The 120,068-nt window shown below is 45.8% G+C and overlaps 1 protein-coding gene across 1 annotated transcript; it reads left to right on the top strand.

Annotated features, from left to right (window-relative positions):
• Positions 1-5,106: 5,106 nt before the first annotated feature.
• Positions 5,107-115,835, top strand: cnksr2a (connector enhancer of kinase suppressor of Ras 2a). The gene is made up of 22 exons (XM_088921456.1): positions 5,107-5,689; positions 38,207-38,370; positions 44,017-44,219; positions 50,479-50,566; positions 55,080-55,121; positions 56,984-57,103; positions 59,330-59,389; positions 61,502-61,570; positions 66,167-66,313; positions 72,832-72,965; positions 73,236-73,441; positions 79,535-79,624; positions 83,834-84,048; positions 96,353-96,401; positions 97,082-97,254; positions 98,241-98,314; positions 99,073-99,144; positions 100,563-100,630; positions 102,091-102,191; positions 103,207-103,735; positions 112,999-113,198; positions 115,591-115,835. The coding sequence occupies exons 1-22, from the start codon at positions 5,626-5,628 to the stop codon at positions 115,804-115,806; spliced, it is 3,084 nt and encodes a 1,027-aa protein (XP_088777582.1). The 5' UTR covers positions 5,107-5,625; the 3' UTR covers positions 115,807-115,835.
• Positions 115,836-120,068: the final 4,233 nt, after the last annotated feature.

The following is a 120,068-nucleotide window of genomic DNA, read 5'->3' on the forward strand; positions in this document are numbered from 1 at the left end:
GGGTGGACCGTAGACGGGCACCGGGCGCATCAGTTCACCAGATCGAGCTGTGGATGTATTTCACACCAAACACAAAACGCAGCGAGCCCTTCGTGCAGAAAATCGCCGCCTATTCCAAAACGGCGTAATGGAATCACACGCGTGTTTTTTTTTTTGTTTTGTTTTCACAACGCGCTTCAGGTAAACTGGGGAAAAAAAGAGACAGGAGATACTGTAGACAGGAGCTGCGAGCGAAACTGATGCCAGGGTCCTGGGTACCCGGGGACACCGTACGAGCGACACCCATCGTGGGGCACCACGGGGAGTACGGCAGAGGGAAGTGTAGGGTGTCATCTCCGCATCTGAACTCTGGTGCCGCTGATCTGGGAGAGCGACGTGTCGCCGTCTGCGCTCTGCCCCTTCGCTGTTACACACACAGCAACACGGGGTCTGAAGGTCTGAAGCGCCGTCCCGGGTCCAGGCCCATCTCTCCCTGATTTTTTTTTACCGTCGATGGTTTGCTGCGTGTATGTCTTCCGAGCCGACCGAGGCAGCACGGTGTTCACGTTCACCGACGTCAGGGCCCCCGTCGCGCACACCTGTACGACTCAGCGCGACGAATAATTGCTGTATTTAGCTGATGTTTTTTAAAAAATAAAATAAATAAAACTTATATAGCCAGTCGTGAAATGTGTTATCAGGAATTTGTATCTAAATCTTTTTTTTTAATACAGGTTTTCGATTTCTTTACTCGAAAAGACAGCGATGCTTGACTCTTTTTCCTATTGGGTTTTTCTACGACCTCTGGTGAACAAGCCGTGCGAAATTCTCCCGCGTCCGGCAGAGAGGTAGTATCAGATCACCGGTCTGTGTCCACGTACTACAGCACTCAGACCCGTACCCCTACCTAACAACTACCGCTGCTCACCCGTCACATTTAAGACAGCTGTATGGAACATGCTTTGGTATCGTCTAAACTGAACTTTGTGTATAGATGGATAATTTTAAGTTACGAATACAGTTACTAATACATATGTCGATACATACAGTATGAAACTATATATTATATAAAATTAAGTTGTACATTATGTACAATATTGATATATCTATTTTAGAGGCAGAACAGGGTTCTTGTCTTTTAAGTGCAATAAGCCGTTATGCATTATGGGCTTATGAATATTAATTAGCTCTCGCAATTTCAAAAGGCATGATATATAGATATCCATGTCCATAGGCCTGAAGCATATTTAATCCGCTCAAATGAACGATGGAACTTTGAATCATGTGTAATTAAGACCTGTTAAGTCATTAATTTATTCAGGTGCTCAGACAGAATGAAAACCAAAGCTTCTGTCTCTCCAGGACTCAAGATCACAGATCCTGGACTCCAGGTGCTCAACATTTACACTGTACACACATATACTGTATTTAGCTGTACAATGATGCAACTGTACAGGAGCACAGTGTCAAGTCTGGCTCTGATCATTCCTATAAGGTGCGGCACAGTGATCCTAGCAACGGGGATTATTATGGCGAATATACAGTATAGACAATAAATGATCTGACTGTATAGAATTTAACTATTTCAGAAAATATTCTGCATCGTTTACAGTCCACTGTAAGGGTTGGTCCTGGTTCTGACATGGTAGTGTGATTTCTGGTTAGAAGGTGTGATTGGGAACCACCAAGCTGATAAACACGGCTCTGTCGAGCTGTCCAAATCCGAAGACAAGTTCGCCTTCCAGCGACGGCGGGCAGTGCAGAGCTCTGGATGCTCCGCTGGCAAATATTTATAATCCCGCTTCATCAGGACCAGCCCACTCTTACAGCTTGGAGTCCTGTGCCTGTTGGCATGGAAACGTTAACACAATATTGAGGACCGATCTTTCGTGGGATTGAGATCTAAAAATACACGCCAAGCAGCCAGTTTTTACACCAGCCCCAATCTGACAGTGTAAAAATAACACACGTGTACTACTGGAGGGGCTCCTTGCCAATGTGGCGGAGTGCAGTGTGTTATTTAATGCTCTACCACACATGAGTCACTGATTTAAACGCTGTAGCTCTTAAGATGGTAAGTACTGCAGCTTTGCAAAATATATCTACCTCAGATTCTTCAAGTCTCCTTGCGTTAGTGATGCTGTCTTTGAAGCTTTGTATTGTGTTATTAGATCAGCACACTGTCACTGCAAAAAATGCGTTGTTTATTCTAGTGAGTCAAGTGTACATTTCAGCAAACAGACCCAGAGCTGAATTGTTTTCTTCGCTGTTTACCTTACATTTATCATTGTCATTTTTAGTTATCAATATGTGCATGTAGTTAAACATATACAGCCCCTTGGGCCACTATATCATCATTAGTAAACACTGCCTGGAATTTCTAGAAATCAGCTGTCTATGTTCAACCACAAGAAGCAGGAGCAGAGCTTTGGAGTCGGAGGGGGGTGTGTCCAAAGATCGTAGTGGAAGTTGCTGAAGTTCACACCTGTTGTTTGCAGCTGCTTCCAATGGCATATCAAAAAGTATTTGCATTTTCAGCTCTCATTGAACTGCTGGGGTGCATTGTTTTCAAACTGTGCAGTCTAAAAGAAAGGTCCGCATTTATTCTTATGAGCAAAGAAGAGGAGGAACACATTTGCGATGGTCTTTAAGTTTATTCTGCGTTAGTGCACCAGTTGCCAGAGCCTGGGTTATTCGGTTTCCTGTTATCTGCAGTGTGTTTGCTGCTGGCTCTTAATTTTAATTACAGCAGCAAGAGAACCTCTTGCATTGAGGGGGAGAAACTGATCTTTGATCTGGGTAGAGACTCAGAAGATACTGAGGTGTCTGTGGCTGATACTGTATATCAAGAATTTTATGAAAGGATCGTAGCGGTACAAATGACAAACGCAAAGTGATGATGATGGTGATGTTATCCGGTCAGTCGGATCCGACTCTCGGCGATTCTGTAGGCCATCTCTCGCCACGCTTTCCGGTCTTGGACTTTCTCTTTCAGCTGTTCTATGCCTGAGCCAGTGTCTGTTTTGATGGCGTCGAGCCACCGCGTTCTTTGGCAGCCTCGTCTTCTTAGTTAAAGTTATTTGCAGAAAAGTAAAAAAAAAACTGGCACTCAAATATGACTTTCTCACGTTTGCCATCGACTAATGCGAATACAATTTTAATACATAATAAAACAGTTAAATATGTCAACCCAAAATGCTTAATACACACACCACATTCGCAGAGTCCACTTAGTCAATAAAGCACTCACAAACCCGCACATTCACAGATGCATGTTTATAGAGGCTAAATGACCGGAATATTTACTTCTCGGTGACATCTGAATCCCTACAGTCTCCTTTATTTAAGGAGCAACATTTACTTCCTCACAGAGCTTGAGCAGCAGTTAAGTGAGCTGAATATCAAATGATTTTGCTGATCGTTTGCTTAAAATCATCGAAACAAGTTGAAGGTGGCGAACAACATTGGAAACATAAAGGAATATGTTTTTTTTTAAATGTGATTAACGTTGGAACAGGCAAAAGGGAATGATGGGAGATTTGATCCAAGTGTATGCATTCCTGAAGAATTTAAACAGGGTCAATCTAGGGTATTCATTCTGACTCAGTAGCATAACAAAAACACGAAACAAAACTCAGCTATAACTAACACGAGGCCATAACTGAAAACGGGAAGATATTTCATCTAGAACGGGACAGAGAACATGTGTCTGGGAACGGAGTGTCGAAGCCCCATCCACGCCGAGGCACTATCTCAGGCCGCTTGCAAAGGTACAGTGCCCTGTGGTCAGCTGAGGCTCGCTGAGAGGCACTGGCCTCTGAAAGGTGTCCAGCATGTAGCTCCTGTGCTTTGTGTCCTGGTCGCATGCCCGGATAGAAGGCAGGACACACCCTTGCATTGTAGTGAAAGAGCTCTACATGAGTGTGGGGAATTATTATTATTAATCATAGCTGATCGACCCCTTGCTCTGGGGGCCGGAGAATCTTGAGTACAGAGGAAACCACGTCTTCTTTCCATATGAAAGTCGTGTACAATGCTTCTGCTGTTTTAAGGGACACTGCGCAGGAGAATTAATAAGCAGAATGAAAGGGTTTTCTGTCCTGACGAAAAAAATTAAATAACTTCAATCTCCCTCCTAAAACACTTGGACATTGCATTTGGACAGTTGCATTACAGTTGCATTACATTCCTGCGAGAACGGGGGATTCGTCTGTCCTGTTCTCCAGCTGGACAGCTGCGTGCGAGCAGATGTCCCAGCGCCCCGGGCCCGGCGGCTGCGCGCAGCAGTGATGTCTGAAGCGCAGAGCACCAGCGCAATTGAGACCGCATTTGCCGGGACACGCCAGTTGCCCGCCTGCTTGCTTCGCTCCTAATAAGACGCTCTCTCGCCGCCGCCAGACAGACAGACCCAGTCGAGCACTTAACCCTCACAAAGCATCCCGTCTCTAAGGCTCCAGGCGGGCTCTGTCTGTCATGAGCTGCCACTCACGCCAAAGTCAGCGGCCGTGATTCATCTTTGCCAAGGCTGTGAGTGTGCAGAGCCGCCCACGAACTTCTGGGCTGCGTTGAGTCGAGGGCTCTGAAGCGGCCGTTTCTTTACCCCCAAACCGCACCATTCCAAAGCCTTCGTAATGAGAACTGCGTAATGACAACTCAAATCGCTGTTTATTGCAGACACTAAACATCTATCCGGCCTCAGGCAAATTGAAATATACAGTACTTTGTGATTTTTATCATTTAAGACTATAAATATCAATGCTGTAGAAAATACTTTATGAGTCCAGCATATTTTACGAATTGCCAAAACATTAATCAAGAGTTAATGAATGGATGCAGAATTATCGTATTGTCTATATAGATTCAACGGGAACAACAGATAAATTAAATTCGAATTCTCTCTATATTTCCGCTCGGTGATTTTGGTGGCTGTTCTTTTCGTGTTTCTCTCCCACGGGAGACGGGTGTTCAGTGGACTTGCGAAGTTATTTATTTTTCTGCTGCAAGGCGATGCACTTAACTGACCGCCAGGGTGCGTTCTGCCGATGAGTGGGTAGCAGTCGGCAGAGAGAGAGAGAGGAGAGAGGAGAGAGGAGGAGAGAGAACTAGCAGGCATGAGAGCGAGCAGTTAGAGAGCCGAGAGTGGAGACCGTGTCAACGTCAGTGCGAGGAAGAGGCGCTGTGAATTTCGACGGAACGGGACGCGATGACAGGCGCGTAACAGATCTCAACGCGTGCCTTTCATTCACATTTGCCGCTAAGACACCGTAGGGGGGGAAAAAAAGATTGCCGATAGAAGATAGAGAAATAGAAAAGGCAGGAGGGAGAGGAAGAAAGGGAGAGAGACAGTAAATAGAAGAACTAACCAGGCGCATCCACACAGACTGCAGCGCAAGAATGCGCAGAATTCCAGCGGAGACGGATCCGGCCAGCCGAGAGACCGCAGCTCCCGGGCTGCCGCTGTAACGCGCGTCCGGCTGGAAGGATTTTAGCACAGAGAAAAAAAAAAAGTCCAGCGGAGATTCAGAGACAGAAACGGAAACAACTAGGGGGTCGACCTGAAGTTCTGAATCGGCACAGCGGGGCTGGGGGGTTTTAAGCGTCTTGTCCTGCCCCTTCTGCCTGGTTACAACCGCACAAACTTTATCAATGGCTCTGATCATGGAACCTGTTAGCAAGTGGACCCCGAGTCAAGTCGTGGATTGGATGAAAGGTAACGTGGTTTGTTTTGCTCTGCAACATCTAAAAGGGCTGAGAAAACGGCTGTATTGATTTGGTTAGAAATGAGCCTGAGAAATTGTGTCTTTTTTTCATTGCTACACAACAAAAGCTGGATTATGGAAGTAACACCACTGTGTACTAGCGGGGGAAACGCAATTTTAGACTTAATTATCGGCGCTAACATTTTTTAATTTAAATTTGCGATAGGATTCATTTCACCCATCTGTAGAAGTCTGTAGAGTAGATAGGGGCAGGTTTTTGCGTTGTGTTTTACTGCTGGGCTGTATTTCACCCGCTTAATCAAGTAACAGGTGATCTGAAATGATTCCTGCAGATGGGGTATTATAAAAGCTGGGTGTCTGTAAAACACATCTGAAATGAGAAATAACCGTAAGATGCTACGCTTTTGACTATCGTTTTGTAATTGTCTATCCCACGCAGGCAAACTATCCGGTTGTCTGGCTTAAAATGGTATCGATACTCAAAGCTTACGACAGACTGCAAGTGTTTTGATACCTTTTATTAATTAATAGAAATGTGTCACTACATTACGTCTGTTCAACATGTACAGGTACGCAAAGGCGTGCTGGAAATTTCAGGCTAAAACACGGTTAAGAAAGGGTGTTCGGGGGTATCGGCTTCCGTGAAGCGTTGGGAGACGCGGGCGATACAGTCAGGGTGACAAATAGGTTATAAAACACTTTGAATTCTTCGTCATTCTCTCAAGAGGACGTGGGATAGGATTCGCTGTAAACCTCTCGGGGGGATTAGCGGGTGGGAGGCAACTGTTGAGGTTAAAAAAATAATCATTTCGTCGGTTTCTTTGAGTTGAAACGAAGAGTACAAAGTTCGGTGGGTGAAGAACTACATGGCGACACGATGCACTGTATACATAGACCCATCTGTTGGTGGTATCCTGTACAGGGTTAGGGTTAGGGTTAGGGTAGCCGAGCAGGGGCTGGAGGTGCAGTGCTGTCCGCGAGCGGTCTGGCTGCCGGCTCCTGGGGCGAGACGCCGAGTCCCCCCCGAGCCGAGCTGCCGCGCGCCAGCGGGGTCTCGGCAAAAGCCTGGAACCCGGGTCCGAGCGCGGTGCCCGATGCTCTCCTGTCCAGCGGGCTGCGGAGAGCGGCTGGTTTGCAGTGGACGGGCCACAGGCCACCCCCTGCTTAACTCGCGCATCTGTCAGAATGGGTCGTGCTACTGTCGCGGCATACAGTACTGCCACTAATCGTTATTATTGAGCTAGACCATTAGAGGGCTTGTAAGTCATATCACGCTCCCTTGTTGCAGTGTAGGAGAAACTATCACATATCACCTTTTGTGTGTGTGGTGTGGTGTGGTTTTGTGTGTGTGTGTGTGTGTGGGGGGGGGGTGGTGCTTACACGCCGTTATCAAAATATAAAAAAAACGATAACGGTGTTAATATTGTTTAGTTTTTATTTGCACTAAGATGGCTGACTTGTCGAGCGTTTTCAATAAAAATGACAGGCTGACAGCTTTTAGTAATCGATGCTTAATGGCTTGTGCCGTGGCGCAGCTGGTGAGTGGACAGGTCTCTAGCCTGGCCCCAGAGAGCCCCAAGCCAGTACCTCTCACTGGGCACTCCAAAGCCCCTGTTATTTAAAGATTAAACTCATGGATTAATCATGCAAGTAGTGTTTCACCGGTCCTTGAGGGCCGGGGGATATTCTGATTTTTGTTCTGTAAGAAAAAAAAAACCAAATTACCTAATTTAACACACGGCCTGTTTGAGTTTTCAGAGTTCAGATGTTCCGGTCCTTTGAAAGCTGGTGGTTTAACACCTGCTGGAGTGGAGCTCTCCTGGACCAGGGCTGGTTACCCCTGCTTTCTGCCCACCTGTGCTTCTCGCGCGTACTTCCAGGTTATTCCGACGTGATTTAGTCTGGAGGTCCCCAGTTCCTGTTGGCTTCCCTGCACTAAAGCACTTCATTTAAACGCGTCCCCGACTGATTCAATAGGTGGCCTGGTTCGGATGTTTGCAAGTTTTTTTTTTTCTGGTTGAAGGTTAGTTATGACTCAAGAAACACACTGTCTAAAAGGCAGGCTCCTACAGATTTGGGAACTGAAAACGACAGGGCAAATTAAACCCTGCGATTAGGTCTGATAAGGGTTCAATCGCTTAATTGAGAGGTGGAACACCAGCCAGCAGCTGCGCAGGTTCCCAGGACAAGGACTGAGAACTCTGCCTTGCACCTGAGCCCTTAATCGGCTAATTGAACGAATGGTTTGCTTAATTGGGCACTTTCAAGCCTCTCCCTGTTCTCACGAAGCTGCCGATTTCCAGAGATTCATAAAACCGGCTGGACAGGACTGGAGTCCTGGAGGACTGTGGTTGGACCCCTGCTGGCACGAAATTGAAGTCAGGTCTCCAAAAAGTGCAGCGAGGGTGGTTCGCATTGGTTTCTGGAAACGAAACGGGCGGGGCGGATTTTCTTTTTAAGTGCAGTTTCATTTGCTGCCCGTCTCGGCCTGTATGGGCGGAGCGGTGGCACTGTGGCCGGAGGGCGGAAGGTTGCCGGTTCAAATCCCGCGGCTGGCAGAGCGCTCCTACTCCACTGGGCCCCCGAGCGAGGCCCTTAACCCCAGCTGCTCCAGGGGTGCTGTGTAAATGGCTGACCCTGCGCTCTGACCCCCAGCTTCTCTCTCTGTGTGTCTCATGGAGAGCAAGCTGGGGTTTGCGAAAAGACGAATTGCTAATGCAAGAAATTGTATATGGCCAATAAGGTGATCTTATCTCTTATCTCTAATATTTCCTGACACCAGTCAAGTCTGATATGCAGGCCAAGGGGACGGCTGGTGCTCTGTGTTTTCAGCTAAAAGCAGGACCCGTGTGTTGCTGCAGTGGAGCACAGGCCCAGGACCGCCACAGGAATGCCCAGTTGGCACAGACTTTCAGTTAGCACACGAGCGGCCTCAGGAGGCTCTGGCCTTGTCTCGGGTTGCCACAGCTGCACCCTGTTCTGGACATCTGCCACGGTGCGGGGAGGTTCCCAGTCCTCAGGGAGAGAAGCACAAGGCTTCGTGTTGATGTCTCTGGACGCAGGCAGGGTGCGAGTCATGGCCTGTCTCCGGGGTGATGGGGTTCAGTGTGGGAGAAGAAGGGGGTCCCTAATGCATCACCTTCCCTGCTGGACAGGCATGTGACTGGCGATGCAAGTGACCTACTGTACTGTACAGCGGCTCTCAGCTGAGTGCCCACCCCTGCGATCGAGAGTGTTTTAACCCAGCCCGAAGGCCGCGGACAGAGTCTAGACGCTGGTGTCGGCTTATCCTGCTCTTCGGGGAAAAAAGTCCCGGGTGTTGACAGAACCTCAGCATGACCCTCGTGCCCCTTGTCATGTGCAGCTGGGATTCAGTGTTCCCGAGGGGAACAACAAGCCCTGCCCGACCCACCAGTTTGACGAGTTCCCTGAAACATTAGCTCTGCGCCCTTTGTTATTCTGTGGGAAGGGGCTGGCAGGAGATGCAATTCATTTATAGTGCTTTGTTAGTAACTGATTGCTTGATGTTCTTGCCGATTTATTTTGCTTTACTGATGCTTTTTTTTAAGTGTTCTTGTTGCTTTCTCCCATCTGCTGCTGTCGGGGATCTGAAACCCAATATTTGCATCCGTGAGCTGGCAGTGACGATGGTACACTAAGTGTTCAAATGGGCCTGAGTTCCCTGCTGAGAGAATGCTCCTCAGTCCAGTTGCTTTGGAGGAGGGAGGGAGTGATTTAAAAGAGAGTGACGCAGAGGTGAAATTGTTCAGGATCTGTGCTGCTTTTTTTCCATGACTTTTTTTTTCCAATGTGATGTTCTGTATGTTTAATTCCAGCCAATGGCGGCTTGGTTAATTGTAGTTACAAATGTCAGCGTGACATGCAGGAGAAGAGCCCCTCTCCGGCCCCTGCGATAGTTTAGACACAAATCTGTAGTTTCAGGAGGATGTCCAAACTGTGAATGACAGCGATGGTAGGATCAGCAGAAACACTGCAGTGGAGTTTTCAAAGCTATCCCAGTGGCAGATGGAAAATGATGTTTCTAGATTAGTTGCCCTGCCCACGCAGGGTGCCGTGAGATTTGAGGAAACTTTTTCATGGCCTTAAGAAGTTTGCAAACCGAGCAGACAGACTGTTAAGTAATGGCAAAGGTCAATATCTCACATTTAAGAGCCTTACAAAAGCATCCACCTTGTTCAGCCTGTGAGATCTGGGGAGAGCTGTCTCTGAGGCCTGCATGTCTAATGAGTCTCTATGCACAGTCTCTGAGACTTGTGTAACTGCAAACTCTTTTCTGAGTCTGTCTGCACAGCTGCTCGGTGCTGAAGAGGAGGCAGTGGGAGGCAATAACAGTCCTGCCCACAGATCAACTTTCATGTTTTGCTGTCAGTTTTTATCGTTATTGGCAGTGTTATTGATGTCCGTGTATGTGGGAATTTAGCATGCTTCTTGCTCCAGGGTATTTTGATACATTTCAGGTTGTAGTGCACGTTCTTGTACAATTTGATCTGATGGAAGAGTAAATCAGATACACTAAAAATTGTTTTTCCCTAGCTGTTTATAAAAATTAACCCACAATAAGGCAGTAAGTATGAAATATCCAAAACGTGGGGCTGGCTTCCCCAAGCTCCTTTACCTTTTAAAACTTGAAATGGGTCAGACCTGCTATGTAATGAGAATTTATGCTAATTTATAAGAGAAGAATATTACATTTTTTTGTAAAAGCAGATGTGCAAGGTCTAATTGTTCCTAAGTCTAATGAAGTCCCAAAGCTTTGCTTCTGTAATGAACACAGCCAGTGGAAACGGACAGCTTGATTATCATTATTATTATCCTGTGCCCTCATGAGGTCCCGAGCACTTCACCAGGAAATTGGTTGTGGAGAGGAATTGCAGAAGAGCAGAGGGCAGTGGATCCCACATGCTTTTAGAGAAGCTCTTCGGAGACGCATTTTCTGCGGGTGCCCTGAGACTCCGTACTGCCCCTCTGCTTGGCCAGCAGTAAAAATAAGCAGGACAGAATGTTTGCAATACGGCACCGAGCACGGAATAGACACCCCCCAAAAAAATCCAGCGGCGTTTGGTACCTTGGTTTTCCACTTCCGCAGGGCCTGAGGCAGACGCTTACCTGAATAAAAGGCTGGTATTTACAGTACAACAAGGCATGTGGGGGTTGTGGGAAGACTGGGCAGTTCCAGTATGTTGGGAGGTTCAGGTGATTATGGCACAGCACTGTGCAGAGAGAATCCGAATCGGGAAGGAAGCCCGAGAAGTGAGTTCTGGAACCGCGGAATCAGTTCTATCCAGGAGCTCTGGGCCTTCAACATGGAGAACGTGTGACTGAAAGCTGAAATCGATCTTAGACTGAGTGGAGACAGTGAAGCCAAGACAGGCACACTATTATTATTATTTCAGCATGATTTATAATTGAACAATAAGCCAATTCATGCTTAATGAAATCACAGTCTCAGGGCCCTGGGCTGTGGGGGTGTGGAACATCCAGCCCCGTTGTTGAAGCCGATACCCCGGCTTCTTGCAAGAAACAGCTGGATGAGATCCCGGCCTCACCTGTCCAGTAACTACAGTACCATGCAGGCTAGATGGGCCGAATAGCTCCTCTCACCTGTGACCATTCTTATGTTCGGGAAACTGGCAGTGAAATCAAGGGAATCCTCCCCTATTTCCATCTATACCTTCCTTCTGCTTTTCTACCTCCTCTTCTTCTTTGGCCTTAATTATAGTGCAATTTGTTTCTCGCTGTTATTAATGATGCCTTGTTTAACATCTCCTCACTGTCGCTCTGTTGCCGTTTGTTTCTGAGGCTCTTGACTGGAAGCCCATCAGTCTTGTTTACAGTCTTGTTTAAAGACGGCCGTAAATCTCCCTGCTGGCTCCGCGTTTCGATTCTCCATGAGCTCAGCCATTCTGAATTTCTGTGTACTTGTTGAACTGGAAATTTCATCTGTTAATAAGGCCAAAGTCAATAGATTTTACTCCACCTCTGATTTTCAGATCATTTGGTTTATGAGCGGCTGAGCCTGTTGGTCTTAATTACTCCACTCGTCTTGTGAAACGTTTTTCGTTTCCAGAAAAAATAAATCTGCCAGCGGTCTGTGTAGGGCGGTATTCCATGACTTTGTCTCTGTGGTTTAATGGAGCTGGTTTAATGCAGCATTGTATCGTGACCAACTTCATGCGCTGGAAAATTGTCCGAGAGAATTCCCCACTGAGACTGCATGAAGAAGCTGTGTTTTTGGAGTGAGACTATGTCCGTTCTCCTAACTCTTCTGCTGCTTGTCTGGGAGGACTGTGTGTTGGCCCTTGGTCTGGTTGTTGAAATCCTTGCTGAAGGTGATCAGCCAACCCAGAGGGCCTGGGGTTTCCATTGGAAAAGACTGGCTATCCGGGAACTAAGCTCAGAAAGAAAGAGCCAGTCTAAAATCTAAAAGCCAGTGAAATCTTTCAGGCAGGTTTATTAAGATAATGCAGCAGATGTGATATACAGTAGTTGTCCTGTCGTCTGTTTGTATAATGAGATTTGTTTCTGACTCGTGCTTTCCTCCCTACCAAGAACGGCAGGACTCCTCCTTTTAGGATCTGGTGTGTGGGAAAAAGGGCTGGGCACCTGATTGCCGCCTGTGAAGTGCATGGAAAATGAATTTACCTTCGAGACAGCACAGCTTTTCCTTGCCTGCTGGCTCACCGTGGCCTTGAATTTAGCAGGTTGTTAAAAACATATCTTTGTTCAAGAGCTGAGTGTTAATGGAACTGGAAATTTATTCTCTGTACCGTCCTGACTTGCTGAAATCTTGCTCATTTAGAACATTGATTAAAATTCATGGGAATTTTACAGAAACGGCTGTTTGTGAAGCTCTAAATGCGTAGAACTATTAATGAACATCACAGCTGTCACTGATACAAGGAGCAGCTCAGGAGAGGCTAGGGAGTGTTTCCTGTACAGTGCCTAGGAGTGCATTCAGACCGGGCTGGTATGTGACCGTGCCAAGGTTTCTCAGTATGTGGGTGGAAGAACTGTTGCTTCATATTGTGATTACTCTGCGCAACTCAGTTGTATTTTGAAGAGAGGCAAGGAAAGGTCCTTATATTAAGCCTTTTAAGTGTTTTTCCAAATTGTAATTTATAGTTACAGGGTGGCATGGAAGCTTGGGTCCTAGGCCTGATTCCTGTCTGGGGAGCATTCTGTGTGGGGTTTGTGTATTCCCCCCTGCCTGTGTGGGTGTTTATTGGGTACCCCAGTTTCCTCACACGGTCCCAGCACAAGCATGTCTAGGCGAATTGGCTTCTCTGAACTGTTCACCGTGTGTGTGCACCCAAGAACGGCCTAATGTTCCACCCACGCCCGTTGCCTGCTGGGTTAGACTCTGGCTCACTGCAGCGCTGTATGGTACTGTATGTATTGAAGATGGATGGATTGAGGCTTGCAGTAGTGTCTCACAGTAATGGGATTCTCCTTAAAACCCATTTTTGGAGACATTGCTTCCAAGCAGTCTTTCCTGATAACTTACTTTGCCCATAAATGCTAAAATCCTGTAGGTGTTAGTCATAAGTGGGTAGTCTGGAACCTTAATGGCCTGTCTGCTCTCTAGTCCTATTGGTTGGATTTCTGACTTGTCTTGTTTTCTCATTTCCCTGGTCCTTATTTTTCCCCTTCTTGTTTCTTGTCCCCTTCTCCCCCTCCTCTCGCACAGGTGAGAGATGAGCACATTATCTGGCCGTTTAGCCCGGCTTGTCAGCAGCAGTTAGGGGAATATTGATGAGCGCCTTGCCTCAACAGGCCATTAAACCGCATCTCTGGAGGACAGGTGGCAGAGACAGCATGGGGAGGCTGTGATGAAGGGCTGAAGTGTTTGTGCCACCGGTCTGTCACCTTTAGAGAGATCACCTTTGTGCATCTTTTAAAATAACGAGCCTCCTCGGTTTTCTGGAAAGGAGATGCCCTCAGCTGAGACTGCAGCTTGAGGATTTTCAGCACGGTGCTGTTGTTTATCATTATCTGCATTACAGGTATGACCCCCCCCGCCCCGCACCCCCGCACCCCAGTGCAGCACAACTGTTCATGTGACAAACTTGCAAATATGCAGAGCTTCAGTTTAGGATTCTCAATTCTGGATAATCAGATTCAGCAGCCATTGGCATAGCTCCAAGAGTTTTTGTGTTGAAATTGAAAAGAAGCTTGTTGGGGAAAAAAAAAATGATGTACCTTAAGAAACTCTTCATACAAAAAGTTGTAGTTGTTCTGGTTAATAACATGTAATGCAATGCCAGGGAAGTTTCTAGCTGATTGCAAACATCTTGTTAAAAGTGTTTATCGTTCCCTGATAAATTTTCATAATCACTCAGAAGCTCCATTATTATCTCATCTATCAGCTTATAGCTCAGCAGCGCATTTCAAGATAGGGTTTCTAGTCTAATGAGGTGACCTTGCTTTACTCCACTTCTCTTGCAGTGCTGAGTTTCCTTTCCTGCACAGCTTGCAGCGCTGGCATCCCTGGCTTTGTAATGCTCAGTCTCCGGTTGCTTCACATTTAATCAAAAGCTGCCAGGCTCTGGGGATTCTGACAGGGGTTCCAGACGAACACAGCTACTGTAGGTGTCTGTCTGAATGTCCCTGCTCTTCATTACTGCTCTAACTCAGGGGTGTGTTCGTGCTCATTGTGGGAGGTGTGCTGTTTTCGTTTGTGAAAGCTCTACAGCTGAGCAAGGATCCTAGGGGGCAACTCACGAGGTGTGGGGGCTGTTCCCAGCTCTGGGCTTCTGTGGGAGAAAAGGGAGGCTTTGGCGAGTGGTGGTGCAAAGTGCTGAAGAGTACCAGCCTTTCCTTGGACCCAAGAGGAATAGAGGAAAAAAGCAGGAGAAAACAGTAATGCAATATCATAAAATAGAAATTCAATATCACAGACAAGTAGCTTGCAAATTAATTAGGAGTTAACCCCCCTTGACTTCAGAACCAGAATCCACTTTATTGTCCACTTAACGACAACAATAAAACCAGTGTATACACAGCGTGTGTAAAACACAGAGTATATACTGTAAAACGTCCAGTAGATTCTACAGATGTATACAATTAATGTTGAATACTGTACATAACAATGTAACAGTGCACTTTGTGATTGCATGCTCTTTGAATGTCGCCAAAACCTCAAAGGCTGCTCCTTGCGAGATATGTGTACATGTCCATGTCACTGGTTAGCTGTACCACGCTGATGAGCCCTTGTAAGAGCAAGAAGCTATTAATGGCTGCTAACCTTGACTATAGAGGCTGAGGAAGTCAGGAAATGTTCCAACATGCAGCGATTCAGCAAGAGGTAACTACTATTCCTATCCATAACAGCAACATATTATATATTCATATAGGAAACTTAGATAGTCATAATCTATCAGAATAGAAACAGTGACCAAAGAATTGTCATTGTAGGTATTTTGCATAGTTAGCTGTCTCCCCCTCATGTATGCCTTTTTTAAATTGGATAAAAAAAACCTGCGTGCCACACTTTCAGATTTCCCTTCTCAAACTGGAAATAGAAAACATGTTTCTGCCAGCAGCTGATGCTGGGAATAAACAGCTTGTTTTAAACCTCGCCTCGCAGAGTGGTGTGCGGTCTCTTCTGCGGCTCACGCCCCCTGAGCAGGAAGCCGAGGGAAGCTGGAAAGATGTGGTGACCACAGAGAGGGCGGGGTGCAGGGCGTGGGGCACCCCTTTCCAGAAACGCAGCTGTCTCTGACTCCCAGGGACCCTGGCGAAAGAGTACACACGCTGGGGAAAAAAACCTTCACATAACATGCAGCGATCCCAAGCTTGAATGTTTTGTGAAAGTTAGTCAGCCCAGCCCTCAGTTACACAACTGTATATTCAGTGCTGCTCTGTGTCCAGGTCCCATGGAAATGTAGGTCCTATTGCCTGTTGGAGACAGTGGTCCTGTAACTTCCTTTTTTACATTGCATCCTGTTGGATCTTATGTGGAAGGAAAATATTCCTCCCCAGACTGAGCCCAGAGTTGAGATGTCCAGCACATGTCTTCAGAAAGAGATCTTATTGTCTCTTCTGTAGAACAGAATATCATAATTCTCCTCATCTCACACATTTCTTTAGATTATGTTTTTTTTATTTAGTGAGAGAAAAATGCAATTTTAAATGGCTTTAATCTACAGGAAAAGCTTGTTTGGACTTTGAGAGCATTGCTTTTAACGCAGTTTGTAGCCGAGTGTCCGGCGACTCAGCCATGTCTTTGAAGCCCATACTCTGGCTTCATGCAAGATCCTCACATCCTAATGGGTGAGATCCTCACGTCAGTGACCTGCTGACTACCAAATGAGCTACTGCAGATGGGCCAGATGGCATCCTCTTGCTTGTACTCATTCCTGTGTTCTTCTGGGCTTTTTTTCTGTTGCGAAGAGAAACAGCTTATTGTGTTGTCCTCTGTTATCTCTATTATGACTTGAGGATCAGGATGCAAAACACTGAAGTTTTCTTTTTCAGCATCCGATGCATGAACCTGGGTTGTTTTGTGACTTTCTTTCCTCTGCAGAGGTTTCTCTCCCAGCGCAGGGAGTGGGTTTTGTCTGTGCGTTCTGGTCAAGGGGCTTTTGTAGGAGCTCTGTGCTCTCGCCCCTGACCCCTCCCTGCAGGTCACGGGGAAGAGGGGCGTCTCTGTTCTTCCTGGGGTGCGCACACCTGCAGGACATGTGCATCCTCATGCAGAAGGGGATATAGGAGTGTGGAGTCTGCGGGTTCTGTCTCCACGACACTGGCCAAGCATGCTTGACCGCACAGCACATGTCCAGGAGAATAACAGCCCTGACAGAACTGTGGAAGTGCACTTTCCAGCCACCCAGAGCCCCAGTCCTCCAGCTGTTAAAGGTTACACCTCTGAGTGGAAATTATTCCCTGAGAGGCTGCCAGGGGTAGAAAATAATCATTTCTAAAGAGAAAACCAACAGCGACACACAAAAAACAGTATTCCCTGTTGAGTTTCCTTCTTCGGGGCCATGGGGTTTGGGCGTGTTCATTTTGAAATCTGACACTGGTCTCATGTAGCCGTTATTTTTTTTGTTTGTATTTGAATCACAATTTCCAATCTTTCCATTACTGGAATATGGTCTTAAAAAAATGTGCCCCAGAAATGTATTGGACACGTGCAGCTGTCATTTAAAATTGCCCATGCCTGCTCAGTTATTCTGCTCACATGTGGGAATGCTTGCAATGTCGAGATTTATCCACTCAAGTGAAGGCTGCCAGCAGAATGTGCCTGCTCTGTAATAAGGAGGCTTATGATTTGTGGAGTTGTCATAGAAGAATCATTGTTAAACTCCATGTATATATAGTACATGTCATACACTTATACTGTAAATGCTTACTGTACATTACTATAAATGGATACTCAGCTGCTTCACTGAGGATTTCAGAAACTCGAGAAAATCTACCAAACATGACAGCTACTGTTTGACACAGTATGTTAAATCAGGAGGGTTGGTATTGCTTCCACGATACATTAGGTTATTTCTGTGATTCTTTTCCAGCTAAGCAAGTTCTTCAGCTTACATGTGAATAATAACTGTGGTTATTAAGGCATCCTGACACCACAGTGAACCTGACTCCCATCCAGGGTAATGGGCCTGATTTGTGCCCTGTATTTCTGAGACCCTGGTATCTACCTACCTTTGAACAGGAATAACGGATGCACAGATATGTGCTTGTCCGGTCCTGGGAGTTGTTGGAGCTGTGCCTGGAGAAGTGCGATGGTCCTGCAGGAGTGGGGTTGCTTGCAGAAGAGGCGGGCAGTGGCGGGCAGCTTCAGGTTTCAGTCTCGCCAGCCTGGGGCGTGAGTGCTGCTCCTGTAATCGCAGAGATGAGTTCTCATCCCTCCTGACCAGACTCGGGGCCGGCTAATTTTAATCTGGCCTGCCTAACCCCCCCTGGTTATCATGAATTGTGGGATAAAATGATGTCTTCTACCCTTTCATCCTTAGTTCAATGTGGTGGTCAGCCTCTTGCACAGAACGCTGAGCAGTGTGCGTATTGTAGCTGTTCCCAAGTGTCATAAGGACAGGCAGCCACAGAGGAAACAGTTGGTGATGCTGGAATAGGGAACAGGAAGGCCTCATATTCCAGACAGAGAAATGTTCCAGGGAAATATTCCAGAGCTTCAGCAGCAGGTGGTAGAGGTGATTGGTTTCGGTCATCCTTCTGTCCTGAGATTCAGCTGATCCCGCGCTCTCGAACCCTGAGCAGAGCTCTTACCCTTGAGCAAGGAGAAGGAGAAGGAATGGGATGCAGGGGGCAAGGGTGGTGAAATACAACATCTTACTCTGCTGAATGGATTGTTAGAACCACCCTGTGTTCCTCTTTCTTCTTGCTTTTTGGCATCCGTACAGGAAAGATTTAAAGTGCTTTGCAGCGATATTGACAGACCTAATAATTGCTCAAATTATTTTTTTATGTTTATGCCATGGTAGCTCTGTTTTACATTAGAGTCAGACAAACATGCCATGGGAGTGTTTGTGTCAGTGATTTAACGTTCTAAACAAGACAGCCTTTATTGGAAGCTGGTATTAGCTTCAGCCGTTAAATTCGATGCTGGCTCAGTTGAGGCTCCTCTCAGAGGTTGGTCCCACGCCTGGGTTGGATGTCATATGGTATCTGCTGAGGCCAAAACACAAAGTGGTTTTGCTCTTTGTATTTCAAGTATTTCATACTTGTCTTCGGGGCATTCCACAAAGTGTCTGTGTACATATCTTACTTCTGAGTAGTTAATGGTAGGGTTTATATGGCATTTGTCAGGGTGGGGAGAATGTGAAGACTTCAAGTATTCCAGTCATGAATCTCCATGTGCTGGGGATTAGGGTACTGGGCTTGTTCAGATAAGCTTTTCTCCTGCTGTCCATAAATTACCACGTATTAAGGTACTAACGGTGTATTCAGAGGCATTCTTTTTTCAGCCAACAGCGCTTACACTCCTCAGGAAATGCACAGGAGATCTGTTAACCGTTATCTCTCCTGGCTCCAGCCTGTCAGGAGTTTTTAGAGTATTTTCTGCGCTCCCATCGTGTGTTAGCTCAATCCACTCCCCCCATCATAATCACACCAAGGACGAGGAACGCGTTCTTCAGCCTGTTGCAGGGCTGAAACAACATGTTCTGCTTTTGAGTGTTCTCCTTTTGTTGTGTTTGTGCCTGTCTGAAATGACTCAGTTAGAGGGGCTGTTTTTTATATAACAGTAGAGCTTGACCTCAAATTCAACCATGGGCAGGCTTGAGTATTCCAACATTATCTGCCACACAGTTTCAGTTGAAGGCAGTGGAAATATCTGTGGGTCTCTTTGGTGGCATTTGTCATGCCAAAAGATGCAAAATATTTTTGGAGCGGTAGCATTTGAATTCAAAGTCCTTTTTTTGTGCTGCTTTACTTAAATCACAATACAGTGATTTGATTTTTCTAACAGAGGAAGGGATTGGCTAAAACGAAATCCAAAACGCAAGAATATGTCAAATGAAATCTCCTGTAAATTTCGATCCCGCAAAAATAATCTGTTGCAATTCTGAAATCATTTTAATATTTAAATAAAAGGATGGATTCATTTAAATTCTAAATGTTCTTCAACAAGCACTATTTGTCTGGGGAATGACATGAAAAAATTGGCCCTTGGTTAGAACTTTTAATGCTCTACATCTGTGTCTCCGTTACACTGTAATCAGTGTCAATAATTGCAGATGTCCCCATTATATAAGCAAATGGAATTCAGAGTGGTCTGCGCTTAACCAGAGACCATGGTGTTGCGCATTTCCTGTGTAGGTCTCTTGGTTTTCTGTACAGCAGGTCCACAGGCCCACACCCCTCAGGGGAGAGAGGGATATTTCATGATACAGCTGCAGCTCCTCTCTTACAACTAAAGGATCATGACGATGTAGCTGAAAAGATAGTGTAAGGAATCCCTAATGAAGAGATATGTGGATCCTGTGCAGACGCAGGAGCGGGTGGATGACACGGCAGGCGAAGAATCCGGTACGTAAGGCGAGTTCGTGGTCCAAAGGAGAAAGGCGATTCAGAATCCAGGAAGTACGACTGAAGCGAACAATCCGAAACAAGAGGCGAGGTCGTGGTCGAAAGGAGGAAGGTGGGTCGAAATCCGGGAAGTACACTGGTGGCAAACAATCCGAGACGAGAGGCGAGGTCTGAAGTCGAAAGGCAAAAGGGAAGTCCAGGATCCAGAAGAATGCGAGGTACAGAAAACGCCAGGTAGAGCTCTCCAGGAGTAGACTCAATACCGAGCAGCACGAAGCGGGTTCGAATGGCTTAAATACTGCAGCCTGCTGCACGGTAGGGCGTCTGGTGCCGAGTTAGCACGTGCGGCGGCGCTTGTAATCATCGCCCCGCTGCTGGCGCTGATAAGCTCTCTTGGGGGCTGGTCTGGGCAGGCTGGCGGTTGTGACAGATAGAAACCGTAAGCCGTAACTTCCAGCATTGAATCCTCAGACGTGTCCCATCCTTCCCATCCTAGCAAGCCCCCTCCATTTCCACTTTCCCCTCTTCCCCGGGAGCCACTCATTCAGTGGACTTTGTTTATATCTTTAAGGGTTTCGGATAGGTCAGGTTGCCTGAGTGTTTGAGTTGAGTCAAGGCACTGCGTGGCTTTTTCAGACCTTGCCTTGTAGATGTCTGCACAAGCTGAAAACACAGAAGAGCTCAGCTCCAGGAGACCGGGCTGCACATCTGTGTGGTGCGGTGCTGTGCTGTGCTGTCTTCAACTGAAAGGGGTTGGCTGGGGGCGGCTCTGTGACAACAGCGGGGGCACATCTTGCCCCTCTCTGCTCAGCATCCACCTTCAGCGCCCCGACCCCCTGTTTGTCCGAACCGGTGGTGAGCGCGTCCGTGTGTCCACTGCTCTCTCGGACAGCCAGCTCCCTGACCAGCAGCTGATCAGACGAAGGCTGCTGCTGGCCGGCGTGGGCGTCTGGCTGGCTTTCTACGATTTGTATTCTGTTGCAAGTAGGAGTGTATGCCGTGAGTCACAGCTGAGTCATAGATCTGAAACCCGAGAGTCAATTCACCTCTCAAAATGTTAATTTGAAAATTCAAGCGCTGCCTGTAGCTGATTCTTTTCCTTTTTGCAAAGTCCTTGATGCAGGATTAGTTTGTGCTGTGGGCTTGCCTTACTGACAGTGTACAGTATGTCTTATTTCTTGCTCTGTGCTGGACAGAACAGGACCAGATGCACTACAGGATTGCAAATGTTTTGGGAACTAGGGGACTGAATAAGTGCAATGACATGTACGATTTGCCTTGCAGGAGCAATTTGTCTTTGTATCTCAATCCTTCATGCACAACTGATTTTAGGGCCTTTTGTTACAAAAGTAACACAAATTGGGTGGAGTTTGTGCCAATGAGGTTTCTCAGACAGCGTGATGAGACGTTCTGATGTTGCTGGGGGGCCAGTTTTGTGAAGCCCAAACTGCGAACGGGAATCAGGTGATTTGAGCACTGACCAGGAGCCTCTCGCCTGGTGAAGCTGACTCCTCACCTGTCCTGCCTGTTCTTGCCTCCACCTCTGTGTCAGGGTGGCTGATGCAGCAGCTGCTGGCATCTCAGCCTGTGTTTGCTCCTTTCCAGTTGTGCTCATGGCTTCAATGAAAGAACCTCCCATCAGCCCCTGACAGCAGATGTGATTCACCAGCAGTGGGAAGACATTTAGTTGGAGTTTCTCATTTTCCTAATATATTGGTAACAGTAGACGGCACACACACCCTTGAAACCTCCTCTGGTCCTATCTGTGCACGTGTATAGACTTTCGGAAACATGGTGTAGGCATCTGAACATGCACTTGTTGTGGAATCCAAACTGAATCATGTCAAATGCTGTAGTCAAGTCTTACATCTTAGTATGCAGCTCTTTTAGTCTCATGAACAGCCGTATGTTGAGGGGTATCTGGAAGGTCCACCTATCAGAAAAGCTGCTGGTGCCAGACTCTGGTCCGGGAGACGGACCTCAGACTGGGACACTCTGGTTTCTGGCCGACAGCACGCAGGCTGGAGCACGTCACAGGCTGTACATGCCAGGCTACCCTCAAGTCACCAGCTGCTGTTTATTGGGAAAAATATTATAATGCTTATAGAGGCCGCAACAGATTTTTACATTAGTATGTTACAGCTTGCATCATTAGCATATTTTCTTAGTACGTAGGACACTGTTTATTTTGCAAATTTTTGCAACCCAGTTACAAATTGGGGTATGTTTGTGCTGTGACAGGCCGTAGTACAGCGTGGTTTGGGCTTCAGCGTGGTTTGGATGCGTTTGCAATCTTAGTGGCAAATTCGTGTTTTGGCTGTCAGGGAAGAATACGCATTTTGTGCTTCCAATTGACTCCTTCGAACAGAAACAGATGTACCGGTATAATAGGAGCTTATAATAAAGGAGGTATAAAAAGACAAATACGTTGCTTCAAGGGCATGGCTCTGAGTGGGCATCAGAATTTCAGACTAAGAAAACCATCAGAAGATAAAATCGTCTTTATGTAACAAATTCTGAATTCCCTCTCTCCTATGAATGCTGAATGCGGGGCTTGTTTTGGAGTTTTTTATAACTGTTATTATTATAATTCTGGCAGTAGCATTGCAGCCTTGTGGCCTGGTCCCGTCAGGTTTCAGAAGCTGAAAGAAGGCTGGGCCTGCTCAGTCCGGGAATGGGAGGCACTGCTGTTTGAAGTGGTGTCAGCGGACAGGTGGCTGACATGATTTTCCAGGTCCAGACCCCTGTAGGGTGACAAAGTGCTGTAGGAGGTTTCACAGGGGGGTGCATTAGACTGAGTCCTGAGTACTTAGTCATTAACAGTCCTGTGGTAGTTTTTGTAACAGTCTGGAGGTGAACCCTGGCGTCCTGGATAAATTCTCCGTGCTCTGCTGTAATTCAGGTGGGGATGATGTCCTGGACCTGCAGGCGGGAGGTAAATGAGCTAGTAACTGTCTTATCTGGACCGGTGGAACAGATTCTCCCAGATCTTCAGGTAATACTGCTTTAAAGAGACCTAAAAATCCGGCAGACTCACCAGCGCTCCAGGACCAGGACTGGCAGGAGACCCATTTAATCCACAATATTTCAGTTACATTGTATCAGGGGGCACATTTGTGCCGACTGTAAATTTTCTAACTAGGGATGCCTCCAGTTAGCTTCATGGACACACTATTGGATATATTCAGCGGCAAAGAGCTTCCTTTCTACAGATCCCTTGATTGCTTTTTTTCATTTCTCCCTTACACTGAAGTGCTCGATGTATGTCCGACTGCAGAGCTGGAAAAAGCCTGCTTTAATTCACAGGTAAGCAGCACTCATATCCCTTAAGATGACAGGGAATAACCACGAGCGAGCGAGGAGTAATTAAAAGTTTAGTATGTCATTGTAAGAGATCTACATTTTAGTGCTTTTTGTGTTGAGGCTCTGGCTCCACACAACGGGCAATGGAGTCTTCCCTGTGCAGCTCCATGTCTGAACAACCCAATTATTCAGAGACTCCGTGGACATTTTCAAAACCTAGTGAAAAGGCCTGTCTTTCTTCTGAAGCTGTTAATGTGGAATTTAGTTTTGCTCTTGGTTTCCTCTCTCTTTTTTCTTATGTGTGTTCTGCGAGTGCTGTTGTATACAGTAAAATGGCATTTTTTAAAAAGCACTTACAAATGACGTATTCATTATTATCAATCACCATTGTACGCGGTATAGGGAATGAAAACCTACCAAACTGCTTTACAATGTCAAATTCCTGGACTAGAAGTGCTTTCAAGGAATGAAAGGTCACACAAAGTGCCTTCGACAGTATTAACGTGAATGATCTACAATGAAATCAAACCCTCTGCTCTCCTGCGAGCTGATTTCGTGAACGCGCCAGTAATGAGAAACCGGTCTCGTGTCGTAGGGCTCGCCCCCAGTTGACAAATGCAGAAGACAACCTTGTAGTTCAAAGTCAAACAGGTTTTTAAACATATGACACACGTTGAGCTGCACAAGCCTTCTCCATTGGCCTGGCGGGGCGTTTAGCCGATCCTTTGCAAAACTGTTTTCACCTGCAGTACAATCCTCGCCTGCTGCTTGGATGTACAGTATGATGCATTTTCTCTTTTTGTCGGCGATTTGGTGCTTTACCCCCTCAGCTGATTGAGAGGTATTGAACCCGGGCGCGGCTGGTGATAGCGTGGTTAATGCCCGCGGCTGCAGGGCTGCTCTCAGAGGGCTCGGCGGTGACCCTCTCCACTCCCCCACTCGCTCTGCAGGGGAAGAGCTCTGCAAGCTCTTTGCTGGCCTCTGTCTTTCATCTGCTTGCCAGGTACAGAAGTGCTGCATGTAATGTGATCCAAATGGCCTTTTGATGAGCACGATCATGGTTTATTAGGATGGATTGCTGGGCCAGCCTATGGGTAAGCCACTGCACTGCCTACTGTATGTGAGTCACGCTTAAGATGAGCTATGAAGCACCGTAGTCTCCTGCAGACTCTTTTTTTATTGCAAAACCCTTTCCATCTTTAAATAAATCCCAAAAGGTGATTAATATTTGAATTAAATTTTTGCTTTTAATTTCTGTGCCCTCAAAATGTCCTATGAGCGGATGCGAGGAGAAAGTAATTGTGCTCGCAGCGTGCTCACTTGCAAATGAGATGCAACCTTTTCAGCACCCAGAGTTTAAAAGACCTCGCATTGAGCAAGCAGGACCGTGTAAGGACAAGTCATTGAAGCTCCACGAAGGAGGGATGCGATGATAGAACAAAATGATAGTCTTCTCCACTCCTCTTCCTGTCTGATAAAACAGGTTTTCAGTCCTTTTCATGAACATTAAAATCATGGAGAGAAGTGGTTTAAAGTTTCCAACTTGAGCCATTAAATTAACAGTATATTTCTGGCTACTGTATGAGGAGTCCCAGGCCTGATCACATACAGCTCCTGTGGGCGTTTCTCCTTGTTTCCTCTCCTCACAGATTTAAGATGCAGTGATTGGCAGTGAGGAGCTGGCTTCCTCAGGGGCTGAGGCTGTTGCTCTCTGACGGCCCGGCCTGACTTGACCAGGGGCAGAGGAGAATGAGCATTTCAAAGAAGGTTAATCAGTCATTCCGTTTGAGGATGTCTAGACCTCAGTAAAAAACCATGAAACAGGACTAGACCATTGAAAAATTAAAAAACGTAACTTTTTACCTACAGTATAAACCTTTCTTTACATTAGCTGTGACATATTACTTGGGGCAGGGTTGTATGACAATAGAATGGCCACTGGATCCCACCACTTTCAGTTGGAAGTAGCTTACCTGGTACTAATAATAGTGTAAGTGTGATTGTCTGGAGTTTTGGAATTTTCACAATTTTCACTTGTGTTCTGTCTGTATATAAAGTTGTCTCATTGTAGCTGTAGCAGGGGCATGTGCAGTAGACCTGGTACTGTATGTAGACTTTGTAGATACTCTGAGTGGACTGAAACTAGAATGTTTTCTACTATCTAGTTTTGATCCTGTAAATAAAGCCAGGAAAAGTCTTGGATCATTAACATTAATGCAGACTAAACAAATGTGGTACCAGAAGCTGTGATCTTCCACAAAGCAAATCAAATGCAAAATTCTCCCTATCACATTAATAACTATTCGGAGAGGCAGGAAGTGACAAAGATCAGAAAGAATCTCCTTGATAAAAGAAAAGGCTCCATTCAGCTCTTAGCTTCTCTGGGCAGTACATGTAATCCCACTATTGTGTGGTTCTCTGGGAGGTCCCAGGACTTAAAAGACTGGGGTGTGGAGCAGAGAAAGGAGGTAGAGGGATTAGACTCCATAGAGAATGCACGGTGCATACACAGGTATGCCGTTGTTCTCGGAGGCTTCTCCCTGCAGAAGACTGGTTCTGCTGCTCACAGAGACAGGAGAGACCTGGGATGGGTGGCTGTGATGCTTGGGTGTGCTGTGTGCGATTCCTGATGTTGGAGCAGGGAGCCGCGTCAGTGTTTGTCAGCAGAGGGACAAGGAAAGGCTAATTACGTGCTGAGAAGAAGAAGAAACATGCTCAGTGTTTTTTCAGGGCTGAGGGAGAGAGAGGAAGGTGGCAGGGATGTTACACTCAGGAGAAGAGTGGACAGAGTGAGAGAGAGTGTCCATTCGGGTGGAAAACTTGGGGGTGAGTCTTAGAGGACGGAGTACCTGGGCTGCATGTCTGAGAAGGGCTCTCCCTGTGTGTCTTCGAGTAGGAGTCACTGGGGCAGAGAGCTGTGGGAAACCTGTGGGAGCTTCTGATTTGGCCAGAGGTTTCTTCACAGATCTCTGCAAGAAGCACCAGAAGATCATTCCAAGTCTCCGAAGCTTCACGAAAGCCTTCCCCATGAGTTTCGTGGGGAAAACCTGACTCGCTTTTGTGCTGTCTAGAGAAGTTTCAACAGTGCAACTGGGACATGGACTGAATTACATTCTACATGCTGACATCCGTTTTCCCCATTTCTTTGTATAATACATTCATGCACGAGCGTTGCACCACTGTACATATCAACTAGTATAAAGTATAAACTAAAATTTCAAACGTGAGACTGAAATGCAAAAGCTCTTGCCTGATAGCCTGTATTGCTGCAGGACAGAGCTGTTCTTAAAACTAGTGTTGCTTTGACGGATCTATGGCATTTGTGTTATCTTCTTACTTGGCACCCTTTTGCTAATGACATCCTCCTCCTCCTGTCGATTTCTCCTGGTGAATGAGAACGATTCCCAGTCAGTGGCTCAGCTTGGCAGGAGCTGGTGCAGGTTACCGCAGCGTCAGGGAGTCTCCCCTTGGGTTGGGACACCAACGTTTGGCTCGGGTGCTTCGCTTGGCTCTGCAGCTGCAGTGTCTGCATACACGGGCTTGAACCCCGAATCCTAAGAACCACTACAAACAAGAGGAGGCTCTCTGGCCCATCTAGGGTGCTTGGTAGCTGGTAGCTAATGGACCCCAGGACCTCGTCCGGCTGTTTCTCGGAGGAACTTGGGGTATAAGATATGCAATCACAACCGGGAAGGGGCTTCTTTACTCTCATAGCCCTTAAAAGAAGTGCCTGCTGTTCTCAGGGGTTGAATTCACTTCCACTTAGTTTCCACTATAGTGTCCCCTGAATTGTGTTTAATCAGAATCCTCTGTCAATGACTCCAGAGCCCTGACTCTCTCAGCAATGCTCTCTGCAGTACTGTACTGTAGACATGCTTTTATACCTGATTAACACAAGCGAAGCTGAGTATCTTCCTGGACAACTCATTGCACATCGCAAGGCCAGGTGTGCTCGTGGAGTCTTGACCTCACGCTGACCCTTTCCTTTCCGAGCCCTTTCAGAAACGCTGGGGCTGGCGTCAGAAATGGGCCAATGGCAGATCTCCGATTCAGAATTGCCGGCTGTGATTCTGACTGTTTGTAATAGCGCATAATACCAAGCCGTTTACATTAATTTCAACTGGTTTAAAATAAATTATTGAATCTAACAAAATAATATGCCTTTCATATTTCATCATTCCCTTCAATCCCTTAATTCACATTCACTTGAGGCTTAACAAGCTATAAATAATTACAAGCGGGCATTAATAATAAATTTTTGGTATTCATCTAATGTACTCTTTGCTTGCATAGCAGCAAAGGAAAATATTGCTCTTCTCCAGCAATCCTTTCTTTCTCTAATGTTTGAGTCCTTTTGTGATTGTGTAATTCAGCTTAAGAATTGAGTCATTCTTATAACTCATCAAAGACTGCTTTTCCTTTGAGCTGAAATAATACAGGGGTTGAAAACCGAGTATTGATCAGAGCCCCTAATACAAGCTTTGAAAGGGTTGTGGAAAGAAAGCGGTCTGTTCTGTATTCAGTGTGCGGGGAAGGCGATGCACTTATCACAGGTTCTGAGGATGTGGAAGTTTTTCCTCTCCAGACCCGGAGCCAGACTCTGCCAGCAGGGTATTTGCGTTCACAGGCCGTGTTATCGTGGGTATTTGGCAGAATCGCCGCAGATGCGTGGAGTGATTTAGAAGGATTACGAGATCTGTGAGTGACAGGGCGAACAGGAGCGAAGGGCTGGCAGCGCTAATGAGCGGCGCTGCGTGAAGAAGTGGAAGGGCCTCTCTCTTGTCTGCTGTGCTCCCACCGTGGCCAACTGCACCGCGCACACAAACGCCCCTTTGTGCGGATCGGGAAGCAGGGCGGCTCCGGGGTCGGGCTGCACACTGTGTCCATTCACCCTACAAGCTGTGGCCGGAGAGGCTTCTGCCCCCGTGACCGGATTGCGCCCCGGTCTTTCCTTTCCTTTCTCCCTAACTTTCCCCGTCCGTCCGGTTGGATCCCTTCCCCAGTTGGCTGGCCCTTAAGGTCACGGACAGTTCAAGCGGTGTCAGCGCTGATCTGCGTTCCCAAAGTCCCGTGTGGGTGGAGGGGTATTCCCTGGAATCCTCTCTCATCCCACCGCTAGACACTCTTAGTTAAGGAAAAAATCGCCTGATTTGTTCTTATTTCATTTTTTCTTATGTTATTTCAAGTTAGCCTGCAGAATGTCCTCAAGCTATTTCCTAAGTGAAGCGGTTAATTAATGTGCTTTTTTTTTTACTTGTACAATATATGTATCATGGACGGCAGCCTGAACTGAATGCCTAGCTCCTCTGGAGCTCTTAAGCTTTAATTGGCGAATTCATGAGTGAGAGAACTCGGTTACCTCCGTGCTTGTCCAGCAGGGAAAGGCTTCAGTATCTGTTGACCTCTATTTCCTGGTGGTCACAGGCATTGAGAGACATAATCGCCCTGTGTGTTTGCCCAATGCTTACCCCATCCCAGACAATGCTTTAATTCACGGGTAAGCAGCACTCATATCCCTTAAGATGACAGGGAATAACCACAAGCGAGCGAGGAGTAATTTAAAGTTTGGTATGTCATTCTTGTAAGAGATCTACATTTTAGTGCTTTTTGTGGTGAGGCCCTGGCTCCACACAACGGGCAATGGAGTCTTCCCTTGTGCAGCCAGCCTGACCTTTGCATGATGAAAAGCAGGTGAAGGGAGCCTGCACACCTCCTTATGCAAGGCAGTAGCTTTGCGGTAGATGTCACAGAGTATCAGGCAGAAGAGGTGTCAAGTCTGTGCCACCCTCCCACTCGGCTCTGAACCCCGTTCTCAATTGCTCCCTTCACAGAACGCGTCGTGATTGAGGCTTTGCAAACCTGACAGCCGTCAGGCTGCGTGAGAGTGTGCGTTTTCTCAGACGCTGGGGGTGGGGGTGTTGTATGTGTTGCCCGGGTTGCTAGGGGAGGAGGATGCAGGACAGGCTGGAGGTGGGGTCGTTGGTGGGACAGCTGTGTAAGACAATGGCAACACTAAAGTGGCTCTTTACATCAGAACTCCTGAGGCCCGGGAGCCAGGCTTTCAGACTTCGACAGTGATAAATGGTGTAGATTAACACACTCCACCATTCTGAATGGTGTACAGCTTCAGTTCCCTTAGGGAGCAACTTAATATTGTATAATTTACTTCAGCAAATACGTCGGCATCTGTTGTCATTTATAGGCAATTATCACTGATATTATTTAGCTATACATTTGTTTAATTTCTCATAGAAATTGTTAAATGAGAGGAGGCACCTCAGTCCATCAAGCTCTTAAGTCCAGGCATTTCTGTGCTGGGGCTTGATGACCTGGAGCCTGGCCAGCAGACGGAGCCGAGTCCTCAGTGGCTCCTGGGCAGTGTGTCCAGGCTGACCTTTGCATAATAAAAGCAAGCAGTGTCTCTTCACATCCCTTTTCAGAAGAACTCTTGATAATTAGAGGACCGTATATTCAGAAAGCAGATCTGTTGCTCTCAAGCTTGTATTGTTTTTGTGATGGGGGTTCCTGTATTTCTGAATGAAGTCCTAGTGCTGCGCAGCTCATTGTGCTGCGCAGACCTTTTATAGATGTGCGACGGCACCCCCCTGTCTGGAAAGAGCTTGGTGACAAATGATTTTGTTTTTCTGGGGCTTTGCACAACCAGTTGGACTCTCTCATTAAGGCCGCTCGATGGAATTCATTAACTTGCCAGGGGAATGGGAACGCACACAGAAAGATGAAGGTGCCCAGCGCGGGGACAGAGGACGGGGTCTGTGCAAGAGGCACCGAGAGGGCGTGACTGGAGGTAGAGGAGGAGCTCGCAGATGTGCAGGAGTTTGCAGGCTTGTCGCCGTAGCTGCATCGCCAGTGCTTGGTGCTCTACAGGTTGGCTGATCCCAGCAGTCATTTCTGCAAACAGACGTCCCACAGCACACTTCAGTCCTGATGGAGTTTTGAGGTCACTCCAGCCCTGTGTGAGGTAACGAGAGGCACTCGAACGTGTTGCAGTAAGCGATTAAGACTCCACTTGGCACGGGCTGTAGTTCTGGGCCGTAGCTCTGGAAAATGGGCTGCTGGGTCCACACTGACCACAGCTGGACCGGCGGGCTTGTGTGGACTGAACATCTGGAGTCCTGTCTTGGCCCTTTATGGGCTGAGAAGAGCACCCACCCTGCCCGTTGGGGAATCCCTGATGTCCACAGGGAATAGGGGGGAATTCTCAGGGCTGACTGCATTAGTATAGCTGCGTTATATTATTACAGAGATTTTGTTATAAATAATTTTAAAATTGTTGTATAGTAATCCAGTCTCCCTGTCATCGTACACATTAGGTTTGCATGTAGTTGTGCATTGCACTGCGGTATCTGCGGTGCCCACACTGTTCTGGCTGCTGGAGTGGAGAGTGTGGGCGTCTGACCTGTGATCCTGCCAAGGTAAAGACACAGCTTTTCTTCTGCTGATGAGGTGTCACTACGCTGCAGCCGGCTCTCCACTGTTTCTATGGTGACAAGTGATGTGGTACTGAGTCACCAGCCAGTGCTGCTGCCCTTCTACGGGTCTCGCGGATTCGGAACATGCGGGACACGATCGGCTGGAGCTCCCTCCTCCTGTCCGGCCGCGACCGCCGAGCGAACGTGCTTGGGGTGACTCATTTATTCAGACACCTGTGTGAGAGGCAGCACTCTCCCGAAGAGCGGTGTCCCACAGTCGAAAGAGTCAGACAGGGCTTTAACTACTCCCCTGACATAAACCTTTCACGCCTCCTTTTCATCAGCCCGACTTCGGTTTAGTCAGAGTTATTTATGATGTTTATTTAAATCTGTTCTTCATTTAGTCCCTTCAAAGGCACGCAGTGCCCTCCAGAAGAATTGGGACGGCAAAGGCCGCGCTACAATTTTTGCTTGCGCAGAACGCTGGGTTTATTTGAGCTGTAGACAGAGAAGAACTGCGTCGAGGGCTAGTAAGTGTCTTTTGCGAGTGTATCTGTAACCTGTCTGAGTTGATCTTCTCTCTTTGACATCAGCTCTGCTGATGGCGGTACGGCTCTGCTGTGTGGGGCGGGAGCTGTGCAGGCTCTCGTGGGCGAAACGCCGTGGGTGTGATGCAGTGTGCGCCAAGCCTGGGAGCGGTGTGCGTGACAGTGGGCAGCGCGGCACAGACACAGCTCCGATCTCACCTGCCAGCGTCTCCCTCCCGCGAGCGGGTACCACTTCCCCATCGTCGCTTTTCCTCGTTACCAGTAAGGCGCAATTAATGCCTCTCTGAATGGCTGCTTTTTAATCGCATTCTAACTGTAACTAAGCCCTAAATTTAATTGTTTTAACCGTCCCGGATGGACCCCTGCGCTAATGACGGAGCTGCGAAGCTGGAACAGTCAGTCAGCGCTTTCGGGAATAATACAGACTCCTGTTCAGAATCCCGGGATCATTTTCACACAGCTCTTTTCATCACGCTAGATTTAACTATTTTTTTTTTAACAAAGCACCATCTTGGAAAACCAAAAAGAAACATTTAATCCACCTTCGTTAGCTCTTGGAAAAAACCCGCTGAAAGACACAAGTGGCACATTGATGTTGCATTGTGCTATTTAACTTCTAAGACAAAAGGCGCAAGCTTAGCCCGGCATTCAGTATTTAACGGACGTGGCCTCATTTGTCTGGCTTGGAGAAACCCTGTGTCCGCTCCTGAGAGGCCTGCATTGTTTTCCCAGATTAAAACTGAGCTGGCCAACATCGCCAGAGAATGAAGCGTTATGATCAGGCTGGTGATCAGCAGTGACAATGAATAAAGAGTCTTAACCCTTTGCCATGCCGTTACAGTAAGTGCAAAGTGAAAGGACTTCAGAGGTGCAGATACCATGCAGCCACAGCTGCTCATGGGAATGATAACATACACAGCATGGTGCACACACACAAGATTAGCTCCACCTCCCTTTTTTCGCCTTCGTTTCTGCTTTCTGTTTCCCTGTGCCGTGAAGCTTGTGTGGATCCAGCGTGCGTGACGGAGCCGGCCTCAGCCTGCGGGCTGGAGCCGTGTGGTGGCTGGCCAGATGTTGACTGCTGCTGTTTGCACAGCTGCACCAAGATACCCGCCACACCTCCAGCAGCCTGCTGGGCGCAGTGATGGCAGCCTGGCATGCTCTGGCGGCCCGGGCGGTGAGCGTCAGGCTCTGGAGTCAAGCTGCAGCTCTAGGTGATTTCTCACACTCGCCCCTTGTGTGTTTTCAGTCCACGTTCCAGGTGCCCTGAGCTCTTGAAAGGGGCTGAAACAGTGGGAGCAGAGGTGAGAGAATCTGAATTGGAAAGGAAGCCCGAGAAGTAATAGTAATAATAATTGCTTACACTTATATAGTGCTTTTCTGGACACTCCACTCAAAGCGCTTTACAGGTAATGGGGATCCCCTCCACCACCACCAATGTGCAGCCCCACCTGGATGATGCGACGGCAGCCATAGTGCGCCAGAATGCTCCCCACACATCAGCTCTCAGTGGGGAGGAGAACAGAGTAATGAAGCCAATTTCACAGAGGGGGATTATTAGGAGGCCATGATTGGTAAGGGCCAATGGGAAACTTGGCCAGGACGCTGGGGTTACACCCCTACACATTTCGAGAAACGCCCTGGGATTTTTAATGACCACAGAGAGTCAGGACCTCGGTTTTACATCTCATCCGAAGGACGGCGCCTGTTTACAGTATAGTGTCCCCGTCACTATACTGGGGCATTAGGACCCACATGGACCGCAGGGTGAGCGCCCCCTGCTGGCCCCACTAACACCTCTTCCAGCAGAAACCTTAGTTTTTCCCAGGAGGTCTCCCATCCAGGTACTGACCAGGCTCACACCTGCTGAGCTTCAGTGGGTTACCAGTTGTGAGTTGCAGGGTGATATGGCTGCTAACCATAGTGAGTTCTGGAACCGTGGAATCAGTTCTATCCAGGAGCTCTGGGTTGGGCCTTCGACATGGAGAACGTGTGACTGAAAGCTGTAATCGATCTTAGACTGAGTGGAGACAGTGAAGCCAAGACAGGCACACTATTATTTTTATTGTTATTATTATTATTAAAACCCAGGTTCTGTATCACAGACACCTCTCATGTTTAAATGAATGATCTGCTTTCTTCACAATCCGGACAAATGTGTCTGTGCATCTTTATGAGTCAATGTCCCGCAGAGACGCAGGGGTTTGTCCTGCACTAGAGGTTGCCAGTTGTTGTTTCTGGTTACCATAGGTTCGTTCTCATCTCAGGAATAACATGAACTCCGGTACCAGTGGCATAATGGACAGCGTCTGTCAGCCGTCTTGGATGAGGCAATGTCACATAAAAAATGGATGATTCATATTCACCACAAATTAAATATTTATGATGAAATTCACATTCTCTGTATATGAGATTAGAAGCCCTAATCTTAATCAAAGCCATGAAACAGGCCCTTTAATATAGTGAACAGAGGGCAGTGCTCCTGAGAATATCTGCTTTTTAATGCCCATCACTTAAGAGCTGCACTCGAAGTTTTAACTTTGCAATCAGAGACAGGATGTCAGTGTGAACACCATGATCATAACACTGAATCGGTGACCGTGACTGCAGCTATATTTAAGATCCAGGGCGAGTGGTGAAAATATATATAAAAAAAGATTTGTTGAGGTTATTTCAGTCTTTTTGTGTGTTCAACTTGGTGATCCTAAAGTACAGGAGATCCAGTTTTTTTCTTCTGGTGTAGTTTGCAGTCTGGAGTTTTGCAGGGCTCTGGCTTTGAGCCTATGACCAGGAACTGCATCTGTGCACAGAGGTTATTGAGTTTTTGCTGAAGTAAACTCTGTCTCTGGACAGCGATGAAAGTGCAGAGACGAGCTGTCAGCCTGCGGTTCAAGTGCCAGAGCTATGGAATTCCTTCAAGCTCCTCTCTCAGTCCTAGGCCTTGCATGCAGCTGTTTTCTCTCATTTCCATCTCATTCTATACTCTTCCTGCTTTGCACTGCGGCCCTCCTTGATACTCTGTTCAAATGGCGTTGATTGAGGCTCAGTGCGAATTGATGTGACTGTCAGAGACGTAACCATGGATTTCTTCTCCATACACCCACTTGGAGCGGGTTGTCCAAGTCCCCAGTCTCCGTTCTTACTGGGAAGGTGGTCTGATGTCGCTAGTTCCAGAACAGGACCCCTGGAGGCAGGGCTGCAGCTGAGAACTGACCTGCTGGCAGAGAGATGCCTCCCTCATCTAGGGATTGATCTTGGCAGGGGTGGGGTGGGGCTTTGTAGTTTTTAACTGCCTGGAAAATGTCCAGGCCTTTACTCCTGCAACCGTACTTTTTGTCAAAAGTCAAAGGTGTGGCAAAATAATGACGGCCAGTCTAGGGATAAATCCAGAGAGTTAGATATAATATCTTAAGTGGGGTTCCAAATGAAAGGAGGTCATTCAGTCCACCAAGCCCATTTGGTAGTTAGTAGGTACCAAGGATCACACCGAGCTGTTTCTTGAAAGAATCCAGGTGAACAGCTTCAGCAGCTTGTCTGGGTAGCTTCTTCCAGGCTCCTACATCTCTTTGTGTAAAGATGTGCCTCCCATCCTTGGTTTTAAATGCTCTTCCATGTTGGTCGGCAGGGGGAGTGGAAGCTTTCCCCTCTCGGCCTGCTGTCCACTCTCTCTGTCTGAGTGGGGGCATGGGCTGGCCCTGACCTGGCTGTGCAGTGAAGCAGAGGAGACAGCAGCTCACAGCAGGGCGGAGTCAGACTCGCAGGGGGCGTGGCCCTGTGTGGGCGTGGTGCTCGTGGTACTCATCTCTTTTGGGTGCTAATGTGGACATTTGCTTGCATTATAATGCAGCCCAGCAGAGCGACAGATTTTGCTGCCGGTTGTCCATGTGAAAGAACAGCACACTGGAGGGCTTCTCGATGGTGATGTATCTGGTGTTTGGGAACCAGATGAATCTAGAGGTGTTTGTAAACAGCACAGGCAGAGTGCTGTAAGGTATCAGCTTTTGGTCTGTTTTTAAAAGACTTGTATTTCAATACAGATTGTGCAGTATGTAACATGCCACCAAAGTGATTCATTTTCATCTCATGCTGTTTTTGCATCCTCTGCACTGCCAGCTATACAGCATGGATCACATTTGTCTTCTGCAAAAAAAGGTTAAATCTATTTTATTCAACGTATCGTTAAGAAAAGAAACAGAAATGGGGGCATTGGAAGTGATAGACCGTTAAGTATTTTGCCATATCAAAAAAGCCCTGCTTATAGTAATACAAAACAACTGTCATTTTGGAGTAGTAAAAGACACACTTTAGCAACATGTGCCCTACCGATTTACTGCCTCCGAAGGAGTCTGTTTTATACCTGGTGATTTTATCCTGCAAATGATGCAACACTCTGAAAACAGTTTATAGGAGACACCCTAAGAGAGGACACACACTATAATAATACAGGACCAGTGCACATGTGTGATTAACCCTACAGCTCCTCTGCCCTCGCTGAGGTGCCAGAAATCACAGATGGAAAGAGAGATAGGGTAGGCAGTATTGGAGATAGCAATTTCTCCGCTTGCCCTGGTGCTTCGAATTATTCTCCAGACGATGGTCACGTCAGGACACTGTGTCTGCAACATCCCTTTCTCTAAAAGCAGCTGCGATCTGGCTCGCAGGAAATTTCATTTAATGTTGATACATCCGTTGCTATCTGCCAGACTGTGCGTGGTATCCTAATCTGTGCTGCTGAGGCTCACCGAGGCCCACTGTAGGAATCTGACCGCTCTGGAGCCCCCTGCCTCCGCCAGGCCCTCTTATCCACCTGTACTGGGATGTCTGTCCAGGGAAACGGCACCGTTCTCCTCCTTTCCACTGTGTTGCGAAATGCGGCCAGAGTCTCTGCTTCCTCGCTCGTTCTGCCCTCCTCCAAAAACCATTGTAGCTTTTCCCCGCATGAACAAAAGGAGCGTTGGAGATGGCTGCGCTCTGAATGGACAGTTAGTTTTCTGTAGGGTTCGGGCTGTTTGATCTGCAGTCTCCCTCCTCAACACTGGCGAATCAGATGTTTGCCCTGCTGGAGTCAAGGAGCTCTTCTCGGTGACTTGACAGTACTGCTGTATGGATCGTGAGCCTGGGTTGAGTCCCCTGGACTACTGCCTTGCTCATTCATTCTCCAGCTTAATCCTGGTTGCCCTAGATATAAATCCACCTCGTTCTTTCCATCAGCATAAAACAAGGGTTTTATTCCTGTAAAACAGGGGATGGAAACAGTACAAATGTTCCTGAATGAAAGTAAATTGTCAAAACTGAATAAATACAGGCTGTGTAATTATCTCCCCATCGGAGCTGAAGAAACAGGAAGAATTTGCTGTGGTTTTCCTTCATGCTAGCGCGTCTCTGATGAGTCCTCCGGCACTCTCGCCCTTTGTTTGGAGAGCGAGAGCTGTGCAGAGTAACGACACTTCGCTGATCTCTCAGCACACTTGCCCTTTAGTTCCGCTGAAGCGAGGATTAACTTTGTCAACACGAACAGGAGGCGTATTCGAGATACACTCATCATTTAAGCAGCTTGATAGGCTCTGGCTCCCCTGCGACACTGTGCTGGACAAAGCGCTAAGAAAATGGATGGATAGAGAGCACCAAGGAGGCAAGCCAGAGGAAGCTATTGGCCAGACTGGCTCATTTGGTTACTAGTATCTGACTGGCCGGAGGATGTTTCTGCTACCTTCACGTAAAACTCTGCTGATATTTACATTAAACATTGTCTAACAGGTGTTTGCCCAGGCCTGAATGTTCTCTTTGAATAGCCTTTGCAGCTCATTGCAGTGGCCCAACTACAGATCCATGAGGTTCCCCAACAGCTGTACATTTGTCCTTCCCATTAGAACACTCAACCCTCACCTGCTCTGTTTTCTATGTGTTGCCTTCAAATAAGGTTGAAATAAATTAGGGAGTTTGCTTTGGAAAAGTGCAAAATGAAAAAAAAAATCACCTGTTTGGGAATCAAACCGTGCAAGTACCAGTTCATAACCAAACTATGACAGAGGGTACTCCATTCCACATGCTGAAGAGAAACAGGAATGAATAGCACCTCGATGTGGGCGTATTGATGTGAAAAATGGAAAATATTTTTGCATACTTTCCATACCCTTTGTCCTTGATACTGCCAGTGGTGATTATAGAGAATGCATGAAATTATGCAATTAAATGAGTAATTATAATTAATAGATAGCTTTGATATTGTCTTTTCCAGGGTCACTGGAAAGAGTTGAAATAATGTGGCCATCTGGTGTCTTCATAAAAAAGACCTTGATTCCTCCATATTTATTTGTCTAGCACCCAGTTCTAAACATACTGTACAGTAACAGAGCAGCATCAGAGCAGCACTATGGCTCAGGGAGACATGGGAACTGTCCTTGGTGCTGGCTATTTAGACTCTTCAGATGAACCTCATTCAGATACCTCCAGGGGAAATGGGCACAAAGGTATTAATAACTCAATATTTAAAAGGGAACTGCAACGTTATCTTTATATTTCGGGGTTCAAAAGAATCTGCATCGATTAATGTCATTTCAAACCACAATAATAGCAAAATGGACACAGTAACATGTCAATCTCCCAGTTTACACCCCATAATAGAGGAAATTCTCAGGTATGAGCAGGGCCATGTGCTGTGATTCAGAAAGAGGCAACAAAACTTCTGTAACAAGCAGGCTTGTGAATACAGCTTTTTTAATACCATACAAATATTGCTCTTCATTTTAAGATGGTTTTGCTGACAAATGCTACTTACTTTTTAACTCTGCATGGAGATCACGTTGCAACATTTCTGCAGTGACATGTCTACTGCACAACCCGTATTTATACGCTCGTACTGTCCATCAAAGTAGATTTGTCATTATGGAGACTAGTGAGCAGGAAGGGCCGAATCATGTCACAGTTCATGGGAACTCGAATGTGGGTTGGCAACAACATGGGGGCTTACAGTACTTTCACAAAGTTCACAATTTTGTGCTTTATTCTAAATTTGTCAGTTTTTTCTATCACGTCAATGAATTTCTTTTGTTGCCGGGATTTAATAACTGGTCCGAGAAATTGGGACTCCAGTGTCCCTTTCACTCTGAAAACTCAGGAGACTGCTGCATCTTCTGGCCGAGAGGCGAGCAGAAGTTGTGCTTTCACAGGGGAGTAACGGTTCGTGTTGATCTGATTTTTCCCGCAGGCCTGGATGACTGCCTACAGCAGTACATCAAGAACTTCGAGAGGGAGAAGATCAGTGGCGACCAGCTCCTCCGCATCACGCACCAGGAGCTGGAGGACTTGGGGGTGTCACGAATCGGCCACCAGGAGCTCATCCTGGAGGCTGTGGACCTGCTCTGTGCTCTGGTACGTTTTACCTGCGTCGGGACCGGAGAACACGCTGCAACCCTGTCGCACCTCCGTAGCAGGCGTCCCACAAAGTGCACTTCTCCGCTGTCGAATGGCTGTTGAGCTGAGCCTGTCTCTCTCACCACAAACCTTCCACTACACTGACTGGCCAAACTATTAGAACCCCTCATGCTTAACGTGTTGGTCCTCTGTGAAGAGGTTTTGGGCGTGTGGTCCACGAGATCTTGGATTACTTGCAGCGTGGTGTCCTCCTGTTTCTCCTAGCGAAGTGAAAGAACTGCATGTTCCTCCGGTCTCACCAGGTTGCAATAGGATTGATTATTCTGCCTGGGCAAAGAGATACCAGTATCTAAGTATCTTTATCTAAGTACTTAGTTCTCTTTCGTGACCTTCAGGCTAATCACCCATTTCTTGCTACTGGCACAATCTATTATTTTGTACTGGGGACATCTAACATGTTGATCTGCTAGTGTTTGAGCTTCCCTCACCATATAACCAAATGCTTTCTCAGGGCAACAACACCCCCACTACCCTTGTGCTGGTAGCACGCTCTTAAGTGATGGAGCAAACTCAGCCTCTGACAGCCCCGTTGGCAGTGCACCATTGCTGGACAGCACGGCACATGCGCTTGGGTGGCAGAACGGAGAAGCAGTGGCCTAAATGTTCGACTGATTGGAAGTTTGCGAATCACCTACTGTAGCCTGTCTCACTGAAGGGTTGGGGAGCAGAGGTGGGAGCCAGGAAAAAGATTTCCCCCCACCTCTCTCAACTGATGCATCTTATTCATAGTCCTGACATTTCCAGTAATGTTGTTCTAATTCTTTTGTTTTATACTTTTATCACATGAAATTGAAGAGTGGAGGATCGATCTCTATACTGAGCCATCCCATCCAGGCACTATGACAGTTACCTGATAGGGAACGTAAAAGACCTTTATCATTTCAGATCCAGGGGCCCTGTTTTATTACTCTCAGGTAAGGAAAGGTAGAACCTCTTTCTTCAAGACGTTTGCAAATATTCCTGCTGAAGACGTGTTGTTGATGAATGTTTGCCTGTGGTGTTCAAGGTTGTTGATTCTTGCAGCAGGCAGATTTTTTCTGGTGGAGGGGAACTGAAGTCCTGTCCCAGCCTGAATGTGTTTTCTTCTGCCTTGTACAAGTGCTTTCATTCGTCTGCAGCTTTGGATGGGCGGCGGATTTCTTCTGGTGAGAGAAGGGGCGCCAAGTGTTAATAATACAGCAGCAGCAGTGACGGTTTTAGCTGGGATTCTCATTTTACACCGCACGCGGTAGCTGAGCTCAGCTCTCACTTCCTCAGCCTCCCAGCTGTGATAGACACGCTACTGAGTGTTAAGACGCTGGGCTAGGAAGCTGGGAGCAGATGTGAGGTTGTGCTTCATCATCCTGTCACTTTTATTACCAGCCCTCCTCAGCTCTGCCCCCTCGCTGTGGTCAGCTTGTTTATTTATACTCTAGCGCTGTTGGGAGCTTTTTTTGTGTATTAATGGCTTTGGGTTCCCCTTGTCTCGTGAGGCTTAAGCTGCTGGAATCCTCATAGGCTGTTCGGGAAAAAAAACAAAACATTGAACAGGAAGTGAAGCACACACGCCTGCACAATGAGCTGAACACGCAGCAGGCCAGGGGTTAGTGCAGAAGGATCCCGAGAAACATGTGAGTCAGCGTGCAACTGAGGAGGATCTAATCTAACAAGCACTCTGTCCGCCCCCCCCCCCACCTCAGGCACGGAGAAACACTTCATTCTCAAAGCCCTTACGTAATCGGATGCTTCAGATTTTTTTTAATCAGCTGATATTAAAAATGATTGCTCGCCTGCTGGTGCCTTTTAAATCACCGAGTCAGCAGCCTGCGTGCGCCGCAAAGCAGTCTGTTTGACCCTGGAGCAGGAGAGTGCTCCAGCTCTGCCCTGAAGGCTTGTGAAGAAAATGGTGTGAGCAGCAGGCTCGACGCCAGGTGCAGTCCCAGGCTTGCTTTCTACTCTGTGGGTTTGCATTCACGTGGAGTAAAACGCGTTGCCGCAGCTTAATTGAATAAACAGGAAATTCAGGGACTCCCCTTCTCTGCCGTCGCTATGCTGTGGTGTCCACATCGTTTCCTGAATCTGTTTCTAACTGTGGCTCCGCCCTCCCCCTGTACCCCGGAAAAATCAGAGTTTGCCACCCATTTCCTTCAATCATTCAGCTGTGCCGATCCGTTCCTGCGTCAGGTGAGCAGCCTGTGGAATTAACGGGAAGGGTGGACGTTGGGGAGAACTGCCTGTCCCAGGGCACCCGGATGCTGGGGCCTGGCTTGGATTGGCAGTCCAGCGACAGGTGTGAGCCCCTTCCCAGCGCCAGAGCAGCATCCTGGCTCTGGTGTGTCCCGGGAGTGTTCTCAGAAGAACCCGAGTGTTAAAACAGACCAGTATTAGGCTAACATGCAAGTTGCTAGGAGGTCCCTGGCAATAAGCTCTCACCCCTGTTGTGACTCGATGTGCGTTATCCTTGGAAAGGTATCAATCATCCTAGTGTTGAGATAAGATCCTCTGTAGTGAATCCAAAGTAGTGCTTGTGGATACCACGGATTGCTCCCTAGTGTCTGTATGGTGCTTTGGATAATAGCATCTGGCAAATAGACTTTTTTGTTTTCAAACCACAGGTGTTTATTTAGTGTTCCCGTGACAGTTTATCCTTCTCCTTTAGAACAAATGCGTAGAAACGTCTCTCCCCCCCCCCCCCGAGCTCTGCAACACGCTGACTGGAGTGTTAAAAGCAGCGTTTCTGTTTTGTTAACGTTTCTGCTTTTAAAGGCGGGCCAGCCTGCTGCTCAGCGAGGCTTTGTTCGCTTCGAGGAGACTCGGAGGGCTCTCGAGCTGTGTCCCAGGAAATGGCAACACCTGCGGCTTAGACCCCGTCGAGCCGCAGAGACCCGTCTCCATGGAAACCGAAAGCAGGCCCCAGCAGTCACACTGGCGTGATCCGAAGGAGAGAAACATTGAAACCTGTCTGCATTTTTATTTTCTCCTTCACATCCAGCTTATAGAACCCTGCATTTGCATTTGCACAGTACAGTAGCAAGGATGCTCTGATACCTGTCTGGTCCTACACGTGTACTGTAATCTAAATGAGAGCCTTTGGGCAGGTAGCGCTTCCTCATAATCTAGTGTGCACTTTTCCTGAGCCTCTGTGGGTCTCCAAAGATCTCCCAACGCCTTTAGGAAAAACACTAGGATACTGCAGATGTCTAGTGTCCATTATCTATTTCCCCTTATCTGTCCCCTAGTCTGACCAAGGAATAAACAGAAAGATTTTTTAATTGACACTGGCTACCGGCAGACAACATTAAGCAATAATATGACTGTTACTAATTAAAACTGGGTTTGAAATAGACTTGTAATGAATTGCAGGACCAAGCTGTGTCACAGTTTCTCAGTTACAGTTGGATTATTTCTGAATCCTCACATGAGGGAGGTGCACAGCAGGGCTACTCTCCTCAGCAGAGTGCTGGAATTCTGGGCCGTCATTACCTCATACAGAGAGGGAGATGAATGGCGTTGGATCCTTTAGGAGAACAGCAACTGTGCTCTAAAAGTGCACAAACTCCATGTGATACCGACCTTGCAAGACCCCTGAAAGGATTATGTTGAAGCAAAATATCGAAGCAAAGCTAAGCTGGACACTCATGCCCAGGGGAAAATTGCTTCTGTGTTATGCGTGTACAGTACTTTGAGTTGTAATGTTGGTACCATTCCATGTGTAGTATGATACACCTGGAAGGAAGTGGACCGTGATGGTGATACCGTGAAATCAATGTTTTTTTCTCTCTTGGAAGCTAAGGGGTGGGCTTAATGGCACAAGAATATTTACTGTGTAATCCCTTACAAGCCCTTGTAGCCCATTGATATACTGTATCTTAGGGTCTCATTAAGAAATGTCTTGAAAAAAGCCAGTGTATTGGCTCCAGTCGCATGGCTGGGTAGCTTGTTCCATGCTCCTGCTGCAGAACTGAGACTATGGGCTGGGGAAAACACTTGTACAGGGCCAGGCCAGGCTCTGGAAGATGCTGAAAGCACATGTGCTAAATTAGTGCAAAAAGAGAGTTAGGTTTACTCATTAGAAGCAGTTGTGTGTTCATATAATCATTTAATTCAAGTGCCTGGTATAAACAGTAAACAACTTTTGAATTTGGGATAAGGGTGACTGCAGAAGTTTCTATGCTTTTCCTTCAGGTCTCAGGTATGCCTGGTCTTTCATACAGAATTGTTCTTTCTTTGTTTATTTTTTGCTTTGTCTATGGAGAACAATTTTTCCCCATCTTCCACTATCAGCTAACTGGCAGGACTGAAGATTGCAGTCTTCTAGAGTTTATTTAATTTATTTATGGAGGTCATGGAGTATTTTACAAGTGATTGGCAGTTACAGGCTCTCTGTGCTGACATGTGTGACTTTACTGCCTGTAGTTTTGCCTGGCTTATCATCTCAGTGCTCAGACAAGCAGAGAGAAAAGTTGGAACCCTTTCGATGAGATAAAAATGAACAATGTACTGTTATATTCTGTTGTGTTTGCCGAACTGTTAAAAGGGAAGAACTATAGCAAAGGACATGGCTGCTACAGGCAGTGCTGTGTTTGTCTTCATTTTTAGTGAAGCATTTGGTTACCAAAAATAAATAAACTTGAATTGTATGCCCTGCGTGTGTATTTATGGTATTTGTCTAAATCTAAATCTTGGGATGTCTGATATTATGAATCTGATCCAGTGAAAAAGAGAAATTTATATTAATCTCAATGTTTCGTTATTTTCTTAAGAAAATCACATTTTAAGTCAACCAGAGTCGTTGACAGCACACGGGCAATGCTGTCTGCGGTAGAAGCTTATGAATGTCATTAGAATGCCTCTGCTAGCAAAGGCTGAGATTGAGATGATGTTGCTACAGGAACCTGGAGCCCCTGGCTCACTGTGGCTTCCCTGTATTGCTGAAAGGGAACCTGAATATTCCACTGTACTGCCTGTGCATTTCAAACACAGTGACCTAAATTTTTACACCTGACAGGAGCAAAGCCAGCTGTCTTAGTGCATCAGCCCTTTACGCTGCATGCTTTCCTTTCAGCAGCTGAAGGCTGCATGCTCGGGAGAGCTTCAAGTAAATAGACTGTTTTCAGATACCATTTGCTACTCGGAACGAGTATATCTTAAATTAACAACATAGTCAATTAATGTGAGCAGTCGCAGGCTGGACCATCAGACCACCAAGAAAAAGGTACAGTACTGGGTCAGTTTATTCTTCCTGGATCCATTGAGTTCTCTGGGAGCTTTAAGTGTGCCAAAGCGTTCTTGATTGCATCACAGGTAAACCAGTCGAGTCACTCTGAGGTCCTTGCTTATTTTAAATATGTACTGCCTGCCAGAAGGATCCTTACAGCACAGACTGTACTGTGCAGAACAAAAAACCAGAGCAGGGACTTTTTTTTTAGAAGTTTTAATAGATTGAGGTTAGGTTGTACAGGACGATGATCCCAGAACAAAAGACACACGTCTCCTTATCAGGGACAACAGTTTGGATCAGTGAGCTGGCTTAGTCAGAGAAGATGAGCAAAGGGCCTGTAACAGCAATACCTAAGAGGCCACGCTGTCCTTTTCTGTTTGTAGAACTATGGTCTGGAAACCGAAAACCTTAAAACGCTGTCTCACAAGCTCAATGCTTCAGCCAAAAACCTGCAGAACTTCATCACTGGCCGGAGGAGGAGTGGACACTACGATGGCAGAACCACCAGGAAGCTGCCGAACGACTTCTTGACGTCAGTGGTCGACCTGATAGGGGCAGCCAAGAGTCTGCTAGCTTGGCTGGATAGGTAAGTCTTGCAAAATGCCCCCTTCTAGTGTCCTCCCAGCCAGTATCAGTCGTTCCACCTGAGTTTCCCCTGGTTTCATTGTGTTCATGTATTTATTCATCTATGAGACGAAATCCCAGTTTCTCTGGCTGCAGTGTGGAGAGGAATTCCGCTCGGTTGCTAGGGAGAGTGATGCAGTGCTGTGATGAGCGACCGTGCTGCAGTCAGCTCTCTGCTCATCAGTTACTCAAACGCATGGTTTTAATTCATGTTTCTCCCCGAACCCCTGGTCCCTTCACTCAATATCGGCTTTAGAATACCGTAATAGGACAGAGAGGGAGTGGCTGCCTGCTGCACTGAGATAAAGGCCCTTTTCATTGCCAGATAAACGTAATCAGTTTGACTGCCTTGAATAATCTGGTGTAATCTGAGAAGTCTTCTAATTAAAATTCTCAGTCTCGCTCTTACAGTATATCAGAAGTGTCTTCTGCCAGGTTCCCTTTACTTTAAACTTATTTAATTTATGTTTTTTTAATGTTTCTGTTTTAGCTCTGAGAAGGAAAGACTCGCTGTTGTGTCATCTCTGGTCTCTACTGCCAAACACTATCCCACTAGATCTGGTACAAGTGAGAGGAGACCGAATCTGCCCCTCTTGACCCATTTGCCAGCTAGGGCTTTATGAATCCAAGGAGCTCACCTGGCTGTTTCTTGAAGGAAACCAGGGCTTTGCGTTCAACAACATGACTAGCAAGCTTGTTCCATTCCCCCACAACCCTTCACGTAAAGAAGTTCTGTTCTGAGTTTTAAATGTACTTTCATGTCTGGAGTGCAGATTAAGTTGGAACTAATCGGTTAATCTCCTTATCCCGAGGACTATGTTTTCCAAGTACGCTTTGTTCAAGTACGTGATGTTTTCATGTTTGGACACGGTGTTTCCATAGTCTGGTTTTTGGTGTCTCGCCGGTTTTAATATGCATGTCCAGCACCTTCAGCATTGCAAAAGGTTTGCTCTGCCAGGATCATGGTACATTTATCAAAGCCATGACAACAACATAGCTAATTGAGGTTCCAAGTTTGCTTCTGTCAGATGCTGCATGGACAAGCACAAATGAGATATTTGATGCCCTGGTGCAAAATAATTTGTCTGTCTGCTTGCAAGGGTTTAAAGTCGCACAGGATATTTCCTTTGTACCTTTTTAAAGAGCCATAAGTATGATCCACATTAGTCTGTACGGCGAGACTTGTGTTAATGTTGCAATGCCAGCAGCTATATCACTTGCCACTCAGAGCTGATAGCCCACTGCAGCTCAGCTGGTGTGAGCCTGGTCAGTCCCCAGATGGGAGACCTCCTGGGAAAAACTAAGGTTGCCGCTGGAAGAGATGTTAGTGGGGCCAGTAGGGGCTCTCACCCTGATGTCAGTGTGGGTCCTAATGCCCCAGTATAGTGATGGGGACACTATACTGTAAAATAGCGCCGTCCTTCGGATGAGATGTAAAACTGAGGTCCTGACTCTCTGTGGTCATTAAAAATCCCAGGGTGATTCTTGAAAAATGTAAGGGTGTTAGCCTGGCATCCTGGCCAAATTTCCCTTTGGCCTTTACCAATCATGGCCTCCTAATAATCCCCATCTATAAATTGGCTTCATTACTCTGTTCTCCTCCCCAATGAGAGCTGATGTGTGGTGAGTGTACCGGCTATGTCACTATGGCTGCCGTCACATCATCCAGGTGGGGCTGCACATTGGTGGTGGTGGAGGGAATCCCCAGTACCTGTAAAGCGCTTTGAGTGAAGTGTCCAGAAAAGCGCTATATAAGTGTAAGCAGTTATTATTATTAATGTGTGGAAGTATTGGAGTATGAATCTGAAAAGTACAACCTTGTTTATTTCCTTATGTAACTCTCTGTGTGGCAGAGTACAACAAACAAAAGATGACTAAAGTGTTATGTAACTTTTTTAGCGCTGGAAGCTTGTTCTCATGGCTTGTGATTAATTGGAGCTCACATTCCTGCTTTGCCTACGTGTTGCTGTGACAGTCTGTCCGTGTTTTTGTCTTAGAGTGAGAAGACTGCGGAAGTACCATGCAGGTTTACTGTGGAAGAGGGAACTAAAACGGACTGGATGTTAAGACTTCAGCCCAGCTGGTGTAACAGAAACGCCCCCTGTGGCATCACGCTTAGAAGCACATTTAAAGCTGAGAACAGGAGGCACTGTGAAGGGTTGTGGGAGTCTGGAACAAGCTGCCCAGCCCTGTTGATGAAAGGGATAAGCTCTCAAGGAAGGGCTGAACTGGGCCTGGTGGCTTCCTTTCATGAGTGTCTGCGCTTATGTTCTAAAGCACAGGAAAGGCCAGAAAAAAACAAAACAAACTCAGATAGCTTTTCTGAAATGAAAAGACTGGTTATGTCATTAAAAGCAATGCAGGAAATGATCTGTTTCTGAAGAGTTTACACTCTGGGTGTACCCGATCAATAGGGTAATTGCGTTACTGTCAGTTTTGTTTATGTTACCTTCTTCAGATTCAGAAGATAAGCTTTTCAGCTTCAATTTTGTAACGTTGCCGTTTCACGCACACATAGCCTTTCTCTTCAAGGAGGCAGAAATGTAACCAAACGGCTGCTGAGACTTGTGAGTTTAATGCAAGTCAAGGTGCTTTTAGCCTTTTAATCTCATTAGGATGGGCAGCCTGCTGACAGCTGTGATCCCAACCGCTTGTTTCCCAGGAATCCTCTGACCTCGCTGACCTGCAGCTGCTCTGGAAATTTCAATAGGGCTGGATCCCCTCTTTGGTTGACGGCGGTTATTGTTTGGCATTGGAATGAACTTTATTTTAGCTCGCTGAAAGCCACGTCCGTCTGCGTGCAGGGGAATTAAGTGGGCGACGCTCAAAGGTCATTTTTGGAAGGACATTTTTTTGTGAAAGTCATCAGCTGCTGAGCAAAGTCCCATTGTGTCCCAGTGTGCTCCCTCTGGGAGTATCTGAATGTCACCGTTGAAGAAAGTAACACGAAGATAGATGATGATGATGATTATGCAGCATTCAACAGAAAGGGTTGCTCAAAAATAGAAACGGCCATTATTTGTGAAACTGAATTTTAACTTCAGTCTTGACGGCAGCCAAGGTGCTTAAATCTGTACTGCAAGAATTTTAATAACCCATCTTTATCTGTCTCTCTGCCAATATTTGCTGGTATTTTGTTTGGCTGCTACCTTTGTCCAAAGCGTCTCATATTTGTACCCTGGGATGCAGTTGGGCTGCTCATCCAAACAGTCTGAGCAAACAGCTGGGCCTATCTGAAATTTGAACCCTCAACCCCCTAGTTAGAGGTCCAGAGCCCTGACCACTTCTCCTGACTGCTCCTGTGCTGGCTGAAGTATACCTACAGTACATGACTGGGAGCAAAATGATCCTCACTCACTCAACCGAGCCTCTGTCATTTCTGATGTCTCAACAACTTGTGAGCTGTGATCTCAGCCCTGCCTGGCGGAGTTTCATTTCAGTCAGGATGTAGATGGACATGAATCCTAAAAGCTGTGGCAAATGTGGGACAGGATTAGGAGCTTCAGACTCCACAGTGAAGTATTAAAGACAAGCTGACAATCTTGCGGAAAAAGCTTTGTTAATATGCTCCCATTGCTCTCTTTTCAGCCTGTGCTAGAACAATTTACACCAGCCTAATCAGTGCTAACACTCTGTCCTAGAATGTGAGTTTAGGGATCAGCTGTTACTGATTTTGGAGTTTTGGGGCAAAGATTAAGTGTGTTCAAAATCCAAGCAGAAATACTACTTCCTTTTGTATCTGCTACGGAGCAAGCAGAAAGCTTTTGGTGGTCTTAAAGCTTAATCCAGATCAGCATTAACACATTGCATATTCCTGTACAGGTCATCCAGAATCCAAAATAAGGCACTCCTGTGATGCCCACAGGATATTGACAAAGCTGCTGTACCCGAGCTAATATTTCTTTTGCAAATAGGAGACAATCAATCTAATTTCATATTACACAATAACACATATGAAAAATGCAGGAGAGATCAGCCCTGGAAGGACTCGGCTGTTGTAAAAAAATTTAAAAAATGTATAGAATTCATTTTGAACAAAGTGCGAATAGTCATGCGTTCTGTCTGCCAAGGAGTAGACAGTGTGTAACTGTATAAATTCTAATATGAGTAGTAGTAACCAAAGAGTAGTGTGTAACTGTATAAATTCTAATATGAGTAGTAGTAACCAAAGAGTAGTGTGTAACTGTATAAATTCTAATATGAGTAGTAGTAACCAAAGAGTAGTGTGTAACTGTATAAATTCTAATATGAGTAGTAGTAACCAAAGAGTAGTGTGTAACTGTATACATTCTAATATGAGTAGTAGTAACCAAAGAGTAGTGTGTAACTGTATAAATTCTAATATGAGTAGAAGTAACCAAAGAGTAGTGTGTAACTTTATAAATTCTAATATGAGTAGTAGTAACCAAAGAGTAGTGTGTAACTGTATACATTCTAATATGTGACTAGACATGAAGAAGTGTACAGGAGGAAACCATCGGAGACTTTGTTTTGTATCTTGTTTCTGAGGGACGGGCTTTGAGTATTAATAAGGTGGTGTGGGTGGAGTATGGGTGGGACATTGGGGTTATTATGCATGATGCTCCAATGTTATATCAATTTCACATACAGCTTTGTGAAATGTCCTGCAGGCATCACAGAAATGCATGTTCCATTTCAAGTCACTCTCAGTGAAATTAATTCAATATTTCAGTGCGAAGACAAAAGCAGCCCATTCTTCTTAATTTACCACTGCTCCCCATCACGGCACTAACTTTCAAGTTTTTATCTCTTAAGAGAGCTGATGCTTTGACAGCTGTAAAAGCCAGTCAAATTAGTTTTCCATTTAAAAAAAAAAAAGCCCTGATCATTCCAAGAATATCCTGAAGCTGCCAAACTGCATAGGAGGTTGAGTGGCGTTTCTTAGAAAATAGTGGCGGATTCACTAGAGAGCAGCGAAATGGGTCAGGTGAAGCCGTCAGGGAACGAAAACAACTGCTTTCATCTGTTGTACTGTACTATTGTCTTGGAAAGTAAAACCGGTGAACTGTTTGAAAATAAAAAAGTCAGCGTGTTCCTCGAGCTTGTTCCTAACCTCGATGCAAATGGCCTATATTTCCTAAATTAGCTCAGAGGTTTATAAAAAGTGTGAAAAGCTCCGATGAGATAAATTGAAGTTCTGCTGTAAAAACGCACATCCCCTCCTGGCCTGCAAGATGCTCAATCTGGTCTTTGGGGAGCGAGTGTGTGCGTAATATTTCAAGTATTTTTAGTATTTTTTTCTTCCCTTAAGCTCACTGAATCCTGGAGTAAAAGAGACAGCTGTGCTCGTTTAAACAGAATTCATGTTCTCACTAAATGCCTGTTTGTGTGAGTAGGTGCTTATCAGATACTGGTTGCCACGTTTTCAGATGCTGATGTAATAATAATAATGACTATAAGCTACTTCAGATAGAAACCATTAACAGCAACCATCTCAAAGCGCTTTATGATAAAGAATAAAATTACATGGAAAAAAGCTGAAGAGAATTCCAAAGCCAGGAAAACAGGGAAGACACAGAAAATAAGCCAAACACTAGAAAACATTTCTGAAAAGGAAAGTACATTTTCAGGCTAGTGATGTATAATTTAGTACACACAAAAATATAATAACAATGTTTGGCAATATAAACTTTAGTTTACTGTATAATCTAGTCTAGTGAGCCTTGTGTTTTCTGTTGTGTTTCTTGTAATGACACAAAGTATTACACCAGACTGAAAAAAGATCCAAATGTTTTGGAGAACTGCTCTAATCTTAGACTGCCCAAGGCTATTTTCAATGATGCAACTGAGGTTCATTGCATTAAAGCCGTTTTAAAATAAATGTCAGCGTTCCACACGGTGTACAGCAGGGGAGAGTGACAGGCCCGATCGGGTGCAGATTGTATCAAGAGTTCTTGTAGGAAGGTGACAGAGGAGCCGTTTTCCAGAGAAGGAAAAGAGAAATATTTCCAGTGGCAGGTGTTTTTAGCAGGGTGGGGTGGGGGTGTGACAGCTCACAGACGTTTCTGGGCTGGGTCCATTCTGGTGTTTTGTGGACACTACAAACGTGCCTTGGACCCTTGGAATCACTACTGTGCAAACACATGCACATACAGAGAGTCGCCGTAATGATTAGATGACACAAGGGAGTCTTGTCAAGTCTTGGATGCCTGAAAAAGAATTTTCTAATGGTTTAATTCCAGATGCTATTATTTTTTCAGGTCTCCCTTTGCTGCAGTGACAGATTACTCTGTCACAAGGAATAACGTCATTCAGCTGTGCCTGGAGCTGACCACCATTGTACAACAGGTAATTGTCATGTACATTGGGCAACATCTGAGCTTTTCCTATATTTTTACAACTTTCTAGGGCAGATGTGTGCTACAGATTGCATAGGCAGCTGGCTGCAGCCACTGGTGTAGAAACGTTGAAGTTTGAAATTGTGACCCCTGGTGGCCAACAATGGAACAGACTAATAGGCCTGCCAATGGTGGAGTTCCCTCCTCAGCACAAGGACAGCTCTGGTGGGATGCTAACTCGACTCTCAGTGGGAGAGGATAAACAACCAGAATGCAGATGAACAACTTCTTGGACTGGGAAAACAAAATCCTTCACAAATCCAACAGGGAGCTGTTAAACAAAACAGTCTGACATCCGTTTGCTGACAGATTAGACAAGTTTAGATTTATTCCTCACAAGATCTCACCATGGCTTTGGATATTCCAACACAACATCCCCATATCATGCAAGGCTACATAATTAGAAGTTGATGCATTGCTTTATTAAACTCAAGGCTGTGCAAAGAATTGATAAATGGCCAGAAGCCTATTATACTTTGGTCTTTTTGTGAAAAGGTTTTTTGTAAATGTTTCCTATGAATGGCCAAGTAGCAGTGGAATCTGCAGTTGTCTGCAAATCTGCAGATTAGACACTGCGTGGCCAGAAACTCTTGTGTTGGATTGTTGTACGGATCACTGAGAAGAATGGATGTTAACTGAGGACTTTAAGATGGATTTTAATTCAGATTCATTTCAGACTGTTTGATTTAGCTGGTCCCAAACTTTCCAGACAACAGAAAGTTGAAAGAAAAGTCTCAGCCGCGGACAAGGCACGTGGATTGTGCAGTCGCCTAACTAGCTCAAAAAACATCCTTTCAATCAATGCTTACGGCTCCCCAGCCCAGAGAAGTGGTGCTGAAGAAAGCTGGGGGTGTTGAGACTTGAACAGTAGCTGTAGCTGTCATGGATCAATACCTGCACAGAGCCAGGTGCTGTTTGTCCTAACAGGGGTCCATTTATTATCATACTGCTTCAATTTGTCACCTCAGCAACCCAGGGAGGGATATGCAGAGAAACAACATTTAAAGAAAAAAGCCTTATAGTGTCTAAACTCTCTGGACAACTGAATATATATCTTAGAGTGTACCTCTGCTTTAAATAATTTTGCAAAGTAGTGGGCAAAGCTTAGTCTTCCCCATCTTAGGGCATGAGATCTGGTTTGAACGTGCCATGCCTGGCCTGTGTTGTGCACTCAGAGACTTAGCTCAACTGTGTTTTACTGAAGTGAGTTTAGGCAAGGAGAATAGAAACTTATGCTGCTAGAGGAGAAGAGAACCAGTCTCATTTGATAAGACGCCTTTTCTGAAAAGCATGTGGATTTGAGCCCCTATAAATAGAATCCCCAGCTAGACCTTCGGCATCGATGTGTTCCTGCGTTACAGTAGGTGTGGGAGGAATTGTCAGAGCTCGGAAGCTTAGGGAATATTTCCTCCGCGTGTAACAAAAAAGATTATTTAAATTTCTTTTTGTGCTGGTAGAGGCAAAGTAAATACATGCAGAAAGAGGTGTTTTCTCATTTCTGAGAATGCTGACAGGTTCTTCTGTAAGACCTGAGACAGAAGACAAAAAATTCTCAGAATGGGAGGGAATTAAATGGCATAGTCTTCAGAGAGTAAGCCTGATGAGACTCCCTTGAGTGCTAGCCCTTGAGGTATTGTAAAGACATATACATTTGAAAGAAGAGTTATTTTCCCTTGTTTAAATCAGGAGCGCCTTCCTCAGTGCTCCAGCCTAGCTCCAGTTTTCTCTGAATCAAGTGAAGCTCACTAAGTGTAAGCCCTTCTTGAAGTGAGTATTGTTCTGCCAGAGCCCAAATTGCCAATGTCTCTTTTCACTGAGACTCGTCCCTGTGTGTGTGTGTGTGTGTGTGTGTGTGTGTGTGTGTGAGTGTGAGAGAGAGAGAGGCTGCCCTGTCCCTCTCACTGAAGGCTCAGTTGCAGGGAGAGAATATAATAAGGATGAACTTGGATTTCCAAAAAAGAGTCTTGAATTTGCATGTAATCTAGAGAAATGTACCATTAGGGTGGTGAACCCTCTTCTGTTCAAGATGTAAGTCAAGTCAGAAGAAGCATGCCAAAGCCTAACATACAACACATGAACCTAAAACGTAAAGTAATTTAGATTTTTTCCCTTTAGGGGAAGAAAAAATTCTTATCCTCAGATTTTGCTGTGGAGTCTATTGTATGATCTAGTTTGTTTGCATTATACTGATCCCAAGAGCAGGCTTGGTCTTCATGTCTGTTTTCTGAATCTGACATGGATGTGTGTGTGTGCTTTTCAGTTTTGTTAAGTTCTATTTTAGTAAGCTAGAGTACTTGTCCCCTTTTCAGATTTTTATCTGAGAAGTCACTTTAGTGCTGCATGAGAATGTGCACGCTGGCAGAAGGAAGGATGCTGAAGCATGCTTTATCTTTTTTTAGCAAACTATAATCAGTATGGTACTGCTTGGTCATTTTAGATCCAAGTGTTTCATTAATGATTTAATTTTTTTCTATATTTAGGTATCTCGCCGTGGTTATAAAACAGAGCGCACCTGATAGTAGGAATCACATCCTAACACAATATCAGCTCTATGCTGAATCCTACACACACACATATACTGTATATATGGTATAAATACAGTTTTTTATGTTTTTTGAACATTCAAAGATTTACAAATAAAAGAAGGTCATTTGGCCCGTCAAACCTGTTAGGCAGTTAGTAATTTATGCAATTATTTTGTCCAGGTGTTTCCTGAAGGAAGTCAACACATGGATGGACACTGTGTTCCATGCTCCCACCACCCTTTGTGTAAATAAGTTGCCCTTGTTTTAAATGCACTTTCATATAGTTTCCACTTGGGATTTGTGTTTCCCTGTTCCTAGTAAAAAAGTCCAGTGGTTTGACTTTGTCAGTGCCTCTGAAGGTTTTATATACTTGTATCAAATCTCCTTCTAGTCTTCTCTGTTCAAGACTGAAAAGCCTTCCGCCTATCAGTGTAGGACACTCCCTTAAGCCCTGGGATGTATCTGGTTGTGCTTCTCTGGACTGATTCCTGAGCAGCAGTATCTTTTCTTTAATGTGGAGAATGAAGCTCAGTTCTAGTAGTGTTGCCCATTTCTCCAGTAGGTTATTCTTGCTCTTAATCAGCCGCACAGCAAAATGAGTGCTATCAGGATCTTGGACAGTTTGATTTTTGTCAGGACATTGGCAAATCGGTTAAACTCAACACAAAGATGACTATCCAGCGGTCAGTGGTTCATTGTAGCTTTCGAGTAATTTTAATGTTATAACTGCATTGGCCACATCTCTGTTGTCTCAAACTGCTCTTTGATTTAAGTAGGTGTTCATAAGTTCCAAGATGGCGCCGTGTTAGTGGCAGCCTGCTACAGCAGCTCTGTGTCTTTTTGTTGTCTTTTTGTTTCTTTCAGTTAGTTAATGCTAGTGTGTTAGTGTTTTTTCTTCATACCTTTGCCGGCAACTAGATTTGCGATCACAACATGATGGTTTTTTTTTTGTATTGTATGTATTGTACTATTATTATATAATTCGTTACACTGTGGCTGTGTTGTGTGTGTTAAGCTGCTGTTGCACTGCAATTTCCCTCACGGGATCAATAAAGTATCTATCTATCTATCTATCTATCTATCTATCTATCAGATGGCAACATTAATATTGAAACCGTAGTGATACTTCATTCTACGAGCATTTAAGGAACATAAAGGGAACAGTGAAAATGAGACATAGCTATTCAGCCCATCTTGCTTGCTTGATGGACAGATAACAATCTGTGACATTGAGAGAATAAAAAGACAGAATGCATTCCCTGTGGAGTGTGGGAGAGAGGTGAGAGATGGCATTATGAACAATCTCTCCAGGCTGTTCTGTTTGAGTGGGGCTCTGCGGGCCCTGTTATACTGCAGGCTCAGGTCACTCCTGACTCATCTTCGGCTGCAGAAATCACGAATCGGCTCCTTTGTTTGCACAGTTAGTCACACCAGTACGTTTTAGAAAGCAGTGATTAGCGTTAATCCTCTGACTGTACAGAGATTAACCAGCTGATTTGCCAAACACAGTTAGAATGGGCATGAACAGTCTTCATGTTTTAGGCATTCTTAAGGTCATCACTTCCTTGATCCAAGACCTGACTATAAAAGCACCTTGATCCTCTCAAGATCAACACACACATTTCAGATGTACTGTACAATCAAGATTGTATGACTTTCTTTTACGGGTAGTGAGCAAATCAGACGTTTTCAAACGAACCTCTGATCAAAGAAATGATTCTTAACTTCACAGGCCTAAAAACAAGATCTGTTGAACCCTGAGAAAATGTGAGTCTAGAGATGGGTGAATGCTAGGCTTTTTTTTACCTCTCTGTAAGTCATCACATCCTTGTTGGACACAGAGGATGCAGTCAATGCCCAATGGGAGCATGGGAATACAGAATTCAATTGCATTTACCTGGAAAATTTGAACTAAATTGGAATGTTTATGTCTTGCAGGATTGTACCGTTTATGAAACGGAGAATAAGATTCTTCATGTGGTAAGTTGTCCTCCTGCAGTGTGAGTGTTGTGGCTTGCAGACTGAGCCCCAGTTAGTCAGAGAGAGAGGACTCTCTCTGAGAGCGGTGCGGGTCGTGACGTTTCTGGTCTTGAGCAAGGGAAAAATGGGCTCCAGAACTGACTGGCTTCACGTGCTGATTTTATTATTGACGAGACTGGGGCTCATATGCAGGGAAGGTCTTAGCGAACCGTCTTAATCAACAGGACTTGTATTTCTGTTGGGATGGTTTTTCGTTATAATCCATAAAAGAGCAATTTTTATAGCATGGTGTTAATCATAATGTATAGGCCATACAGAGCTTGGCAAAAGCATTGCATAAACCTGAATAGATTTTAGCCTTTTGTACAGTGCATGGCTGACAGTCAGGACTGTATTTTAACTAAAGCAGACAAACAGTTCCTCTTTACAAATTAAAGTTTGGCAAATATTTCAGTTTGGTCAGAAACTAGTGTCCGAATGACAGCCTGAATTGCTTACGTTGCTTCTCAAGCTTATTTTCCGATACACCGTGTTATACACGCTACTCATTTTTAAATGTATCAATGTCTGTGACAGAGTGGGAGCCTCAGTGCAGAGCAGCATTTCCCCAATAGCTCGTTCTTGTTTGAATTGTATCTTAAAGATGTCAGTCGTCATCAGAGCTCAAATGCCTATCGGCCGGCTGTATATACAGTAGCACTTCTAGACAGCACTGTTTCCTTCTGCTCTTCCCGTAATCGTTGGGAATCAGTCACCACAGTGAAAGCGCCCAGCAGCTCCACAGACCCGGAGCTGGAGGAGCAGGACCTTTGCCAGCGGCGTGGTGACAGGAAAAACTCAAGTGAATGAGAGACCAGGCTATTTTTGGATCCGCAGGTTTGGAATAAAAGCAAAAGCAATAACCGGTCTGTGCTCCCTGTGGTGTGGTCAAAGCCTCTTTGCTCGGGGCTGAGCGCACCATTAGAGCCCTTCTCCTGCTGTCAGCCTGCTGTGAACTGGGAGCTGATGCAAAACCATGCGACAGACCTTTAAATACAAAAATCCTGTTGTAGTCTAAATTGTAGAACATACAAAGATATTCACTTCAAACTGACATGTATTCTTGAGCTCGTTTTTTTCTAACTGTTCTAACTGCTTTTTAGCCTTGATGCAGAGTTCTGTTGTCTGATACTTTTCTTATGCATCAGCAATTCATTAGTAGTGTCTGTTAACAAATATGTTTTTCAGCACACTGGCTATCCAATTTTATATTCTATATTCTATATTATATCAAGTGAAAAGACATTTATACTATTACAGCCACGATTCTTCCACCCAGATTGATGTTTTGTTCAACGTGTGGAGCGATATTTAAAGGAAAACGCGCTTCTATCCAGCACTACTCAACACTGCAACCTTATTTCAAAAGAAGTGCAATTGGCAGTCAAGCCCTTTAAATTGTCTTCTTCAGACTGGCTTGGCGATGGCTCACGCTGTCATGTAAAATGCGTCTTTGTCCGTGTCATTTCCTCCAGGTGGGCTGGAAGATGAACTGGCCTTCTAGAAGCAAACCCCCCTTAAAAGAGAAAGAGAAAGACGGGGCAGAGCTGGTGTGTGCTAAAAACATGCGTTTCGTGAATCAGAATGAAAGTAAAAGCATTAGAAATGCAGTGTATTGCCTATTCCCTGGTGAGAGTGAGGCTGCTCATGGCCGTCCCTGTGAACCTGACGGTGCTCACGGTAGACTGGAGTTTTAGTGCGGTCATGCTTCTGCAGCCCGGCGAGCATTATGTGCGCAGAGGGGCTGTTTCCACACGGGTGATGTACTGAGTGTCCGGTTCTTTGTTCCCTGTGACTAGTTTGCCCTTGCGTTTTCCCCGCAGTGCAAGACTCTCTCCGGAGTGTGCGACCACATCATCTCCCTGTCGTCCGATCCCCTCGTCTCCCAGTCCGCACACCTGGAGGTGGTGCAGCTGACCAACATCAAGCCCAGCGAAGGCCTGGTAGGAGCTGGCATGGGGCACCTGCCAGTTGTGCCCACCTCTGAAGCGGACGTCCACTGTTTTATGCTGTTCCCATTCATTTCCCGTGCTTCTCCCACCAAGCTTTAACTGGCTTTAACTTTAATTCTCTTAACTTCATTGCTCCTTCTCATGCGGGCTCGGTTTGGGCTTGGTGTCACATACATCTTAAAAAAGGCCCAAGAGTCTGACTTCTGGGATTGAGTGCTTCTGACCAAAGCGAGGGTAGATTTTTAAATAAAGTGCCGTAAAGGTCAGGCGGAAATGAAAGGGGTCAGCTAGTTTTAAATCGCCTATGCAAACTCGGAGAAAAACAGCTTAGCGGATATTTTACAAGGTTTTTGATGCTGAAACAACAAATATTAAAAGGTAAAGATGTATGATAATTTTATTTAAAAATGTAATTCGCTCAAAACCTCTTTTTAGGATTTCAAAGAACATTTATCTCTTCTGTAATACTATAGGCCCAATAAAAATAGTCAACTGGAGTTTGAGTTGCTCTGTTTCCAAAAGTTTTGCTGGCATCTCGCAGTAGCTCATTTAACAGAGAATAAGAAATTGCTCCAGAGAAGATGTAATCAATCCTGGGAGAGACCCTGTTCTTCTGAAGAAAGATTAATCAGCTCAGTAATTTGAAATGTCAGTCTGGCAGGGGAGGAAAATTGAGTTTATTTCAGCGGTATATGAATGTGAACAGAAGCATTTGCAGTAGAATTGAGCTGCTCTTGATTTAAGTTATGCAGAAATGTGTTAGAAATAAAGATGTGAGAAAGAAGATCATTTATGCTGATGCTCTTTTTAAATGCAGAGCAGATCATAGCAAAGTTGAGTGAATTTTCACACGGAATCTGTCCTGGCTCTGTTTTGCAGGATTTCCCCAAGTGAAGATAAAACACATCATTTCCTTGGTAGGATAACAGTGCTTGACTGGTATTTTTAAGTCACTTTGAAAAAGCAAACACTAATAAGGTTTATATGAATGATTAGAGATTTGAAATCAGTAGACTTATAGAAATGGTAGGCAGGAACAGTTATATATATTTTAACATCTAGAGAAGATGGAAAAGAGTTTGCACTGAATGATTTAGCACAGTGCTGCACCACAAGAAGGCAAAGGGCTCCAGTGTGCATTGCATGCACTGTAGATTTTGTGGACAATGATCATGGGCTGTGATTATATTTTCAGGACTCCTCTGACGAATAAGCATCTCTGTGGGGGCTCCTCTTTCGCTATTGAGTGCAGCGTTCTGCCAAATAAAAAAAAAAAATGATTGCGGCTTAAACTGCAGTTAAACAATAATTTGTTTTACAGGGATTGCTCCTGACGAGAAGATACAGTTTGAAGCCGAGAGCATTGCTCAGTGCTTGCCACTTCATTTTCAAAGCACATGTTTCACTTTGTTGAGATTTCTAGTGAGAGTAGTACATTGTTACAAAGAGTATCCCTAACGCTCTCCACAGTATCGGTATTACAGTTCATCTGCAGGATACGTTTCACTGACCTGCTGCCCATGTCGCATGCAGATTGAAGTGCCACTGCTTCACAAGCAGAAGTGAGGCACAGGGCTGGAGTGTGTCAAGCCTGAACCCAGCTCCTGTAGAGTTAGGAGGGCTAAGTGTATTAGATACCTTCTAGCAGGATTCTAGCTCATTGCAGGTTAATCCCCAGCAGTGCTGGAGCCTATCTCTAAGAGATAAAGAACCTCTTGCAAGGAGCAGTGTTTGCATGGAGTGGACCATCATGCTATGGGTAATAGGTTCAGAGTTCTAACCACAATTACACCCCCACCTTCACTGCAGACAATCCACTTGTAAACAGTTGATGCTGTAATATCATAACTTATTTAACTTCAGTGTTTTCTGTCTTTTCTAAGATATCTTTGGCGAGTGTGTCAAGCAGGCAGCAGCAGTACAGAGAATTAGCCAGGGCTCTGTGCTTGTAACATAGAAGGTTGTCGGTTCAAATCCCCAAGTGGGACACAGCTGTTGGTGCTTTCAGCAAGGCACCCAGTAGAATGCCCTACTGTGTAAATGTAGGCAAATGTAAATAGACATCAGAATTAAGTGAATTATAATCTCATTCCCACCTATCATCATGTCTCTCCTGCAGTGCTTTCTTCCAGATTGAATAGTAAATGCCTGTGTTCTATTTCTGTTTTTAAACTGTTTTTTTCAGACTCCTGTTAAAGTTTTTTTTGTTTTCTGCAGGGGATGTATATCAAATCAACTTATGATGGACTGCATGTAATTACCGGAACAACTGAAGGCGTAAGCATCCATTTTCAAGTCTAATAAATAATACAAGCCTGCAAATTACTGTACAGTATGTAGTGCAGTACAGAGAGGAGAACAGTGGTTATTCATATGTATATAGCATAATATATCTTATTCTACACCCAAAGAAGGCTCCACAGTCAAAAAGTTGTGTTTTCTCTCTTTTCTTTTCAGCATGGAATAAACCTATTACTTGTTCCTACATAGAATAATGTTTTTTATTTAATCACAAGCCACTGCACAACCACCTACAGTACAGCCTGATGATAAACTTCCACCACATACTGTACAACTTCCTGTGTACTAAATAATACTCATACACACTTTGGCAATATCCACAGAATGTGCGTGTGCTTCTTTTTTATAACATTCTGCAACTGAAGGTCATCCCGTAAGTCTTACTGGGGGCTTGTGGAAGAGAATATGTTCTTGTATCGTCTGTGCGTTAGAAAAATGCAACTAAAATGCAGGCTGGCAAAAAAGACTCTTCTCCAGGGCTGACTTTGAATGTGTTTGAGTTGTTTTCCTCTGCTGCTGGAGATGATAGTTATTGGAACTTCTGTAGAACGTAAGACCATATTACCAGTTACAACCGAGAGGAGACCATTCTACCCACCCAGTCCAGAGATCCGAGAATCTCATCCAGCTGTTTCTTAAAAGAAGCCAGGATAAGGGCTTCAAACGCATGACTGGGTGGCTTGTTCCAGACTCCCACCACCCTTCTTGTAAAGGACCACCTCCTGTTCTCAGTTGTAAGCGCACTGCCATGTAGTTTCCACATACAGTGTGTCCTCAGCTTCTTGTTTCACTGTTCATTCTGACCATGTCATCTAAAGCTCTGTGAGATTTGGGAGCAGGTGATATAATATCCAGCATTTAGGACACCCCACCCTGGAAGGCAGAAAATACGAGAGGGTTTCACCCCAGAAAGCAGATTTCCAACCCTGGGGAGAGTGAGAAATATGAAAGGGGCTCATATGCAACTTGAACTTTGCACCAGGGCCACAGGGAAGGTACTGTAGCTCTAACACTGCCCGAAGACCTTGAATCACAAATCCAACAGTGCATTAGTGGAGCCTTTACTGGAAGTGAGGTGTTCACTCCATCACTGGAGCTACACCAGGCCCAGTTACACGAAGGCACAAGATCTCACCACATATTAGAAGGGCTACAAACGAGAAGAGTCCATTTAGCTCAGTGTAGCTCATTCGTTAGTTAGTAGCTCAATCAGATGAGGATCTCGTCCAGCAGGCAGATTCTATCACACGACATCAGTGGAAAGAAGCCCACACAGAACAGCAGAGGGAAGAGGCGTACTGTATAAGACAATGGACGGGCACATTTCTTTTAAACAGTTTCAAGTCTAGAAGACCTCTGCACCCCATTGAGTAGGATGTTTGGAGCTGACGCTGGAACAGATCCAGACTCGTGTTGTTTGCTCTTGAACTTAATTTTTATCCGAATGTTTTGCATAGTCTGTTGGAAACATCTTATTTATGTTTCCTCTCTCTTACAGTTAAGAAAAAACCCCCGCTAGGCAGTAAATCAAATCCCTTATTTTTAAAATCAAGAATTAAAACAGTGAGAGGGTGTGCAGTTGTATTTTCACATCATCCTTAAGGAGAATTAACACTGCGGCTGCTGTACTCCTGAATGGACCGTAACGGGTCTCAGTGACACTAAACATGGTACAGACATGACGTGGCCCAGCTTGACAACAAGGCAGTACAGCAGAGGCCCCTGTCTTTCACTGTAGCATGTGGTGGCTCTGAGCCTGCACGTGAGCATGGAAGAGTTCTAGCAGCTCCTGTGTGGCCAAGACTGACTCCCAGCAGGGGCAGACTAGAGTGGGGCTGTGTGAGCATGACTGACTCCCAGCAGGGGCAGACTACAGTGGGGCTGTGTGATCATGATCAAATCCCAGCAGGAGCGGAGCAGACCTACACTGTACGCCCATCACTAGGGCAGTGTGAAAGGCTGCCAGGGAGAGCTACATGTTGGCCCTGGAGGCTATAGACAGTGCAGCAGCAAGCAGGGCAGGTGAAAATTGGAAGTGACTTTTTTCTCTGCGGATCTTTCTAACTCGGTCCTTCTCGCTCTGTTCAGTCTCCAGCTGATCGATGCAAGAAGATCCACGCTGGGGATGAAGTCATCCAAGTCAACCATCAGACTGTGGTGTGTATCTCCGACTTTTTTCTTGTTACCAGTTTCAGCTCCCGTGTGTCATATTGTTCTCATGACACAAGGACATGACGCAGTTGTTTTCATAACATTGAAATATGCATACGTAGCCATTCCTGTATACTGTATCTCATGATGTTTCAAGGGTTACACATATGACAGAGGCTGAGGCACCTAAACATTTATGAAAAGAAAAACAGAAGAATTGGAACCTAATTGATTTCTTTTGCATCAGTGGTTTGAGCTTCACAGACTTAGAAATGGATGAATAAAAGCTGTGACTGAGATGAAAGCTCTTCTATATGAAAGGCACTTTAATATAGCAAGCTGCTATTTAGGTAAGAGAAATTACTGTGTGGAAATGAAGACTGTGCTTTGCCTCTCCCTGCAAACCTCTCTCAGGGCTGTCCAGTGATCTTGTGTAGTTGCATATAGAGATGCCGATTGTGGTTAAAGCAGAGACCAGTGTAGTACAGTACAGGGAAATTACAGCAGGACCATGGAAAACATGAAGAGGTTGTGTTAATATGTGATGCAAGACAAGGTATACTGTGGGCAGAACAAAATCAATGCATGAGAGCAGAATGAGAAACTCAAGGAAAAAGCTGAGTATTTGTAACATGGGCATCAAGCGTGGTACACTTCCACAAGGGTGACTTTCATCGCTGAGATCTGGAGCTGTTCCTGTACTCCATTGGAAAGTTTTCTCCTTACACTAGAGTTACGTGTAACTTTTAAACGGGAGAGATGGCATCTTAGTGCAACCTTCCAGTTTGTGGTAAAAGACACAAGCAGTCAGTTGCTTTACGAAGAGGCAGGAGTGCTATGAAGGTCACCAGGTCTGGTGCTCCATATGCGAATGATATTAGTTCAGCAGACATGCCTGAGTTGAGCCCTTCCTGTCCTAGGGTAAGCATGGTCTTAGGTTTGCACAAGAAGAGTCCAGTGTGGGTCTGAGAATGCAGTGTTTGTTTGAATGGTAACATGGACATTTCAGAATTCCTAAGTGTTCTATAAGAGAGAATTGGACAAGACTGCTTGAAAGACAGCCAGTGAGAATTCTCCCAGCGGTGAATCTTACATTCACCGTGTTTCTTCATATAGTGAAGTCTAGCATGGTGCTAATTAATGGTGGACTTGAATAAGATGCAATATACAGTAAATGTATTTATACTGTACTGTACTCGGGTATGTCACAATGTCAGCATAGCAAGTGGAATATGAAGTTTTAGTTAAGAGAAGGTGACATAATGCAATATGCAACTCTGAAAAGAGCAGAACGCGTACTCTGACATTTAACGATGAGAGGGAGGCCAGGAGGAAGGGCTCTTCTTTTTTATTAAATGCCTTTTCCTTTGATTCATGCGCATACTATAAGATGTGTCCTAAGATAAGGAAAAGTCATGTGTATTGAATGTAACTGGCATGCATCGCTTATTTCTAGAGGGCAAATCTAAACCTTTTAAAGTTAATTTTTATCGTCTCCCTGAATCCCTTTTGAAATTTTGATGCTTGAGCTGTTAGGGATGAATGCTCCATTCAAAATGGAAACCTTTCCAAAGTAGTGAAATCCACAGAGGATGTCTGACATCTGCCCATTGGAGCTTTGACCAAATATTATTGCATGTCTTAGCTTAGTCTAAAATCCATCTTCTTTTTGATTTTGTAAATGTTTGCACCTTTTCAAAACCTTGCTGCCTGAATTATTTCCTCCCAAAGACTAGGAGAAAGATGTCCTAGAGCATTAGACTGCTGACAGACAAGAGCACATTATTTAAGGATCTCCATCCGTGTCCTGAAAGAAGTCAGGTTTTTGGCTCGGACAGCATGGTCAGGTGGCTTGTTTCAGACCCCCGTTTACTGTTTTCAACCACTCGGAAAAAGATCAAGAGACATGCAATGGTTACAAAACATGTGCCCAGACATGAGATGCTTCCCCTGTGGAGTCACTTGTTGGATCCACAGTAGATGTGTGAGTCTTATTATTTGAGATTAAGGGTTCACATTAAACAGGCAATAAGTATTGAAGGAGTGTTCTGTTTGTTTGTGTGTTCACTCTAAACCTCTAATCAGGTCTAATTGTTGGTGGTGGCTTTCTGGTACTTCTGAAGAGAGTAGGAGAGATTAATTGCAGATGTGGACAGATTCTTTCTCTTCGTTACCGTAATTAAGAAAAAAGAGGAAGGGTGCTAAAGGGCTTGTCAGTGCATTGCCTTTTCAATATTCTGTAGCTCCCCTTGCTTTAATCTGTCTGAAATGGCTTTGAGGAGCAAACAGAGCTCACTTACAGTGAACAAATTACCCACCGATTAAGAGAATACCACCCTAATGCCCTGCAAACAATTTTAGGCTCTGTGTCAAAGAAGACCGCTTGTGCCAGAGGAAGGTGTTTTTCTGTGCATGCTGTGTTGTAGGTGCCCTGGATCAGACAGCCACTGTGTGGATGTGAGAGCCATGATGGCTATTAGGATCTGATGAAACCATCACAGAAAGATCTTCAAAAACAAGACATGAAAGAGCTAAAACGGGGTCAAATGAGAACGATTACAAGTATAGTAGAGGTACTGTAGAAAAAACTGCCCTGCCTTCCTGTTCAGGAGCGCAGCACCGCAGACTTGGGCTGCCGATGACCCTGTTGCTCCGTCAAGCGTACGGAATGAGTGTGCGTCAGCCGAGCAGGATCGATGTGCTGGAGCTGGAGTCGAGGGAGAGCAGGAGAAGGAGGCGCAGTCGCCGCCAAGGCGGAAAGCTGCACAGTCCCAGGGAAACCATAGTGGCTACAGCTATTGTTCAGTGGCCATTTTCTGTTTGCTTTTGATATGACGTACAGTGGATGCTCCAGGGAGTAAATCGTGTGTTTGTATCTACTGTGTTTGGTACAGTAGATGAATGTTTATGTAGTAGGACTATTTTCTGAAATAGATGGCTTTTTGCATAAGTGAAAGACTTCAATAAGCAGTCAGATAAGAGTACCTAACTGACAGCAGATATGTATTTCACAAAATGTTTGTCCCCAATTGTCCTGGAGACAATCCCTGTGTTTGAGAAGCCTTTTTGAAGACCTCTGCACATTATGAATTGCTGCCTGATCCCATCAGATCTCAGACACTAAGCAAGGCTGGTCCTGGTTAGTACTGGCATGGGAGAGCTCCAGGTTACTGCAGTAAGAACCATAGGTGACGCTCTTCTTTCTGAACTACAATTTCCAGGCCAATGCCTCAATATGTTGCCTGGGGTCACTGTGCTGTAGAAGGTCCTGCCCTTCAGATGAAAGGATAAATGAAGTATAGTGTTGTTAATAAAAGACAGGTGTTAACCAAATTCCCAGATTCCACTGTGGGCTTGAACAGTATGGCTTTTGAATAAAAAGCGCTACATGATGTAAATGCAAAAAAAAAAATATTATTATTAGTAGTAGAAGTAGTACTACAGACGGCATAATAGAGTCTTTATTTAAAACAAACTGTGACAATGCAATTGCTTTGTGTCTGGGCTCCATGTACTGAACAAATACAGATTAAAAAGTTCATACTTTCTAATTTGAGCACTAACCACTAATATTTATTTCCAAGATAATTAATTTAAAATTGAAGTCCTCAAAGTATATTGCCATGATGTTAATGAACTGCTGTCGTCTTGTGACATTTAGAGCATCCTTTGTTTGATCCGTTTCATCTGAGCGCAGAAGTGTTCTGTTTCAGTATCTTTCTTGCTTACTCTCTAATCTTCAAAAGAATACCCGTTAAGTCAGCACAATAATAGTTATATCCTTCTTTGCTAAAATTCCCTGAGTGATTAATAGCAGCATGGATAATAATTGCAGTTAAACAGCTTATAATGAAACTATCAGTGCAAAGGTCCTGGTATGTTCACTCATTTGCCGTATATGCGGGGAAAATTATCCAAATAAACATTTTAAGTTGCTGGCAGCAGAATAAACTGGGCACAAAGAGTTTTGGGGTTATACGTTAATACTGCTTTGCTGTACAGTGCATATCCTGATGCACAATCTCAGGTTGTGGAAGATGTAAATGCACAAAGAGCTGTATTGAGGGGTTTTAAAAATGCACCAAATGAGTGTCGGAGCCAATAGCATTTGTTATGTTTTTAAAGCCCCTCTGCATGTGCTCAGCAGGTGTACTTGTATGAAGTAGCCACTGTATGTGTGCTGTTTGTAAACCATTTTAAATTGTTTCCCACTTCAGTGCACGCTATAAATACAATTGCCTGGCAATTGCATGAGCAGAATAAAGATGCGACAGTTTGTGTTTTGAACACCACAGGCTAAAAAAAAAAAATGGAAAATCAATAAATTGCTCCCTCCTCATAGGAATAGAAATGTACTGGATGTTCTATGTAATCAATTGCAAATACACAAAGCAGTGAGATGCCGCTCGATCACAAGCCTGTCTCTTTTGGGCTCGAACGCTGGCTCGGGACCGGCTCCGGGTTCCACGGGGTGGGGGGCAGGAGCAGCCAGCTGTGTGGGCGGCCAGCGGGTCCTGTATGGCCCAGTGGGGGCGGGCGGGACACTGTCTGATGCGTGCCGTTCACTGTGTTTGTTTGATTTATGTATTTGTTGGTCACTAGGTGGGGTGGCAGTTGAAAAACTTGGTAAACGCGCTGCGTGAAGATCCCAGTGGTGTGATCTTGACATTGAAAAAGCGACCTCAAAGCATGCTAACATCTGCCCCGGCTTTACTAAAGAACATGCGATGGAAGCCTCTTGCATTGCAGGTGAGGAAGTTTAGCTGTTCTTATAGCAAGTCATAGGGACTGTATTTCTGTAACTGAATAACCTGCTGGTGCAGCTGTTTATCTGTTTCCTTTTAAGTATGATTCGATACAAATGATTGAATTGATTGATTCCACCGTGATGGACTTGATATTGCACTGCCCTGCTTATTTTCACATGCGAATTATTTCTCCTGAAAAAAAAAATGTAGCATTATTAATCAGGCTATATTATTTGTCTCCATTAAGTTTTAATCCACCACCTCATGGGTTTAGTAGAATGTACTGTATACACATGAATTAAATCTTCTACTCTAACCACCAACGCCACCTCTTCATCACTTTCAGGATTTTAACTTCATTCCACATTCTACAATCCTCACAAAACAATTTTTCCCTTTCTAAGGCAGGAAAAGTAAGGCAGCAGTTTTTTTAAACCGCCCAGCACTGCTTGCTGCATGACAGATTTCATGTAATCTTCTTTTGGATAAACACCCGATAGAAGGATTCAATCTGTTCATGTAAAAATCCCGTAAGTCTTCCATCAAATGCAAGAATGACATCAGATTAAACTTTGCGCAGTATGGCACTGTGGAAAGTTTACCTCTGACATCTGGATTAATTCAAGTTCAGTTTGCTGCCAAAGAGCTAAAAAACCGAATTTCTGTCATTGAACTGTTGGAGCACCAGACTGTCTTTGAGATGTAACATGCTGGTTCTTTTCAGCGTACAGTACAGGTTTTGCAGGGACCGAACAATTCACTGAATCTCTTCGGAGAGTCATTTTTTATATCTCCTGAGACAGAAATGATAACAAATCCCTCAGTCTTCCACTGTAGCCTCATTGATTGCATATCCCAGCAAATAGCAGAGTAAGCACGTTAAGGACAGGGCTTTGACAGGGGTGGGCGAATATGGTTGGTCAGATCATCCGACTTTTGGGGTGTTTTCTGAGTTCTCTGAGCTATAAAATGTTTTGCTTTGTTGATGTGAATGTGAACTGCGAGAACACTGAATACAGAAGGCTGAGTGCTCTGTAGTGACGGAGTGCAACAAGGTACTAACCAAACAATTGTTGGTTGTCTTCACATTGTAGGTGAGCAGGGAGGATAAAATATCTGGAGTTTACTCTGCAGTTGCGGAAAAGTCCCTGTTTCTCAGAGTTGATTTCACTGCTCTGACTGGGACGAACCTGCCCTTCTTTCAGCTGTAGAACAAGGAGAAGGAGGTGGCACAATGAATCCCCAATGGAAACAACAACAAAAAATAAACTCTGCAACTCTTACCTACCACTCTCAATTCACACTCATCCTAACCACAGGATTGTCGCAGCTCGGCATGTACAGTATCTCAATCCCGCGCCATGACTAATTAAACCAATTAAATCCAGCTTCCCCCAGCTGAGCTGTTTGTGAAAGGACTCCTTTATTTCCCCTACTTTGCAGCCTGCCAGGCTAGGACAGTTCTCAGCTGCTCTTACCTGGGTGTTTTTTTTTATTAAGCGCCCTGTGTTCCAGCTCAGAACGTTTGCTTGCTGTAAATTCCAAATTCCCCTGTAAATCAAGTATTTTTCTCAGACTAATTAGCCACTCATTACCATTGCACCCAGCCCCTCATTCACTCGTTCCCTCCCCGGGAACAGGAATAAGCAGCGTGTGTAATGTGCACAAGGACGAGGCTCGTAGACGGCTGCAGATTCAAGCAGCCCACAGCTCTCCTCGTGCCCGCCTCCAGCTGTCGGCTCCCGTTTCTGTGCCTCCTCCGCTCAGCTCGCTCCAGCCACACTCCCACAGACATGTCAGAGGACCCCTGGCTGGCCGCACAGCTGCCCTCCGAGGTGCCTGACTCGTTTTGATACTGTCCCTGCACATGTGTCATCAAGCCTGGCTGTCACAGCAGCGGTCGCTCGTGGTTTGGGCTGCTCAACGCGTTCGTTTGTTAATTTTCCCAGGCCTACCTCATCCAGAGAGGCCTGCCTGTAGCAGCTGTTTTCAGCATTATAAAACATCCAGTCCTTCTCTTCCACGAATGGTTACTGTTATTGTGTGGCCTTGCGAATGGCTCTTGGGGTGGACAGGTTTAGCTGAGGTTTGAGCGTGGAAAATGTGGTTCTCATGTAGGTCTACTGCAAATCAAATAACGCCAAGATAAGAGTCGTTCCCTCTCTGCATGCTGTCTGATTTCTGCAAAGATAAAATGAGTAGCAAGGCAGGATATTAATCAGACTTCCAAGTGATGGCCTTTATGAATTATGGTCCATGCATTCCTGCTTGTGCGGGCTCCTGAGATCGGTGGTAGAACAGCGTTCTGTCTGGACAGCAGTCCTCTTGGTGTTATTAAGTGTTCTCTTGCTCTTTTTTGTTGAGGACAGTACCTACAGTGTGAGAAGTGACAAGTGCAGCTCTCCCTGCCCCTGCTGGGGTTCGATCCTGGTTACTCGCGGGCTCTGACCATGCACAGCGCCCCTCCCTGGACAGTGGATAACTCCAGGCCTTCTGCTGTAGCAGAGTTCTACAGTGTCTGGATTCCAGAGGGGGGTGACATCACTCCTGTTACTCGCTCAGTGTGCTGAGCCCTGTTACACAGACTTGTTACACTGGACTTGTACAGTCTTACTTTCCTAACATTGCTCCTTAATTCCACTGGTGAAACTCACATCTCCACCCCTGATCAGCCATGCAGTGGGGCTGCTGGTGCAGAAGCATTCCTTTCATGACGCACGAAGCGGTTCCCCTCCACTATGTCTGGTGCTTTGGGATTTATTAGTATTATTCATGTGGTCTTGTTTTCCAAACATACAGCAGACAAAGTAAGGTCCCGGGTTACCCCCTTTCCCTTCTAAATATTTTAGGTTCTGATTTCAACCTGTTGATCAAGCTAATGTCTTGGTTTGCTCAGAGTCGACTGAGGAGACCAGTTTCACTGCACTGTTTTCAGTTAGAGTTGTTTGGTGGACTATAGTAGAACTATGCTGGGAAGCTCGGGTAGTCAATGAAGGACCATCTTTAGAAAACAATGCTATTGTATACTGATATTATTATAACAGCAGCCTAAGTAGGGAGAGTGTGCAAGTCTAGTCATATTTTCAAAAAATCAATATTCGGGTGGACCTCATAGCCTTTACAGTAAATCATTGAAGGAGACGTCAGATTAATCAGGAAATGTCTCTAAGGAGACCGATCCTGTTGATTTTTGCCTGCCTCCAGCACACTGACACATTAGTTCATCAAGGCATACTTGACTGGGGAGCCAGGCAATTAATCTGCCGGAAAAGGACCATCTTCCTCTAATTGATTTGTGGTGGCAGTCAGAAGTGAGTGTGCACTGACTTAACCACCGATCTTGCCTTGGCCTCATCCCTTCCTTAAATGAAACCTTTTCCAAGGGACAGACCTCAGTCTATAAATTCCCCTCCTGCCTTGCTTGTTCAATTACAGCCATGGTTCAAAGACAGGGAACAGAGATAGGGGTGCAGAGGGCTAGGGCTTTTTAATGCACTAGTGAAGAAGACCCCTGTATTGCCCCCTTTCAACCCCCTGCCCACACTCATCGGTGTCTCCTGGCAGAGAGATTTCATTGTGGTGGGCAATCTCCAATTGTAGATGTCGAACCCGTGTCTGCTTCACACATGCACTCACTCAGTTCAGTGCGCACATGGACTTTCCCAGGAGACTCTGCGCTCATCCTCTTAAACCTGCTTTCAGGGCACTGTGCAGAGAAAGAAGTCTGCCCAATAAACCCCTTCTTGCGTATTTCTTCAGAGTTCTTTGCCTATTATTGTTGTTGTAATGACTGTGAAAAACAATCTAGAACACAGAAACATTTCATCACAGGCTAAAGAACGTAAGAGTGTGTACAAACAATTGCCCCATGTACCGTAGCCTATTTGGTAGTTATTTGTTAATTGATCTTATTCATCAATTTCTTGAAAGAAGCCAGGGTATCAGGTTCAACAACCTGGCTGGGTAGCTTGTCCCAGGCTCCCACAACATTTACAAAAAGAATCATTTCCTGTTTGGAGTTTGCATGGGTCTCTCCTAGTTGGTGTTTCACGGTTTATTCTGGAGAGGTCTTCAGGGTTGACTTTGTCAGGGTCTTGGAGAGTTGGATCAGGTCCCATTGCAGTCTTCTCTGTTCAGGGATAAATATGTTCAGTATTGTGATGTGACTTAGATACAATGTAGGACTGGGGTTCTCAGCTTAGCGAGTTTTTAAATTGTCAACAGTTTAAGGCTGTAGAGAAGGGGCCAGCTGGTCCAATTAAACCTAAACTAGATCTGTTTAACACTTCTGCCAGGTGAACAGCTGTTTATAACTTAAGGAGACAAATAAAACCTGGATTCCAGATTTCAGGACTGGATATTGTTATGCACTCATTTTGACATTTTAACAATTTGATTAGCAGTGATGTAGAGTCATGCTGATCCAGGTTCTCTGACTGGAGGACCCTCCAACTCATAATTCAACAGTAAATCCGGCTTTCCAATATGCAGAGCAATTTAGATGATGAGTCCCTGCAGCTTGGATAACTGGTGGACAGTAAGTGACATCTGTAGAAATACAGAGTGCTGCAGTCTTACAGACCAGTTTGAGTCCTTAGTCTTCTTGGTCAACTAAGGTTCTTAGTTCTTTTGTTAAACTTAATAATTGTGCTAATAACAGTTTTCTGTAGGTGAGGGACTTTAGCTGTGAGACACAGTGTGAAGGCTTCAATAAGTTTAATACCAGCTTGGCCAGGACTCTCCTATGGCTTCTAATTCATAGGCTGTAGTTTTGGAAATGGACTCACTCTGTAGGAGACAGTTCCTGTAGCTCTTCTCAGTGGTACGGTAGGCATATTGTTCTATGATTGTGCTGTTTATTTTACAGTGACATATCTCCCTTTGAAATCCAATTAGCGCTCATTGTGTCTTGAATAGATCCCAACATTGCAGCAAAACTTGTTCATTGCCCCTCCAAATATAGAACATTTTCTATCATGATTAAACTAAAGTCCAGTTTAAAGGGACATCACATAATAAAAAAATAAATGCTGAAATTGTGGAACACTGTGCACATGAAAATATAGAGATGAGCTGTCAGACAAGCTGAAAATATGCTCCAATTTCTCAGAGTTTTTAATAGCTAAACTCCTAAAATCCAACTAATTATCCAGGGCTTTGTTACATTAAAAGAAACCCCTCTTATCCACACACATTGTGTCTTGCTAGATTTGTCACCTTTAAAATTGGTACAGCTTCATTAAAACAAGAGGGAGCATAATGGTACTCTTGGAAAAAGAAGCTTTGAAGAAGACAGCCTAAACACCCAGCTGTTATAATGTCTCTGTCCAGTTAGGTTTCTATTTCTTGCTGCGTTTTGGGAGGTTTCTCTTGTTTAAATTTGCACACTGCTGTTGACATGGAAGTTCTCAGGGCATCTGGCTGTTAATTCTGTTTTGTTTGCAAAATCACGTAACGTGGTAAAAGCACAAGGAAAGGAAAGAAATTGAATTTGGAAGGCCCCGAGGGTGCCGTAATAAATGCTAATTGTAACTAATATTATCCTTCATCCTGATGGTCGGCAACGCGTACTGTGCTGTGAAGCCAGGCATAACCCGCATCACCGCCCTGATGCTGAAGAGTGAAATATTATCCAAATAAAGGGTTTAATTAAATGTCAAAGATGTGTGTGATTTGTGCCGTTTGAGTGACTGATCTGTCCAGTAGTTTATCCAAAGCCATTATTGTATTGACGTGTCCTAAGAATCAATTCTGAGTGTCAACAGAGTCAGATGTGAGGGACCGCGTCAAAGCCGTGGGTTTGAATGGGAAATATTAATCTCCATAAAGGTTTACTGCTGATTAACAAATTTCACACTGGTTAAAGCGTTGCCTTGCCCGTTGCAGTCCGTTGCGGGTCCTTTTTAGCTTGGCGTCGTGCAGTACCTGAAGGAGGTGTTACTTTCACCAGCAGCAGGACAGACGAGTTCTGCAGGAGCATCATGCTCGGGCTGCTGCATGGTAGGGCAGCGAGGTAGACCCACTGTGGAGTCGGTCCCCCCCCCCCGCCCGCGAGCGTGACTCATGTGGCACAACGGCTCGACAGGTGGACGCCACAGCAAGGGGAAAGAGTGTTATTCAAGGCAAGGGGCTGTGTGCTGAGGGCGCTGGGGCTTCTGGCACAGAGAAACAGCTCAACAGTGCCTGTTCCTGCGCCACCCGTCGGCACCTCCAGGCGAGACAAATCAGCGCAATTGTAATTAAAGTGCAGGCCGGCGTCGTTCGCTGTGTAAGCGATTGATTAAGATCATTGACTACAGAATGCTGAACTGAGGACACTGAGGAAATTAACTCTCTTTATGTCTTCCCTTCAGCATGCAGCTCCTCTCTGTAGCAGGTAGCTGGCAGCTGCCTGTGAAGGCCATTACACAGATGCAAGAGCCTTAATGGCCATGATGATGGCGTCTGAATGAGCTAACATTAGTGTATGACTAATTACCGTGCCGCTCACCCACTCGCTGTCTCTGTCTCTCCTGCCAGCCCATCATCCCCAAGAGTCCCACCAGCAGCGTGGCCACGCCCTCCAGCACAATCAGCACGCCTTCCAAGCGGGACAGCTCCGCCCTCCAGGATCTCTTCATCCCTCCGCCACCCTCCGAGCCCTACACACCCCGGTACAGAGCCTCTGAAACTGGAATGTCTAGACACTCATGCCTGTCTTTGTACTGTGTACAGTGTGTACCGTACTGTCTGTGCCTCTCTCTTTTAGAAGAGAAGGCACAGACAATGCAGTACATGCTGTATACAGTACATTCCTGAGCTCACACTGCACACAGTACATTCAGAGCTCATTCGTGACTCTGTAGTTACGCCGGGTTACACTGCACGGCTTGGCCAGGTCTGCTCGCAGGGCTAATGTTTGGTTGCTGTGCTTGATGCTTCAGCGATGAGAAGGGAAACCTGCCCAGCGACGACATCACCCGGCACCATGCTGGGATCCCGGTGGCCAAGGGCTCGGAGTCGCCCAACTCCTTCCTGGATCAGGAGTACAGGAAGCGCTTCACCGTGCTGGAGGAGGACGCGGTGCTCTACTGCTACGAGTACGACAAGGGCAGGGGGCCCAGCCGCCGCGACGCCACGCCCACGTATGGTAAGGCTGCCCTGGCCGTGTCTTCCTCCTCCTGCACAGACGGCTTGACGTTTCCCTTCTCTGTCGCCCAGCTCCGTTCATATCGGCAAAAGGCGAGGCACAATAATGAACCACGTGGTCTTCAGATTCATTTATTTGCCTGGTCCCGTGGCAGAGAAACACAGTTTTCGATCTGACCACCTGAAGGCTGACTCGAGCCGCAGCTGCCCACCAGTAGCAGCAGTGAATTAGGAATTTGGCAGACTAATGAAAACACTAGTGAAGGAAGAATTCGATGCCCTTCTCGTGAGATACCACAACTTATTGAGCTGAATGGCTCATAAAAAGTCAACAGCTTGCAGCCGCTAGATGCCCACCTTGTAATGAAGGACAGTCATCCGAGCTGTCCCAAGACTCTCTCCCTCCCTTTACAGTTTCACAGTCCCACATGAGCAGAGAGAAAAGCTCAGTGCATAGACATTTCTCTTCTTATGCGTAACTAGAGCACAAGAAGACAGACGTTTCAGCGTGTCTCTTGTCCAGTGAACATAGGTTTATACAGTATGCAGGGTTATAGACAGTGGTGGGGAGGAGTGGGCAGGGCTCTGTGCTTGTAACTGGAAGGTTCTGGGTTCGAGTCCCAGGTGGGGTACTGCTGTTATACCGTTGAGCAAGGTACTTGACTCAGGCACCTTCAGTTAAATAGCCAGCTGCATAAAATGTAGAAATGGAGTTGGCTTTTGGCCAAAGCCTCCTGAATAAATTAATAATGCTCTAAGTTTTTTTTTTCAAATCTGTCAGGAACACAGAGCTACAGTTCCGTTGGGCGGCCAACCTGCAGATACTTTGCCTTGAAAGAGGAGAAACAGCTGTGCAGTCTCTGTTCTGGGCATACTGGTAGACTAAAGATGAGGAGATACCTCACGAAATAAAAACAAACACAAAATCATTGTGAATAGGAGGTGACTTGACAAAAGCTCAACAAATTGAGCTTCTTCTGGCTTTACAGTGAGAATAATTAGCTATCCCTCTGCCCGAGGCCGGTAGTCTACACCTAATTAAACTGCATTTTTAATGATTAAGCCTTTAACTGCTCCGGAATCGCAGCCTTATCTGTCATCCTCTGAAGTCCGTTAATCAGAGCCACAGCAGAATTTTTGTAAATTGTAATAGTGTGACTTGAGGTCCCTGACGAGACGGAGATCGGTATCTGAGGGAAGCACAACCTGCCAGCCATTCGGGGGAGCCAGCAGACAGAGAGCTGTAGACCGCAAGCCAGGAGATAAAAGAAACAAATATCTGGACAACAGCCGGACAAGACTAAACAAAACTGAAGACGGCTGTGGCAGCGCTGCTGTTTAAATCAGATGAAAGGGGTCTCTTTATTAGTAGGAAATGGGAATTCTAATCGGAATTCTGTTCAGACTCTCCACATGCTTCTTTGTAACTACAGTATGTACTAGCCTTTCGTATTCCTCTTGTGAAGCGCAGTGAAGGAGGAAAACAGGTGGCCTTTACGTGACAATGGTACAATCCCTCATTTTCTGCAGCGCTTTGAGGAGACCAGGAAAGCAGAAGTGTGAGTGTGAAGCTCAGGCCTGCAGTGGGGTAGCGGACGTCTGACTCTCCGTATTTCAGAGATGTCACACCGAGTCCGCTGTTTCTGTTGAGGGAACTGAATATCAACACAGCTGAAGGGGTAACCGGGCACCAATGTTCCCCCTAATTTTTAATGGCCTGTGTGCGCAGAAATTTCAAGTTGTGCAAATTTTTTCCCCCAGTGACACAAACTTGTGCGCGCTAAATTGAGTGTATGCAAAATTGTCAACCTACAATTATTTTTGTTAATATAGTCATTCTCATAGAAACACAGAGATCCAAAAGACCGGGCCAGCGATTCAACGAGCCCAGTCATAGAGCATAGATATCGATTATCGAGTAGCAATAATAATGCACACAGCCAAGTTGGGCCTCTCGCAGCCAGTCTCGTGGTCAATTTAGCATTTTTCAATTGACGACCGTGTTTATTTTATTATTATCATATTTTTGTTTTGGAATTTATTTTTTTTTAGTCCGCAGTTCAATTTCCTATGCTACACGCACACAGCTTCGAGGGAGCATTGCCGGAGACTGAGGAAATTGAATCCACAAAAGCATTTCTCTGGGGTTCTGGGTTTTCTTTTCTTTTTCTGCTGAGCGAGCTTTATATACAGTATGTCCGGTCTGGGCTATAAGCTGACATGCCAGTAAAGACGTTAAACATTCAATACACCAGTCCCTACTGGCCGGTTTCCTGAAAAGGGCTTCGTGATCTCTGGGTGTCTCTTGCCTGGCCTTCTCTGAGAAAAACAGATGCTTAGTTTCCTCACCTTCACCTCTGTGGGCTTCGCTGCAGCAGCTGTGTGCCCCACAGCACACCTCGCTCACTTAGCGAAGATCACTGGCAAAGGCCTTTTCTGACAGAGCTGATGGGCACCAGGGGAACGGAGGGTGAATGGGAGAAACACGTGTGCGAATGCAAATGAGAAGGCTAGCTACAGTATGAGATAAGATCACTTGATTGGCCATATACAATTTCTTGCATTAGGAATTCATCTTTTCGCATACCCCAGCTTGCTCTCCATGTGACACAGACACACAGACAGAGAGAGAAGCTGGGGGTCAGAGCGCAGGGTCAGCCATTTATACGGCGCCCCTGGAGCAGTGGGGGTTAAGGGCCTTGCTCAGGGGCCCAACGGAGTAGGATTCCTCTGCCGGCTTTGGGATTTGAACCGGCAACTTTCTAGCCAGAGGCGCACCCCTTTTTTTTAAGATACGACATAATCAGCGCATGAGGAAGGTTCTCCTCAGGCCTAGTTTCGGTGTGAGGAGTGCAGGGTGGGAGAGAGGGCTGTGCTGGGACCTGGGTGTCCCCGAGAAGAAGCCGGGCCGGAGGAGGCCAGCAGAGGAGTTCCAGCCTCCGGAGGGCTGGTTCACTGGAGCCTCCGTGGTCTGAAATCCTAATGCCGGAGTTGCAAGAGTGCCGCCATCACGGTACAACTGCAGCAGGGCCTGCGACCGAACCCCAGAACAAGCGTGTGGGCGCTTGAATTTTCACGGTGTGCGTTTCTCTTAATCCAGGGCTTAACACTGCGGGGTCACGCTTGCCCCAGCCCCTAGGAATGTTAGATCATCACCCCCCCCCAACCCCGCCGCTGTCCCCCCCCCACCCCCCACCCCACCGCGTATATCAGACCGACGGTGAGGAAGTGGTGTTGAAATGCCTGGAAATGAAGTGTGCAGCAATGGGTGTGAGAATGAGCACATCGTGTCTGAAAATAGACTTGGGTTCTGAGATTAACTGTCTCATTAGATCTTAATTGCTTTAAAATTGCTTTCCGCAGTGGAAAGGAGCACCCCCCCCCCCGTCTGTGAAAGTGCTTCAGGATGCTTTGTGATGAAGAGGGCTATATAGATATACTGTGTTCTTATTGTTATTACATGCAGATTTTAATCTGTGCTTTTTTTCTGAGAGAAGAGCTCAGTGTACTCACTCTTTGCTGTCCTCTGTGGCTACTGTGCTGAACAGACCTGGACGCGGCACCTGTGCAGCGATCCCTGCGTACAATAGCTGAGGCTTGAACTCGGTATTGACCTGCGAGGCCTGCAGTTTAGATCATGTCTCTTTATGCATACAGCGTGCAAGAATGACGTTAGTGACTTTATTAAGCTTGAAGGGCTTCCGCGCAGTTCTAAATAGTTAGCCAGGGGAACTGCATAAGTAAAGGCTGAATCCGCGCTGAAACGTACCAACAAGAAGCGCAGCATTCCAGCTGTTCATACCTCACATCGGAAGAGCCAATAGGAGTACATGGAAGACGAGTACAGGAGGAACTCGCTCATGTTTGTGGGTGGTGGAGCAGCTTCAGCTTTGGTTTCCTTCAAGAAATGGCTGCTGGAGGACCATTAGATACTACTAAATGGGTGTGATGAGACCAGTGGCCTCCTCTTTTTTGTACCCCATCTTGGTCGTAGAAGGCTTAACGGATGAAATGCTGTGTTTCTTCTTTCTGCTCTGCAGTGTGTGCAGTGCGGAATTAACCTTTATTTGCTCCTCCACGGGTCTGAATAGTGCTGACTGCTTGTTTTGTTCTGTTTTTTTTTTTTTTTTCCGGGAAGAGAGCTGTAAAACAGTAGCAGAGGTCTCACTGTAACAGTCTGCTGTGATTGGGTTTTTCTCCCATATGAGCTGAAAACCAGTTCCTCCGCAGACGGAGCCCGGCCTTCCCCAGCCCCGCTCTGGGAAAGGAGTGAAATCAGAAGGGCCAAGGAACGCCGGCTTGTTTCTTCCTCAAGTGCCGTGGGCAGTGGCGGGGGGGGGGGGGAGAGCTGATGGCACTCTTCACAACCCTGCTACATCTCTGCGGATGGGGCATCTGAGCGCCGTGGCCCTACGGTGTTTCTGTGTGAAGCTTGCCTTCGTGGTTCTGCTTCATCGGCCCGGTGTCGTTGCTCTAGCAGCGGCTGCAGTGTTTGTGTTGTCAGTGGTACAGTAAGAAGGAGAACTCGCCATGGTTACATTTTCTTCTGCCACCCCGATTCGGCGTCTTTGGGGGTGTAGCACCTAGGTCATTGGGTCCGTGTGTCTCACACTGCCCCTCTGACCACCTTGAGATGATCTGATAGTCACGTGCTGTGTAAGCATCACCGTACAGTCATTCATTAGCTCTGTAATCCTTGCTCGGAGTCTTGAGCATGGGTCGAGTCTTTCTTATCCCATCTCGGAGTGACTGTTGCTCTTTAATGAATGTCCTTGACATTTGCTCATTATTTGTATTTGCACAGTCATCTGTCACCTGGAAAACTTTCACATTTATTTCAATTTAAGTGGTGAGATTCAAAACACCTCACACCTCTCCAGGTGCTGCATCGGGATTGTGATCCCGATTTTTCACACCTGGTTGTCACTTGCAAACGCTTTTTCTGGCCAAGATAATGGGCGCAATGGGAATTTGAGGATGGATAGGAGAAAACCGTGACTTAATTGCCTCGCTACAAGATACATTTAATATTCTGCAGTCAGACCTCACAAATTCCCATCATGCATAGCAATTCTGCTGATAAGGTTTTTAGATTTTTTGTCTGCTTAATTGCCTTGCTCAGGTTGATAAGTCCTAAATTTAAGAGTAATTGCAGTTCTGTTTGACCTGAAAAGCATTAAGGCTTTTCTAACCTTAACACTGATGCGGGAAGACTGGGAGTGAGGGATTCTGTCCTGCCTGTCCAGGGGGAGATGTTGACACAGGGGGATTGCTTGCTGAGTGGAGGACTGCTCCAGCACTAGAGTTAGGTGCTCTGCTGTTTGGGAAAAAATACATCCCTGCTTGTTTTTATGTGTCAGCAAGACTTTAGAGTTAAAGTGAATGCCCACTGCTGAGCGCTTATGAAGTTAGACAGCCTCTTCAAACAACTGCTTGAGAGTGAATTTCGGTGCACTTACTGTACACATGGGATCAATCCCCCCATCCCCAAGGGGGGCTGTGTACACCAGATGGCGCTATATCATCTCAATGTGTTAACCATTAAGGCTTTGTCTAGTGGACACCAGTAATGTCAGCGCCCTCTGGTGTCCACATTGTGTATGGGAACAAGTGTTCCTATTTGCACCAGATCTCACTGAGTGTTTGCGTTCCTGAGACTTGGACAGCCCTTAATCAGTGCTTAACACTGCGGGCTCAGTTGTGATGAAGCTCACGTTCTAATTGCAGCTCCTGAAAACCACTTGCAGGGCTTTCGCAACGGGAATGCTCCACAAAACGGCAACATTGTTCCTCATTGTTAAAATCCCAGCACGTATTTATGAAAACTAATGCTGCCATAGCAGCAAAAATAGTTTAATAGTTGTCATATAAAAGTGTAAAAATGTACATGGTGTGCAATAAAGAATACACTATCTGACAGTCTCTTGCTGTGTCTTGCAGTAAAAAAAGCAATGTACGTTTCTCTGAGACTGGCATCCTTTTTAAAGCGGGCATGGATCTTGGCAGCTCCAGTGTTATCTGTTATGGGGCAGAGCGAGAGATCCCACGATGCACCAGGGAGATGTGGTATTGAGGCCTGTTTTCTCATTTTCAGGCCGGCTGAGGCCGATCTCTATGCCGGTGGAGTATAACTGGGTCGGTGATTATGAAGACCCCTCAAAGATGAAGAGGGAAGGAAGGCGAGGTGAGTGTCTGAGCTGGGGCGTTTCTCATACGAAGGGCTGCAGCCTCCACAGTGTGGCAGAAGCCCAATCTTCCCCACGCAACACCGACCTGAGGTACGGAAGGAAACGAGAGTTGAGATGCAGTTCTGTGATAAGACGGAGGTGATGCAGGAAGATTATTATTATTATTATTAGCTCCTAAACACCCTTAACCAGGGTGATGTAGAGCTGCACACAATCAATAAAGTACTGTAGGATAACATACCAAAGCAAAATCATGCAATAAAATCCAAACCAAAATACTATCATGAAAATAACACACTCACTGTCTTTCATCATGGATGTTTCTATTCAGAGATGGAAGGGTGTCAAAACCTCTTAGTTATTCACTTTGTACATGACTTTTGTACAAGGTTTTATTTTGCTTTCGGATGATTAGTTTCCCCATGTCATGTCACAGGGTGATTACCGAAGAAAGGGACTCAACAGACAAGTGGCCGGAACACACAAACCAGATATAGAAGCACTAGATATTCTACTCCTTCAAAAAAAAAGCAAAACAACTTTGCTGCATCTGAGCAAATGCATATGCCTGATGAAAAGGAAGGTTGGCCCAGCTCTGGTGCTCCCGAGATTGAGTCTCTGAGCTCAGAGCCTTGTCACGGTCTCTCGCCAACAGTGTCAGAGCTCTGTAGCCAGTTGTAGCAGAGTGGGTGTATGTCTCATCCGCCTGGGATGGTGTAATCTGGGGGCGCGCGGCTTCGAGACCCGTCAGAGAGAGAAGACGCGCAGGCGTTCACATGAGGGGGAGAGAGGGAATTTGGCTGCGGCTGTGTTCAGTCATTGTGCTCTACTAAAAGGTTCAGTACACAGGTCTTAAAGTCTGATCGGCTAGACTTTAAAGGTAGGCCGGTTAAGGTTTACGGGTTGACCAGGAAAAAGATTCCCATAGATTAAAAGGGAGAAGATTCTTGGCTCTCTGTAGGTTTATAAAAGGTGAAAGCAAGGGGGTTGGTGTGCGTAGGTCTTGTACTCCATGTTGCAAGGTTAAAGACGACCTGTCATACCAGTGTAGAATCGAAATACCCCCGCGTGCACTACATTACTAATGCTGGCTATGAAATATGAGCCGTGGAGGCAGAAAGCATCCCACAGTCTCAGCCCATTCCTTTGCGTTGGTCATGTTCGTTAGACCCAGGAATTCTTTTTTCTTGTTTTAATCCGCGCAGTCCCTTCTTCTTCGGCCTGGCTTGCTCAGACAGTCTCTCGCTCCGCACAGTTGTTGGGATGAGGCCTTTTATTTCAGTGCCTTGGCCCAGTGAGCAGGCTGGTCTCTCCGATTCGGCTGGTCTCTGGCTCTCTGCACAGCTGTCCAGATGTGCTCATGGAAGGATAGCCTGCTACCAAGGACAGGGCCTCTTCAGTCCACTGGGCTTCCCCTGCCTTCAGCCTGAGAAACTCCGGCTGTCATTCATAGGCACCTGCTTATAAAATAATAACTTCTCAGCTATAGCACGTTCTTTGGAGAGTATAACCTCAATCTGCGTGATTTTTTTTTCCAAACGAGAAATCATTCCGAGTGTCTCCTTTGTTTTCTGACGTACCTCAAACACGGCTGCCTGTTTGAAATCGGTGTCTGGTTTTCTGTGACAGCATGTCCCCATCACTGGCAGATTGTTAGTGGCAACTACGCTGTACATGAACACAAGTGTTTTTTTTTATATCATCTTGTTTGGGGGAACCAAGAATAAATTTTCTTAGATCGCACATATTCCTTTATGAATTCATTCACTTTTTTCCTTAGATCGGCTAAACTCCATTGTCTCCTTGCATTACGCTCCAGATCTTTGAGATGCTGAACCCCAGTAAACCGAGTAGAACACAAAGTGTCCTGACAGCATATTAATCTTGATTCTACGTTACAGATGTGAGGTGATTTTCTTTCTGAAATGACAGAGCAATTAGAATGCAGGCCCGAAAAGAAATGAGCAAGACGGACATTCTCAGGCGTATTGTTTAATATCGGAGTTGTTTTTTTCTTCTCTCCTGCATCAGGCTTTCTGACATGTTCTATTTTTATTCCCTGAAGGAGTGACATTAAAGAACTGATGTGTGATGGTATCTCAGGGCCCCTCGGCACACAGCAAGTCTTTGGTCTTTGGAATGGAGTGAGGGCTGAAAGAGAAATGTGCCATTATCTCACACCCTCCAGACCAGTCTCACCTACTTGTGGCATGGCCTGGCTAGATGGGACTTGGCCCGGGAGGGTGGGAGAGAGCTCGGTTTTCCACTCGGCGCTTCTGGCCACCTGTTTGAAGAGGTGCTGGTCTGTGACCACAGATTAACGGCATTACTGTGCGACAGCAGCTTGGTCTGGGGCTGATCGGCAGGGTCTAGCAGGCCTGGCACCTGGCTGTTTTCTTCAGTGAAGATTCGATTCAGCCTGACAGGAGAGCACAGCCCCGTGAGCGGTGTCGTTGTGCTGTAGTCAGGCAGGGCTAGGGTCACATTGAAGTATATTCCATGAACGATGAAGCAGGTATATAGTCATGGTGTGATTCATACCTGCATAAATTCAGTCTTAGGCCATTGCATTTATTTATCATTTCTTTTCAAACGTAGCCTATTTATAATTATTATTCTTTTGAATTGACTCACCACCCTCACAGGCAGAAAGTTATGAATAGTGGAGCAATATAGCTTCCGTTGTCTCTTGGGTGCCACTGAGGCATTACTATTCAGATCGATGAGTAATCTTAATAAAAAAAAAATGTGATGTGAATTTCAAGAGCAGCGTGAGATTGGCTGGTAACCGACGGAAACCCCTGTCGTCACCAAAGCAGTGAAAGAGGCAGGGGTGGCAGGGCAGGATTCTGATGGTTATGAGATAACAGGCATGCTTTGAAAAGTGGAAACGTCTTCTTAATTTATCTAATTGCATTCCAACTGTTGTACGCGTTGCATGTCATAAACACGTATCCCAAACCCAAAGTAGCTGAAGGTTTGTGGGAAACGAAAGCATACGTGTGGGGGAGAAGGGCTGACGTCTGCACATTTGAAAACCAAAACGAAAGCCACTGGGTGGAGGAAAAGAGGGTCGCTGTCTTGCGCATTTAAATAATGCTCAGAATGTGCATCAGGGCAGTCAGTCTGACCTTGTTATCTTCTAATAAATTGGGTTTCACTACGCTGCCCACAGGTCATTCCTGGTTACTGCAGTTTGCTGGTTCACCCCTGGTCTCCCCTCCCTCTCCTCTCCATGTATAAGAAGAAGAAACAATAATCATTTTATTATTTTAATGGTAGAGAAGATAGCTGGTCTGAAGCCCTTCTGTTGCTATAGTAACATTAACAGCAGAGATGCTAGGGGGCCGTGGGTGATCAGCATTCTATTGGCTGCTGTGAAGTCTGGAGGAGGCAGGGGGTGGGGCTGCTGGTGCAGGGGGGCCGACAGAGTGAGCACAGAAACTTAGGGTTCCAGGGGAGGGCTTTCGTCTGTAAGAAATGATTCCTCTGAGGGACACAGTGTTTATTCTGGTTATTTACATTTAGAACTCCGAGTCTCCTGTTCTTTGCCAGCATAATTCTTAATTTGCTGCCTGGATATTGGGTTTTGTTTGTTTACTCAGATTTTATTGCTCTTTGTTTTGCAAATGAATAACAGAAGGGCGTGAAATATGGAACGGCACGATGTGTCCAGTCCGCAGTATTCAGTATTTCGATCTTACTCACGACAAAAAGAGCATTTTCTTTCAAAACCAGCGTCCCTTCTAAAGACCTCTTGCAGCATGAATGCCGAATCGGGCAAGCTTCAGACAGTGGGAGACCGAGTTTCTTGTGGACAGTTTGCACATAACATTAGAGCAAGCGTCAATAATATGCAAATCAGAAAGGCACCGACTTCCCTTTCTCGCCCTGTAGATCCTTTGCCTTCCAGTCTTATTATAAACAGAGGGGGTCATTCTTCCAACTTCCAGATCTGTTTACATGGGAAATTAAAAATGAATCCTTTTTTTGTTACCAAACAAAAATGTTATCCTGGAGCAGTTTCGATCATTATCGGACAGCAAATCACATGTTGTCCCGGAGCCGATCTGTGGAGACCTTCCCTGTGTGTGTGTGTGTGTGTGTGTGTGTGTGTGTCTGGGCCCAGCTCTGGCTCAGCGACAGTAGCACGTGAGAGTTTAGCGTGTCTAAGCCCTGACAAGCGCGTGTCCTGCCCCGCACAGAGAACTCCCTGCTTCGATACGTGAGCGAGGACAAGGCGCCGCCCGAGGAGTACATGACCCAGCGCAGCAGCAAGCGGGACACGGGCAAGAGGTCCAAGAAGAAGGGCGACAAGGGGGGCAGCCCCAGCCACTACACCCTCCTGCCCGCCCTGCAGATGGAGGTGATGAGGCAGGAGTCCCTCTCCACCCTCAACCCGGACGCCTCGCTCTACCACGTAAGTGGGATCGGCACAGGGGGGACGAGGGGGCAGCCCAGAGCTACAGCGGGGGGACCCTGGGGAACAGCAAGCCTGTGTGGATTCAAGGGTCTCATCCAACTGTTTCTTGAAAGAATCCGGGGGGTTCGGGCTGGACACTGCAGCTTGTTCCACAGCCCTGTGGGCGAATAAGGGCCTTCTGCTGTCATCGAGTTTCCAGCTGTGTGCCCCGGTGGCTGTCGGACTCTTCGTTCTGAAGAAGTCCGCTGGGTTGGCTTTGTCAGGGCCTTTGCAGATTGAGAGTGCTAGGATCAGGTCCCCTCACTCTCTGTTCAAGACTAAAAGGCCTTCACTTGTTTAGCTCGTCAGTGCGGGACATTTCTTTATCCCCAGGAAGGTATTTGGTTGTTTTTATGATGCCAGAGCAGCCAAATCATTGCATTATTGCTCTTCCAAAGTGAAGTGGCTTTGCTTTTGTCTGGTGGAACCAGGTGTCAGATTGGAGTTTAGCTTACTGCAGTGGATTAAAATGCACTTGTCCTGTAAGCAGAAGCCGACTGGAACTTCCAGCGGCTTTATTCCCATCTTTAGTAAGATTTTATGGACTTTCTTGCCAACCGTGAGCTTTGGCTGCAATTGCGGTTCTTCCGTTATGCTAGGTCACACGTAATTGCTTTCTGGCTTGTTTATTTCTGATTTTGAATCATTAATGCTGTTTCTGTTTCACTGGGGAGCAAACTTTCAAATCCAGGAGCAAAATCTGCGCGCGGTCTGGCCTCATTTTCTCTTTACGGCAAAGCTGGGCGACAGAACGTGTTTCCTGCCTTGTGGGGCGGCTCGACCCCCGCTACATCGTGGTGTTCCAGACACATGATCACACCCGGCCTTTTCTGCGTTCCCCAATAAAACTGTCCATGAAAATGAGTCAAACCGGTGTGTAACAAGTCTCCTACCTGGTGGATTATTAGGAGCATCTGTGAGTCCTCATGGGGTGCGAAGGCCGTGTCTTGTGAAGACGGGCTGTATCTGCTGCTCCCTCCCCAGGCTGCAGAGCTGCCAAGACGTGCACTGCGCCAGCAAGCCGGGGAATTTTCAAGAGCTGCATCGCTGCAAGCGCCCTGCTTTTCTTTCCTTCGGGCAGGCGGGGGCACTAGGCGGGTTTTGCGAGGACGCGTTCCTGCAGCTCCCGCGCCGAAGCGTGCGCCGGACAGATGGCCGTCCTCTCCGCTTCGCCGGGGCCCAGCAATCTGTTCTGCGTCCGTGACGGGGGGCTCGAGTCTCACCGCTCCTCACATGTCTCTGGCACGTGTCAGGCTCTGGGCGCGTAATGGAGGCGCGGGCGCCGGGCGCGGTGGGGCTGCCCTCGCAGCGGTTTAATTAGAGCGCGCCGCGGGCGGCGAGACGGCGATCTGCGCGGCCCCCACCCCTGCGTCCGGCGTCACCGAGCTGCGGCTGAGAAGCCCTTGTTCACAGGCCGCCTTCCAGCAAGCACCACCTGCGTGACCCGCGCCTCCCCGTCTCTGTGGCAGGGAAGGGCTGGCCGCACAAGGAGCACCTGCTTGTTAGAACCTGGGCTTGCTGTCTCTCTGGGGTTCCGCTGTTTAACAAAATTACACCAGCTCAGTGGCTGAACAAAGTTCTTGGCCTTTGCTGTTAAATGCTGGTGCTTTGCTCAGATTTTTATACGATCCTTCACCTCCTACTGGGCTTTGACAAACACACGCGGATATGAAAGTACAGGATGCAGGAGTGAGCCTCCTATTCCTAGTTGTTTTTGTGCCTCCAGGACATCTGCCTACACCTGGTGTGCTTTCGCCCATAAATCTCCACCCTTCCAGCACAGCAAGGATCTGTGGACAATTTCTTACTTCTTTTTTTTAACCCAATCTACCCTTTTGTACTAGTTGTTACATTTCATCCCCACGGCTTCAAAAACAGGGAGGATCTGTTGTACATCATGTCAAGACTGCACAACAGCTCCCCGTGAACGTGAATAGTGCTGTCCAACACGAGCTGCAGTCAGCTGCCATCTGGAGGAAAATGAATTCCTTGCACCATGTGTTCCGTGACAGTCAAGCCGGTTGTGAAGGCTGGCGAATGGAAAGGGAGCTGGAGGTGTTTCAGAGCGCGGGTGAGGTGTGGAAATCTGTGAAGTGTGTAGAGCAGGAATTATCTGCAGCACATCTTTTTTTTATTACACTCTTGTGCGCTTGTGGCCCACCTACGACGAAGAGTCAGGATGAATGTCGTGAGTCATGGCCTTGAGATGTATTCTTTTTGATGCGGTGGTATTAGCGGAATGGAAGATGCATTTAGTAGCGGATTGACTACAGGCTGCTGCCTTTCTCATCTTGTCTTGTGCATAGACTCGCAGTCGTGTTATCTGTGCCACATTTGCCCTCATTATTTTATTTTTGCTTAGATTGTCTCCTTTTAAAAAGCAATGAATTGCTATTTATTTTTCTTTTCAGAAAATCGCATTTTGAAAGAGCTCATTGCCCATCAGTCTGACTACCTTGTACTGCCCTCATACCTCCATGGGAGGGATTAAGGAAGCTGGCTCGCCTTGCTGTGCCATGCGCCTTTGGTCAGGCTGAAACCTGCGCTGCACCTCTCACAGGGTTCACAGAGAGAGGACTGTCACTGGTGGCCCTGCAAGCATGAAGCTGTCCGGTGAACCACAGCCCAGAGGGGCTGCAAAAAACACAGAGGCTGGCCCATCCAGCTGTGGGTTGCTTGCCCAGCTGTGCAGCCCAACGTGTGCAATCCTGATCACAGGATCTGATGGCTGATGGCTCAGTCTGGTCAAGCCTGGATGATAGGGTACCACCTGTACTGGTGGAGCCAGTCTGTCCTGTTTAGTAGGTTGTAGCTAATTGATATGTTATAAGTTGGTGGCCAGGAATGGTGTTCATTGTGAAGAAGTCCGCTGGTTGTCAGCGGCTTTGAGGATTTTGAATATTTCTATCAGGTCCTCACGTGATCTTTTGTGTTCAAGCCTAGAAAAGGTTCAGTTGCTTCAGCCTGATCAGTTCAGACTCCCACAACCCCAGTCCCATTCCTGCATGGTTGGGTAGAATGCAGAAACAAAGTCTTTCAAACCTTTGTATTGTCCCAGACTCAAAAGTTTCCAAGCCAGTGCAGGACACAGTATGCAGCAAAACCTCATGTGCAGAATTCATTCATAGAGAGAGGCATGTTTTCTAACCTTATGAAACACTGATTTTGAAAAAGATGATATATAAAACCACTGAAGTAATTTTCACTCATCTATCCTTATTGCAGGCTTCAGGAGAGTGAATTACTGTGACTAGAGACTTCTGGGTGGTGCTGTAAGAAAGTCACAGCTCAACAGGAGACCTTCTGACCTAAAAGTACCACAGTACCATGGTGTTCCGTGAAAGTGAATAATTGACCGGTAAAATGCAATAATTTGTACTGTATTAACAATAATACACTTGTGTAACAGCAAGTTTTGGAAAAGAGCAGCAAGGCGGGTTTGTACTGCTCCTGCCACAGTGTGCCCCAGCGTTTCCAGTGAAGGGAGCAGATTTGTATTAATAGTGATGCTCAGTGGGTTTCTTTCAACATTGCCAGAAGATGCACCTATTTTTAGCAGATGAGTATATGTGAGGAACATCGCAGCCACAGCCTCAGCCACATCACTCAAGGCTCCAGAGCTCAACCTGGTGTTATTGCGTGCCTGTTCGCTGGTACAGTAGGTGCCAGGTAGGATGTCATACAGATCTATCTCTGATGCAACTTCTCACCTGACGTTCTTCAAGTGTCCTGGTTCTGTGATGAAGTGCAGCTTTCTCCATATGCAAAATACAGTTTGTTGTAGGATAGGATGACACTTCGTGCTGCACTGTGTCAAAACCACAGGACATGTGCTGAGTGTATACAGAGTGTATGAGTGTATGTGGATATGTGCTGAGTGTATTGTCATGGCGATGCTCATTGTGTGAGCTTTGGGAATCAGTCCATCCAGAATTAGTAACAGGAGATATCAGGCAATGAAAAGTGTGCATGATCAAGGTCTTTACATTATTAATCAAAGGGGATGAGTCCAGAGTGCCACGTTGCTAATCTCTTGGTTCTCATTACAATGTCCTTTTTGCCGTAGGTGGGTTGTCACTGAGCGACAAAATTCAGTCTAGCTTTTTAAATGCCAGTAAGCCTCCACTCTCAAACGCTAGGGTATAAGGTGAGCATACATCCAGTCTGCCTCTTGCAATGTATGCAAAATATAGGAAGAGAATTCAGTTCAATTCAAAATACATTATTCATCCACCAGGGGGGCAATTTAAGGCTGTTTTCCAAAGGACACTTAAAAACAAAACTGACAGCCCCACACCAAAAGGTAGCCTTGTCATGCACTGTTAAATTTAAAAGTAAACTTTATAGAGGCCAAAAGCAAAATGAAACAACAGTCTTTATTGTCACTGATTATCCCATTATACAGTCAAAACCCCAAGCCTCAGAAACAAGTGCTAATAATGGGCACTGGCCAAGACAACCTTCCCGAAATGTGAAACACATTTAGATGTGAAAAGACCAGGAGGGAATGCGAGAGAAGAAACGCTCTTTGCAACAGAAGTAAAGTATGAATGAGTAACTGCTGACTGGCAGCCTGCTGTTTCAGGCCACTGTCACGAATCCCGGCACATGAAATATCCTGATACAGAGAACGGCCACGTAGGTCATGAGTTCTTCCCTACTGCTCACCAGCCACTAGAGTGTTCTTTTGGTTGAAAAGAGATGGAAAAAGACATGACAAAACCTTAAAGAGCAGATTTACAAAGCAGGAATTGTCTTCGAATAAAGAAAAAAGAACGGGTATTTTACACCTGATTCAAAGTCAAGATGTTGTGAGTAAAACTAAGACTGAAGTGTAGGTGTTTGGTCTGTGTCTTAAGCTGTACTCTGGACTATGGGTAGCAGTCTTGTGCATGCAGGTCCTTTTCATAAGGACTAGATAAAGGCCATCCCTGCACTTGCTTCACTCAGTGTAGAGGGTAGATAGCTTTTCTTCCTTGTGAAGTGCATTCAGTTTTACTGTAAATGCAGCACAGCATTAATAAACTTTCATAATGGGAATGTTGTTTATAGCTAACTTACTGTGTGTTGTTTTCATCGCAAGTTAAATCACAAGTTGCCTGTTCACTAATTCTGTCTCTCCAAATAACATTCCCACTGTAGCGGTGGGCTACACCTCGTCCTGTAAGATGTTGGTTTTTTTTTACAGAATTTGCAACACTCAGCCAAACAGTAAGGCTTCCCATCATTTTAATGGCAGTGTGTCTGCATGGTAAATTCATTTAGAGTAAAAGTGAGATTGCATAATAGTAAATCTGTGTGATGAATCCATACACATGAAGACTACAAGCAGCAGACATTTGCCAAGAATACAAAATGTAACAGAGCATTGGAAAATGCTGCATCAGGTCATGCATTTTATCTGGGGTGGGGGCTATCCTCCTGATCAGCCTCACATCTCTTACAGTACCTGATTCAGCTCAACAGCCCTCTCTGGCTATGCCGCGTACACATGCACAGTGCTCTTTAATGGTTGTGAAAAGCACAACACAAGCTGTGCTTGTAGGATTTCCAAGGCAATCCCAGGAAAAAAAACAAAATGCATTTCTTTTCACAAGCTTCCCCGGCCTCTTTCTGTTACCCAGTTCCACAGTCCCAGGAGACTTTGTGGCTTCTGAAACGGGCATCTGTGCCTAAAGGGCTTGTGAAAAATCAGACTACTTGAATCTGTTGATCTGCTTAACTTATAATCCAGGCTGAAGTTTGACGAAAATGAAATAAAAAGAACTCTAGAGCTGAATGTTTTCACAATCTGATTCATCCAAATACTTTCCTTTTTTGACACGTTTTTCACTGAATGTTTTGCCTGAATGCAGTGATGTCGAAAAAGTTGCTGGGAGACATTGACTCTCATTTAGGGAAGAGAGGGGCTTCGGAACACAGGACAAAAAGTTTTGTTATACCCAGGACGGACTTTTGCTTAGGTCTGCAAATTAATACAGTATTTTTCTTTAAAAAATAGATCCTTCTACCCCATGAGTAAGTTCGGCGACGCTGTAATATGAAAGCAGAGGGATTCACAGGAGGTTCAGAGCAGCGTGGGATAATTGCTCCGAGGCTGCCAGCTCCAGCAGGTCCTTCACACTGCAGGGGGGTTAGTGGTGAAGACGGACTGATTGAAGGCCCCACCACAGCTGAAAGCACCACGACAGTTTCTCTTCGCTCCACACCTGGATGAGGCTTATTTTTCTGTCATTTAGGACAAGAGCTTGTTAATAGCTTCTGGGCTGAATGTTAAATTCTTGTAGTTTTAATCGGAAACCTTGCTTTTTTGCCACAGGAAGTGAATTAGTAGTTCGGTGTTTTCTGAATTCGTCAGGCCTGTTCTATCTGCTCTTGGGATTAAGCATGAACATCGCTGGGATTGTCTCCCCTGTTCTGTGCTGTTTTCTCATTGTTTCTCAGCAGTGTTTGTATGGCTCCTCCGTCTCTGTGCTGCAGGCCTCCAGCTATGCCGGAGTAAATCATTTAAAGCTTGAGCGATACTTCTGAAGATCCCCGAAGGGGAAGAAAACATGCTGCCCATTAAAATCTCTCACTACTTGACATGGCAACAAGGAATCCATCCCTTTAGAGAAGAGCACATGGGCTGTAATTAGCACCAGGATGTGTGGCCCGTGCTTGGTGGAGGTGGTAATAGCAATTTCTTCCCTAATGATGCCCATGTTTGTATCAATATATGCTTCTGTCGGTACGGGCAATTAAAATAACTGAACTACAACAAGTTTAAAAAATAAGCACCAGTGGAGAGGGCACTGGTGTTCAAAATCCACGGTGTTTTCTGAAGCTCTCAAAGTGGAAATGCCAATTTATATAATGTATAATGTGGTTTTCTTTTGCTGTCGGTATAACTGATACAGACCGGTTTCCTTGCACGGATAAAATTCCAGGAAACAGGCTTTGGACAGTGGATCCCCATTCTGTTAAGAAACTGTTCCAGAAAAGCTGGGTGCATCTAAAAGCCGATCAGGTTGTTAACTGTATGGAAACTGTACAATCACAAATGTATGACAGAAGTAGCTGCCAGGGACTGCCAGGGAGTTTAACGTTTTCGTTATTGTATGTACATTTTAAAAATACTTTTTAAATTTATTTTAACACTCATTTAAGAGGTAATTTTTTGGGGGACTCTGCAACTGAGTGCTGGATAAAGCAGTTTTTAGAAAATGGTTGGATGTATTTTTAGGAAATGCTTTAAAAAAATCAAAAATACAGTACATGTTTAAGTTTATTACACAATGTGCTCCGGTCTACTTCCTTAAAGGAATAGGTTGTGAAACACCATTAGAGATTAGATTCTTTTCACAGAAAAGGACAGATTTAATTGTAACACAGCTGCTGAGGGAGATGACATTTCTACAATCTTGAGCTGTGATCAGTGGTCAGCTCAGCAGTCTGTCTCCTGACAGAGGGATTGCATCTCATTCTGAGCTCCATGGAAGCCTGCTTTAATCAGTAATGTTTCCAGTAGCAGGAGGTATCCATATTTCACCTTTCATTGTTTTAGAAGAATATGCAGTGTGTTTAGCAGAGGGTTACTCGAAAGACGTCCAAACTTCAGGAGATCAGAAGTCTAGGACTTCGGAATGTTCACCTTGGTCTTTTCTTCATGGGAAACCGGGTGTTTGTGGACCAGTAGGGGGCGCCTTTCCCTCTGGATCCAAATTTCCAGTACAATGCCCCTGTATAATTGCTGGGGACACTGTTCTGTCCTTCAGATAAAACATCACTCCAAGGGGCTCACTGCTTGCGGTCATTAAGGAACCTTTGAGACTGTTTGGTAGTTACTCATTCCTCCCTCTGCTTTGCTGTGCTGTCCAGGCTGCTGGTGCAGAATGGCTGCTATGTGTCTCCCAGGTCCACAGGTGGGTCCACTGCTATATGCAAAGTGCTTTAGGGTCCTTTGTGTTAAAACAAAACATTATGCAAAAATACACGATTACTCAAGACACGCCCCCCTCTTTCACACTGCTGTACTTGCTGTGCGGTGAGGTCAACGCTGTCTTGCACAAGAGGGGTCTCTGTTTGCATTTGTAACATCCGAAACGTCAGTCAGGAGGCGTTTAAGTTTCAGGTTGTTTCCAAAAACGGAAGAAAGAAATTCACAAACCCCAAAAGAGAAAAGGGCTACAGAATACCACTGTCAGGGGCCCCTCGAGAAGCTTGTAATGAAAGTACTTACATGGTGTCTTCGTTCTCCTTTTCTGAGAGAGAGGCTTGGTGGCTGCGGGCAGCAGGCACAGCCATTGAAAGGAGAGTTCCTGTGAGGTAGACATGATAAGCGGCGCTCAGACCCGGCAGCGCTCTGTCTTAGTGAAATGCGATTATTGTTCGGATGCGGCGCGTTTTCTGATCGCCTTGGGCACCTGGACTGACCTAATTGAGAACACACAGAAAGCCAGCTCGATGTCTTGCTTCCTCAATCCTTTGCATTCTTGGAGCGCACATGCGCGCAGTTCTGTCTGCTGTTTGTTGTTTTCAGATTTGGACAATTCTGCACCACTGCCCATAGTGCCTTCTAAAAATTAAACCTAGCATGGATCCCCCAGATGCTATTTATGATTTAAGGCTTGGAGATGCTTGGTTTTCAAATAAAACATCTTCAGGTCTCCAAGAGTGATCTGCTATTCACACTGCACGTTGTGCCTCTTTTGGTGATTTTTAAGTCTGATTTTCTCCATTTCATTATTCCTAGAGGAATGGGGTTTAGGTGGTAGGTTACAGTGCAGAAATAGAATTTAGAGACTTGTTTCCAGTTGGACTATCCTCTAATTTGTAACATTCAAAACAAATTGCCTAATGTATCTTTTTACGTCTTGAAAATGCCAAGCCATTGAAGTAGCCTTCTATTTTAAATTCCTCTGTCCGTGGAAGAATTAAATTTTAATCTCTCCTAATGACAGCTCCCTGAGCTCATTTAACTTTGCTGTGGGGGACATTGCAATTGGGTCAGTTAAGCCCCAGTAACTTGAAGGGAATAAGGCTGAAGAAGGGAGCCCACACAGATCCCTGCCTTCAGTGACCAGTGATGTCCGTAGGTCTGCTAGGCAGTGACAGGCCACAAAGGAAGAGAACCGTGAGCAAGGCCCCCAGGAAAGACAATTCCAGAGTTCAATTGGCTGCAGACTTATGGGCTGACGAGCCCATAATAATTTGTCAACATCAGTACAGCTGTGGCCTCTTAGCAATAAAAAAAGGACCTTTGATTTTTGTTTTGGTCTGAGCATCCATGTTCTTAATGATCTAAGTAAACCTTCAGTATCAGAGCCATTGTGTATAAATACTGAAATACAATCAAAGGAAAAGAAATGCTTGCTTTCATTAATAAATTGCCCGTCAGTCTTCTGCGGTATGTTCAAATATTTAATAGAAAGTTACATTTGAATGGAGATAACCTTTGAGTCGGTAATACAATGCATACATGTGAGATAGATCTCTGGGCCTTGAAAGCAGAAAGCTACCATTTATCCCTGTGTGAGAGGAGAATTTTAATATCTCAAATAAACAGGTCTTGAGGACAAACCTCAGAATGTTTATCCAACATGTCGTTAATTTGCAACTGTAGAAGGAATACAAAAGCCTGATCTCTTCAAAAGAGAAAATAAGAAGGCTTGAGAGAGGCAGCCCGTTTTTCTCTTCCTCAAAGGGCTGCTTTTCCAATAAATCCTGAGACGTGGGTGTTTTGCTTCCTAAATTTAAATGGGCACGCCAATCTCCCCAGGACTCCGAGGCTAGAGCTGACTTTAATCTGTCATAACAAGATGGATTAATGGCTGCAGATCTGCGCTGCGAAACGAGGCTTCTCAGAGCCAAAAGAGCCCCGCGTTCTGCCAGCACTCGAATACCGGGCTCCATGAGCGATCGCAGTGCGGGAAGAGAGCAGCTTTGCTCACCCTGTCATCCGTGTTTAATTGAAATGAAGGGGCACTCTTTCAACATTTAGAGGTAAATAAAGCCATGCGTGTTGTATACACGCGATTGTAATGGTGTGTTCCGACGCTATCCGTGCTTCTCCTTGGTGTGGTTTCTTGGCAAGCTGTGTAGAAGCTGCATAACCAGCCATACTTTGTCACCTGCTGTTTGTTTAAAAAGAGTCGATCTGTCAAGTTGCATTGAGAGTCGAAACGTTTTTATTTTGGGTGACGCGTTCATCCAAGGGGAGTTTAAAAAGAAAAGAAGCCTTACCCCAAATATACCCCTCATTCATGCATTGCTGTGTTCACTCATTGTGTTTCCAAGCTGTGCCACGATTACCTCTTTCGACTTGTAGAGCTCACTGGCGAGAAACTGTGAATATTCTAGACCTACCAGTAAAACATAATTTGATCTTCGTGAATCTCTTTCTAAAAGATTAAGGTAACCAGATTAAACATGTTTGTATTACTTAATCAGCTGAATAATCCACCAGTTAATGTGCTTGTATGAATCAGTATGTGAACGCTGAGATTCAGCAACTGGTGGCACCTCGTTGATCAGCAATGACATCAGTTGGACGTTTCCTGTAACAAGTTTCTTGCATTTGCTTTTAGAAATCTAGCCCCATTCTTCTCAAAGGACTGTGCCGAAGCAGTGACATTTTAGCATGAAAAGCTCAATTCAGATCTTATTGTAACTATTCAATGGGTTCTCGGTAGAGTCAGCTTGAATTTTTTTCTATGGGTAGACTGACTTTGGATGGACGGAGCCCCAGATGTTATGAAATGGTTTTGTAACCCTCTCCAGACTGGTTTTCTTAAATCCCTGTTGATCACAGAAGCTGTCAGTATGGTGAAGACCAAAGAGACCAAAATTTTCCGACCATTATATACAGTAGGACAGAGCCGCCCAAACACAGTCCTTGTTTACTTGTAACCGTCTGATTCTAATTACCCTTCTAATTCTGTTAAGTAAGCCAGGAGTTCACTTACTGTTTAACATAAACTGATTCTTTATTATTTTTTTCCTTCATATTCCATTGTGTCAGACAAAAGAGTAAACTGGCAAATATATGCCCTTTTTGTTCCAGTAGTTCCCCTCATTATTTTGGGGGGCTTAACAGTCTGTCTCAGCACTGTACATTATAACACTCACGTGGAGAGTGATTTAGTGTTTTCCTGTGTGTTTTGCCTTTGTACCCGGGATCATGGCGTGTAATGAGAACCAGTAATACCAGAGTAACTGGCAACCAGAAGGTTCCCCCCGTGACAATAATGTTGGCTGCCTGGCTCTGGTCGTAACGAATCCCCAGTGAAGAGGTATGAGGATGCTACGCAGACGCAGGAGCAGATCGATATCGAGACAGGCGTGTAATCCGAAACGCCAGGCGAGGTCGTGGTCGAAAGGCGGAAGGTAGTTCGAAATCCAGGAGATGCGAAGAGAGGCGTACAATCCGAATGAGTAGGCGAGGTACAAGGTGGAGGGGCAAAAGGAAAGTTCAGAAGCCGGGAGAAGTATCGCAAGCGAGGTACAAACAAGGCGGAGTAGAGCTCTCTAGGAGACACAATACCGAGCAGCAGGAAGCGGGTCTGGATGGTTTAAATAGCGTTGCGAGCCGCACGGTAGTACGTGTGCTGATGGATTAACACTGCGGCGGCGCTTGTTATTATCAACCCGCTGCTGGCACTGGTTAGCTCTTTTGTGGGTTGATCTCTGCTGGCTGGCGGTCGTGACACTGGTGCTCAGAGGTGTGTCTTCCGCAGGTGCCTGGGATCTAACTGCACACTCGGCACGTTTCTCATTCTGAATCATGGTGTTTACTGTGAATGCCTGCAGAGCTCTGCTGTCTGCCCCACAGCCTCTCCATCCGTGTGTCTATTTGTGTAGGTTGCCATCAGGCAATCAGCTGAGAGAGCCACTGACCGCTATGGATATAGAGTATAGCAGAGGAATGTCTCACTGTTAAATCAAAATTAAATGAAAACTTTTTCATGTCTTTTACAGAGGGAGCGCAGATTAACTGAATAAAGTGTATTTTGTAAGACAGCTGCAGAGCGCTCTGGGTTTCGACAGCCATACCGGTGTTGGAAACTGAGCTTACATTTGATTTGTGGTTAAAACCCATCGCTTGATCAGTGACTCATGATGAGTTAAACAAAATCTTTCAAGCTGTCTGATTTGTCCATTTTTGTTGATCTACTTTGTCTTCTGTAAAGAATTGTATGTGCTGTACCCGTATTTCAGCTCTGTCAGCAAAATTGTTGTTGCTGGGAAGGTCTGAATTGAATATTGTTTTTTCTTTCCTCAGACATTTCAACAGTCTTCACTGCATCAGAAGTCCAAAAAGAAGAACAAAGGTGTGTACACGGGTGTTTACATACAAAATTCAAAAACATCAAAATAATTCTTGACATGAACTCCAGCTCTTCCTTGTCAATAAAGCAAATATCCAGTGTGACAGGGGATGGGGCAGCGATATTTAGCACAGCAAAACTGTTTGCATTTGAACGCTAAGCTTTTAAAATGGGTTGCATTTTGTGTTTGATTAACAAGCTTGTGCAGCTACAGAGATTAGTGTTCTATCTTTGTATGAGACAGGTTGCGCATTTATTGTCACAGCATTATGGAGCACTCACTCCTACCTAACAAAGGGTGGCTGATAAAAATGAGTGAGCCATCTAAGAGTGAATCGTTTCCTTCTGACACCAGCCCGTTTAATTAGCGTGCTCACCCGTGGATCTCTTGACACGAGGCCCTTCCTGGGAGTACTGCTTGCAATCGCGCAGTATTCCGACTCCGGCTTTCCCACACGCACATGGGACGAGGAGTGAGGAGAGGACATGTGAGTGCGGGGAGCAGGGCCGTGGGGAGCCGGAGGGCAGATGAAAGCCCAGGGAAGATGAAAGGGCTGAGGGCAGCATCACACGGACGGAGGAGGAGCCCTGTGCCCTTTCAGGGAGGATCTGAACCGGGGCGAAAGCTGCCGACCCGGCCCGCCTTCGGGAAGGGAGCCAGCAACGTCGTGCGTTTCTTGCAGGGGCCGCGGCGGCGATGAGCAAGCGGAGGATTTCGTGCAAGGACCTGGGCCGCGGGGACTGCGAGGGCTGGCTGTGGAAGAAGAAGGACGCCAAGAGCTACTTCTCTCAGAAGTGGAAGAAGTACTGGTTTGTGCTGAAGGACGCTTCGCTCTACTGGTACATGAACGAAGAAGTAAGTGTCTGCCTCTGCTGGCTTGAACTGCTGGTTTGCTCTCCTGTGTCCCAGATGGGTCACGGACGGCCGCGTCAGCTTGGTCCTGTACCAGAGGGTCAGCTGTGACCTGGCCACCTGCTCACAATAAATCCACAATCCGCCTGTGTGGGCGATGTGGTCTCTCCCTCTGCAAGGCAGGCTTGTAAAATTTTAGCAGGGTGGGCTCAGAGCACACACACTACCTGTGTACACAGCTGAGGCTCTGCCAAGCATGTTAGTCGTGTTATGTAGTGATTAGATTGCTTCGTTTTGCCATTACAGAGCCCCCTGCTTAACATTGCATAGAAATACAAATAGTGCAACGACCTTGCCTGTTGGATGTTGTATACAGCAGGTTTTGTATTAGTCTTGGAGGCTCCAAAGAGATGACGAGCAGCCTTTGGCCTACAGGCTACATGAGACGCATAAAGGGGCCACAGGTTAGATAAATTGATTTGACTCATGTCAGAAAATGTTTATCCATAAGATGTAGGGAAAATGAAACGAAGCTCATAGTTTTGCAGTTTCTTGTTAAGTGTGTTTTTGGAGGTGGCAGCATGCTGCTGATCTTGTGTGTGCTTTGAGACCATGGCTTAGGTCATCTAGCTGGGTGCACTGTTCTGGAGGGCTAGCTGCATTTGCTACAAAAAATTCATGCATGAAATTACAGGGATAATTAATGATGACAACAGCACTCAGCTATTTGTGATTCCTAATTGCTGCAAAAGCTGGTCTATAAAAAACCATTAAAGTGCAGCAATAATCACTTTCTCTGAAGTCCCTGCTCTCATTAACACAGTGGCTTCAGTTTTCAGATGAACTTTTATTTATGTGTTGAAATTCCAGCAGGGCTTTGGGTCTTTTCAAGAAAATACTCGTGCTGATTTGGAGCGTAAGCTTTTAAAGCAGTATTGAGTGACTTTCTGCTGAAGCTCCTGCTCAAAAGAGATGGCTTCTCCCCACAGGACGAGAAGGCGGAGGGGTTTATCAGTCTTCCTGAGTTCAAGATCGACAGGGCCAATGAATGCCGCAAGAAATTGTAAGTGGCCTCTGCCTGTGTTCTGGGCTTTAGCTCATTCAACAGCAAAGACAAAGTCTCCCTGGTGTTCAGAAAACAAAATCCATTACACTTTCCATCGTAATTCCATCCGGACCCATTTCAACAGAAAGAAAACTATCATAGTTATTAAACAAAGCACTGATTGCCTGGCAAATGATATTTCACACGGTGTGTCCTATACCATACAGTACGTCTCTGCTGCAGCCCCGAGTGTTGGAATTCCCACTTAAATCCCGTCCTTCATCAGTTGTTGCCATTCAGTGTTTTGCATTTTGTCTGTTCAGGAGGGGTTTGTGTCTGTGTCTCCCTTCAGCTGTCTTTTCTTCATGATGCGTGGAGCAGCGCTGGGGTTTGTAGAAATGTTTCTGCACACGTGATTTGATACTGGAAAGATGGAGCTAATAGGCGGAGTTCAGCTCGGAGCATCTGTCTCTTCGGAATCCGTTCCTGTCATTCAATGTCAATGGCCGGCCCTTGTAACTGTTCTCCTGTAGCTCCACACAGCTGATAGGGAGGTTTAAACAATCGCTGAGTTTCCTGGCTCTCATGGAGTCTGTCAAGTCATGTGTGAAATTACATTGCTGAGTTCAGGGTATCTAATGTGGCAGCAGTGGTAACAGATAATAAGACATTTACTTCAGCTTGCTTGCCTTCTTTTGTTTCTACATACAGTGTCTTTGCCACATTGTACTGTAGCAAGGATATTGGGGATTGAATGTCCTCTTGCTTTGTTCTAGTGCGTTCAAGGCCTGCCACCCAAAGATTAAAAGTTTCTACTTTGCTGCTGATGGCGTGGATGACATGAACAGGTGAGTGAGAAAAGACAGAACCATCTCTCTTCTCCTCCTCTTTTTGGTTTTTGATAAACTAGCTTGTCTCATTTCCTGGTCCTAAAGACACTGGTGTTAGGTTCTCAGTTAAGGTCTCGATGATGTGAAATTACAGTGTACTCACTAGAGAGGGCACTGTGAGCTGAGTACGAAGGTCACAGCTCTAGCAGAAGTGCATTTAACACCTGTTTGGATCAGTTTTTTTTCTGTTTTTGTACCTATTAATATCAAGAAGCATCTCTGGGAATATAATATTTTCAAAACCGTGTCTGCTAAGATCATCTTCCTTCAAATGCCTGCTCTCTGAGGAAAGAGACACTCAGTCCAGGATACTGTATAAAGGGGCCTAAGACCCTTCCTACAAATGCAGCTCTGAGTGCATTTGTAAAAGGGCGTTTATCTTCTCCCCCTGTCCTTCTACAACCATAGTCTGGGCTCGAACCTTTGCTGACCTCCTCTGCGGCTTCACAATGCCACATTTTCTGTGGCCTGGTGTTAGTGATCACGCAGCCTTCAGAAGGTGGAGGAAGGCCAGCTTGAGGGAAGTCAGAAAGCCGCTGTCACAGAAACACTGCAGTGTGAGGCTCCACGCATGAGCCATCCTCTCTGCTGGCAGCTTTTAATTACAAAACATAGAAGACCAAGCAGGCAATCTGAATCTGTTTGTTACCTTGAGGTGGTTCTCTTCTCGCGTTCCTGGTGTTTTCGATTTAACAGGACCTTTTCATTTTATTTCTTTACGGTCCAGATTTGTGTACACTCTGTACCATGAAATAAGAGGCTCATGCTTTCAGACCGCTGTCCGTGTTCGTCATTGTGCCTCAGTCATTTGAGATCTCAAGGCCCTGGGCTAACTCTGGCCAACAGAGACGAGAGTCAGTAAAGCCCGGGCTGCCTTTGTCTGATGAGCATCAATAGCTCCAGTGGTCTTAATTGCACCCCCAGAGCTCCCTCTTCCTCAGCTGAATGACACAAACACCTGCCACGTAGTACAGACAAAATAGATCCGTTCCATTTTCCATGTTTCCCATTTCCTCTGCTTTCCATGTGTTTTCAAAAGACCTGAGTGGAGAAACTCCGTTGTTCCTGGAGTTTTTCGAGAGCTCAATAATGCGCGGAGCACGACAGCAGCATTTTAATGCATAACTTAATTCTGTCTGCATTGAATCAATATGTAAATGCCTCCGCCTTTAGGAGTGTGATTTCTGAAGCCTCTCTACCCTTTTGTAAATCAGCACTTTTTGGTGAATAAATGTGATTCACCGTGCAGTGGCCTGGGATACAGGCATGCTGTGTGATAGTAATGATGTAAATCTCAATCCAGTGTCGACTGCTTTGCCCGGCATGAGGCTTTTTAAGAGCCTTCTGTTGATGTCTCTCCTCCTCTCCTCCCTTAGGTGGCTCAGCAGACTCAACATGGCCGCAGCCGGGTACGCAGAGCGAGAGAGGATAAAACAAGACCAAGGTAAAGCGGTCTCCCAAGCAGGGAGAACGTGCTGGAGGGTAATGTCAGACATAGCAGAGAGGGTGCTGATCGGGGGCTTTGATCGCAGACTCCTCCACCCCAAAATGAGGTGAAAGACGAAAAGACGAATTCCTAATGCAAGAAATTGTATAGGGCTAATAAAGTGATGTTATGTTATGATGTTATGATGGATCATTTTCCGAACAGTAAAATGGCAGCTGTTTTAAGCCTGCAAGGGTGTGCTTTTTCTGGAAGAGCTGATGGCCGCATGAACCTGTTCTCCAGGCATGGGCAGGTGTCGGGCGAGCGTGTCCGAGCGCCACAGCCGACATCCTGTCCTGGGGCTCCATGTGAGCTGCAGTAGACTTTTAAAGTTCGGAAATGCAAAGCACTCTTTCCCTAAAGAGTCCGTTGGTTCTTATCTCTGTGATTTTGTAGAATATAGGTTAAGGATGGACGACCAGTTAAGCAGGAGTCATGGTTTGTTGAGTATTGCCCTGAGCTGAAAGTTGTGGGAAGACGATTACCAGTCCTTTCTTATTGCAGCCTCACACTAACGCACATTGGTATTTTCAGTCATGTTTCTCTCTGAGGTCTGTGAGAGGCAGGAGGCCATTTTACATGCTGAGCGTCTTTGCATCTGCAGCATGTTCCCATAAATGTATAAAAATCTGATTAGATAAGCTGCAGAGGCCTCAGGTCATTTTATCTGTCAGAGCCTCTGAAGCAAATTTGTTAGCTTCTTTCTTTGTTTTTCCTTGCCAAAAGACAAGCCACATTGCAGAACACCAAAGGAAATGATGTCAAGGTCCCAAAGTAAACTTATGAATCGCATTGTCAACGTTTTTCCTGGAGCTCCTTTACCAGGTTGAATGTGTTTGACGGTGGCTACCGCCAGCGTTTTTACAGGTGCTGGAGCTGTCCAGAAGTAAAAGCCACTAAGAGCCCAGCTCTTCCACTCACCCTGAGCAAGTTACAGAACAAGTAACTGAAGCAAACAAGACAAGCAGGTTGTGCTCCTTCCTTCATGGGACATGATGCCGAGGTCCTGTTGTGGGTCACTCTGCACCAGCACAACTCTAGGACAGGGGTGGACAGCTCCATTCCTTGTCTCTGGGTTTTTCCTCCACTTACTTTGTGCTCTTAAAGACTCAGTCAAGGTTGTCATTTGCATAACTGGAGCGATCTAACGCTTTTCAAAGGCCTATCAAAGGTCGATGATTCAAGGAGACTTGGACAACCTGGTGGATTCGAGCTCTCCGAGACTGGAATTATGCTCCTGTGGTGTAGGGGTTTAAGCATGTGATCAGTGTTTGGTATGTGATCAGATTCCCGTTCCAGCAGCACGGTACCACCCCGTGTTATGCATAAGGGGTTTCCATGGGTCCTGTTTCCCTGTACTCCCTCTGCTGGCTGGTGTTGGTACTGCAGTGAGTCACCTGCTGTTCTGTTGCATTCAGATTACTGGAGCGAGAGTGAGCACGAGGACAATGACACACCTTCCACTCCGAAACAGGACAGCCCGCCTCCCCCCTACGACACCTACCCCCGGCCCCCCTCGGTGAGTGCCCCCCTCTCCTGCCTCTGGTTCAGCCCGTCAGGAAGAAGGCGCTGATGATGAACAGAGCAACATTTAAGTTTTAAAACCAAACTGCTGTCCATCCTTTGCTGGACAGTATTAATCCAGGGCCATGTAGCCTGTTTTAGATCAGCTCCAGCATTTAATTTCAATCAATAATAACTTTTTCAGAGCCACTTTAAAAATGAGTCTAAAAGAGTAATTGTTGCATGCTTACCTTGACTGGACAAAAAAAGCGATTATTCACTAAGCTCTTAGTTTATTACACAAAATGAACTAACCTTGACCCCTTAAGTACTATCTTGTTCATATCATCCAAATCTTTTATTTTTAAATGCTTTGTAAAATGTCCTGCGATTCATTTTTAACATTCCTTTATGAGTGACTAGTTTCTCTTCCTGATTCCATGTACTGCAGGCCATTAAAAACAGTTTTTCATTTACACGAGTAAATTACATGTGTTCGAGGGGAGAGCAAGCCCCAGATCTCAATAATCTCCCTCCTTCTCTAGGGTGTAAAAATACTGCCCAAAACTCAAAAACAAAAAGATGCCATTTTTATACATATTTGCCTCTCAGAATTTAACAAGCACCACGGACACTTCTAATGATCTATTAGTTATTTATTGCGAACGAGACCCTCCAGTGCATTCGCTGTCTGTGGCGAAGCAAGCCTGGGCTGCATGGCCTTGTGAGGCAGTGTGACATTAGGGGAAGTGACAAGGAGCACCACTTCAAAGGGGAAACTGGAGTTCAGGTTGAATTGCACTTGCCCAGAAAAACGAATACTGAATTCACAATAGGAATCTGGACTGTTTAAAACCAGGGGCAAGTCGCCGTTTCAGTCCTGCACAGATGAGATCAGGCTGCAGGGGGGGCAGTACTGGGGGTTCTGTGGGTCCTCCTTCATGTGCTCCCTCTGCTGCCCCTGCTGGTCGGTGGCGGTACTGCAGCCCGCGAGGCCGCGCTAGCGCCCTGTGTGTCTGTACCCGCTCCAGATGAACTGCGCCAGCCCCTACCTGGAGCCCAAGCACGGCCGCCTGTCCTCCACCGAGACCTCGCAGTCGCACTCCTCCCACGAGGAGTTCCGGCACGACCACACGGACCGGAGCAGCACGGACTCGCCCGTGCGGAAGTCGGCCAGCCAGCGGCGCTCCTGGCAGGACCTGATCGAGACGCCGCTCACCAGCTCGGGGCTGCACTTCCTGCAGACCCTGCCGCTGGAGGACTCCGTGTTCTGCGAGCCGGGTGGCGGTGGCGGCGGCGGGGGGGCCGTGTCCCCCGAGCACAGGCGCCAGTCCACCCTGCCTGCCCAGCGCAGCCTCCTGCACGACCACTACGGCCCCTTCCCCGTGGCCGAGGGGGAGAGGCTGAGGGAGCTGGGGGCCGGCGGCGGCAAGCCGCGGAGCTTCACGCTGCCCCGCGATGGAGGGCTGAGCCATGGCGGCCTGACCCCCTCGGTCAGCGCCTCTGAGCACCGGGAGCTGCCAGAGCACGACAGCGGGAAAGCCCAGGACAAGGTGTCAGGTGAGTGGGCCTGGTCCTCAGGCTGGGGCTCTCTGAGAGCAGGACTGGCAGGTGAGAGCAGGACTGTCAGGTGATCAGACTGGGGCTCTCTGAGAGCAGGACTGTCAGGTGATCAGATTGGGGCTCTCTGAGAGCAGGACTGTCAGGTGATCAGACTGGGGCTCTCTGAGAGCAGGACTGTCAGGTGATCAGGCTGGGGCTCTCTGAGAGCAGGACTGTCAGATGATCAGGCTGGGGCTCTCTGAGAGCAGGACTGTCAGGTGATCAGACTGGGGCTCTCTGAGAGCAGGACTGTCAGGTGATCAGATTGGGGCTCTCTGAGAGCAGGACTGTCAGGTGAGAGCAGGACTGTCAGGTGATCAGACTGGGGCTCTCTGAGAGCAGGACTGTCAGGTGATCAGACTGGGGCTCTCTGAGAGCAGGACTGTCAGGTGAGAGCAGGACTGTCAGATGATCAGACTGGGGCTCTCTGAGAGCAGGACTGTCAGGTGAGAGCAGGACTGTCAGGTGATCAGACTGGGGCTCTCTGAGAGCAGGACTGTCAGGTGAGAGCAGGACTGTCGGGTGATCAGATTGGGGCTCTTTGAGAGCAGGACTGTCAGGTGATCAGACTGGGGCTCTCTGAGAGCAGGACTGTCAGGTGAGAGCAGGACTGTCAGGTGATCAGGCTGGGGCTCTCTGAGAGCAGGACTGTCAGATGATCAGGCTGGGGCTCTCTGAGAGCAGGACTGTCAGGTGAGAGCAGGACTGTCGGGTGATCAGATTGGGGCTCTTTGAGAGCAGGACTGTCAGGTGATCAGACTGGGGCTCTCTGAGAGCAGGACTGTCAGGTGAGAGCAGGACTGTCAGGTGATCAGGCTGGGGCTCTCTGAGAGCAGGACTGTCAGGTGATCAGACTGGGGCTCTCTGAGAGCAGGACTGTCAGATGATCAGGCTGGGGCTCTCTGAGAGCAGGACTGTCAGGTGAGAGCAGGACTGTCAGGTGATCAGACTGGGGCTCTCTGAGAGCAGGACTGGCAGGTGATCAGACTGGGGCTCTCTGAGAGCAGGACTGTCAGGTGAGAGCAGGACTGTCAGATGATCAGACTGGGGCTCTCTGAGAGCAGGACTGTCAGGTGAGAGCAGGACTGTCAGGTGATCAGACTGGGGCTCTCTGAGAGCAGGACTGTCAGGTGAGAGCAGGACTGTCAGGTGATCAGACTGGGGCTCTCTGAGAGCAGGACTGGCAGGTGATCAGACTGGGGCTCTCTGAGAGCAGGACTGTCAGGTGAGAGCAGGACTGTCAGATGATCAGACTGGGGCTCTCTGAGAGCAGGACTGTCAGGTGAGAGCAGGACTGTCAGATGATCAGACTGGGGCTCTCTGAGAGCAGGACTGTCAGGTGAGAGCAGGACTGTCAGGTGATCAGGCGGGGGCTCTCTGAGAGCAGGACTGTCAGGTGAGAGCAGGACAGTCAGGTGATCAGATTGGGTACAGTAAAGTACTATACAATTCTCATTTTCTCCTTTCACCTGTGTGCTTGTAACATTTCAGTAATGTTTTAAAGCAGTCCTTTACAGCAGAGGAGGGGTCCTTTTCCCCTGTTTTTCCAGTTTCAGGGAGGTTTCCAGGCCCCTGCCTCTCCTCTTGTCTTTCGTCTTTCTCAGTTTCCGGGACAGGATTTGGGCAAAGTTTGGAAAGGCCGACAGCTTTCAGACTGGTTGTCACCCCTTGTGCACCATTTATCCCTGAGCATCGAAATCGGTTTGGGGGATTTTTGCTCTTTTAGGCTATTTAAAGATGTGTATAGTTGCCACTTTAGCCAGTTTGTTTCCAGAAATCCCCACTTCTTTAAAAGACCTCACAGTATGAAGCTTCTCAGAAAAACCTGCAGGTGTTTCTCATATTGAAGGTTCAGAGAAAGACTCTGTGAGGCAGGTAATTAGGCCTGGTATGTACTGGAGCAGAGAGCGTTTGATGGTTTTATTGGACGGGATGTGCACAGCCGAATGTAAGGTTCAGTACACAAGACCAGACAAATTGCAAATTGATTGAAGAGGCCAGTTACAGAAACATGTTAGAGATCTCTGCCTTTCAAGTTGATTTTATTTATTTCTCACTTGCAGACGTAAACTATTCTTCATGCAGCGTAAGGTAGATTTGTTGTCTTGTGAGCTTTCGTTTCCTGGTTTGGGTATCAGCCAGTGACTCTCTGACCACACAGTACAGCTCTCGCCGAAGAAAAGTTTTAATTATTCCTGGTATACTTTCGGAACTTTTTTTTATTTGCCTCATTATTTTTAGCTCTATGAGTATATGACAGATCTGTCAGGCCTTCTGAAAAGTCTTTTATAGTTTCAGCACAATGGCCAAATCTTTTGTCAGTTGCTGATTCCAGCAGCAGCAGATGTAATTAGGACACACTGAAGGACAGAGTCGTCTGTGTTTCTGATAGGGCTTGATGGTCAACCCAGGCTGACAGTAAAGTAACAGTAATGTACCGAACAGCTCAGACTACCTTCCATTTATAGATCAGCAATCACTTCATAAGAGCTATTATTTTACAGCATTGGAGAAAAAGTCTACCTTGTCTGATTGTAAGGGGCAGGTTGTATGAAACATCTTAAGGATGGAACACTTACTGTACCTGTACATGTATTTACCCCTAATCCTGATTTTGATTTTAAACTTCTCAGAAACTTTGTGCAACTCCATTAAATACAAGGAACATCAAAGCTGAGCTGCAACTTAACATAAAGTTCGAAATATGTTCGATCAGTATACCGCTCTCAAAAAATGTTTGTGCAAGAAGAGATAAATTCATTGTATTTATTCTGGTCATGCTGTGGATTTATCTTGAAAATAAACCTAGTGGTTTATGTTTTTGTTAATGTTTGAAATGAAGAAAAATGGCATATAGTTCCTGCCACCCTTGTCATCTGAGTGGGTGTGGTGTTTTAATACGCAGGTTAATAAACTGTATCTGGTGGTGCTTTAGAGTTGCCTGAACTTCATCTGTGATGTCATTAGCAGTACAGGTCTGGTCGGAGAACAGCCTACTCACTTGCTATTTTATAGCATTGTATAACACCTGCTAGAGTAACTTTTATAGCTGTGAATGTGATCAAATGAAGATTTACTCTGCATGCTTGATACCACAGCATGAATCTTTAGACACGTTTGCTCATTAAAAACACCATAATGTAGAAATGGGACATGTGCTCTAACTTGTTATTACCAATTATTTGATTTATAACAAACAATTGTCAACCATGTGTGCATTTAACATTTAAATCACCTAGTAAAGAGCCCTAAATGAGTCTGAATTTCCTTCCTGGTGTATTAATCTTTTTAAGTGCTGCTTTCCACCACACAGGATAAAATGTTTGAGAGGTTGTGTGGGCTCTTCTGCTTTACGTAGCTCACTAGTTCAGCAAATTTTGACAGGTGTGCTGAGATATGAGAAAACAAAAAGCAACGTTCCACTGGTATTTGCATTTTGCTCCATTTTACCTCCAGCACTCCAGTTAGATGTGCATTGACGACGCTTTGTCTGAAAGTGTTCAGAGAGTTTAGCAGTGCCAGAGACTGCTTTCTGTGATGTGTGTGAATGGGTCAAATCCAACAACAGTGTGCATAGTTGTGAGGGTCACAAGCAGCTGCAGTGAGTGAATGTGTCTTTTGAGGAGTGAAGGGTGTTGCGTGAATGAGAGACTTGTTGGTCGAGTCTGGCCAGATTGTGTGCTGCTTTTATTCTCCTGTTCTGTGGGCCTCCCTTCCGCCTTTCAACAGGCAGCGAGATGTACGGTTCGGGCCATTCTGTGTGTTTTATCTGGAATCGGCTCCAGTTTTCCACTAATGTGCCTGACGTTCAGATATGTGCCTTTTCAGTCTTATATCTGATCTCTGCAGACTCAGGTTGAAAAGACTAGTCAGTGACCTCTGCTCTCTCTAATCGACAGGAAACTGAGGAAAAGGAGCTGTTGCTGCAGGTGCTTTGCTCACCAGCGAGGAGAGAGGGGAGTGCAACTGGGTGTTCTAGAATACGCCCTGTGATTTCAGAATGTCAGAGCCGGGAACAGAACACAGTTTGGGCCACCAACCATGAATCTGATCCAGCAGCTTTCAGGACAAGAACCGAAAGCCATGATCTAGAACCGTGAGCTCTGGAGTTCTAGTCCCTTAAGGATTCTCCGTGAGTCATTGAGGTGGTCACTCAGCCGAGATGCTTGGTGAACCATCTCCACAAACGTCTCTGGCTTATCACAGACCTGTAATTTCATGTTATTGTTGTTGGCATTCAGCAGTGTTTACAAAAAGGTCTGTGTCTTGTTTCGCTGGGGTAAGAGCTGTTAGAGCCTGGAACAAAATACTGAGCCATGTTGTTGATGCGATCCCCTGCAGTCCTTTAAAAAAGGCTAGGTCAACGTTTTAACCATTAGCAACTAAGTGCATTACAGTAGGTGGGACAAATTGTCTCCTTTTGTTTGCAATCCTGTATTCTTAAGCACATTGCTGATAACTACTGAGAAATGTAAACACTAAAGCATATGGGATACTTTAGGTTAATGCAGTACAGAACAAAAAAAGTATTAACTTCACTTCAGGAGGTGATCAGCCTGATACATCTCTGCACATTAGAAGGAAACACTGAAGAAGACATCCAGCTGTTTGAAATACAGTTCCTCTTACACTTGTCTTACACAACTACTTGAAATGTTCATTTGAAAAATCCCAACTAAGAAATCAACCATAATGTATAAAACTCCTGGCCTGTAGTATGGTAGTGCTGTATATTCTCTATTGCTTTTTCGAACAAGATAATAAATCCCAGTTTTGATTACAGTTATCTTGAGACATTTAAAACTGTATATTGTGCATAGTCCTGGATATTACAAGTTTTTTAAATTGTATTATGCACTTTAAACTACAATTGTTGTTCGGTATTGCATATTTTAAAGTAAAGACAATAGAGTATTTTTAATTACCTTTACAATAATTTTATTAAAGGATAACAGAAAAAATAAAGATATTAAATATAATAAGAGAGAAGAAGGAATATTATCACAACTAAAAAAATGTTTGTTATTAAGAGATGGAAATTAGTCACTCTCACTTTTTTCCTGAACTGTGCTTCTTGTCCTTCTCTTTAAGTATGCATTGTGAATCAATCTGTACAGTACTGCATCTCATGTTTCTCCGGAGAAACTGTCTCACTAAGGAAGACAGTCACGTCCTGCGATATGTCGCTGAATATTTTGCAAACTTCTAGCTGGTCCTGTAAATACAAGCTGCTGACTATTTCCCTTAACGTGTAGAGTTTGTGCCCCAAGACAATAATATTTCATGCAAAGCAAGAATTTTACAACAGATCGTCTTTTTCTTTATTGTATCAAAACGTCATTGGCTTTTCAATATTGAACCAGTCAAAAAAAGAAAATACCTATGAGCGAATAAAAGATAAAGATGAGAGTGCAAGTTAGGTTCAGCATGCCTCAGAGAGCCACCTCTAAAAGGCTTTGGTTCCTAATGCTTTTTCTAAGCATTTGTCTTGTTTACTGCACAACCCGGCATGGGCAGCAGGGGAAGTCTTCTCTAGCAGGAAGCAGAGCATGTTCTCCTAATCTTTGGCGACTTGTGGCTAACCCCTGCCTTGTGCACAGGTATGGCCCTGCATGCAGAGTGAGAGCCTGCAAGGCCAAGCAGAACAGGAGCACAGATCAACCAAGAGATATTAATGGCACAAAACTAAACAGCCACAATAATGTTCATTAAGCCGGGACTAGTCTCTTGAAGGAGGTGACGGAGGCCATGAAGAGGTTCTGTCTTGCCTCCATGTCCCGGAGCAGGGGAGTCCTTGGGGGACTGGCCAGGATTGTGCCTGCAGTCCAGTGCAGAGGGTACAGGTGAACGGTGCTCCGGGCACATCCAGGATCGGATTCACTCTGGAGAAATTCTCTTTAAACCACCCCCAGCAAAACAGGACTTGGAGGTTTAAAAGAGAAACAAAAGCACATGAACAATTTTTTCACTGATGCAAAAAGGGAAAAAAAACAAATCCTTTACATTAGAAATTAGTTTTGCAGTAAACAATAAACATACAGGATCATAATAATGTAATAAAGAAGAATATTCCATTCTGTTTCAGTGCTTCTATAAATCCTACAGAAATGATGCTGTTTCCTGTGATGCATTTTGTGCATAATACGTCGTGGGTTGCATTAGTGTAACTATTTGTGTTCTTGTTGCAGTTTCAGATGTACAGTAAATACAAATGATTGCACGATAACCATTTCAGGATGTCACCTGGGTCTCTGCCTATTCGGGTGATGGATTTCCTGGGAAAAGAGGCCGAGCTTTGCCCACACCTACACGATGAGAAGCAGCAATAACACATCCTCTCATGCATCCTGTGCTTAATAGATTTCCCTAAGCCGTGCTTGGAGTCGTGGCAGGGGCTGTCGCAGGTCAAGGATATTGGGATCATCTTTAAATGATTGCACGGCTCCTGTACAGAGTGATAAAATGGCAGGCTGCGTGCCCAGCACCCCATGAATCTGTCACTCCTGACTGCAATGTTAATGAGGCCCTTTGCTGGAAGGAGCAAGTAGCTTTCATTGTGTAACTTGCATGGTTGTGTTCATTAATAGCAGCGTCTTGTTCATGGATCGTTCGGATATTCGCAACACCCGTTTTTCAGCGGCGCTTGCTCTGGTAAAAGAAAAAGTCGTCCGGTTGTTCTTTCTCTCGGGCCGTGCAACACTCCTCAGGTATGTGAGCTGTAGCTTGTTCTCGCATTGCTGCAGAACCCACTGATGGACAGCATGTGGAGCCGATCCTGCCCACAGCGTTCACAGCCCCAGTGCCGTGTACTGGTATTGAAAAGTCGTATCCCTGCTACTTTGCTAGTGAGAACGGCATGCCAGTGGTCCTGGATTTCATCATACCCATTCCTTCATAATTGCAAAACATATTTTGGGCAAGGTCCCTGTTTGCCTGTATGACATTGTTTTAAATCGGCAAAGAACAGAAAAAAAAACATTTCAGTCCATCAGCTACAGCACAAACAGGGCGAGAGTGTTGTCATTCCAGTTTGGCGGTGCTCATAATTGAGTCGTAGTTGTATCATTTACTTGAAAGGAAATCCATGAATGTAACATAGACAGCTCAGTGTAGCAGTATGCAGTTTACTTCATTAATCTGTCAAGCCCTTTACTGGCTCTAGGAATAAATTAGCCAGCATGAAAATTCTAATTCACGACTGGGCCGTCTTGACATTTCAAATGCTAGGCTCTGGTAAGTTGAGCTGCTGTTCTAATTAAATCCCTGTACACTTTTGATTCCCTTTAATTGGTTCTTTAAAACTTTCAAATGGAAAGTGATGTGCTCAGCATTCACAAATACAGGACATTTTTTTCATTATTTTTGCTTTGTGTTTCGGCTGCTAAAACCCAGTCTCAAATACACAGCAGACCCCCGTGTATCATTATTAGCTAAATAAATTACAAGAACAGGCAAAAATGCAGGTGTTGTTGTATGTCTTTGGGCTTCGAATAGAAGTTCTTGTTTTAGGTTCATGACCTCAAAAATCACACATTTATGTACTCGGAGACCCAGCAGATCTGGGAGAAAGCGACGATTGTTTCCTACAAGCTGATTTAGTCATTTAGAGCTCAGGAGCTCTCGCTGAAGGAAGACCTTAACGGTTTTAACTCACGCTCACGCTGATCCAGAATGAAAGACGAGAGGCCCGAGAGACCGGCACAGTGTGGGTGGATCAGGGCCAGTGAGCTGGACGGGGAGATCGTGTGTAAGTGGTCTTGTGCTAAAAACGGACTCCTTTCCCAGGGGGAGCTGAATGGCGTGAGCTGGGCAGAAGCCGCCATCGGGCTGTTGAAGTTATTGGGGGGCTCCTCGAGCGGTCGGACGTCAAGGGCCGGGGACACGTGGAGAGGGCTCAGGCTGTCAGGGGGCCTAAAAGAGATGGTGCTGGGATTCTTTTCAGAGGTTCCAAAATAAAGCTGTGCGCCCAGCTTTATTTTGGAACCACTGACCACTGGGCCACTGGCCACTGGGCCAATGGGCCACTGACATTCTGCTTCGGGACGTCCTGAACGCAGCCCCACACTTGCCTTAAAGGCGGTCTGGCTGCACTCACTCTGTCTTTGGCCTTAGTACCTTGGTGACGCCTGATGTTTACCTCAGGCCCCTTTTCGAATTTGTCAGGCTCTGTCTATTTATTTCAAGGACCTGTATAAGCCATTTATTGATTGTTACTGTAAGGAAAGAATTCCACTGGTGCAAATGCTGAATTTCTGGTTTTGTTAATTAGATGTTCACAGAGCTTTAATATTCTAATTGTGACTTACTCCCTGTTAAATAAAACTTAAGCAACAGAAACAGAAATTGAATAGTGTTAATATTAATAAGTGTTAATAGTGTTCTGCATTTTCTGTGTTTATTCTACAACAGCATCCCTCCCTTTAAAAGGCAATTAGCAACTATTGCATCTTTACTAGATCCCAATTTAGAGAAACACATTCATCCCCGCTGGGGCACAGGAAGTGTGTAGTTCTGATTATAGTAAACTACAGGGGTATCTCCGTTGTGTTGAATAGCGCGTTGTCGGGATGTCTCATTGGACGACTGGCGAAAATAACTGGACGACCATACGCACGCTCGTCACTAGGGGAACCTGTAGGATTGAATTGAAGTTCAACTGCCCCTGGCATTATTGATCTGCCTCGCCTGCAAATAGCGCTCCAGGGACTAATGAGAAACGGCTTGCCTCGCTTCGCCATCGTCGGAGTTTGAAGCGCTTTAAGTGCTGGGAAGCAGAATCAACCTACCGCAAGAGTAAAGGGACGTCATGTGACAGACACACTTACAGTACAGAATACAGGATTCTCCTCTAGCTAGTTAAAGAACTAGCAGCACAAGAAATAAATGCAAAGGAACAGGGAAAGGCTGATTCCATGCTGAAATGAGAAGAAAAGCAACACAACGTTTCGGCTGTGGAGCCTTCTGTGGGTGTGAGAATTGTCTTTTCTTCTCTTTTCAGCATGGAATCAACCTTTTCCTGTTCCTTTGCAGCCTACGCATGCTGACGCAGCTCCCTACTAGAACTACTGATGCACAGAAATGTTGACCTCTTTGGCGTTTACAGCAGTACGCCACAGGGTCCCATGAAAAGCCTGCTTTCTTCTCCCAGGAAATACGCACGCCTTGCTCAGAATGCTCGGCTTTGTGCCTGACTTGCGCTTGTCTCCCCTTTCCCCCGCCAGGCAGCGAGCGTGAGGAGGAGAGGGCAGCCGACTCACTGAGGGACCTGTACTGGGCCCTGGAGCGGGCCAGCCTGTCCCCCCTGGGCGAGCGCCGGCTGTCCACCAAACTCGAGTACAAGCGCTCCTTCATCAAGCGCTGCAACGACCCCGTGATCAACGAGAAGCTGCACCGCCTCCGCATCCTCAAAAGCACTTTAAAGGTAGGCCGAATGGTAGAAACGCAAAGGCAGCAGTCAAACAAAAAGGCGTTGAACCCTTGTGATTATTGGGGCTTTGGTTGCACTTTTCACCAAGTCACTCTGTCGACCGGTCAGAGCGTCGAGTGTTGGCGCTGATCGCCCCCTCACCTGCCTTAACCTCGCAGCACGATGCGACACCTCTCCGACATCGCTGTGGTCTACCTCAAAATTAAAGCGCTTTTAATTCAAACTCAAGGCCGGAAGCGTCGCCTTGAATCGCGACCAGGGGGGCGTTTTTTTTTTCCTCTTTGATTCGATTCGATGGGCTCCCACCCCCCTTGCCCGAGGAGGAGAGCAGAGCAGAGCAATCTGGATCTGACGCATACATTTATACTGTAGGTTGGAAAGCGAAGCCAACCGCCTGCTCAGGCGACGCCCTCCGCCCTGACGGGTCAGAGTGAGCCCCATTAGTTTCAAACGGTGAGAGCCCCGATGCTGGGGTCACCCGGGACCCCCCAGAGGCCGCGAGAGGCACCTCTGTCCGTGTTTGCAGCCGGGCTGCGCTTTTCTGGCAAAAAAAACACCAACCCGGCGGCTGTGCTGACTTTGCTAGACTTCTCGACACGCGGTTGGCTGTGTCGTTGTGCTTTGGTTGGACTTTTGGCTGCGCCTTTCATCTCTGGTTGGATCTTGTGCTTCGGCAGCAGTATTATTTCTCAGTCACCGCCTTTATTTTGCTGTGTGTGATTTTTTTTTTGGTGCCGGTCCGATCTCACCTGCTGGTTTTCTGTTTTGGTTTTTGTTTTCGTTTTCCTGGCTGAGCTTTGTGAGTTGATCGGCGTCCCCGCTAACGTGTCTTGTGCCTTGCCTGTTGCTGTGTACAGTATACCACTCTCAGCTCTTCCCTGTCGCTGCCCGTGGGTGCCGAGTGTACAGATCGCTTCTGATGCGGGTAAATAACGTGAAAAAAAGAGGAGCAAGAGGTGTGACACACTTGCTCTGCAACCCCACAGGGTTCTCCTGCCGTGCCTCACTCTGTCTGTGATGAGACCCAGTCAGTCCTTCCTTCTCATAGTACCGCGTCAGCAGCGCTACCTGGCAGGCTGCAGAAATGCACTGCCAAGGGCAGGAAGACTCCTGAACGGATTTCAAATTGCTTCACGCCGTCTGTTCTCGCTCTGCGGTCTTTCAAACCATATGGAATTGGCTTTTTTTTTTTCAAAAAAAAAATAAACATACAGGAATAAAAGCGGCACTCTCTGCCTCCCTCCCGGAGGAAAGTCAGCACTATCCATCCGCGCCTCTCTAGGGACACCCGCGGGGAGGACAAAACTTTAAAAAAAAACGGATGCGATTCCCGGTTGCTCAGCGGTTTGGTCCATTTCAGTTTCTAGAAGCGCTGCGCTAGTGCGCAGATGGAACTTGCGAAGCAGAACGACTGAATTGCTAAGAGAATGCAGCTCTCTCTTCTCTGTCCGAATCTCCCTGCCGGACCCTGAGCCAGATGCGTGGCTTTTAAAATCTGCAGCACTTGGCGACCACGGTCTCGCACCGTGCAGGGTCGGATTCTGCTGTTCGTACGCCCTCGGCGCTTTCACTCCGACATGTGCGAAAAGAGGGGTAAACGCCAGTTGAGTGACGTCGATTGACATGATGCACTTTAAACTGTCGAGCGTCGAGCGACCATCACTTTCTACAACAGCCGAATGATGAATCGGATGATTATTGATTTGGAGCACCTAGAGTCGATCGCAAGCATGTTGTTTCAGCTCGATTTACGTTACTAGTGTTTCCCTCCTTCGTAGGCCCTAGGCACTGTGCCTACAGTCATACTTGGATAAGATAAGATCACTTGATTGGCCATATACAATTTCTTGCATTAGGAATTCGTCTTTTCGCAGACCCCAGCTTGCTCTCCATGAGACACACAGACAGGGAGAGAAGCTGGGGGTCAGAGCGCAGGGTCAGCCATTTATACGGCGCCCCTGGAGCAGCTGGGGTTAAGGGCCTTGCTCAGGGGCCCAACAGAGTAGGATTCCTCTGCCGGCCGCGGGATACGAACCGGCAACCTTCCAGCCACAGGCGCAGATCCTGAGCCACAGAGCCACTGGATTAAGTGCCTACAGTGCCTAATGGGAAATCCGGCACTGTCTCAGGGTAAGACCCCACAGATGCTACAATCTGAAGTGGATCACACCCCTTAGCAAGGAGGAGTCGTGAACGTTTCCCCTCTCCCAGGTCCCGGGCTGCTGTGTGCTGCGACCGTGTCCCCAGTGCGGTGAGCGTGTCGGAGGAGCCGCGGGGCCGTTTTCCTCCCAGAACGGGGCAGAGGAGGAAGGCCGGAGAGAGAGAGAGAGAGAGAGAGCCTGACGTGCGTGCTGTTTTAACCCCCACTGTCTCTTTCTGTTTGTAGGCTAGAGAGGGGGAAATAGCCATCATAGACAAGCTGCTGGACAATCCCAAGCTGACATCCTCAGAGTTTCAGGAGTGGAAAAAAATGTACCTTGAGCTTTTTCTAGAAATCTGCCACCAAGGCTCGAGCAAAGACCCTGTCAATGGCGCCCCTGACTTGGCTGCTCATATGCCTTCCCTGGCTCACACGCACTCGTACATCGAGACTCACGTTTGAGCCGGCGGCCGCGGTGTGTGGGACAGGCGTGCCCCGCGTCTGCAGTGGGCCCCCCCTGACTGTGTCCACCGCGTCTCGGACTGTGTTGTGTAATACATATTGTATTGTTCTTATATTTGTCCAGATTCAAGCTCTTGTGCTCAGTTTACTTGCTCATGATGCCATTGTCAGTGATGGTACGGTACCTGCATATTTTGACTAGAGGTTTGTTAATATGAATATTTCTTAAGACATCTAGGAAACTCTGTATTCACAAAACCTGCTTGTAAAGTAGTGGGGATAGGAGGAACATGCTTTGGTACAACAGCCAGCAACAACAACCTGAACAGAGAGTTTTGATTATTCAGTTTTACGTGTTACAGATACACTATGGGATAGAGACTGCCTTATACAATTAAGGAGTGTTTTATTTATTATAAAAAGCAATCTACTTGGGCTGGAACCCATCTTAGCTCTGCTGTATCTAGTTTCATCAAAGCTGTCCAAGAATACTGTCCTGTTCACCTCTTAGTATTCCTTTCAATGGTTACAATGAAGGACCTTTGTGTAGTTTTAATCTAAAGGTGATAATGTGTCCTCTTCATCAGTCCTGTTTACATAAAGCAATGTTTAATGATGGCTCCTGGTCACAGAGCTCCATGTCCTGTATATTTCCAGTATAACCACAGCCTGCAGAAGCTGGTCTTGCCATGTTTATATTTACAGTATTTCATTACTGCATTCTCTGCTAATGATATCATAACCACGTGCCATAAAGCCACTGAAGAATTTGGCTCAGGACTTAAGGCTCTGCCAGCTTGTGTTTTTGGTGCCATATTGTTTTTGATGTTGCCCATAAAGGTGGTTCTGCTGTATCTAAACTTCGTGTGGCGAATTCATGGTATTTCACCAGGTGGTCTGTGGTCTGGTCAGGAAAGTACAGCTGATTTTTTAAACACTGCAATGTGAAAACGCCTGAGACAGAATATAACTAGAATGTACTTCATCTTTAACAGGTGAATAGTTTGCACATCCTTCAAAGATGCTTTTTTTCTCTGTAATGCAGCTTGGCTTGAACATGTGTCAGTTTCATAAACGTTGAAGAGCACACTGAGACTAGTGGGACTTTTCTTATGGAAGAGGGAATTCTGCGATACTCCCTATGTTTTCATTCTTGAGTCAACATGAATGGCACAGTTAAAGTTCTTTTAGGAAATTTTCTGAATAATGATGTGAATTTTGAATGGCATTGTGCAAATAGTGGAGAAATGATTATTTGAAACAAATTAGCTGATGGAAGTGAATTTCCTTCCTAAATCTGTCCCGTCGTTCTTTTTTGAATGAGAAAAAAAGTAAAGTTAGCCACTTTCAGAATTCCAAATTTTGTGTTGGTATCTGCTTGCAGCGATGGGTGAAATGATTTCCTACAGTCTACTTTCGCAGAACTTTGTTCCCTTCCAAGCTGGCATTTCTGATGTATCCCTCAAGGGACAATGAAGATTTCATGCAGATTCCCTGAAACCTTTATTCAGGATGCGTTGAGGATAAAGACCTTGTTATAAACATGTGGTGACAGATATTTCAAAATCAAAAACTCAATGAAGAGTGGGGGTATTTCTGAACTCTTCGAATGTTATCAAACAACGCAGAAACTGTCTTTTTTTATCATGTATTTCATTGCCACGCCCTGCTGCTGTCTGAAAAAGGAGCTTGTTCTTGAAATGTTTTGTATTGTTTGGGAACAGTCATCTTGTTACTTCGACAAGCATGGCCTTGGATATGTGCTTTTTATGGCTTTCAGGGCTGCTGAGTTGTTACCCTTCTGTTCCCGCATGCCCTTCTGCTCAGCACTGAGCTTGCGACACAGAGCAATGAAACGAGCCAGCACTCTCCTCCAGAGAGTTCTGTGTTTCTCAGAAGTTCTACCTTTTGTAATAAGTTAATTTTTGCAGACTTTGCACAGAAACAAATAAAGCCACAACACGCCAGTAGCCTTCATTCCCAACCTTTTCGTGACATATAATCCTAAGAAAGAAGATTAGTAATAATGCTCCTATATTTGTTATGGATGTTTGGTTCCAGGGGGATTATTTGTACAATATAGGGGAAAAGGGAACATTTCTATATGCATATATACTGTATAAAAATATTAGTGACTGGCTCTGATTGTTATGCATGATTCTTGATCTAGATATTTAAAATTCTGTGAGGTTCAACTGTAGCTGCCAAATAAACTTAGGAACCTAGAAACATTCAAACTCAATTGTTTAGTATTTGAACTGGCCTGGACCAAAAGACATTCTGTAGGAATCAAACAAAAAAGCTTATATGTTGCAGATTCTAATGATGATGACCATTTAATATAAGTATTGTTTTTTTTAATCTGTTGCTATGCAACAGCCTTTATGATTGCACTTTATGGAAAGGGACTGTTCACGTGCTGAGAGATGAAGTGTGTCCCTTTGCAAAATAAAACCATCTGAAGTACCATTGAATACAGAGTAGCATGAGCTCACTAAACTTCATTCTTGCATTTATGTAGACTTGTTCTTGAACGTTCTTTCAAGGGTGTGTTGTGTTACAAGTTAATCTATACATTTTTATTTTATGGGTTTTCAGCTTTTAAGCACATGTGGTTATAACTGGAGTCAATAAACTTTAGTTCTTAAAATGAAGACACAATTCCTTGTGCTGCATTTTGCTTTGTGAATATTGAGCTTGTCGTCTGACATTGAGAGGCAGACAAATGGTAGGAAACACAACGATCCTGTGTTTATAACAGTGTGTGCTTTCTGAAAATAAAGTTATTACTTCCTTTTATGGGTACTAGTAAATACAAAATGAAGTCATGGTATTTAAAAAAAGAAGCTTAATTTAGCGGCTGCAAATATGCTGTATATATCAAAATGAAGCTGTTACAATTTTAATAAAGCATTTACATACAGTATGAGCACAATATGTTTTTTAATAAACGTGAAGTTAATCTTCAAGTTGAGGTTCTAACCAGTTTATCAGTGCTCTCCGAATATCTTGCACATAATAAAGCACTTATAAATCGAATTTGCAGCCTCTACTCTGAAATGTTTTCAATGAACTGTCTGAAAGCAGCGAGAACATATACAGTAATCACAACTTCCAATCCAGCACCACAGGAAACCTGAATGTGGAAGGAGAACCCCACAGTGGCTTAGTCGTGGATGCAGGCTGTCTCATTACTCCAGGTCCTGGTCCTCGAGGAACCATCTGCTGGTTTTCATCCCAGCTGAGCTGTGCATCACCAGTGTTAATCGACGGCTTAATTGATCTGCTTGCTTGCTTAGACTTTCTTTTGACTTGTTTCTTCAGTCAGTCCCGAGTGTAAAAAAATACCTTCATTCAAGGTTACTGTTCCAGGCAACATCAAGACACACATCTTTTACCCAGTCTCTCTTCGACATGCCTGCGGTTCCTGTATTTCCGTTCTAACAGCTCTTATGATTTAGTTTACTGATGAACAAGCAGAAGTGGGAATGGCACTTTATCAGACACACCCACATTTGTATCACACATGTCCCTAATGGATGCAGCACTGTGTCGGACACACCCGTAATGGGTGTGGCACCACGTGCCACTATTAGGCACACCCACACCTTTACCAGTAAACGCTACCAGACATGCCCATAGTGGGAGAGAGGATATCAGGCATGCCCACAGTGAGAGTGATACTGTCTCTTACACGCCCACAGTGGATGTTTTTCCTTTCTGCTGAGGTCCAGTTGGTTAAGTTTCAGGCAACACACCATGAAATAGGGCTGTTCTGAAACTCAGATGTTGGTCCAGGGTTGATACCATTTCCATCTTGCATTCCACCTTTTAAGAAGTGAAAGCAAATTTAGAGATATGCCCCAGATATAAAACTGCAATCAATTAGACTGTGATTAAGAGCTCAGCCTAAACCAGAACCAGAAGAGACAGTGTTCCTCCGGGACCAGGACTGGGAACCATATTTCTTGGTTGTTATTGGAGGGGAAGGCAGAGTCTCTGTCTTTGCCCCCAATATTTACATCTCAATAATCATACAGATTGCTGTCCCCACTTGGGCCATGACCACTAAGTAAATTTATCAGTTTGTATAAATACTCTTTCATCAAATTATTTAACATTATAGGCGAAAAGGCTTGAACGCTTAACTCCTAGTATCTGAATAATGTTCAATTTTTCAAGCATACATTGTCTATAAAGATAATACTATAAAGTACCTCAATTCACAAAAGTAACAAAATGCAAAAAAAAATAATAATACA

Source organism: Atractosteus spatula, chromosome 7 (genome assembly GCF_055471065.1).
Source record: "Atractosteus spatula isolate fAtrSpa1 chromosome 7, fAtrSpa1.hap1, whole genome shotgun sequence".
Taxonomy (NCBI): Eukaryota; Metazoa; Chordata; class Actinopteri; order Semionotiformes; family Lepisosteidae; genus Atractosteus; species Atractosteus spatula.

Excerpts from the sequence above, each read along its gene's own strand:
- cnksr2a (XM_088921456.1), top strand. The coding sequence starts at position 5,626 with ATGGCTCTGATCATGGAACCTGTTAGCAAGTGGACCCCGAGTCAAGTC. Across the intron at positions 59,390-61,501 it reads TTACCGGAACAACTGAAGGC|TCTCCAGCTGATCGATGCAA; the intron begins GTAAGCATCCAT and ends CGCTCTGTTCAG. Across the intron at positions 66,314-72,831 it reads GGAAGCCTCTTGCATTGCAG|CCCATCATCCCCAAGAGTCC; the intron begins GTGAGGAAGTTT and ends CTCTCCTGCCAG.